Source organism: Notamacropus eugenii, chromosome 4, assembly GCF_028372415.1.
Source record: "Notamacropus eugenii isolate mMacEug1 chromosome 4, mMacEug1.pri_v2, whole genome shotgun sequence".
In the NCBI taxonomy this organism is placed as follows: Eukaryota; Metazoa; Chordata; class Mammalia; order Diprotodontia; family Macropodidae; genus Notamacropus; species Notamacropus eugenii.
Window position 1 is genome coordinate 467,388,731 of NC_092875.1, and position 144,179 is coordinate 467,532,909.

Here is a 144,179-nt window from a genome sequence, read left to right on the forward strand (position 1 = left end):
CTGCTTTCCAATTTATCTCCAAATCTCTCAGCTGGTCCCCCAATTTACCTAATCAGGAAATCAAGCCAAAAGAATTAATGAAACATCTACCATTTGCCAGGACTGTCCTAGGAATATGAAGACAAAAATAAACCCATCCCTGTCCCCTGTAGGAGCTTACATTCTATAAGGGGCAACAGTTTGTATGAACACATACAAATAAAGCTAGTACATAACACATGTATACATATATGTGAGTGTGCGTACATACATACACATGCACACACACAAAAATATTTGGAACAACTCAGGGCATCAGGAAAGGTCTCATGTAAAAAGTGGCATTTGAACTGATTTTTGAAGGAAATTAAGAATTTTAGGACTCAGAAATGAGGAAGGGACACATTCCAGGCATGGAGAACAGCCTATCAAAGTCATGGAGATGGGAAATATAGTGTTATGTATGAAGAATGGAACGAAGACTGATTCGTCTGGACTGAAAAGTGTGTCAAAGGATCAGTCAGTCAACTAAATAGTTATTAAGCATCTCTTATGTGCCAGGAAGAAAATAAAATAAAACTGGAAAATCAGAGCCAGGTTGTGAAGACTTTTAAATGCAGAGGATTTTGTATAGTATCCTGGATGTCATAGGAGGCCATCAGAGTTAACGAAACAAAGGAATGACATGACTCTCCCTGTGCCTTAGGAAGATCACTAAGCATAATGTAGGCCCTGGACAACAATCCTCTATTTTTTTTTCCTCTTGATGACTTTTTTTTAATATCTGGGTGGACATCCAGCATCCCTTATTCTTTAAACCAGTTCCCATCTCCATCCCTATGCCTTTTTAATTGATCAACCAAGTTCTAGACTTATGGTCCTGCCACTTACAACCCTGTACTTTAGATTCCATCGCTGCTGGTCAAGCTGGAAGTCTGCAGCCCATGCTCTGCTTTGAAGGGACCCTGTTCACTGTTCAAAGTGTTGCATGTGGGGACCAGGCTTCTGTATTTCTAAAGTGAATAGTCTGGTAGATGTCCTGCAGAATCTTCTCTCTACTGCTGACTAAAACTCAATAATTTATAGTACTACAACAGTTATCCCACCTGTCTGTCCCTTCCCTCCCTCCTCCAATATCAATAACCATAGTCTGTGCTAGCAATTTTCTCTGTTCCTCCAAGTATTCCCAGGTGGAAACCCCCTTCAGGCCAGAGGCTACTGAACTTAGGTAAAGCTACCACCACCCTTTGCTTACTCTATGATGCTTGACAGGAAACTGCCTCATCCAATAGCTCTTGCTTTTGGGGCCTCAGGAGGATAGAGCTGGAAAGCTTAGCACGTAAGGAAAGTGTTTATTGCTTAGCTCTGTTCCCCAGTGTGTGATGGGAATGGACCCTGAACAAAGACTAATCTGCCCAAAGATTTTTTCACAGTCATTACGTGAGTTACATTTTAATTGGGTAAAGTACAAAACGTAAGCAATTGATTGACTTGAGCCTGGCTAATTATTATTACCATAAACATCGTTATTCGTCCTTGCCTACTAGAACACCCCTGGCCTTCATCGTTTGTTCGGATGAAACAGGGCTTCCTTTTTTGCTTCCTGGAATTCAAGCTCCCCCATTCCCTACTCTTTTTCTCCAGCTTTCCAGGCCTTGAGAACCAGGTGGATCTATTTACTATTTATGTTGAGCCCAGGATCCTCTCTTTCTCATTTACTACTGGCTACTAATTCCCCCAGCCACCCCTCTTCCACCAGCTGTCATCCGAAGGTCAGCAGCTCTGTTCACTCAGATGTTAAAGTGGTCCCGGACACCCTTCCTATAATATCAAATCAAGCTTACAATCTATTCTAGTTATGAACATTTGGAAGCTTCCTTTAAAGCTACCTGGCTAATTCTAGATCGAAATCAAAAAACTTTAGAGGCCCTGAGAAGCGGTTTCAGGGAACAGAGCCTTAACAAACCTTTATTCACTTACTAATCATTTCTGCCCAAGGTCATTGATGTATTACGGATAGGATACTGGTAGGAATTGGTACAGGAGATCGAATTGGAGATATAAGAACTGATTTCAGAGGCATTGGGAGCTCCAAAGTAGAGAAACTCTGTGTAAATGAAAGTCAGCACTTTCTCTGTAATTCATAGTCTTAGAGAGGTGCCTAGAATACCAAAGGTTAAGTGACTTACCCAAGGTCATATTACCAGTGTGTGTCAGAGGCAAGACTTAAATCCAGGTCACCCTGACTTTGAGGCCAACTATTCACTATACCATGCCAATGCTAATACATTACCAGAATAGATTCCCTTATGTGTTTTGTTTCCTGTCTAAGTAGGCAGAGCTTTATTTGAAAAAAGGGAAAGGAATTTGCAAAGTATAGGTCAATGAACTTGATTTCAATTCCTGGTGAAATTCTAGAACGTATTATTAAAGAGATGCTTCATGAATATCTAGAAAAAGGAAGTGGCAATTAAAAAGAGTTAGCATGGCTTCATCAAGAACCAGTTATGCCTGACTAACCTCATTTTCTTTTTTTGAGAGAGTTACCAGACTGGAAGATCAGGGGAATGCCCTGGTCATAGTTTACCTTACTTTTTGTGAAGCATTTGACAAAACCTCTCATGCTATCCTTATGGACAAGACAGATAAATGTTGGTAGATGGTCATTTAGAACTGCTTTAATGACCCAAAGACCATTCACTAATGATTTGATGTAAAGATGGAGGGAAGTATCTTTTGGAGTACCTCAGGGATCTTTGTTTGGCCCTATTTTAACCATTTTATCGACAACTTGGATAAAAGTGTATAAAGGATGTTTATCAGATTTGAAAAGGAAGAAGAGTTCAGAGAGAGAGCTAATGTACCAAATGATGGCATTAGGATCCAACAAGATCTCAATATACTGGTCAAGGGTGGGGAACCTGTGGCCTCGAGGCCATGTGTGGCCTTCTAGGTCCACAACTGCAGTCTTGGACTGAATTTAAGTTTTTATTCAAAGGGCTGCACTTGAGGGCCTAGAAGGTCACATTGACCTCAAGGACACAGTTTTCCCACGCCTGCTTTAGACTGTTATGTCAAATCTAATCAGGTCCAATTCAATAAGGATGATTATAAGGTCTTTAAAAATCAGCTTCACAAATGCAGGATGGTAGAGGCGTGACCAGATAGCAATTTATCTGGAAAAAAGATCTGGGAGTGTTAGTAGACTGCAAAGTCATTATAAGTCAACTGTATAATATGATGACCAAAAGACCTACCATAATCTTAGGTTGAATGAAGACAGGCATGTCTTGCAGGAATAAGGAAGTGATCATCTACTTAGCTCTGCCCTATTTAAACTACATCTGGATTATGGTGTTCAGGTCTGGAGGGTCACACCTTAGGAATCATGCTGACATACTAAGGAGTATCCATGGGAAGTCAAATGATGATGATGAAGACGAAAAGAGCGTGCCACATGACTACGAGATGAAAATGTCTAACTTGGAAAAAAGAATTCAAGTCAAGTCAGCAAATATTTATTGTGTCTAGTTTTGCCAGATAGTCTTCTAATTCTGGGGATTTTTTAAAAAGAGCAAAAAAAGGGGTACATAACAACTCTGTGTCATGTGAAAGGAGGATGTTGTGGTCCCATTGGGCTGTGAACCCCTTGAGGGAGGGGAATGTTTTTACCATTCTTTGCATGCCCAGCACTTAGCACACTGACCAACACATAGTAAGCACTTAATGAATACCTGTTGACTTTACATGATCCCAGAAAGCAGAACTGGGAACATGGGAGAAAAGCTTCAAAGGTCCAGATTTTGGCTTGATATAAGGCAAAAACAATTGGAGCTATCCAGAACCATCCGTAGGCAATAGCTTCCCTATCAGTGAAACTCTGGACTGAATAATCACTTTCTCATTATACTGTAAGGGATGGGGAAGGGAGTGGTTCTTGTTTTAGAAAGACTTTGAGAGACTAAATCATTTTGATGATTAAAAATACACAAAGTAAAAATAAAGGATATATGAGGGGGAAAGCACTATCTCCATCCAGAAAAATAACTGATTGATGTATTATAGAATAATTATATATCATAAATATGAGTATATGTATATATGTTTATATGTGTGTACATACACATACATACATACCTATATGTACATATATAGTTATGTGGTTGTATATGCATGCACGCATGTGTGAATATACTTAATATGTCTAATGCTAGTTATCTCTAGAGTGGAGGGGGCAGAAGAAAAACAAGAAAAGAAATTTACATGATAACTTTATTATATATTTAAAGGGAATAGTACACTACACATAATAGATTCGCAGTTTCATATGCAATCATCTTTTTTATTATATTATGGAAATGCTTGTTTTGTTCCATAAATTAAAAATAAGATAAATTTTTAAAAAGATATGGCTGCTCTAATCCCCCTTCCAACTCTAAGATTCCATGATTCTCCCAAACTTTTTGGTCATTTTTTCTTGGTGTATTTGTGCCCTGGGCTCAAGCTGCCTCTGTTATCCTTCACACACAAGAAAGTGGATATGGGTTTGGTATTCTCAGCTCAGCTAAAACTGACCCTTTCAGGATGCTGTTCTGCAAAGCAGCCTATCCCGGATTACACAAGTACCAGTGGTCCAAGGGAGGACAGAAGGAAAAGATCTGAGAAAGACTTTTATATCTTTCTCAAAAACACACAGAGCAGAAACTGTTAGAAGATTAGAATGGGCAGATTCCACCAAGGACAGGGTAGAAGGAAAGAAATTTGTAGAACAAAATGTCTCCAACGCTCTCTCCTTCCAGTTCCTCTATATAAATCAAGATTTTTATGGCATTAATCTTTGCTTTAAAAGTAACTGATGTTTTGACCCCTGAAAGACTTCTCTCCATCTTCAAAAACTCATCTGTGCCAAGTAATGGTTCATAAAGAGCAACCAGAAGAGCAGGAAATAGCCAAGACTTCGTAATGGAGAAGTACATTAGGGACATTGTAAGTAACGCGGTCACTTGGGTGTGGTGGATTGTAAGAGGGAGGTAGGAGGGGGTGATGGCATAGGAGAAGATGGCAGCCCAACCTGGAATGGAGAAGCAGAAATGTGTCCAAGAAGTGGTTCCAGAGTATGAACAGAGATGAAATGAAGAGTGAGAAGTTATGGAGCTTGGAAAGAAAGAATAACTGAGAAACCAATGGGAAAGGAAGAAGATTAGAGAATGAGAGACACAGAGACACAGACACAGGAAGAAAAAGAGGGACACCGAATCAGAGACAGAAAAATGAGAGAGAAAAAGAGACAGAGATGAACAGAAACAGACAGAAAAAGATAGAGAGACGGAGAACATGGTTGTTAGGAACACAAGGACAACAAGGGGAGTACAAGAGGACAGGCTATGGGCCAAAAGGGTGCTTTTGGTAACTAGAAAGGAGATGGGCGCATGGTGGTGGGGAAGCAAAACACAAAAAAGAAGCAAAAAGTCTCCTTGCTAATAAATGAAATATTTTGAGTTCCAAAAGTTGTATATAGGTTGATTGTATGGAAGTCCGAATGCATTTTCTTACAGAAATGTAATAAAGTGAATAAACTGTGACAAATGGGAGCTGGGTTCCCTGTCTGGTGTACAAAAGCCTATTGAACTCATCCTGGATGTCTGCTATGTAATGGCTGAAAAGCTCTTTTGTGGGTTGACCTAGGAACCAAAGCACTATTAACAACTTAGCTTCTATGCTAAGAACTATGTTCCAAGGTCCAACTTGGAAAACCAGAAAGACATTGCCACCATCGCCACTAACAACCCCTAAACACATTGTCATGGTGGGAGGACGATGTCTTTTACCCTCAAGGACAATAATGATAATCCTTACCAAGGTGCAGGCTGGCTTGTCATTTACATGGGGCATTCATAAATAGAGGGTGATTTAAAGAGTGGCTATAGAAGACTGCTAAAATCTAAAAAGGAAAATGTAAATGGGTAAGAGACAGTGAGAAAGACATGACAGACATATAAGACAGACAAGACAGATATACATATTTGGACCTATAAATGCATACATACAAATGTATCTAAATGTATACATATATGTATATAAATGTATATATACATATATGTGTATAAATATATACACGTATGTATATAAAACTGAAACAAAGAAAAAGTAAAGTGGTGTTGATTCTAGAACCACAGCTGGAAGGCATCTTAGAGGGCAGCTAGGTGGCACCATGAATTGAGCACCCAGACTGAACTCAGGAAGATTGATGTTCCTGAATTCAAATCACTTGCTAGCTGTGTGATCCTGGGCAAGCACCAGTCCAAAAGCAGCATGTTATAAAAGAGGAAACTGAGAACCACAGAGGTACCGCACTTTGCCCAAGGTCCCACAGTTAATAGGTACAGAGAGGAGATTCAAATCCAGATCCTCTCACTCCAAGTCCAGAGCTCTTTGTGCCATGTTTGTCTCCATGAATAGTAGACTCTCAAAACTGTAGACTCAAGAAATAAAGGAAATGTGTGCCAGGGAACAAAGTTGACATTCTGGCTTAAAAGATACAGGTCTGAGAAATCTACATGTGCCAGGCTTGCAGGAGGGACAATTGTTTAAGCTGAGTTGATTTGTGGGATGTCAGTCATAATTCAATTGGTCCAAAACCATCAAGTGTGTCCTTTTCTCTTGGAATCAAAAATCCCTTACTCTATAAGTTTGAGAATCTCCAAGAAGTTTGATGCAAATGATGTCATTTCACCCAAACTTCACAGGTTTCCCACTCTTTGCCACCCACCCACGTGCCAATGACTGTGGGATTGTGTCTCCTGGCCAACTTCCTACAGATCCCTTACATCTTAGCACATGGAAAGCAGGAAGCTGCTTGTACAAAACACCCGAGGAGGCAATTGGCAACATTACAAAGCTTCGTGAACTTCTTAAAGCCAACAAGACAGAACAGAATAGGCTAGAGGGTACAGCCAAAAACCTGTTATTTCTTCACCTCTTCTAGAATCCCAGAATAAAAAGTCAATCAAAGAAGCTAAATTATACAAGCAAGAGGGGAGGAAGAGTTATGTCAGTGGAACTCTTGTCTCTACGCTGGATTGTCATGCAGTTTCTTTCCAAAAAGACACCAGAAGGTCAAGCAAGGTAGTTGACAGACTATAGGGCTGTATAGGTCTGTAAGTTCCCTGTGTTTTGCACATGATGAATGCATCTGCCTTGACCAGGTAGTTCAGTGTAGCAGAAGAGAACAGGACTTGAGAGTTGAGAGACATGGGGCAGAATTCCAGCTGTGGTGGATGATCTCGGGAGGTCACTCAATCTCTCCAGTCTTCACTTTATTCATCTATAAAATGAGAATACTGCTTGCACTCTGCACTCACAGGGTTATTGTGAAGACCAAAAGATACAATGCAATTTAGTAGGTAAAGCACTTTGTAAACCTTCAAGTGAAAGTTAAACTTTTGTTATCGTGACAGGGGTGGTCAGTGGAACCCGGGATTGGTGGAACTGATAATAGGTGAGACTTCAAGGCCCTGGTTCTTTCACTTTTCCATTTCCATTTAGGAGCACAGGGCAGTGAGTAGTGATTCCTAGAAACTAATGTTTCTAGACTGGGTGCTTACCTCATGGACCAATAGTGCCTGAGTTAGGGATTTGAACTTCAACAAAAAAACAAAAAAAAATCAGGAGTTCCCCGGGTCACCTTTAGCATTAGATAGGATTGTCTTGAAGTTCCTAACAAAGCATAAATGTTAGGTGGTGGTGGTTGATAGAGGCAGCTAGGTGTTGCAGTGGATAGAACACTGGGCCTGAAGTCAGGAAATTCTGAGTTCAAATCCCACCTCAGACAGTTACTAACCATGTGACCGCACGCAAGTCACTTAAATTTTGTCTGCCTCAGTTTCTGTAGCTGTAAAATAGTAATAATAGAATCTACCTCCAAGGTTGTTCTGAAGGTCAAATTAGATTACATAGCATTTGCAAGAGGCTTAGCACAATGCCTGGCACCTAGTAAGGGCTTGGTAAATATTTGTCTACTTTCTTCTTTCCTAATAGTTGCTATGGCCTGAAAAAACAATCCTTTTTCTTCTGACCACATTTATCCTCTATAGAAAATTGCGTGGTTATTCATACATCTCCAGTCATCTCTCTATTAACCACACTTGGAGCATGCATTCTTTGGGAGCTGTCAGCTTCAAATTTTTAATGCCAGGTCAACCTTCCCCTACTGACTTCTTTGCCATCCTATAGTGCCTTCTCTAAGAATGCAAGTTATATTTTATATCACAATTAATATTACATCTAATATCAATTCAGGCACAAAAGAAATATTTATTGTTTTGAAAAAAATGTTTTAAAGTATTCATTATGATGCCAAATAGAAATGCTCTTGGATTCACTGGTGTTTGGGAATACCTATGATTCTACTCCCTTCCATGAAAGCAAATAATGAAGAGTTGACCGTATTCCACCATCAGCGTTCTTGCTAAATGAAGTTCATGACATTATTACAATCAAGCCTATCCTGATTCCAGGAAAATGTTAGAGCTCAAGGGATCTTAAGTACCCTTTACTCCAGTTCCTCAATTTTACAGGGGAGAGAACTGAGATTGAGAGGAGCTCAATGACTTTCCCAAGGTCATATGGCTAGTCAAGGGGCCTCAGTCAGGATGAAAACCCCCATCTCCCCACTCAGACTCTTTCCATTATATATTGCTGTCTCTCAAGATGGAGAAAGACAATAGAATTAGGAGACCTTGCTAATTTCATGTTCCCACCTACCTTTCCCCTTTCCAGTGGGGGAGACCTTCTACACTCACTGCCTGGGGACATTAGGAGAATGCTATTCAGGTATCTCTTCAAGACACTGAACTTAATGATTACTCCCAAAATCAGGATTGATTTTGAACCCTAGATACCCACCAGAAGAGAGGAAGCAATGAATATGGAAAGCCAAAAAACCATCAAGGGAACAACTTTGGGGACTTAGCCTAGATTACACTAGAACTTTTTCTGCCAGAAAGGGTTACATGAGAAGAAACTTGATAAGTATGCTTTAAAATATATGCATGAGACAATACACACCGAGTTTGAGGAAAGTCCTAGGCTTTGTGGAGTGATTGTGGAGTGAGGACCCCTGGGGCACTTTCCTTTCCTAACAAGGTCCTGTACCAATCCAAACAGACCCCAGGGAATGCTACCTCCCCACCCTTCCATCATGTGCTAGCCAGGTCTTTGGGCCTGTGGTTGAGAACATCTGGCCCCCCTAGTATCTATTCTCTCCTTGCAACCCTGGCCACTTTTCAAGCTTTCCCCCTTACCCTTCCCAAGAAGCTGCCATCGGGATGTGATAGATGTGTTTCTGGAGATTCAGCCTGACTTGTTTGTTCACATTCTCCAGCTGTTCAGAGCCTGCAGTGTGCCCTAATGGCTGCTACATTTGATCGTTCCCTCCTCGCCCCTAAACTTCCTGGCAGAACTCTAGTGAAATGGAGAATGTGCCTGGAACCAGCAATTTCAGCAAGGTTTGGAAGGGAGATGCTTCCTACATTGTGCCATAACCTCGGGGCAAAGACAGGCAGCTAGAATAACCATTCAGTTATTTAGCCCTTTCTTTCTTTGAAAAATAAGTACTGAGGCCCAAGGAAGATCAGGTAATGGGGAAGCCAGGTTAGCAAGGTAAACAAGGTTAGCAAGCTAGCAAGTCCCCCTCGCACATGCCCCCAGGCTCTCCTCTTGGCATTCTTGCAGTCTGTCATATACAATTCTCCATATCTCCCATCTCCGTGCCTATGTTTTGGCCATGCCTCATGGCTGAAGTGAGCTTCCTCCTCACCTCCATCTCTTAGACTCTCTAGTTTCCTTCAAGATTCAGCTAAAGAGACACCTTCTACCTGAGGCCTTCCCTGATCCCCTTCCTCAAGCTGACATACTCTTAATAATAATAACAATAACTTGTAGATGTTCTGCATATACCTAGATGCATACATATTCCTATTATTGATACAATGTAGTTTCCTTAAGGATAAGGACTATTGAGCTTTTGTCCTTGTGCCCCTACAGCCTGGCATACAATAGGTGATCAATAAGTGCTTGCTGATTGATTGATTGATTGATTGGGGGCAGGTTAGTAGGGTGCCTTAATATGCGAAGAATAGAGAACAATACATTACTCTGCTCATTCCTGGCCAATAGAACATTTGTTCTTCTTCAGGTATACATAGAACACATTCATTTCATGTTGTTGTTGAATTGTGTCCAACTCTATGTGACCCCATAGACTTTGTCCGTGGAGCTTTCTTGACAAAGATATTGGAGTGGTTTGCCATTTCCTTCTCCAGCTCATTTTACAGATGAGGAAACGGAGGCAAACTGGGTGAAGTAACTTGCCCAGTTGTACTGTATCTTATATGTGCCTATTTATTTAAATGTTGGCTCTTTCATTGAAGTGTAAGCTCCTTGAGGACCAGGGCTATTTTTATCTTTTCTCTTTGCCTCATCATTGCCTAGTATGGTACCGTTTGCCACGAAGTTATCAAGCATTTGACAAACTTTTGTTCACTGACTGACTTCCCCATTTCTATTGAGGGCACCATATCCTTTCTTTCACTCTTCAACTTTTGAGTCATCCTTGACTCCTCCTTCTCCTAAAATCCCTCTTCCCATATCCAGCTAGTTGTGAAGTCTCATTGATGCTGCCTTTGCAACATCTCATATCTTTCCCCATCTCCCCATGTGAGCAACCACTATCATAGTTCAGATGCCTCTCCCTAGCACTATTGAAATATCTTCCTAGTTGAGATCATTGCAGTCCCTCCCCCAAGGAATCCTACAAAAATAATCTTCCTAAGGTAAAGATTTCATGTATCACATTATTCCCTTGCTGAGAAACCTTTGGTAATTCCCTATTCCCTTGAGGACAAAATACAAGCTCTTCAGCCTGTCCTTTAAGATGCTCCCCAATCATTTATTCTATCTGTCCAGCTGTCTTCATATTTTCCCTTTCTGCTCTATTCACACCTATGTGCTGTTTCCCAGTCTTGTCATGTTATCTTCCATGAATATGTATGTGCACAAGCCTGGAATGAGCTTGCTCCTCGGCTCCATATGACTCTATTCTCTGTTGAGACTTGTTTCTGGGGTCACCTCTTCCAGGAAGCCTCCTCTATTCTTCTGACTTGTTAGCACACTTGTTCCCTCTTCATATTCCCTTGTTTTTCCTTTTCTTGTGCACATGTTGGTTCTCCCCAGGAGGCCAGCTCTCAGAAGACTGTTGGTTTGAATCACTACCTAGCATAGTGTATTCATGAGAGATGCTGAAGAACCAGTGAATTTAGCCCTTTTGACTTTAAGTTCTTTAATCTCTCTTAATTTTTGATTTCCCCATCTATAAAATAGAGAATAATAATGCTGGTACTTCCAACCTCACACCTCACAGGATTGTTATGAATTTCAAATGAGATTATGTATGTGTGTGCGTGTATAGATCTATATACACACATGGATTTGCATCATGTACATGTAAATACATGTGTGTCTATACACTTATATGTGTATGTACATATATGTGTATGTACATGCATGTGTTTATATTATGAAGGGCAGAGTATTGGACACTTACTAGCTATGTGATCCTGGGCAAGTCACTTAACTTCTCTACACCTCAGTTTCCTCATCTGTAAAATGGGGATAATAATAGCAACTTACCTTACAGGGTTGTTGTGAACATTAAGTAAGATAACATTTATGAAGCATTTTGCAAACCTTAGGACACCATAAAAATGTTAGCTGTAATCATGTCACATATATATAATTTATAGAGAGATCATATATATAATTAATCATGTGTACATAGTGTGTAAAGCACCATGCAAACCATAAAGTAATCTGATCATGAATGATTACTACCCACTCCTCTTCTCCTAGCATCCATGCTGCTTGTTGCTGTCCTGCAGTTGTCAACAGAAAGATCAAATTCTTCATTCAAGTTGAACTGAATACAGTTTCTGAGATTTAATATCAATCCAGAATCTAATCAAGCTTTCTGGGCCACTGTTCCTAATTAGATGTGGAAATTAGAACCAAGCCTGGAGTCAAAGGGTTAGGGGGCAAGCCCAAACTCCAGTTCACACTAGCATTGAGATGGTGGGCTAGTCACCTCTGCAAATGGGAATAAGGATGCTAACATAACTTATCTGCCTCCCAACAAAGAGAAGACTGGGTGTGGGAAGGGAGTGGGAAGAATTTCTTCTGGTTGCTGCCTTTGCTTCCAGTCTGCTGGTAGAGTGGGCTCAGCTCCATTCATGACTAGCCACACCTATGGAATTTTCCCCCAGTTACAGATATCCAGGTGCATATCAGGCTTACTTTGGCCACAAGGAAGAAAAACACTGGATTCTCCTAATTGTTGTCAATTATGGGTTGCAACTTGGTTATTAGAGAGACTCAAAGAAAATTTAGCACAGTTAATTGGAGGCCTACAAGGCATATGGCATGGGCAGTCCCAGAACCCTTCTGTAAGGGCAGGTTTCCTACCTAGATGATTGCTGCTCAGGCATCTCAATGCTTCCAAACACAGTAGGAATGCAATTCCCCAAATCCTTTTCTAGTCAAAGACTTCATAAAGCCAGAGAGTCTTTGTTTTCATGCCTCCTGCTTCTGGTTGACTCTTGTCATCTTGACAGAACATCCAAGCTAACAGTGGTGTGGTGTGGATCACATTCTCTATTTTCTATATTCCACATGTATGAAATTGAGGGCCTTGTAGAATATACTGGTCAACAGGCAACCTCTGCCCTATTTATCCTGCATGGTTGAGTTGTTTTTCAAATTAGTAATGATCCAAGGATCACTGGTTTCCAAAGACCTGAAAGGAGATTAAAAGCCTCAAGTTCAGCCTGATAAAAAGGGGAAAGGAGAGATGAAAAGTGAGGCTAACACAGGCATTTAATAAATGCTTATGGAATTGATCCATAGAGGTCAGATAGCTCTGGATGGCAAAGTTGAGGCTTCTCAAAAGGCACCTCTCTGCGTGTACATACACATACCAACAGCAAAACGACTGTTTTTATCTCCTCCATCAGCCTTCTATAGGCATCATTAGGTTAAGGCATCATGGATCATAGGCTCTCAGATCTAGAGCCAGAAGACACCTCAAGAACCATCCAGGTGAACCACCTTATTTTACTGATGAGTAGTCTGAGCTCTGTAGAGGGGAAGTGACTTACCCTGGGACACAGAGGTAACAAGTCTCAAGTCAGGTTTTGAACCCAGCACTTCCAATTCCAGAGTCAAAGCTCTTTCCACTGAGCCATATAGAATCATGTTCCCATAAAGGCCCTGTTCCGATACACTGTAGGATAGTGGATCTGTGATCTTATAGTACTAGTTGTGTTCCTTGAGAAACTGAGTGGCGAGGGTCCTGCCTCCAAGCAGTTTACACTCAAATTGAGCAGCTAGAACTCTATGAAACAACCGAAGAATAGCCCAAGACTACATACCGTCACAGCGACAGGTCCAAATAACCAAGCACATGAGAATCTGTGTCTGCCATCATTTGGTTCAGATGGTAAGATGATGCTACAGGAGCACCAAAAAGGGAGAAATCACCTCAAGGGTCTTCGTAGAAGAGCAAATGTGACAACAGTCCTGAAAAATGCTGCTGATGTTGGGCAAAAGGCCACCGTACAGGCTGGCCATAGAGCCTGAAGCACACACAACTAAAGCTGAAAGCCACCCACTGAATTCTCCTACCTGATCAACACATTTCCTAATGAGTCACCATTCAACAAAGAAATGAAAAAACAAAACAAAACTTAGAAGTCTACTATATCCTTTGATCAATTTGCAAATTATCCACCAGATAGCATACAGAAAGCACCCACCCAAGAGCCAAACTAGACATCTAGAAAGCACTGGCAGGACTTACTTTGTGTGTAACCATGGGGACAAGGGCACCATGCTAAGCATTTAACATACTAAACTGTTTTCTCCTTTGATCCTTACAACATGGGGAGGTAGGTATTATAATTACTATTAAGATAAGATAAGAAAATCATGGAGACAGTGGTTAAGTGACTTACCCAGGGATGCATAGCTAACAAATATCTTAATCTAAAAATTGAACTCAGTGCCTATCTGCTATGCCACCTATCTGCCATGGTCAGAAGATATGGATTCTAGTTCTACTAGACTATAAATTAGATGACGACAGGGACCATATATCAAATGCAAACTGTGTGTCTCCCCCCAGGACCTACTACAGTATTTGTTGAACTAAGTTCTGCCCCAGACTACCCAAGTAACCCTAGATAAATCATTTCCTCTCTCTGGGACTCAGTTTCCTTCTCTTAAGATGAGGTGAACTCTAATGTCTCTTCTAGCTCCAAGTTCTATGATGGCATCATGTGACATGTGACTTGTGGTGTATGTGAAGAGCTCCATGGCTATAATATGATTGAGAACGTTCTCCCTCATCATCTCCCAGTACTGACTTCCCTGGCTTCCTTCAATTTCCAGCTACAATTCTGCCTTCTACAAGATGCCTTTCCGGATTCCCCTTTATTGCTAATGTCTTCCCTCTCTTGATTATCTCTAGTTTTCCTTGTGTGTATCTTGTATGCATTTAGTTATTTGCATGTAAATGATAAACTTCTTGAGAGTAGGGACTGGGTCTTTTGGGTTTTGGTTTTGTGGTGAAGTGCCTTTCTTTGTATCCCTGGCACTTATCATAGTGTTCTGCATTGGGTAGACACTTAAAAAACACTTACTAACTTGACTTGAAAACTTCGAGTAGTGAGGAGCTCACGTATATATCATTCCACTTTTGGAAATCTCTGGTGGTTAGGCAGCTAAGTAGCATCACAGTGTATAGAGTGCCTGAGCTAGAGTCAGGAAGACTCGTCTGCATGAGTTCAAATCTGAGCCAGACACCTACTAGTCTTGTGACTTTGGGCAAGTCATTTAACCCTGTTTGCCTCAATTTCTTCATCTGTAAAATGAACTAGATAAGGAAGTGGCAAACCACTCTAGTACCTTTGCCAAGAAAATCCCAAATGGGGTCACAAAGAGTCAGATGTGACTATAAATTAATGAACAATCATGAAATGGTTAGGCAGTTATCCCTTACATTTGACTCTCTAATTTCCACCCATTCCTCCCAAATATATCCTCTGGATTCAAGCAGAGCAAGTCCGATCCCTCTTCCAAAAGATAACAATACTCAAAGAAAGCAGTTGTATACTCCTAACTCTTCTCTCTATGTTAAATATTCCTAGTTCCTTCAATTCATTCTTAGGTCCCCAAACACAAATCAAAGAGCTGCCACACTTTTTCTGGGTATACCAAATGAGAAAAATCATTCAGTCATACTTCAGTCTTTTCAGGCTTCAGGGCATATACCCTGAAGGTAATAGCACCTTCATAAAAGACTAGAAAAGATTGCAAGCATTGTCCAGGGCTGCTGCCTCCTGCTCCGAAGCAATTGTTTGTGTACATTTTTAAGATTCTCATCAAGCCAAATTAAAGACAGGTTCTTAGCATAAACCAAGACCAAATTAAATCTTCACATGCTTATAGAGGAAAAGCAGGAATCCTTACTAAGATTTCCAGTCTGAGAAAATAGCTTTATTTGATTTGTCTTCTAAACAATGCTTATTACCCTGAAAAGAACCCACCAATTAGCCTTCAAAACAAGTATAATTATCACTGGAAAACTCAGGTAATCCAGATGGAAAGTACTACTCTCTGTGTACACCTTTTCACCCCTACTCCCACTGGAAAAGGAAATGGATGAGTAGATATCATGACTAGCAAGACAGGAGACCCTTAGAAACACCCCTGACTCTCAGCAACAACTTCCCAAACTCCCTTTTGAGATTGGCCAGTAGAGTAGGAGGTCCAAAAGTGAAACACATTTTAAAGAGACAGAGCACTATGTACTGGTGACTTATCTTTCTTTTGCCCATTCCCAAGACCTACAATTGGGTAGTAAAAACTAGATTATGAATATCTATGCCTCAGTAGTCCCCCAAAATATCTATTCACTTGTGGTGGCAATGAACTGGAAACTAAGGGCGTGCCCATCAATAAAGGAATGACTGAACAAGTTATGATATAGGAATGTAATGGAAAAGTATTGTGCTGTAAAAAAAGTGATAATTTCAAGGAAACCTGGGAAGGCATATATGGCCTGAGGTAGAGTGAAGTGAATACAACCAAGGGAATAAATTTAATCAATAATATCAACAATTTTGAAAAACGTAAGAAGTCTAAGCAATATGATGATCAATCACGATTCTAGAAAACTGATGAGGGAGAATCCTACCGACATCCTGCCAAAGACATTAAGACACATTCTTGAACATGGCCAACAATGGAATGTGCTTTGCTTGACTGTTTATGTGCTACAAAGTTTCACCTTTCTTCTTTTTTTCCCCAAGTGGTAAAGGAAGTGAGAGGGAAAGAAATGTTTGGCAATTAAAAAAATGTTTAAATATGAAAAGCAAAATTTTCTTAAAATGCATGTGATGATAGTATATGGATAGCACATGTTTGCAGATACCAAGTAGAGAGGAGAAGGATAAGTTACACAGGACTTTTTTTAAAGGAAATATGTGCTGCGCACCTGCAAGGCCCACGGTCTCCAAGGTCTGTTTCTGTTGGTGCAGCTCATGGTAGGTCCCGATCACTCAGACTTTGGCTTCAGACATTTTTTTTTCTAGATGATGTCTCAGTCTCTAAAATCCATCTTTAGGAGCGGAAATTGTGTCACATAACCCTGTCCTGCATTGGGCTATGGAAATCTGAGACTCACTTATATCATTTTTCAAGAGACTAAAAAAAGAAAACGGTCTATACAGAAAAGCTTTGTAAATGGAAAATGTTGCATATAGAGAGTTAGCAGAAAGCCAGGACATTTCAAACAAGAAAGCAGAAGGAGTAGGAACTGTCTAAGTGATTTTTTTACTTCATTTTGCCAAATCCAAAATGACTGCAACTATAAACAGAACTCCTTTTCCAATTTTCTGATAATATATGGTTTTTTTTAATTAGACTGGGTACAGTTCGGTAGGATACCTTTGTAACAGTTTATTCCTCAGAATGACCAGACACAGCAGAGTGTACAAGCCAAGAAATCTTAGCTTTAGAAGGGGCAGGGTTTGACTTCATGATTTCTAAAGACCTTTCTAGCTCTAAATCCAATAAGTGACCAGTCAACAAGTATTTGCTGAGCACTACTATGTTCCAGGTACTGTTGTGTGTCAGGAAGTCTTAGGTATAGAAACACTACAATGAGAAAGACCCTACCCTCAAGGGGCTTATACTTTGCTGGCAAGATACAACATGATGAATGATAAGTCAATGTAAGATATATCCAAAATGAATTAAAAGTGATGGTGTAGGAGTAACAGCTACTAAGGCTTGAAAGTCCTCCATTTCACTGAATATTCATTTTTCCTCTGAAGAATTATATTCAGTTTTGCTGGATAGGTGGTTCTTGGTTGTAATCCTAGCTCCTCTTCCCTCTCTAGAATTCCATATTCATGTTATCCTGACTGTGGCTCTATGATCTTTGATTTGTTTCTTTCTGGCTACTTTCAATATTTTCTCCTTGACCTAGAATAGGGGTGGGGAACCTGTGACCTCAAGGCCACATGTGGTCTTCTAGGTCTTTGGGTGGGATCTTTTGACTGAGTCCAAGTTTTACAGAAAAAATCCTTTATTAAGGGGATTTGTTCTGTGAATTTGGTCTGTACTCTGGAATTAAGCTATAATATTCCTGGGAGCTTTCATTTTGGAATTTATCTCAGGAGGCAACTGGTGGTTTCTTTGTATTTCTATTTTGCCCTCTGATTCTAGGATGTCAGGGCAGCTTTCTTTGATAATTTCTTGAAAATGATGTCTAGGCTCTTTTTTTATTATGACCTTCATAACTGAAACACTTCTTAAATTATATCTCTTTGATCTATTTTCCAGGTCAGTTGTTTTATGAATGATATATTTCACATTTTTCTTCTATTTTTTCATTTTTTTTTAAATTTTGTTTCATTGTTTCTTGATGTCTCATAGAGTCATTAGCTTCTACTTTTCCAATTCTACTTTTTTAAGGAATGATTTTCTTCAGTTTGCTTTTATGCCTCCTTTTCTACTTGGCCAGTACTACTTTTTAACCAGTTCTTTTCTTCAGTGAATTTTTGTACATTTTGGTCAATTTGGCCAATTCTGCTCTTTAAGGAGTTCTTCTCTTCAATGGATTTTTGTGCTTCTTTTACTATTTTCCTTATTCCGGTTTTTGAGGTGCTATTTTCTTCAGTATTTTTTGTGATTGCTTTACCAACTATTGAATTTTTTCATGATTTTCTGGCATCATTCACATTCATTTTCTCAATTTTTCCTCCACCTCTCTTATTTGAGTTTTAATATCCTTTTTGATTTCTTACATGAATTTTTTTTGGCCTGAGACAAATTTGGAATTTTCTTTGAGGCTTTGCATGCAGCTGTTTTGACTTTGTCTCCTTCTCCTTCAGAATTTGTGTATTGATCTTTCCTGTCACCATAGTAACTTTCAGCTTCTTTCTTTGTTTGCTCATTTTCTCAGCCTGTTTCTTGACCATTAACTTTAAAGTTGGACTGTATTCCTGGTGTGGAATGGGCATTATCCCAAGCTTCATATTTTTTGTTCTGCTGTTTTCAGAGCTGGTTCTAAGGGTCTATAAGTTTTCAGTCATTCCAAGGTGGTATGATCTAAGGAGAGGTGTGGTCACTGCTCTCCTGGCCTATGTTCTGGTCTGTAAGAGACCAAAAGGATTCTTTTTTGCCCTGAACTGTGACCAGGGTCCCTGCTTTTATTAGTGCTCTACCTTGCCCCAGGACTGTGACTCAGAGACAATGCAACAGAGTCCTGTGCCCAGAGCCAACAAAAGGGTCCCTTTTGACTCTTCTCCTTCTGACATTTGTCTGACCTTCTGACCATTTGTGGACTAAGAGCTCTGGAAGCCACCACTGTCTATTCAGTTGCCCCTAAGACCAGCTACTGGCTTGCCCAGTCCAGTCTGTGCTGGGTTGCACTCTGTTCTCACTCTATTGAGACAGTGTTTCTTGCCAATCTTTTAAGTTGTCTTGGGTTTCATTCTGAGGCATTATTTTAAAGATGTTTGAAGGGGAATTTGGAGGAGCTCAGGAAAAGTCCCTGCATTTACTCCACCATTTTGGCTCCACCTTTACCTACTAGTGAGTTAGGGAATCAGGAAAGGTTTCTTGAAGAAGCTAGCATTTAAGTTGATCCTATCAGTGTAAATATAAATTATTTGCATTGATAAAAATCACCTAGGCAGCCTAGATAGAACAGTGGCTTAGAAATTGGGAAGACCTGGGTTCCAATTCTACCTAAATACTATCTGTGTGAGTTTAGGCAAGTCACTTAATTTCCTGGGATTTATCTGCTAAGCCATAGATTGGCTGAGCATTGAGTTGGTGGGGAAGGTTGTCAAACCTAGAGTTCCCCAGGCTGAAGAAAAATCACACATTTTTCTAGCAAAGAAAAGTTTTGTGTTTACATAAACTATCAATAAAAAGAATAGCCTGAGTCAAGGCTCTTCGTGGAAAAAGCCCCAGCTTGGGAGGCAGAAGTCCTGATTTCAAATCCTGCCTCTGGCATTTACGTTGACGTGACGTTACATGACGCTGAGTCATTTAAACACCCTCAGGACTCACTTTCTCCCTCTGTAAAATGAGAGGACTAGAGAAGATGATTTCTAGGATCCCCTGTGGATACAGATCTAAATTCCTTCTGAAGATACAGATTAAACTCATTTGCTATATGTATTTATTAAGTACCTACTTTGTGTCAGTCGCCTTGCTGGTGCTAGGGCTAGCAAGACAGAAGGGAGACAGATATCCTACTGGGGAGAAACAAAGAAATAGCTAACAAATATAAAATATTTATAAAATAAATTCAGTTGGGTGGGGGGAAGAAAGCACCGATAATTTGGAGAATAAGGGAACGTCTTTAAAGTTAATGATACCAAGAATCAGAGATGAGAGGGAGAACATTAGTCATGGGAGACAGTGTGTGCAAAGACATGGAGGCAGAAGACAGCACATGGTTGTGGATGGAGACCTTCAAGCACAACCTCTGGGGTTGGAATTTTGAGTGTGAGAGAGAGGGATTGAGACCGTTCTAGAAACAAAGGTCAGAATTTATACAAGGATTTAAAAGGAAACAACTTTGAAGGGTGTAAGAACTCTGATCAACGTAAGGACCAGTCATGATTCCAAAGGACACGGGGTGCTAGATTTTACCCATCTCCTGATACAGAGGTGAATTCAAGGTGCAGATTGAGACCAATATATGGCTGAACAGAGCCAACATGGGGGTTTGTTTTGCTTGAATATATTTTAGTTTGTCATAAAGGGTTTGTTTCTCCCACTGAAGGATAAGCAATATGGAGAGGGTACTAAGGAAAGAAAGAAACAAAGGAAGGAAGGAAGGAAAGGAAGGAAGGGAGGGAGGGAGGAAGGAAGGGAGGGAGGGAGGAAGGAAGGGAGGGAGGAAGGAAGGAAGGGAGGAAGGGAGGAAGGGAAGAAGGGAGGGAGGGAGGGAGGGAGGAAGGAAGGAAGGAAGGAAAGAAGGGAGGGAGGGAGGAAGGAAGGGAGGGAGAGAAATAAAGAAGAGAAAGGAGAAGGAAAGAAACAAAGATGGAAGAAGTGAAGGAAGGAAATAATAATTAAAGCATTGAAAAAATGCACAAAAGAAATCAGAAGGCCAGTAAATATCACAAGCAGAATAGCTTTGAAGGTTGTACATTGACTTTATTCTATATTTATACCGATTGCAAATTGTATTTAAGAGATTCAGTTTTACGTACAGTTCTTTTTCCTGTGCTGTTATGCTTGTACTTTACTTGTACTCGAGCTTGAAGCCACATGTGGAAATGCTCATTTTAATTAGTGCTAGGTTCAGAATAAAAATAAATAAATTTATTTCTCTTAAAGGGGAGAGAGAGAGAGAGAGAGAGAGAGAGAGAGAGAGAGAGAGAGAGAGAGAGAGAGAGAGAGCGCAGGGGAAAGAGGAAGAGGAGGTTGGATCAGCTTGTAAAGGACTTTACATTTCAACTAGAGAAGACAACATTTCATGCTAGGGGCTGTAGCTCCCATTGAAGTTTCCTGAGCAAAGTCAAGATGAAATCTCCATTTCCCCACAGCAAGAGGCAGCCTTACCTCTTGAGCTTCCCCTATTTGCCAACCTGCTCGTTCCACCCCCGTGCATCAGAGCAGGCTAGGATATAACCTCTCACACAAAACAGCAAGTTGCTGCAATTTGTCAGTACAGTATTTACACAGCCTTGTAACTTCCTTGACTTTCTGCATTTCTATCCTCCCTCACTTTTCCCATCAGGCCCTTTGAAATCAGACCAGGAGCCAGCTACAGCTCAGGATCACCTTGCCCTATGGGGTACTTTACCCAAATCTTTCATCTTCAAGTTTCCAAGGACTCCTACGCATATATTGATAAAATGAGCTGCTACCTCAGGTCAAGGAGCTCAGCAGTAAATTACTCTGTAGCTGGAAATGTTTCAGTTGCACTTAGAATTCTAGGATGATTGAGCAAGGATGTGAAATATAGACTTACGCTAAGAACCGTAGGACATGTCCTGCACCTCACCAGAACTGTGAAGAGATACTCAAGGGGATGAGGAAGTAGGCAGGGACAGGGATAGGCCAGTGACCTGATATCTCTGAAGTTCTCTGAATCTAGACTGGAAAATGGCAGGTGAGCATCAGAGGGAAAAGATGAGGCGACAAAACCAGGAGCTAAGTGTATGGGGCTTAGTAAGGTTCGTTAATTCCTGTAACACTAAAATTACCTGGGGGATCAGCGTTGCTACGACACCCCTAATAGATGCTCTTTTCTACGTAGGGAAGCGGTTAGGTGGGAGGCAACTGGTACAAGTAAAGGAATGCTAGCTCTGGAGTGAGAGGGTCTGGGTTCAAATTCCACTTCTGATTCTTCCTGTGTGACCTTGAGCAGGTCACAACTCCTATGGACCTGAATTTCCTGATCCACAAAATAAGGGAGTTGGAACATATAGCCTCTGAAATTCCTTCAAGGGGAAAAATGAAAAGATATTCCCAGGATCACCCAGCTAGTGTGTGCAGGATGAATGCACAAAGCTACCTTTCTTGTCTCATTATCAGCACAGAGAAGTGGTTCTTCAGGGGGTCCTAGAATGTACATCTAACAAGACCAACAAACCCTTGTGCTAGCTCTTGAATAGTTCAATAACATAAATTCATTTCAACACGTGAATCAGGGGAAAATATGTGTATATATAATGGGATGATTTTTTTCTTCTTGCTTTCATTTTATCATTTAAAATTTTTTTAAGTCACAAGGATTTTTAAATTAAGTTGTTGCTTACATTAATTCCCACCCTTATTGAGCAAATTTTGAAATAAAAATAATCCCTTAATGCATATCTACCTAGACCAGTAAAATAAATTCAGCAGGACAAATTCTAAGTCATGTCTTACAAGTACTAAAATCTATCTTTTTTTACTGCAAAAGAGAAAAAAACCTTTAACTAAGAGCTAGGAATGGGATACATATCCTAGTTCTGACCCAAAGCTGATTGGCTTTAGAGCCTTGGGCCCATGGCTTTAAACTTTCTGAGCATTAGTTTTCTCATGGATGAGATGTCTGAGCTGGACTAGAATAGGGGTGGGGAACCTGCAGCCCCAAGGCCACCTGTGGTCCGCTAAGTCTTCAAGTGTGTGACCCTTTGACTGAATCCCAATATCACAGAACAAATCCCCTCATAAAACAATTTGTTCTACAAACTTGGATTCAGTCAAAAGGCTGTACCCAAGGACCTAGAAGGCCACATGTGACCTCGAGTGGGCAGATTACCCACCGTTGGACCAGAGGATATCCTGACTGAATATTCCAATGAGATGTGGGAAGGGCTCAATGGATACGGAATAAGGTATAAGTGTATGGGGGGGGGGGGGGTTGTGAGATGTGTATAAAATATAGGTAACTCCAGGTCTGATAATTTGACTGGTATAGGGAACTCCCTTTACCAACACAGGTTGGCACATGCTCTGCAATTTATAGTCTTAGAGAGTTGTCTAGAGGATTAAGAGGTGAAGGGACTTGCCCAGGGTCACTCAGCTCATATATATCAGAGGTGGAACCTAAGCCAGGTCTTCTTGAATTTGTAGCCAGCTTTCTCTCTACTGCCTCTACATGATAATGTAAGGTATAGTATAAGTGTATGGGGGTAGCTAGGTGGTACAGTGGATAGAACACCAGCCCTAGAGTCAGGAGGATCTGAGTTCAAATGTGGCCTCAGAGTCTTGACACTTGTTAGCTATGTGACACTGGGCAAGTGTCTGATTGCCTCACCAAAAGAACAGTGTGTGTGTGTGTGTGTGTGTGTGTGTGTGTGTGTGTGTGTGTGTGTGTGTGTGAGAGAGAGAGAGAGAGAGAGAGAGAGAGAGAGAAAGAGAAAGACAGACAGACAGAGAGAAAGAAAGAGAGGCCCAAACAGGGTGGCATGAAAGATTTAAGCAGGGCAGGATCACTTTTAGCTGAAGGCTTAGGGAATATTCCATGGAGAGGTGACCTCAAAGGAATAGGAGAAAGTCAATATATTATAGACTGCTGGGCACAGTAGGAGAGGCTCTGACTTGAGTAAGAAGAGCTGGTTCAGATCCTGCCTCTGACACGTACTACAGGCCACTCTTTTGGCCTCAGTTTCCACATGACTAAAATGAAAGGGTTGGATTAGCAACTGGCTCCTTCCAGCTCTGAATATATGTAGGATGCTAACAATAGGAGATTAGAGAGAGACCACTTCCACCATGAAGGTATAATACATGTAAATTCAGAAAAACTGCAGAGACAATGAAAGAAGGGTGACGATTAGCCCAGTTTAGATGGAAAGCCATTGTGTTGTTCGGCCATTTCATTCTTGTCCAACTCTGTGCCTACTTAGGGCTTTTTTGGCAAAGATATTGGAGTAGTTGGATATTTCCTTCTCCAGCTCATTTTACAGCTGAGGAAACTGAGGCAAACAGGGTTAATTAACTCAGGTCACACAGTTAGTAAGCATCTGAGGCTGGATTTGAACTCAGAAAGATTTGAATCTTCCTGCGTCCAGGCTCGGCATCTACTGTGCCACAAGAAAAGGAATAACATGTATAATGATAAAAAGGTAGATTGGAGATAGATTATAGAGGGCTTTAATTGTTAGACAAAGAAATTTGAATTTTATTGGTAAGCAGTCAGAAATCACTGAAGGATTTTGAACTAGGGATTTTGAGCAAGATCCAGATTATAAAGATTATAATTAGCGAATTATATTGAGTGAATAGAGTGAAGAAAAAATTATAAAGTGAAAGATGAATTGAAGAGAAGAGAGATCCAAAGCAAAGACTACTAGTTAAGAGACTACTATAATAGTTCCGGTTATAGGTACTGAGTGCTTGAAGCAGAGGGCATAGAAAGGAGCCAGCACATTGAGGAGACAAGTGATGAGATGGGGTGGGGAGGGGAGAAAGAGGGAAGAGTTAAACAATGAATAATAAAGCCAACAAACCTTTGTTAAGCATCTACTATGTGTCAGGCGTTGGTAGATGACTACAAGACTTGCCAAAAGTGTGATGTCATCAACAGAAGGAAAGTTAAGAAGGACAAATTTGGGGACACATGGGACTGAGCAAAAAAAAAAATGGGGCACAGAATGTAACAAAGAAACAGGATTTAAATTTACAACTCTTGGGCATCTAATTTGGACTAATGGGGGGGCACAGACCAGGGTGGTAGAAGGTGGGCAGGCATAGATAGGCTCCATATTGGTGTGTGGGTGAGATCTCAGATCCACTGGAGTTATTGGAGCTATGGAAAGAAACAAATGTATGGCAGGAGGGGTAAGAAGAAGAGGAGGAGAAATTACTTGCATACCACTACTCCTGGGAATAAATAGCTAGCCACCATTACCAAGGAAGATACCAGTTGCTCAGTGAGGGCACCAAGGGACTAATGCCTGGGGTTGCAGATTTGAATACTCTCTGTTGCTCTTTCCTCTGACCCAATTTTTCTCCATTTGTGAAAATAAAAGAACATAACAGCATTAACTTACCTTAGAGGATGGCGGTGAGGAATGAGTAATAAAATTGATTGCAAAACTCTTTGCACCTATAAAGTGCTTGATAATAAACACTAATGCTTTAATCCCACATTGCTTGCTTCTCAGGCTTGAAGATTAAGGAAAAGTTGAACGGGAGAAATAAGAGGAGCAGACCTTGTATCCTGTCATTTTCTAGTTTAAAAAAAAAACAACAAGCCTGAAATACCAAGACGACCATTTAAAAATTGTTCCTTATGTAACAGGAGCCTGTGAACTGCACCAGGATTTAATTGAAGGAAAAGTAACTGTAGGGGAATTGCTTGGAGAACTGCCAGAAGGGTTTTAACAGCTGGAAGTTGAAAAGTGATTAATTTTGACAGCAATAAAAGCCTCATGTTCATACATAATTACACTTAGATTTGTGAGCTGCTGGAATTTTTTTCCCTATGTACTATTAACCTTTTGCTTTCCAAAGAGGAATTCAGATGCTTTTAATGAAGACAATTGTACAATTAAATAAATATTTGTTCCCAATGGCTCTGACTCATCCCAATAAAAAGAAGAACAAGGAGAAAATGGAGGGGAGGGGAGTTGGGGGAGTGTGGGTGCCAATACTGTACTTGGAATTCATTATGCACAGCTTAATGGAGATAAATCAAATTCTCTTCTCCTTAGAGAGAATTGGGAAAGCAAGGGAAGACTCAGAGACAGGGAGAACATTTAGCACCACTCAGAAGAAAGACCGATATATTGGAGCTTTGAAGTTACTTTTATAATCAGAGTTCACTGACACAGGAAATAGAGTCAAATAATATAAATGGCATTTTTTAATCAAGTTATAGTCACTAATCCTAGGAGAGTTAAGAAAATGAGGAAATGTTTTCAAAAGCGTTTTCCTAACAGTAGCCCCGTTAGGGAGGCATTGAAAGTTTCATTATCCCCATTTTACAGATGAAGGACTTAAGTCTCAGAGCCTTCTGAAGCTAGGTAAGCATCTAAGGTAGGGTTTAAACTCAGATATCCTAGCCTCAAGGTCAACAACTCAAGCATATACATGCTGCTGCCTTCCAAAAGATCTGGGTTCTGATACTAGCCAGTGGTCCCACCTTGACTTAGTCATTTAGCTTCTCTGTGCCTCAGTTTGCTCATTTGTAAAATGAGAGGCTAGAGGATTTCTGAGGTCCCTTTTAGCTGTCTGAGTCTATGCCTAAGATTATGCCTGCTTTCTTGGTTCCAGTTCGTTGCATCTCTAATTGACAAAGTTTTACTAGATTTAACTTCTTGCCTGACTCATCAGGTCATGGAGTTCTGTTACCAAGGAAGAGGATACCAGGGCGGGTTTGATCCAGAAGGGCTGTATCTTTCTTTAGTCATCCTAAAGGTAGAGAGGAATGGAATGAATCCAATCAAGTTTTTAGCCTTAAGAATTTTTTTTTAACTACTGATAAAATTACAAAGTTGAATCACATGGTTAAAATGATTTAACGTCCTAGAGCTAGGGTTCCAAAGCAGGTGCAGGGACTCAATAAACACTTGCTGATTCCTCAGATGGACAACGTAGAGTGGAATAGAGAGTCCAGAAGAGTTGGTTTGTGGATGAAATACTCTCCCTAGAAAGGTGGGGGATTACAGGTGCAGAATATGGGATACACTGTCAAACAATCACTTTTCAAACCAGTTTCATTCATATTTTTCTTTGTTTTGAGAGAGTTGTTGGGGGAAAATATTATATTAGGAAAGGACTATGATGTAAAAATATCACCAGTATAAATATACATTTTTTTTAAAAAGAGACAATTTGTAAATTCCTCCATTTGCTTAACCACAATGGAATTTGATCCTGTTTCCAGTAAGTCAGGAGGAAGGTAGCCAGAAAGAAGGTGTATGTGTGTGTGTGTATATTAAACATATATATATAAGATATAGGCACCTAGGTGGCACAGTGGATAGAGCACTGGTCTTAGGATCAGGAATTCATTTCCATGCATTCAAGTCTTGCTTCAGATAATTACCAGCTGTGTGTGACCCTGGGCAAGTCACCTAACCCTGTTTGCCTCACTTTCCTCACCGGTAAAATGAGCTGGAGAAGGAAATGCAAACCACTCTAGTGTCTTTGCCAAGAAAGTCCCAAAAAGAGTCACAGTCAAACATGACTGAACAACACAATATCATATATAACATATGTATTTAACTACTTATTAATCACTCCCATTGCCCTTTAAGTACATCAACAGAATTAGAACTCAACACAATGACTACTTTGGTATCGATTGCAGTGATTCCCAGTGATAAGATCAGTCCAAGGACACTTCATCTGCAAACCCCAATTAAAAGGGTCCTTAATGCATTATTTTTCCTAAGTCACCAAATCTTCCCAACAGAATTAATAAAGGAGGGACTTTGATTTACAAGGATCTACTATTATAAAGGCTGAACTTCCCATGCTCCCCCAAGCAATGGGACAATAAAAGTCTACCCAGCAAACTCCTAATATTATATTCCCAAGTTCCAGCTCTTCCACTGTCTCCTGGAGCACCTAGCAGACTGCCTCCTGGGCACTGAATCAGGACTGAGCAAATTCTGGCTGATCATAGGATGGACTGAATACTGCAGAAGAATTCTGTTAGATTGATGGGTCTTATTTTTGTTGGCTTGGTCATTGGAAAGAAAGGAACAACATTTTTTTCCCCCAAAGGATGTAAACAGATTGAGCCAAGAAGCAAATACAAAGGATTGAGGCAGTTAGTCAAAAGACTAACAAAAGATCTGAAGCCAGCAGACCTGAATGCCAAAGGTTCTAGGTGGTGCAGTGGGTATGCTGCCAGAAGTAGAATCTGTCTTTTTTACTTACTAGCTGTTACAAGGGTGACAATCACTTGACCTCAGTCTCATTTTCCTCATCTGTGAAATGCAGATGATAATAGGACCTACCTCACAGTGTTATTGTAAGGAAAATGAGACATCAAATGTGAAGCACTTTGCAAATCTGAACATACGACATAAATGCCAGCTATCAATGATTGTGACTATTATTCCAGATCCATTACTTACAAGCAAGTCATTCAATTTCCCCAGCCTTTAGTTCCTTTATCTTTAAAATTAAGGGAGGGGGTCACGATAACCTTTGTGTAGGGAAATGTTCACTTTTGTTGATAACTGTCAAGTTCATCAGTTTAAAAAATTATTCTAAAAATAAAATAAGGAGAGGGATTAAACAAGCCTATCTTTTGGGTCATTTCCAGGTCTTGGCCCTAACATTCTAAAATGAGATATCAGGAGAAAAGAACTAGTTACCCAAAGAAAGAGAGACCTGATGGGATTTGTGGGTTTGTTGAGTGGAAAGGGTTTCTGTACCACTAAAACAAAGAAGCTTGTGACACGTGGAACTATTCTCTTCTCTTTTGTGTTAGTGAGTGGGAAATCATAAATATTTTTCCAAGACCACAGCAGACACTGACAGTTTTGTAACATTTGGCCCCAACAAACATAAGGTAAACTCTGAGAATGGTTCAAGTCCTTTCACCAAATCATTTTATGTCATAATGATAATACTGGCCTGATACAAAAAATAGGGACTCTCTCCACAAGGTGAGCCAAGCACAAGATTCCAGGCCTGGAAAATTTGAAACCTGTGATATTAGATAGAGGCGAATATGGGGCACAATACAGAGAGGGCTAGAATTAGAGTCAGGAAGGGCTGAAGGCACATTCTGGCTCTTATTAGCTTATTACTTATTAGCAATTACTAGCTCCTCATTAGCTTTAGGATACTGGACAAGTCTCTTAATCTCTCAGCTTCAGTTTCCTCATTGGTCAAATAAGACCAAAAAAAAGTAGCACTTATCTTATGGGGATGTGTAAACAAGACAATACTTTAGGGTTAAAACAGAATGTTGAAATTGGGGCAGCTGGGTGGAGCAGTGGATAGAGCACCAGTTCAGGAGGACCTGAGTTCAAATCTCACCTCAGACACTTGACACTCACTAACTGTGTGACCTTGGGCAAGTCACTTAACTCCAATTGCCTCATCCCAGGTCATCTCCAGTCATCCTGATGAATCCATCCTCCAGTCATCCAGTCATGCTCACTGGATTCCAATGGCTCTGGAGAAGTCAGGCTGGTGACCTGCACAGCCCTCCCTCACTCAAAACAAAGTCAAGTGTAAGTCATGTCATTATTTCCCTAGCAGCAGGGTCTTCTTCGTCAATGAAGGATGAACACACACAGAATGTTGAAATTAGAAATTATCTAATATTATTCAATATAAGGAAGGTCAGATAGCTTCCTGAAGATCTTGGGTAATGCTGATTTTTAAGAACTATAAAATAACAACAATAACTATTTCTATGAAATATCCCTGGAATTGGCTAGTGGTGATATGTATGAACCATTATTAATCATTTGTTGAAAATAGATGGTTTTTTTGGTTTGTTTCTTAATATAGACCCAAAGGCAGGGGAGATCTAGTCAAGAAAAAGGCTTATTTGTTGTCTTTTTTGTATCTTCCCTTGGTTATCTACTCATGTACTGAATTATATAAAGCCTTGGATTTATTTCTTCTGAGTTACCTTGTTTGAAAACTTTATGGAAAGATCATATAACTCATTATGCTTCCACCAAAGTCCCTTATATGTGGAAACATGCTAATTTTTCCATTGACCCACAGCACCAAGAAGTCATTCATTCACTCATTCATTAGAGTATTGATTATAAATCTGAGATGTGTCAATGACCCTTCTCCACCCTCATCTCCGCCACTCAGATCTTTCATTAATATGGATGAGTGGAGAGTTTTCTTTCACTTAAAGACTTCCTGGGAGAACACATAGAGTCTACAGGCCATTTAAAGGTGATCAGTGAGAAGGGCTTACCCTTATAATTCATCCAATGGTCCAATGATGTTAATAGTTTTCCTTTTACATTCAACCTAGCCTTTCTCCAGAAGTTTGAGATAAGTCTCTCACTCCATTCATTATAGTGGATTCACAGAATCTCATAGTTGTAAGGGATGTCAGAGGCCATCAAGGTCTGATTGTCATTGTCCGGTCTTTGTTATTGAAGGGAAATCCATTGTGCTATATAATTGTAATGGAATTCTATTGTGCTATAAGAACTGAGAAACAGGATGATTTCAGAAAAACCTGGGAAGACTTAACATGAACTGATGCAAAGTGAAGGGAGCAGAAGCAAGAGAACACTGTACACAGTCACAGCAACTTTCAGCAATGCAGCGATCCAAAACAGTTCCAAAGGATTCTTGGTGAAAAATGCCGTCCCCTCCAGAGAAAGAACTGATGGGGTCTGAACGCAGACTGAAGGATCCTGTTTCTCACATTCCTCATTTTTTTCATGGGTTTTTGACTTCTTGTTGTCGTCGTTGTTTTTTTGATCTGTGTATTCTTTCATCAGATGACTAGCATGGAAATATATTTCGCATGACTGCACATGTATCACCTGTATCAAAGTGCTTACAGTCTGGAGGAAAGGGAAGAAAATTTGGAACTCAAAATTTTAAAAACAAATGTTAAAAATTATTTTTATATGTAATTGGGAAAAAATAAAATATTATTTTAAAATGAAAGACAGCTCACTACCTCCTGAGGCATCCCATTTCACTTTTAGATGAGAAGGAATTTTTTCATCCTACAATGAACCCAGCTTTGGTTTTCTGCAACATTGACCCACTCTTACCAATTCTGTCTTCTTGAAACAATCAGAACAAATCTAATCCTTCTGCTTTGACTGCCTTTTGAACACTTAACGAGAGCACTCATGTTCCCCCTAAATCTTCTTTTATCCAGGCTAAAAAAACCTCAGTTCCTTCAGCCAAACACCATGTCCTTTTCTATGGCCCCACGCACCGTCCTTGTAGATTTCTGAACCTCTCTGTGGTCACCGCTCCTCTTTGTACTGTTTTCCTCATTAGAATGCAAGCTCATTAGGGTCTTTGCTTTTTTTATTTGCATCTTTAATATTTGGAATATAATTTTAAAATGAATTTAAAAATTTCTTTAAATAATTTTAAATTTTTTTTCGTTTATTCATTCATTCATCCATATGGTCTAGCATCCCTGGTTCTGGAATTACATAAATTAAGTACAATATTAAGAGCTAATCACTCCCCACAAATCCCTTCTTCTTTAGCTCATATTGTCCCCACCAAGAGTTGCCTCTGGGAAATAATGAAATATAGCATGAATGCTGAGGTCTTCATGGTTGAGCTCAAAACGTACCTCGTTCACATATAAACATTCAAGCTAACAATGCATATATTAGGAACAAGAAAATTTTAATCTTGATCCCCAGATAATTTAGAAAACACATAAAGACCTCCCAGTAGCCCATAAGCAATATAATGCTCCATCACCTCCAGTGAGTATCAGTTTTTGTCAAGGTCCTACAGGCCTCTTGACTCATAGCCACACACTGAGCTTTGGACTTCCCTCAGAGGGAAAATGAACTGGGGTCACCAGTTAGTCAATCCAGCAACATTCCAGCAAGTTGCACTTTCATCCCAGGAACCCATATGGGTATCTAATCTTTTGGCCTATATTGAAGATTTGGACTTCCAAAAATGCAACATTCTTGGGCTCCTAGAGAGGCAACCTTCTTCCCATTAGGCTTATGCTTCCTGAATAACTCACCATAATAGTGTAAAACAAAATCTAGGCTTTTGTTCCCCTGCAGGGACACATGATTCGGATGACCCTGCTTCTCCTTCAGATTTGAGGGCCAGAGGTACATGGTCCTCTCTATCTCTATATTAGTTCATGCTTCCTAGGAACTTCCCTATTCTTTCTAGAAATTTACTTTCTAAGACAGTGCAACACAGGAACGTAGGAACTTCCAGCACTTCCAAAAAGCACAAACTCCTAGTTTGTCAGGAATTTTTTGGATCCTGAATCTGTCATTCAGAGTGTTAGCTCTCCCTCCCAACTTTGTGTTATCTGAAAAACGGAGAAGTGAGCCGTCTGGACTTTGATCCCAATCGTCAATAAGAACACACAGGCCATTTGGCACAGGGCAAAGGATAGATGCCTTGGGGATTTACTGGGTCAGGGGCTCTTCATCTCTTTTGTGTCATGGACCCCTTTAGCAATTTGATGATTATAGGCCCTTCTTAGCATCATGTTTTTAAATGCATAAAATATATAAGACTACAAGGGAAGCCAATTGTGTTAAAATATAGCCACCAAAAGTTTAAAAAATTACAAAAACGAATTCAGGGACCCCTTGAAATCTATCCTTGGATCCCTTGTAATCTCATGGATCCCAGGTTATATGTCTGCATTAGATATCTCTCCAAGGGGACATCATACTATTAATAACTACTCTTTAGATGTGAACATCTCACCAGTTCCGTACATGACCATATGATCATCCACCTTACATTTCATCCAAAAGAATAACATGAGAGACTTTATTAAATAATTTGCTAAAAGTATTTGGGCAAATAGGTGGTGCAGTGGATTGGCCTGGAGTCAGAAAGACCTAAGCTCAATCCTACCTCAGACACTTTCTAGTTGTGTAACTTTGGACAAGTCACTCAACCTCTGTCTGGTCAGTTTTCACCGCTGTAAAATAGAGATAACATGAGATATTTGTAAGCTCTTAGCAAAGGGCTGGCACATTGTAGGGTCTTAATAGATGCTTGTTTCCTTCCTAAAAGTGAAGTAAAATATTTTATAACTCCATTGACCTGCCAGTCTAGTAACCCAGTCAAAAAAGGAAATGACGGTCGTCTAACACAAACTCTTCTTGAAGTCACCGTGTCTCTTTGTCATTAATTACTCTTTAATTTTTTTAATTCAGAAAACATTTACGCTTCTCCACTCCTATAGTATGTCTCTTGGTTTTTGTTGGATTTTTTAGAGTTCCCGATCATGACAGTAACTTGGAATGAGTTCATCGGGACCTAATGCCCTGAACATAGCAAAGCAGTTAGGTGCTTACTTACTCTTACTTATGCTGTGTTTCAACTTCTCATTGGCCATTTTTATCATGTCTTATTCAACCAAAGATTATTCTCCTTGTCAGAGAAAAGAAAAGCAAGGTAAAAGTTAAATAATTCTGTCTTGTTTTCATTATCTCCATCTGTCCCATTCATCCTTATCTCCTTTTACTTTTCTCTTTCCTGAAACATAGCTAAAAATATTCATAGGTTATCCAGCAGTCATTCAATAAGCATTTATTAATTGCTTACTATGTTCTGGGTACTGTGCTAAGCACTGAGGATACAAAGAAAGGCCAAAGATAGTCCCTACCCTCAAGGAGGCCTCAGTCTAATGGGGGAAGACAACATGCATGTAACTATTTATGAACAAGACATACACAGGTTACATTGGAGATAGCTTTAGAGCAAAGTCACTAGCATTAAGAGACATTGAAAAAGATGTCTGGCAAAAGGTGGGATTTTAACTGAGGATTAAAGGAAGCCAGGGAAGTCAGGACATGGAGATGCATGCCCCAATGCCATCATTGGGATTTGGCACAGAGGTGCATCCAATTGAGGAGCAACCTGTCTTCTTCTGTGACTTCTGAAGTTTCTCATGCCCATTGACCAACTTAGTATTGCAGACTCCCACCCTTCTCTAGATACTCCAATTTCTTAATCTATAGTTCACAGAACTAGATTAATACTTTTTATGTGGTCTGAAACAGCATAAAATACAATGGAATTACTAATCTCCTTTGGGCTGGAAATTATAAATTAGGGAAGCCTAAGATGGTGTTAGCCTGTCTAGCAATCTCTCCATGCTATTGCCTTCTATCAAGCCTGTGTTCAAAGAAAATTCCCAGGTCTTTTTCATGCAAACCACCCTCAAGTCACATCTTTCTCCATCCAACTAAAGATAAGGGATTGAGATCAAAGTCTGACCAAGGCTCAAGCTATGGTTGATGCTTCTCCAGTAACAAAGTCACCAAGGGTAAAAAGCAACTTTCTTCCTGAACAAATGGAGAAGGACATCCCATGACACCAGGAAAAAATCTGTCTCTGAATGTCTTATTTATCTTTAGGCCCCTGGAGGACCTTCTTAGACCATCCCTTCAACCTCCCCATCCCTCAATGCTGCTATAACTTTCTTGATGTCATCCTTTCACAGATCTTTCTTATCTATTCAGCCAGGACTTCCTAGTCCTTATCCAAACAGGAAAGCTTCAATAAAGGATAAATGTGCCTTAGAAGAGGAAATCTGGAAGTTACAGATAACTGTGGACAGAGCTAGTGAATACTGGAGAAGGAAATAAAAGTTTGTGGAGAGATAAAATGTATTTGAGGTAAGAAGGAATTTTTTTAGAATTGTGTCTGCAAAGACATGTGTGTAACAATTATTTTTTTAATTTGAGTCAATTCTAAAAAAAAAATACACGGAACAGGAAGAAGAGTCACAATGACATCATATAAAGGGAGACGCATGGGTTTGCTATGCTTATCTGGGAGCTGTCTTTAAATTAAGAGGCTTTGGGGGAAATCTGGGAGGATAAAGAGAAGTTGAACCAAAATCCTTTAAGAAACAGAAAATGAGGCTTTTAGAAAGGAAAGTTAAAGTTATTAGGCAGTTTTTAATCTGAAGAGAAAGCTATGGTTGAACTTTTTTGGACTGGATCTAAAATTTCATGCATGTAGGGAGCTTCCAACACAGAGATGTTCTCTCTAAAGGTCTATTCTCCACCTTGGAGATCTAGAGAGTCACCTGGGGATTTAAGAAATAAGACAGCTTGGCCAGGATCCTTCAGTCCTGGAGTATGAGAAGTAGAGCATAAACTCAGTGATCATGACTGGAAGGCCAAGTCTCTATCTATCTATCCTACTACAGTGTCTCTTACCTTGCTTACAGTTGGTTTATAATAAATGGGGGGAGGGGTATTGGATTGGCTATATTCCAGTTCTTTAAATCAATTATACAGATGCCTGTCTCCCTCTCTTACCACTGAAGGTTATTCTAAAGTTGACTCAGCCTCTGCTGGTGTAAGTAAGCTCATTCCACTGCATGCATGAGCTTCTAGCCCAGGAATATCCATTCCTGGGTTTCTGCTGTAACTGACTGGTCATTGTGCAGTTGAGCTCCAAGAAACCCTACCGCTAGAATGGTGTAATGGAGAATATGGCAAAGAGGTATTGCCATTGCTACTGAGCATATTTCCATATCACAGAACCTCTATTAAATCTGGCATTTCTTACCCTGGCTATTCAAAAGTGTCAGAGCTGAAGGGAAACACTCTCATTACTTAGTCTAGCCAGACCGCAAACGCACTGGCTGGAAAGAGAGGCAACCTAATTCTCTTTAGTTCCAAATAGCTAGAAAGAGTCAAAGCCAATTGGAACAATGGGACTTTTCAATGACCACCTGTAATTCTAGTCATTGACATCATCCTCGTAATAGCTAGAATCTATATAGTACCTTAAAGTTTGCAAAGTGACTTACGTATGTTATCTGTAAATGCTATTATTAATCCCATTTTACAGATGAGGAAACTGGGACTGAAAGAGAGCAAGTAAATTGTCCAGAGTCTCACCACCACTAAATGTTCTGAGGCCGAACTTGAACTCAGGTTTCCTCACATTCCTATGCGTCCTAAACCATGGGATGGACAGAGGAACCTAGAATGGGTTCTACAGTTGCCAAGACAAAGGGAAGTCTAGTATTTGTTCCCCCAGAAAAGGTGTATTCAGTGGCATCTGGGTCACAAAACACAAATTTTTGACCAAACTACAATGGAAGGAGCCCTCAATTAGGAGATGGAGGACCTAAGTTTTGATCCATATCTGTTATTTACTATCTATGTGACTTTATATGTATAACTTCACAATAATAGCTAACATTTATATAGTGTGTACTATATGCCAGGCACTGTGCTAAGTACCTTCCAATTATCATTTCATTTGACCCTCACAACAACCCTGGGAGGGAGGTGCTGTTATTATCCCCATTTTATAGATGAGGAAACTGAGGTAAACAGAGTTAAGTGATTTGCCCAGAGTCACCCAGCTACTAAGTGTCTGGGGCCACATTTGAACTCAGGTTTTCCTGGTTCCAGGTCTGATACTCTAATTCCTATGCTCTAGTAGGTTCTCTAATCTCTCTGGGCTTCAGTTTCCTCACATGTAAAAGGTGGTTAATAGGCTAACCTTTATATTCCTTTTCACCTCTATGGCAATGATCCTATGATTTCTTTACCTTTATTAATTTTTTTTAAAAAAGATCTCTAATATATCTATATATAATATATCTCTAATAATAAAGGAGATCTCCTCCTTTCTGGGGTCAAAGCATTTTACCTGAGGACACACTTAACCAGATCCCTACATACTTGTCCCTTACAATAGGAACACTTTGAACTAATATATAGTGTAGTAGAAAGAGGGCTTAATTTAGAGTTAGAGGGCATAGGTTCAAATCCTGCCTGTCACCCATTACCTGTGTGACCTTGGGCAAGTCATTTAACCTCCATGGGCTTCAGTTTCCTTATCTGTAAAAATGAAACAGTTAGGCTAGGTCAGTTCTAAGGTCCTTTCAAATTCTAAGACAATGACGAAGAAGAAGAGGAAAAAGAAGAAGAAGAAGAAGAAGAAGAAGAAGAAAAAGATGATGATGATGATGATGATGATGATGATGATGATGATGATGATGATGATGATGATGAAGGAGGAGGAGGAGGAGGAAAAGGAGAAGAAAGAGAACAGTAGCCAGCCTATGAGAATATAGTAGGATCTGTTTCTCCTTTCTGCAATCCTATTACATCAGATTTTCAGAAGTATCAGTGTTTATGGGTAGAATTTACATTATATTTGACTAGTTCATCAGGCAGGAAACAGGGAATAGATAGCGTTGGTTAGTGTGGACAGGCTTGTTCCAGAAAAAAGAACAAATGTAGCTCTAGTAATTTCCTTAAGCTTGCATGTGTGAGGAAAGTAGCTGAATTCAAATTTAAGTCTACAATAACTGTATTATCCCTCTCTAGATTTTTTTCCCTGTGATGTGAGATTCTGTGGTTTTGCTTATTTAGGTGGACTCGTTACCTAATAGAGGTCATAACTAATGTATCCCATAGCACTCTGAGTATACAACACTCTAAATGATAAGGCCTAAGAATCACAGAATCCTGGGATCTCAACATCAGAAGGCCATGAATTCTGTCACAAGTCTCTCTCCTATGGCAGACCCACATATCTAATTATCTTTTTTAAACAGACATTTGAGATTTCTAGGTCACATGACTAACAAGATAGTGGGCTAAACATTCTCCCTGATTCTTATGACATATCAAATCATTCCAAAATAGGAATTATGTGCAAATGACAAAGCAGTTTAATCTGCTTCCATGGTCTAACTGTGTGTTATCCAATTCAAACAAAAACGGGGTCTACTGAACATAATAAGGATCTATGTGGCCTTCAGACTGACTTTTTGTTATTGTTTAGTCACTTTTCAGTCATGGCCAACTTTTCATGATCCCTTTATGGTTTTCTTAACAAAGATACTGAAGTGGTTTGCCTTTTCCTTCTCCAGCTCATTTTACAGATGAGAAATATGAGGTAAGAAGGTTTAAGTGACTTGACCAGAGCCACATAGCTAGGAAGTATCTGAAGCTGTATTTGAACTCAGGTCTTCCTGCCTCCAGGCCTAGCACTCTATCCACTGTACCACCTAGCTGCCCTATCATATTGACTTAGAAAACCACATATTCACATTACCTATGTTGTATTGTATTTTACTTATTTTGTTAGATTACATTTTAATCTGAATCTGGCTGCATTCAGAATGTTATGGGCTGCGTGTTTGAGGCCACTGATTTTAGACATCAAGAACCTTAACAAGGTCAGAATTCAATGAAATAAAAGCAGAGCTCAGGATTCAGTACTGTGCTCATCCCCCACTCCCCCCCCCCCCCAACAATGCTCCAGTAGCTGGGTTTCAGATGCCAATCCATCAGCTTATAACAGAACTCAACTTTACTCCCTTCCCTCCTCCCATGGAAAACCGAAAGACAGGTCTTTTCCTGGATAGGACAGCAACATGACAGCACTCTGTGCCATAAGAAACCTCACCCAGAGAACTGAAAAACAGAGGAAACTGAGGCAGGATATATGTGCTAGAAAGAACTCAGAATGCAGCTGGGAAATAGGAGGAGGTTGAGGCAGCTTCGAGGTCAAACTCCCAAGGAAATCACCATCAAAGGGGAAAGAGTCAGAAAATGAGTAATAGAGATATATAAGGGAGAAAATACTGAAATTACCAAAAATATCAAAAAGATACAAATGCAATTAAAGACCTTAAGTCTGAGCAAACAAGAAAAAGAAATATTGCCTCCAGATCAGCTGAAAGAATCAAAATCTATTAATAAATATTGCAAATCAAAGGAAAATGAATTAACACCTCAGAAGACCCTATGAATTCCTAAGAGAGTGAAACTTCAATAGGACGTTCCCAAGTGGTTTAAACAAGAAATAAGAATTATGAGGTTGAATTTATGGTCCATGCAGCAGAAATAATTGGCCAAATGGAAAAACTTGAATCCTCAGTGGCAAATCTCACTCAAGAAATAGAAAAGAAGATAACTGATTTAGAATGAGAATATATAGAAGTGAGACCGTCTGGAGGGAGAGAAGCAAAAAGCAACATGTTGAAAAAAAAACACAATCTGCATTCCAGTCAAGCATATTGATCTTATATTTTCTCCATCCTCAAGAATTCTTACTTGGTCTTTCTATCTCTGCTAATTATCATCCTTTATCTCTTCCCTTTTGTGGCTAAACTCTTTGCAAAGGATGTCTAGATACAATCACTTCCTTTCTTCTCACTCTTTTCCTGACTCTTTGAGATCTGGGTTCTGACATCATCATTCATCAGAAGCTGTTTTCTCCAAAGTTACCAATAATCTCTTAATTGTAAAATTTAATACTTTTTTTCTCAGTCCCTTTCCTTCTTGATCTCTCCATAGCCTGCAACCCTGTTAATCATCCTATTTCCTTTGAAACTCTATTTTCTCTAGGTATGCTTACTTGTCTAACCATCCCTCTACTTCCTTTACTTTATCATCATCCAAGTCATATTTATTAACTGTAGAGCTCCCTCAAAGCTCTGTCCCAGGTCCTACTCTTTTCTCCTTCTAAACTATTTTACTTGCTGATCAGAAGTTGTTAAATGAAAAATGAGAATTCCACGGGGTTTACCACCAGGACAGTTCATCCGTCTCTAAGAAGTAAGCATTTAATTCCATCAAAAGTAAAGTGTAAGTGAAGTTTAGAGAGACACAGAATTCTTGGCTCAATAAGAAAACTGATGAAATTAGGTTTTTACACTCATAGTAACAATTCAATGTGCTTTCATGATGCCTTGAAGACTATTTATGGGTCAAAGATTGATCCATCTTTTGGTACGTTGGTACATCTCAACTACTCAGTGCTGATAGAGCCACATTGATTAAAGACAAGGACATGATTCTGGAGAGATGGGCTGAACATTTCCATAGTGTTCTCAACCCACTGTCATCAATTTATGCTGAAGCCAATGACCATTTATCCCACATTAAAGTCAATCCCTTCCTGGCAGAGTTTCCATCTGAAGAAGAAGTTTTGAATACCATTAGGCTCCTTTCATATAGCAAAGTGCCTGGTGCTGATTCTAGTCCAACAGAAATTTATAAGTCAGGGAATCCACTGCTCTTATAAAAGTTACCTAAAATCTTCCAGGCTGTATGGCAAGAGGAGTTATGCCCCAGGAGTTCAAAGTTGCCTCCATTTTCTACCTCTATAAAGGAAAAACAAATAGGTTATCCTGTGACAATCAAAGGGGCTAGAGGGTGTCTCTGTCTTAGTCATTGATGGTAAAATTCTTGCCAGAGTCCTCCTTAATAGGCTGATCCTTCATCTGGAAGATGATCATCTATCTAATAGCCAGAGTGGCTTCAGAAATGGTCAAGGAATAGTCAATGTGGCATTTGTTACCCAACAGCTCCAGGAAAAATGCCAGGAGCAGACCAGAGGTCTGTACACAACTTTTGTCAATCTGACTAAGGCCTTTGATACTGTAAGTCATGAGGGCTTATGGAAGATCACGGAAAAATTTGGGTGCCCAGTGAAGCTCATCAGTATTGTATGCCAGTTTCATGATAGTATGCTTGCCCAGGTTCTAGACAATCGAAAATGCTCTTGCACTTTCCCAGTCACCAATGGAGAGAATCAGGGCTGTGAGCTTGCTCCCAGGCTTTTCAGCATAAGGTTTTTAGCATTACCAGACACTTTCAACAAGGATGAAAACGGCACCAGGGTCAGCTACAGTACTGAGTTAATTACTTAATTTGAAAAGGCTGCAAGCCAAGACTAAAGTAGAGGGAAAATTTGTGGGACTTTTTGTTTGCAGATGATGGTGCACGCAATGCAACCTTTGAGGTTGAAATGCAGCAGAGTATGGATTGATACTCTGCCACTTGTGCAAATTTTGCCCTGACAATTAACGTAAGATTTTCCACAAGCCAGCACTGCATCTTCCATACATGGAACCATCGGTTATAGCAAATGAAGAAATTTTTAATTCTGTAGATAAGTTCACTTACTTTGGCAGTATATTTTCCAGGGATGTACACACAGATGATGAAGCTGACACACATATTGCCAGTACTAGCTCAGTGTTTGGAAGGCGCTAAAGAAAAGTGTGGGAGAGAAGTATCATGCTACCAAACTAAAGATCTATAGAGCCATTGTGCTAATCTCATTGCTATATGCCTGTGAAACCTGGACAGTCTAGCCATGCCAGGAAACTGAATCACTTCCATTTGAATTGTCTTAGGAAGATTTTGAAGATCACTTGGTAAAAAGAGGGACTGACCATTGAGATACTCTCTTATACAAAACTGTCAAGCATTCAAATTCTATTGCAGAGAGTGGAACTATTGTTCAAATGCCAAATATATGTTTGCCTAAAACACTTTTTTGTGAAGAACCCACATAAGGCAGGAGCTCATATGCAGGTCAAAAAAAGTGATATGAGATCTCTCTGAAGAACTTTGGAATTGATTGTGAGACATGGGAGACACTGATATGGGACTGACCAGCATGGTATGTCCACATCAAAGGAGGTACTGTGTCCCATGAGCAAAGCAAAACTGCAAACCCATGCAAGCATGCTGTCATGAAACATATACAATACAGATGAACTTCACTGGCCACTCAGATTTTGCCATGATCTTCCATGAGACCTCATGACTGACAGTATCCAAGGCCTTGGTCAGATTGACAAAAGTTGTGTCCAGTCGTCCAAAAGAAACATGAGATGTACAAATTTAGAGACATCTCCACTTCAAATGTTCATGTGGACCATTGTGCCCAACCTGTGGTAGAGCCTTCAGAGCTCATATTGGTTTGATGAACCACAGTCAGATACACTGTACCTTGACCTTAACATAGTGATGTCATCTGGGGACTCTTCAAGATCAAAGGACAGCACAAAAGACAGAAGAAGAAAAAAACACTCAAAGAAAATGAAGAAGAAAGGTTTCTTGAGTGAAGTGAGTATTTGGATCAGATAAGAACGAGCAAGATTTCCACAAGAAAAAATGGCCAGGGGGTAGAAGGAGGCAAAGAAAGGATTCCAAGCAGAGGGACCAGTAGAAACAAATGCCTGGAAGTAGGAAATATCGGACACATTTAGGGAGCAGCAAGTAGTCCAGCTTGATTATAATAGAAAATAAGAATGTTGGGCTTGGGAGGACAGGCTTGAAAAAGTACTGTGACCTCACCACTATTCACTGTAATATGACTCCCACCTTATGTTATTTCTCAAATCTTCACCCCTGCTATCAACCCCCTTCATTACAAAGCAAGAAAGAGAATTTGCATAAAACCTATTTCGATAAAAATTGAAAGGAGAAATAATGCAGCCTACTTTCCAGAGTGGGCTGGTAATGCCCTGACTGCCTTTTTATAGTGAACTCCCTGCCAGAATTATAAATCTTGGAAAATGAAACTACCTTTAAATGGGGCATATCTGGAAATCACAACTCAGCAAAGTATGGCTTTTTCTTGACATTCCCACATGACTACTAACATTATGTAATTTTAGAGCCTATTCTAACTGTACATTGCACTGGGTCTGTTAGTCTGGGATGAAATGTGATTTGAGACTGCAGTTCCCTGTTAAAAAGATTGTGACAGTTGGGTACAGTACTGATCTCAAAGAGACTATTTGAGCCAAATGTGACCTGGTATATCTGAAATCAAACACCCAGCTCCTATTTACTGAGGTATGGTAGATTTGGAGGAGGAGGAGGAGGAGGAGGATGAAGAGGAAGGGAAGGAGGAGGGGGAGGAGAAAGAGGAGAAGGAGAAGAAGAGGAAGGAGATGGAGAAGAAGAAGAGGAGATAAATTAGAAGGAGGAGGAGGAGGAGGAGGAGGAGAAGAAGAAGAAGAAGAAGAAGAAGAAGAAGAAGAAGAAGAAGAAGAAGAAGAAAGGAAGAAGAGGGAAAGGAGATGAGGAAGAGAGGGAAGAGGAAGTGCCATGAGAAACCAAATGACAAATGCTTATTCATTTTTATTTAGTTAGGATGGTTGGTCAAGTAAAGAGATAGATTGGTTAAACAGTACCAACCCTCTTTCTGATCTAGACTGAAGAACCATGAAGAGAAACTGGCCTGGAATTTCTGTACACTGGCAAGAAAAACCCTTGACAGCTGGAAAATAAGTTGAGAGTGGCAGAAATGGGCTAGAGTTCAGCACCACATCACTACTGCTGGACATAAGGGAAACTGAAGCCAGAACCTGCCATTGAATATTTGTGTTCAACTCTCCCTCAACTATCAATAGAGAGTAGTAGGCAAATGACCTAAGGGCTGGATTGATTCTGGGAGCTGGGGCTGAATAGCAAAGAGTATAAAATGTCCTGCCAACAGCAGAACTTTACAACACTGCATTCCTTAGACAGTGATTTGTATTCCTTTCCTTGTCAGATTGGGAAGAGGTGGTATTGTGCACAGAATGCCAAGACCAAAGGGTTAGAATTGGTCTTTCAACTGGTGAGTCAGGGAAACATTGACTGAGAGCAGAGGACTATGCACAGAAATATCAATTTATCTCATGTCTTCCACTTATACAAAGAGTAACCTATTCATTGGTCCTGTCCTGTGTCTTAGGGAAGTGATCTGAGTCTATCAGAGAGTCACAGATTCATAGACTGTTAGAGCTAGGAGGGACTCCCAGAGTTAGGGGTGGGGGAAGCAAGAGGAGGGAGGACAGAAATATTCAAGTTCATGTCAGATGAGTATCAGCTGAAGGAATTGGCTGTTTACCCTCAAAAAGAAAAAGAAATAAAAAAGATATGTCCTGAAAAGGACCTACTCTCTTTATGTGTTTAAAAAATAGTCATGTGAAGGAAAGATTAGACTCATTCTACTTGACTCCAGAGGGCAGAACAAGAAGGGGTTACAAGGGTTACAAAAATAAACAAATTTAGGAATAAAATCCCTGACAATGGGAGCTAACTAAAAGTGGAATCATCAACACTTTAAAATTCACAAAATACATTACAAAAATTATGTGATTATTTCCCCCCTCACAATAACCCTCGTAGGTGGGTGCTATTACTATCCCATTTTACAGTTGTCAGGCAGAGGTTAACTGACTTGCCTAGGATTCCAAAGGTAGCAAGTGTCTCGAAGAGGATTTGAACTCAGATCTTCCAGACTCTTAAGTCTGGGGCTCTATCCTTTGCACCACCTAGTTACCTCTCAGTTCTTCCTACCAGCTGATAATTCTAACAAAGGCTGAGTACTCATTTATTGGAGATTATAGATTAGATCCTTGTTTAGGTATGAGTTAAACTAGATGACCATTGAAACCTTTTCCATCTCTGAGAGTCTGTGATCTTTTTTTAGTCAAAAAATGTTTAACCATTTATTGATCTCCTATTATATTCTTACTATGTCCTCTGGGGACACAAAGATAAGAGCAAAGCAACTCCTGACCTCAAAGGGCTCACTTTCAATTTAGGAAAACAGCATGTACATACATAGATAGATTCAAAATAGATACAAGATGATTTTTTTTTGAAGGAAAGGACGCTTAGGAACTGTGGAAATCAGGAAGAGTGTCCCACAAAGAGAGTGTTAAACTAAATCTTAAAACAGATGAAGGATTCTAAGAGGTAGAGATGAGGAGGCTTTCCCGGCAAGAGTGCTAGCCAGTATAAAGATGGAAAGATACCTTGCGTATAAGCATAGTAGGAAAGCCCATTGGCCTATATCAGAGAGTTCATAAAGGGGAGTCATGTGTAATAAGGAGGGAAAGGTAGGTTGGGAGCAGATTTTGGAGGACTTAAGTAGCAACATAAAAGGAGTTTATTTAATTTTAGAAGCAGTAGGGAGCTCCTGGAGTTTATGGTTACTATAATGGGTTACTATGTATACTATATATTGTTACTATACTATAATCTCCGAAAATATATTGTTACTGTAATTACTGTGATTGGCAAACGATCTTAGAAAGGACGTCATTTCATAGCCATGTTTAGTTCATTTAGAACTAATCCTGCCTTGGATTGATTCTTCCATGAACCCTCCCTAGCCAGACAATCCTCATAGAAATGCTCCATGAAAGAAAGCTCCACTTTGGTGCTTCATGAAGGGACAAAGGTAACCCTGGGGTCCTGAAAGCTATGCCTCAGAGCTCAAGCTCTGATCCGTCCTATCCAGCTAGACAGACTCCAAGTACAGGCGCAGTGTGGGCTGTCTGTCTGCTGTCCAAGGGCCAGCCTACAGGGGGATTGTGGCACGTTGGCCGTATGCTCTTCACTCACCACTAGGCATTAAGAGCAAAAGGAGGAGAGGTTCAATGCCAGAAGGCTGCCTACCAGGTGCTGAAATACTTGGGCCACCAAAAGTCTTCAAACTATCCACTAAAGGAAGGAAGGGTTATGATCGGGGCTCCCATAATGATGAACTCAAGGATCTTTTAAAGTGCTGAGACAGAGTAGAGACTTTTGTTTCAGCGTTAAGATAACATTTCTAGTATGTGATGTATCCTCAGCATAATTGCAAAATATATTCACATTTATAATTAATATGTTATTGTTTGGGCTTAGGGAAGGTATCCAGCTTGGAACACTGGACCACCCAGATGGAAGTATTTATGTATAAAGGCTAAATTACAGTGCAATGACCTGGGAAAGTCATATTTTGCAGTACCTCATACAGGAGAAAATGAGAAAGCAAAGTTTTATTTTAAGAAGCAAAACTGAGGCCAACCTGGTTTTGTTAAATATCGATTGCCTTATTGGAAATTTCTTTGGAAATCTTAGTCCCTGTGAGACATATTGCTTGGTAAGAGACTACTGCTCCATTCTAGGTAGTTTTCCTTTTTCATTTAAATAAATTTATTTATTTACTGTACATCTATTTATAATTTGATCACTCACTGTTCCTCTAGTTGAACAATAAACATGAATAAATGGATAGAATCGCCATCATAAATATTCATAATCTAGCGAAACAAATTCACACATTGGCCAGGCCCCGAAATGTATAAATCTCTCTGTGTTTTAAATTCATCACCTCCCTGACAGACAGTGAGTTACATGTGCCATCTGCAGTCCTCTGAACTCCTCTAGCCCCTTGCCCTGTTATAGGAGATTGCTACTGAGGAAATAAAAGAGAGGAATTTTCACTGGGCCTACCAGTTTCCAAGCTATACAGTGACTTTGTGTTAATTACCTCAAGCCCCAGAACAGAACAAGGCCTCCTCAGTGAGATACAGGGTCACACTAGAGGAATGGGCTGAAAATCATGCCCAGGGCAACCCAAACGGATGAAGGATGCTTAGAGTCCAGATTACAACATTCAATTGAATGGCAGCCCATTAAACTAATCCATCAGCACTCATATTTGGTACAGACACTGCAAATATCTGGTACAGACACTGTAAGGGACCCAGACTTGAACAGGATGAAGACAGAGGGCATAATTGCATATAAGAAATTGCTTAATGGTTTCAATGCTTCCAAACTGCTCCCTGGTATAAAAAAAATCCATCTTTTTCCGCAGATATTTTACCACTGATGCTGTATCTCTACAAATTAGAAAAGCGTAATATAATCAAAATTGTGGGAGGTCCAAAGGGCAATGGGGAGACATTAAGAGGCCATAAGTAGAACGAAACATATTGGCAACAATGCAGTGGAAGTGGCATCAGAGGCACAATCCTAAAAATATATGAACTGGAAAAGGGGTAGGAAGATGAGCTAATGAGAGTAAGAAGTTTATGCTGGATGCACTGGGACATGCTGAATGTCTGAACACCTCAACCACATCAGATTGGTCTTCTACAAGGTCTTATGGAATCACAAAAGGATGAAAGAATGTGAACGATTGTACTCTGTACATTGAAAGGAGTGTCTCTGTCCTGAGATCACCAACCACTGGCATGTTGAAATATATCATTATAAGATCTATATCCTTCAGACATTGTTGAGTAAGAACTAAATTCCTGTGCTCTTCTCTACTCTTTGGATTCAACTCAGGACACATGAGTAAAGCCGCCACTACCAGGGTGTTCCAGAATCTTTTGTCAGCCGGTGGAGGTTTTGGGTGATAAAATGTCAACACTGCTGCTCAGGAGATTTCAGAGGCTTCACCCTAAAATGACATCTTGGCTCCTTAGGACAGCATGAAAACTTTACCATAAGGGACCAAGACATCTTACGTGTAGTCATCGCAGGACACAACAGAGGCATTATTCATATTATGGTGGTTTCACAAACCCTCCGGATGTCTTGACAATAAGTTACAGATGTTTAATTCCAAATTAAGAAGCTAAATATAGTGTGGACTTGACAAGTGGCAATTTTCTGTGATTTGAGGAAAATATTTGGTAGCTCAACTCCCCACTGGAAATAGCTGGCAAGAATTCTTCTTCCTAATCGGTGTCTCTGCCAATGTTTCTGAAGATAGTTCACCGTCAGAGAGCAAGAGCTGCTTAAACAGACTTGGTCAACAGTTATGAATCTATCTTGTTATCTTGACGGGTTCACATGGATATACTTGGTGCCTAGCAGGCTGTTGGTAAAGTAAGGGATGATTTTCACCTTAGAGGTTAATTTTTTTGGAACTGTTTCCCGTATTTGATTTTGCTTCCTTGACTCATATTCCTTTGTTTTTAATGGAAGCTTTATCAATTTTTACATGGCATGCTATTTCACCTCCTTATATTATCATCTTTATTCTGTTTGCAATAAGATATCACTCTGAGATTGGCAAAGTTCCTGACTACAATGATTCTTTGTTCTAGAAATATGCATGAATAGGACATTATTAAAATAGAGAAGGAAGTGTACTTCATTCCATTCATTATTTACTTAGTGGATATTGCCATGGTACCAGCAGCCTGTACAAAAGATACACAAAGTGAAGCAATAATACATTGTACTTCGATCTTGCCTCTAATGTGGGGCCCTTAAAGTGCTCCCCAAACACTGACTCATGAATGAGAGCACTACAGGAGGTGGGGAGCAAATGTATCACTTAAGTTATGGTCATGTCAGGCAATGAGTGTGTTTTTTTTATGTGGCCACTTTTGTTGTTCAGTCATTTCAGTGGTTTCTGACTCTTCGTGACCCCATTTGGGGTTTTCTTGTCAAAGATACTGGAATGGTTTGCCATTTCATTTTACAGATGAGGAAAGTGAGACAAACAGGGTTAAGTGATTTGCCCAGGGTCACACAGCTAGTAAGCGTCTGAGGCCAGATTTGAACTCAGGAAGATGAATCTTCCTAACTCCAAGGCCAGCACTCTATCCATTGTACCTCCCAGCTGCCCAGTAGCCACTTTAGGGTGATTCAGAGATATGAAAGATAAAGTCCCTGTACCCAAGGAGCTTATAACCTACTTACAGAGCCTGAAAACATATCCAAAAAGACTTGAGAAGATTTACCAAAGTAATTGGTGAGGGAAGAGCTCCTGAGGGTCAGAGGCAGCAGGGATAAACCACACTGCAGGCAGTGAAGATCATGTCCAGTTAGAAATAAGACAATAAAATGATCTGGGATAGAGAGGCAGCAGGCCTACTTCAGCATCACAGCTGCTTAAATTTCATACACTACTTCTCTCTGGCCAAATCAATATCCAGCCAATGAAAGATACAGTAAATATATATAGTAAATACAGTAAAACTTCTAAGAATCTACCCTGCTCCTGACCCACACCTTCCTCAAAGAGGAGCTATGGGCCTGGAACACGGCTTATAAGGGTATTTTTTCTCCCATATGTTGTTTAGTTCAACGAACTGGGTTTTTTCCTTTCATGTTTTTATTCTTTTTTATAAAAGATGGCTCTCTGGGATAGAAAAGGGAAAGAAACACATTCAGGAAGTTAGGTAACATAAAAACAAAGGATATCAATCCAAGTTTGTTTAAAAAAAACTGTGCAGAATATGCCCTATGCATCCAATAAGTATTGGGTTCTCAAGTCTAGAACTTGGGGGATCTCCCCCACCCACAGTAGCCTGGAGATTCCCTGTCTGTTTCTATATGTGCACTGTGTGTATTCCTAGCCGTTTTGGCCAGTTGATGTGAGCCATGGCAGAGCCAGGTCCTCTGTCTGGGTGGAGGACTTCAGTTGGTGGTGTGTCCCCAGGAAGCAAGGAAAGCAGGAAGCACTCTCGTCAGCTGAGTAGATCACTGGGCAGAATACTGTGCTATAAAGTTGGCTGCAGACTCAGCTGAGGTGACTCACCTGTCTGCTCTGGTCCCTCTGGGACTCAGGCTATGTGTGTGCTGTGGAGAATCCATCCGAGGGAAGTGAGGAAGCTTTTTTGCAGTTATGGTGACACACAAGCAAGTAAAGCTTCATACTTGGTACCTCCTGTGGGCCTAAGTTCCAAGAAGTAGGAAAAAAATGACCAGATGTGTATGGGGCTATTCAGGAAGGTCTGTAAGCAATATTTTAGAGGAGAAAAGAGATTCAGAATAGTGAAAAGTAGGGAAAAGGGGAAAAGGAAATCAGTGTATTCCAATTTCATAGAATATAACCTATGGACACAGGACTCCGTATTCTGAGTCACTCAAGAAGTCAGCAGTAAACAATTATTAAGTGCTTACTATACACCACATGCTCTGTTATATGGGGGGGAGGGAGAGAAAAGGATAACAAAGAAAGGTAAAAAGATAGATTCTGCTCTTAAGGAGCATACATTCTGACAGAAGATACAGCATGTCAGTTCAAGAAATAAACTGAGTGGATGGTGACCAAGGACATGTTCAATAATGGATGCTAGTTCCAAAGGCAGCACGGTGGCACAGTGGATAGAGCACTGGACCTAGAGTCAGGAAGACCTGAATTTAAATCCAGCCTCAGACATTTACTATCTGGGTGACCCTGGGTAAGTCACTTAACCCTATTTGCCTCGGTTTCCTCCTCTGTAAAATGAGCTGGAAAAGAAAATGGCAAAGTCCAAATTGGGTCACAAAGAGTCAGACACAATTGAAACAACACAAAAACTTCCTGACTCCAGGCCTGGCACTCTATCCATGTGCCACTTGAGTGCTCTCTGAACAAATTAATAGTGTAAAAATATTGAGGTGAGAAGGAGGAGAGGGGGTGGTGATAGCATCTTAAGCCATATAGCCTTATGAGAGAAAAAGTATGGATGTAAAGTCAGAGGATGTGGTTTTGAATCCCACATTTTCCATTTATAATCTGGGTGGCCTTGGATAAGAAATGTACCTTATCTGGACATCAGATTCCTCATCTGTTCAATGAACGGGTTATACTAAAAGGCCTCTAAGCTCCCTTCCAGCTCTGAATCAATTATTCTATGAATCAATTGTGTTCAACCACATCCATTATAATGCAATTATATAAAATAATGAAACATCCATTATTATGCAATTAATGTGCTATTCTTGTTTAATCATTTCAGTCTTGTCTGATTCTTTGTGACCCCATTTGGGGTTTTCTTCCTGGAGATACTAGAGAAGTTTGTCATTTCCTTCTCCAGATCATTTTACAGATGAGGAAACTGTGGCAAACAAGGCTAAATGACTTGCCCAGGGTCACAGAGCTAATAAGTGTCTGAGGCAAGATTTGAACTCAGGACCATGAGTCTTCCTCCTGGCTGCAGGCTCCACACTCTATCCACTGTGCCACTCAGCTGTCCCAAATAATGTGCTAATTACAAATGCATCCTATATATTTAAGACAGAGATCATGGCTTATTCTTTTCCTGTATCACCCATATTTGTTGATTGATAGATTAAAAGAACAGGTTCTCCTAGCCCTCTATTGGCAACCCTTTAGACCCATTTTTCTGAGTAACTGGATGGATTTGAAAGTAATGGAACCATCTTCTGAAGAGGACATTGGTACAATCAATGCTGCTCAGAGGAGGCTGTCAGAACAGCAGAGGGGTTTCATCACAGGTGAAAATTTCTTGAAGGAACAAGAAATTGTTCGCCAGGAGGTCAGCAGCCTTAGGCGGTACATGAGACTTATCCACCACTATCTGAAGGATTGTCAAGAGGAGGAAGGATTGGACTAATTCAGCTCAGCCCCAGAGGGCAGAACCAGGAGCAATGAGAAGTTAAATACAGCTAGCTGTAAGAAAAACCATTTTAACAATTTGTTGTTCTTCAGTCATGACTGACTCTTTGTGACCCCATGAACTTGTCCATGAGGTTTTCTTAGCAAAGTTATCAAACTAATTGGCCATTTCCTTCTCCAATGAGTTCTCATTTTACAAATAAGGAACTGAGGCAAATAGGGGTTAAATGACTTGCCTAGGGTCACGCAGTTAGCCTGAGGTCTGATTTGAACTCAGATATTCCCAACTCCAGGACCAGCATTCTATCCATTGCACCACACAGCTGCCTCTCTCTAACAATTAGGATGAAGCAAAAGTAAAATCGATTTCCTCTGGGGACAATGAGTTTCCCCTGCACTGGACATTTTCAAGCAAAAGCTACCTGAACACTCATTGGTGTGTAATAGGAGAGATTCTTGTCACAGTACGGGCTGGACTAGAAGAGGGGTCACTTCTAACTGACAGTCTGTGGTTCAACGAGACATTTCTTTGAACAATTGTCTATCATTTAGAAATGTTCCAAATCCAAAGAGTTCTCTCTACTATTTAGTACAAATCAATGAAGTATTGCTGTTTGTTTTCACATGCATCACACTGAGGTGGTTAGGTGGGGCAGTGGATTGGGCATTTGACATTAGGGAAGTGATGCCATTGCCTGCAAGTAAACTGGGTTTAAGTGCTGGAGGGTTGTGCAGCCACCAGCGTCACTTTCACCTCTGGAGCCAGCACAGATCAGGACGACTGGAATGGCCCAGGGTGCAGTGGGGGCTTTGGCCTTTCCAAGTTAAGGTCTTTTACAAGTCTCAGTTTGACTGAGGCAGCACCCACTCAGTGATTAAGGCTTAATAAAATGAGGCAAAGAATGGACTCTTTTAAAATATATACATACGTATGTGTATATACGTGTGTAGATATATTACACATATATACCTATAGATATAATAATACATATGTACATACACACATATGCATACATCTGGGAGGGAATTTCTGCCAGGGTTTCTGGTGAAAACAGAAACAATTGTTATTGATTTTAATTCTGAGTCAATCAGGGTCCAAAAGGTGACCAAGCTGGGGCTGGTCTGGGACCAGAGTGATTTGGGATTAAGGTTGGTTTTTAGAGAAATAAAAATGAAAACAAGAAAAAAAAGTTTCAGAGATTAAAATTTGCATTTCCTTTGAGCAGAACACTTGCAGGTAGTGGTGTGATACCCTATGTGGAGAAAAAAGAAAGAAAGAAAGAAGAAAGAAAGAAAGAAAGAAAGAAAGAAAGAAAGAAAGAAAGGAAGGAAGGAAGGAAGGAAGGAAGGAAGGAAGGAAGGAAGGAAGGAAGGAAGGAAGGAAGGAAGGAAGGAAGGAAGGAAGGAAGGAAGGAAGGAAGGAAGGAAGGAAGGAAGGAAGGAGGGAAATACTGATTTCATATGCATCACACTGAGGAAGTTTGGTTGGTTAGTGGATGGAGTGTTGAGCTTAGAGTCAGGAAGACCTGAGTGCAAATTCTGGCTGAATGACCCAGCAAGTCAACTGAATATTGTAGCTTCATTTTCCTCTTCTATAAAAATAAGGATAAAAACAATACCCACCTCATAAGTTGTTGTGAGAATCAAATTGAGATAACATTTGCAAAGTGTTCTGCAAGCTTTAAAAAGCTATCTAATGCTGGCTATTATCATTATCACAGTACTGTCCAAAACGATTCTGTAGGAGAGGGACATAAAACCCGGTAAAGGTAACGTTTTGTTGGAGCCAGGCCCAGAGCCCTAACATAAGATGGCCTTAAAGCAGTGCCCTGCTAGGCTAACAAAGTCTTCCTCCCATAATCCACCTCTCCTCAGCAGCATTAAGAAGCCCAAAGGAGATGGTCATCTTCCATCATTAACCTGCCAATAAAATTCAAAGGAACTGGATCCAACCCACAGCTAGCAAAATCACACACAGTTGCACCAGCATTTGGCAAAGTTCTCGATAATGATGCAGAAATTCCTCTCTCTCAAATCCTATCTATTATAAAAGGGTGACTTTCATTCCCTTTACCACAAAAACCACTTCCATCAATTCCTGTACGTGACATAAATCCTCATTCTCTTTTGTTGAGTTTATACGTATTTTGAACTAAGCTCTGACTGTGGAATTGTTTGCCAACGTTTATAGAGTTGTCTGTGCCAGCTTATCCTCTAGTCTGTTTTTGTGGTTACTGATCATAAGGTCACATAGGACTGAGAGTTAGAAATGACCTTTGAGGTCATTTAACACAATCACCTCATTTGGTCTGTAGAGGAAAAGTGACTTGCCCAAGGTCACAGAGAAATTTCAGTCATTTTAGTCACGTCCAAGTCTCTGTGGCCCCGTGAGGTTTTCTTGGCAAAGAGTGGTCTGCCATTTTCTTTTCCAGCTCATTTTACAGATGAGGAAACTGAGGCAGACAGGGTTAAGTGATTTTCCCAAGGTTACAAAACTAATATTTGATTTGAAATGCAGGTCATCCAGACTCTACGCCTAGTGCTTTATCCGCTGTGCCACCTAGCTGCCCCTAAGCTACCTCTCATTCCCCCAGACAATTCTCTAAGACAGAGGGTCTGAAGGTGGGGTCTAAAACTTGTCTTGTAAATATTTTGATCATTCAATTTCAAAATAATTAGTTTCTATTGTAATTCTATGTATTTTATTTTATGCATTTAAAGCATTATTCTTAAAAGAGGCCACATGGCCAAAGGGACAGACATAAAAGAAAGGGAAGACACCTAGTACTAAGACTACATATAAGTTGAGGAATAAATGCTCAGCAGCATTGATGGAGGGTGTTTCCTTACTGGGAGTTCCTCTTCCCTGAACCAATGAAATCATATGTCTGAAATGTATATATGAACACACACACACATATATATATACAATTAGCCCCATACTTCTTATCAGCTTTAACTTCTCATAGAAGTTTTCGACCAGAAAAATCACATCATCCATATGAAACGGTAAAGGGTCTTATACATCTCCATTTTAAAATAATGATGTACTATTATTGTTACTACTAAAGCTCTGACATCTTTTTTTTAAGTTAACTAGACTACAAGGCCCTGGATTCAGTCCTAAAATTGACTACATAGGCTCATTTCTGCTCCTTTCTTGGGGACAGATGGGACTCCTCTCTCTGTCTCACAAAGACCCTCCCTCAGTTCCAAGAAGAGCAGTTGAGAGAGTGGCTAGATCACCACCAATCCATCCCTACATGCCTTCTTCATGATGAGGTAGCAGGGCACCTTTTCTTCGAATGGCAGTGTACCATTCTTCTCCTGGTTCACAAGGGGTCATTCCAGCACCCTTAGACAGATTTGTAGTGGATATACGAATGCACACTGTGAACAACAAGGGGACAATAGAGACTGATTCCTATGCTTTCCACAGTGCTCAGAATATTCCAACCAGGCACAAGAATATCACAAATTGCTTCCTGATCATAACAAAGACAACTTCCCAGAAAATCTTACAATCTGTACTAAACACTTCAGAAACTCTGTTCTCTTGATAACGACCTCCAAGTTTGCTGGCCAAAAAGGTGGAGGGTGGAGTGTGTGGAGCTAGAGGAGAGTGACATGTTGAAATAATAAAAACAGGAGCATCCTAGAACACCTGGTTGTTGCAATTTTATGGTGGAACATGCCAGGTTCTTTTGTTTGGTTTGGTTTTCTTCAGGGATGTCAGTAAACAAGTTTCTCCATTTATAAACTGTGGTGTGTGTGACCTCAAAGATCCTTTCCAGTCCTGAAATTCCTCGATTCTTGGATTCTAAATAGGAATGTTGCTCCCATTTTAAAGACCTTGGCTGCTTCACCTTTTGTTGGAGCCATGTATTCTGATGCATGCCCTGGACCTTTTTCCTTGAAACACTATCATATGGAACATAGAGGGCATCTGTATTTTTACTGGCAACCATAGAGACAGCCCCATCCAGCTCCTCCTTTTTAATATGCTGCCCTTAATAAGTCCAAAAGCAGTTCACTTTTGAGAAGGGCAATCCAACCATTTTGCAAATTAAAGCCTAAGGATAGTATTCCAATAAAGTGTTTCCATAAGATAGATTGAAGATCTCATTAAGGCAGCGGTTAACTTCTCTTAGGAAGAACAACCAGAAGACAGTTGTTGGGAGCTCAGATAATTTTGTCACTGTCCATCTACTGTGGATTTCTTTAGTAACCTGAGGGATCAGATTATATCCTTATTATGAACTACTTAGAAACATCTTTGGGGAATGATGGGAAAGTAATTTGAAGAATTTTGAGTCTGGTAATGAGCTTTCTTTGAAGCTTGGTGGGGGTGTGTGGGGAACAGAGCTGTAAATAATTACTGGTTGTCTCCAAGGATTCAGAATGTTGATGAAGCTCCTCTGTTTTAATAATTAAAGATGGCAGCCTCAAAGGGAGACAGAGAGACATTGTCAGTAACCCCTTATCACTTGAAAATGCTGGCGACTTGAACTACTACTGCTAACTGATATCCCTATGCTTACTTCTGGTGCTCTCTTCTTTCTTTTTTTTCTCCTCCTCCTCCTCTTTCTTCCTTTTTTTGTCTTGGTCTCTCTCTGTCTCTGTCTCTGTCTGTCTGTCTGTCTGTCTCTCTTTTTCTCTCCCTCTGTCTCTGTCTCTCTCTCCCCCCCCCTCTCTATCTCTCTCTTTTTCTCTGTCTCTGTCTCTCTCTCCTTCCTCCCTTAAACACTGAGGAGCAGAAGGAAGTGGGAGGAGAGTCCTGATCACAAAATGGAAGAGGAAATCCTCCACTTGTATCTTGACTTGCATGTAGCCTCATCCCCCTGTCACTGGAAGCCAGTCAGTCACCTTAGAATCTCTTAGCCTTAGGATCTCTTCTGAAATAATGAGAGTAATGATGCTTGCCTTTCTCCCAGGGGTACTTGGGAAATTATATTTGCCAAGCTCTTTGAAGATTAAAGCATAGCATCTGGGCTAAGTATTATTGCCCCATCCAAAGGAAACATCTTCCTCAGAGAAAGGCAAAACTCCAGACATGGCTCACACTGCAATGCCTAGCCTCTGTCAGATCTGACATTGAGAAATACACTCCAGTTAATAATAAGCAGCCTGAAATATTCTCCCAGGATCTTCTACCAAGCGATAGCAAAATCCATTTTCAGTGTTGTACACTTGGCCTGGGTACCAATTTTAAAAGCCCCTTAGTAAAGTTCTTTGGGTTGGGGGAATTCTAATGAAAACTGAAGTGGAATGTATTCATTTTTTCATGCCAAGTACCAGAATAGCATTTTGGTCCACGGACATTTTATAGTGAAATTCCTACAAAAAGGCAGTGGACTGTCATGAAGACAGGGCATAATCTGGAGCCAATGGAGACCTGGCTCTGACACTATGTGATAAGAGACAAATCACTGAATATCTCTTACTCAGTTTCCACTTGTGTAAAATGATGGATCAAACCTTTTGTGCTATCTACTTTATAGTGTTCTTGTGAGTACAGTCTCCTTTTTTGGAGGTAGGGTATGATTTGAATCTGTAATTGTATAGGTTAGGAGAATTCCAAGTGCAGAAGGTCATCCAAAAGACTTCTAGTTAAAAGAGTGGAATTAAAGGTCAAAGAGGAACCCAATTTTCCAATGTATATGTACACATATACAAAAATTATCTTTAAAAGTCATCAGATTGAAAAATAATCGAGAAATTAAAAAAAAAATTAACAAGATCTTCCATTCAACCCAGAATGGAACAAAAAGATTAACAAAAGCAATGAGTATTGGAAGAGGTGCCCTACCAAGAAAGCCAGCATGAGCTCAGGTAAATAGACTGGAAGCCCTTGAGACCAGGAAGGGTCTGGGTGAAAACAGAAGCGTGTAGCAGTGCCCTGATGAGGGAGCTGCAGTAGGGGATGGAAGTTCTCAGCAGTCCCCTGAACAATCCGGTCACTGGAGATACTGAAGCTTGCCTGCACTCTTAGTGCGGACACATCAGGGAAAGTCAAAGCCAGTGACAAGAGACCAGGACAAAGATGGGGGTATCCGTCCCATTTAAGGATCTGAGAGCATGCAGAGCCTGGATCCTGCCCAAAAGCCCAAGTCAAGAGATGAGTTTGGAAACATAAGTAAACAAGAAGTTGAGCACCAGGAAGAAATGTTATGGTGTCAGGAAATGCCCAAGAGTCTGCCAAGAGAAGAGGGTAAGTCCACAGCAAGCATAAGCAGAGCCTGAGAAGGGAAAATAATGACTTGACAACAAGAATATTAAAGAAATATAGCAAGAGATTTTTTAAATGGAATTATAAGTGAAACAGAGCCCTGGAGGACAATCAATTACATAGAACAGGAGATGAAAAACCTTATTCAAGTAAAAGACACCCTGAAAATTAGAATACGACAAACAGAACTAAATAGCTCCATGAGACAGCAAGAAATATCACAATAAAAGCAAGAGTGAAAAAAGAGAAGAAAATGCTAGGTCACTACTATTAAAAAAAAGCAACTGATCTATAAAACAAGTGAAGAAGAGATAATGTGAAAACAAGTACTTACTGAAAACGTGACTAAAAGAGTTTTGATGCTGTATGTCAAAACTTCATAGATTAAGACTTCTAAGATTTACTACAACCAGAAGGCAAAGCGAAAATAGAATCTACCCTTCACACTAATGAAAAAAAATTCCAAAATGAAAACTCCTAGGAATGTCATGGCCCAAATCTAAAATTTCCAGGTCAAATAAAAAATAATATAAAGAAAGAATTCAAATAACAAGAAACTATGGTCAGGTTTACACAAGATTTGGCAGCAACTACTATAAGTGAGAGAAAATCTGTGAATCTAATATTCTAAAAAATAAATAAATAAAAGACAAAAACTTATGGACAAGAATAAGATTTACTCTGCAAGACTGAGAATAATCCTATTATCAATTTGTAATGGAAGAGAAGATTTTCAAACATTCTTGATGAAAAGACCTGACCTGTAGAAACTTGGAATTGTAAGAGGAAAGAAAAAGGGAAGAGAAAAAGAAATATATTGAGGAATAAATGAGAAAGAAAGGGTAGAACTTACTATATTAATGGTTAGGATATATGAGAAGAACATTATGCAGACTTTGAGAAAAGGGTAGAGGGATCAAGCATCACACAAACCTCAGTCTCATCTTAAATGACACAGAGGGTTGAATGGCACACATACATACACACATACACACACTCATACTCAAAAAGAATTTGGTGTACTAATACATTTAATTCAACAGAGAAGCAGGCAAGGAAAGGGGAGAGTGATTTAAGAGGAAGGATGTAACAATAAGGGAATAGTCACAATTCGTCTTCACCACCACAACCCTCACAACAGCCCCTTCAGTTCTGCAGGAGGAGGAGAGAGAGAAGTTAAAAGTAAAAAATGGAAAAGTAAGAATCAATTGGTAAGATCTGGATGAGAGGAAGAGAGATGGGACAATGGAGTGGAAGATCATTTCAATTACAGGTCACTAGTGTTAATCACATTGATTTTTTTCTTTATTCTTTTTAAAAAGGGGTATGTAGATGTGAGTTTGTGTGTGTGTGTTTCTGAATATGTTGTGTATCCGTGCTTAATTGCAGTTTTCTTGAAGGAGAGGGGAGGAAGGGGGGAGAAAAAAACAAAGTAAAAAGTGTACAGCCAATAACAAAAGAAAACTTACAAGGAAGCAAAGAAAAGGTGGACAGCTCTGAAAACAATGTGTAGTATTTATTATATAGGCTTTCTTGAAATGGAAACGTATTGCTGTATATTTTGAATCTTCTCATGTTCTGCTGTGCACATGGAAATGTTTTTTCTTATTTTGTAACATGTTTCTTTTTTCTTTTCTTATTGTGCATTTAAATTTTAGTATTTAAGTTTGAAATAAATTAATTTTAAAAAATAAAAGGGGGTGTTAGAAGTGAAGAGAGGGAAAAATGTGAGAGGATATGACAGAGAGAAATATATAACAATCAAAACTTTGAATTTGAATGGGATGAACTAATTCATAATTTTTTAAAAAATAACTTAAGAGTAGATTAGAAAGCAGAATCCAACATGTTATTTACATATATATACTTACATATAAATATATAAGTACATATATATTTATACATACTATTTATATTACCATTTATTTATAATTTGTAATACTATTTTATTACTATTTATATTAATATACATATATATTTACACATACTATTTCCTAGGGTCAGGAAGACCTGAGTTCAAATCTGGTCTCAGATACTTACTTGTTTGTGACCCTGACAAGTCACTTAACTTCTGTTAACTTCAGTTGCCATATCTATAAAATGGGAATAATAATAGCACCCACCTTCAAGAATTTTGTGAGGATCAAATGAAAAAATAGTTGTGAAGGGCTTAGTACAGTGCCCGACACATAGTGTTATATAAATGTTAGTTATTATTAGCTATTACTGTTACAAGAAACATACTTGAAACATAGTGATTCATATAAAGTTAAAATGAGGGACTGGAACAGAATTTATTATGGTTCAGGTAAACTAAAAAATGCAAGAGTTGCCATCAGTTTCTCAGGCTGAACTTCAAATATGATAGCTCTCTGGGAATTTCTGAATGGAAACTGAAAGAAATATGCATATTTTCAAAAGTGCACAGCACTTTACAAGTAATGACTATGTGCCAGGGTACTACAAAAAAAAAACCCCACTAAGGCTACTGACAGTAACGTCCAAAACAAAAGAATGTAAATGATGCCATAAGCATTTGATAAAAATGCACACAAGAGATCAAAAGTTGGTTCAGAGAGCAACACACACAAGAAAATTTTGAAACTAGTATACCAAATTTTTTTTTAAAGAACTTGCTGTATGTAATGAGATTCATGTGTCATTCTCTTCTTTGTATATTCAATTATTCATGATTGTGTTTGTCAAGTTCAAAATAATGCATAGTTATATTTTTTAATATACTCATACAACAGATTAACAACTGCTTTGGAATTTATACCCTTAGAGACTTGCTTGGGCAATGAAAATGACTGTCTAAGAAAGAATACTGTTTTGTGCGCTGTGCTCAGAGCCACAAAGCTAGTATGTGTTAGAGGCAGAATTTGAACCAAACTCCTCCTGACTTTATGACTAACCCTCTATACACGACTGCCTCCTTGCAAATGTAGCTGTTATAACCATGCCTGACAACAGGAGCAAAGCACACAGTCATAAGGAGCCCCAGGAAGTCAGAATATCTACTAATCTTTACTGTTCCACAGCCCTCCCTTAAGACAAGAAACTCCATGGCACCTAAGTGACAGAAAGTCAAAATCAACCGTAGGTGTTTGTCAGTTAGCACCATAAACTTGCCACCTTCCACTACAAAGAAGAATACTAAACTTTGGAGGGGACTGGAGACAAGAGAATAAGATGAGGGAGTCAATAAACTTGGCTGCACACTCCCTCTGAAATGAAGCCAGTGCTGGCCCTCAGAGCTTTCTTCTTGTTAAGCTGGTCTTAACTGGTCTTCCATCTTGGACATAAAGTCCTTCTTCACTCCAAGAAACAATGTTTTTTCATTCTATCTGAGACCAGACGCCTTCATGCCCTCATCTGACCTTCAGCTGCCTACAGTGGTCTTAATATATGTTACAATATTTCCGTCTCTTTGTCTGCAACTGCTGCCTGTTGTGAATAGGCTGTCTCAGGCTGTCTAGTAAGCAGGAAGCAGATGGAAAATGAGAGCAGTTCAGGAGCTCTGGGGGCACTGAGCAGTGCTGCGGATAGGACTAGGACGAGAGGGCCAGGAAATAAACAAACAGGAACGCAAGAGTGCTTCCCTCTTTTCCAGCATCTTTTGTCTGGTAGAAAGAAGTCTTGCATGGATAGAAGCAAATAAATCTCTTTAAAATTGTTCTTCTCCTTGAGGAATCTTGTTTAGGGTGGGGCTGCTTGTTTTTTCTTTAAAGCAATATTTTCTCTAGAGCTGCATGCCAAGAAAATTTTATAATGGTATAAGCACTTAGTAGGCTACAAACATTCATTTGCTGTTTGTCTTTCCTATCTAAGAGAACCAGTGACATCACAGGGTGGACCATTGACATCATGGGGAGGCCCAATGACATCACAGGGTCTTGACTGCCTGTGGATTGGATTTAGGTGAGGCAAAGCTGCACAAAGTCATCAGCTTCACTCTCTCTTCCAAAATTATGAAAGTCCAGTGATAAGACAAAAGTTGGGTCCACTGGCAATGGCCAGAGTTGCAACGGATCAACTTGACTTCTTCCATATTTGACCATGTTCTAAGCACTCCATAGCTCCCACTTCAACTGTTCTCCTGGCCATTGAAATAAATTGTTCTCATCTGCCCCTTCCACTGGGGAGGTCTTCACATGCTTGGGGCAGACATCCTCTAATTCACCAACACTTTGAGGCCGGTCACTTACCATAATGTGCTGAGATGGTTTTATCAGAGTGTGGCCACTGCTTATACTACAGCTTCTTTGAGCCACAGCTGAGAGTTGGGTGAAGGTAAACACCAAAGATGAATGAGCAGCCCTCGCATAAGAGGTGCTCATCCTTAACCACTCCATACACTGTGTGATTCATTTAGTGACCACGTTACTGCAGTGCTCCAATGGACATGCTGATCACATTAATGCCAATATCCCAAGCAGTATAGAGTCCAGCCTAGTTACTCTACCCAGAATCCTCTGAGATTCTTGCTATAGCAGTTAGGTGGGGAAATGTAGACCATGGACCAATCCTTTCACATTTGATGTGCTCTACCATACATACCTACATGTACATATAAACATACGTGTCAAAGGGATAGGCCACGAAACTCCCAGAACCGGATTAAAATGTAATTAGAAAATGTTAAAAATAAATAAATGCAGCATGAATGATGTTAATTTGTGATCTTCTAAGTTAATCTGCACCCTAGAGAGATCTGTTTCTATTTGAGTTTGATACCACTGCATATACATATACAAATGCATATAAATATGTGTTGTTTATGTAAAATGCATGTGAACATATACATATGTATACTTCTTTTTTAACTCATGTCTGTGATTTCATTGGTATGTGGAGCTCCCAGTGAAGAAACCCTATCATTGAAGGTTTCCACCTTATTTACAACTTGTAATCTTAGCAAGTGACCTAGAGCATCTGGAGGTCAAGTGATCTACCCAGAGTCACAAAGCCAGTCTATGTAAGAGATGGGAGGGGGACCCTTCTCTTCAAGGCCAGCTTTCTATCTAAAACTCAACACTACTGCATATATATATATACGTATGTTAAGTGTGTGCACATATACAGTGTTTGTATGTATGTTTCTATATATCTAAAGCCAAAGATCACCACTTGAAAAACCTGCACAATATATAACGTGCTTAGATTTTGTATGTTTGTACATTATCTTTATATATACCTAAATAGATGTATGTGTATACATTATTTATAAATATAATACATGTGAATATAATGGTTAAATCTCTGACTTTTGAAAATATCTTGATTGCTTGCTTGTTAATATAATAAAAACAGGCTCAGCCAGCCTTTAGCAAAAGTACGAAGGCCGTGGAAAGTGACTTTTCAGCCCCTGCCCATGACCTTCCTCCTAAGCTTCACAAATCTAGTGTTCTCTTCCCACACCCCAACCCAAACCAACAAATTCTGTACTCAGAAAAGGACATGAGATCTGTCCCCTGTACCTTAATGTAGAGTTAAGGAGTTCTGTCTCCCAGGACCGTGTCCATTAGAGCCTTACCTCCAAAAAGGACAGATGCTGCCCCTGGTTGAAGTAATTTTGAACATCCAAGTGGCTATGGGAAGGAAGGAAGGAGTACGGGAGAGAAAGGAATCAGTCTTGAGACTGTACAGTCACATTATGAAGAAAGCTGTCTTCTCTTTCAGATCAACTCAAATTTAGGTGACAGTATTATAAAAATAATCCCTCACTACTTCCAGGAGCTGTAATATGTCCTTGGTGCTGGTGGTCCCTTCACTGTCAATCAACAAACATTAAGTGCTTACAGAGTGCCGGATCCTATGCTGAACACTGAAGGTAAAAATAAAAAGTAAGCAATTCCTGGCATCAAGGTGCTTTCCTTCCAATATGTGAGACAACATATACATCATAGATAGATACACACGACAAAGCATTACCTGTGCGGTGACTTAACCCAAATCTCTCTCTCTCTCTCTCTCTCTCTCTCTCTCTCTCTCTCTCTCTCTCTCTCTCTCTCTCTTCTCTCTCTCTCCTTTTTTGTCTGTTTCTGTCCTCTGTCTCTTTCACTCTGTCTTTCTCTCTCTGTCTCTGTTTCTCTGTCTCTGATTCTCTGTCTAGGCTTCAATGTCTCTCCCTTTCTCATCTCTGCCTCCCTCTTACATCCCTTATATGCTTCAAGGACTGGCCTCACAAGACTAGGCTGTTCCTGCTACAAGATGCATACAGACTGGATACAAGGTAATCCTAGAAGGCAAGGCATTAGCTTCTAAGAGAACTAGGAAAGGCAGAGAGGGTGGTGTTTGAGCTGAGGATTGAAGGTGGTCAAGGATTCTGAGAGGTCAAAATGAGAAGGAAGAGCATTCCAGGCACAGGGGGATAGTCTGTACAAAGGCAAAAGACAGGCAAAGGGAGGCTGGGCCTAAAAAATGCTATATAACTTAATGGCTCCAAAATTCATCACTCTGTGACTAACCTGACAAAGAGTTGCCCCCAAATTAGCGAGGCTGGTTGTCAAACAAAAGACCCAGACATAGCTCGTCATGGGCCCAGAGTGGAGGGCTGGCCTCACTGTAGCAGTGTAATGGCCTGAGAAACAGCCTGTTTGTAACAGTGTGTTGCTGCAAGTCTTCCCGTCCAGTGCTTGTTTGGATTGGAAAACCCTGGGAGGCAGGTCATGTCATCATGACTGTTTTTATTTTTACAGATAAGGAAACTGAGGTTCAGGGAGTCTAAATGTTTTAAGCAAAGTCACACAACTAAGTAATGATTGCCAGGAGCTAAGCCTAGGTCCACCCTTCTTTCTCCAGTTCTAGGGTTCTACTGTGCCATTCAGCTGTAAATTCTTTATGTGTTTGTATTTCTTATGTGATATAAGCTTGCCTACCATGGAGGAAGTCTCCTTCTTGCCTGACTTTTTCATTCTGAGAAAAAGAAAGGGGAAAGAGGCTGGAGAGGCTATAAGGGTGATAATGACCTGAGCTTAGAAATAAATCCAGAACTACAGGTCTGATCTCACGACTGCCTTCCAGGGAGAGGAGAAAAAGGGCACTTAGGCAAGTCAAATCATGCCATTGTGGTCAAAAGGCTAGGGGAAAGTGACAATACTTAACTGTTTCCAAAAGGTGTCCTGTAAATTACCTATACTGAATTTTGAAAATATTAACAGCCTAATTATTTTGTGTTAGAAGTTAGGAAATAAGCATCTGTTAAGAATCTACTAGGACAGCATAGTGACACAGTGGATAAAGCACTGAGTTTGGAGACAGGAAGACCTGAATTCAAATCCAGCCTCAGACATTTACCAGCTGTGTGACCCTGGGTAAGTCACTTAACCCTGTTTGCCTCAGTTTCCTCATCTGTAGGGAAGGAAATGGCAAACCACTTTAGAATCTTTGCCAAGAAAATCTCAAATGGGGTCACCAAGAATTGGGCATGATTGAAATGACTAACAGCAGTACTATGTGCTACGAACTTTACAAAGATTATTTCCTTTGAATCCTCACGACAACCCTAGGAAATAGGAGCTATTATTATCTCCATTTTACAGATGAGGAAACTGAGGCAGACAGAAGTTAAGTGACCTATCCAGGGTCACCCAGACGGCGAGTGTCTGATGCAGGATTTGAACTCAGGTCTTCTTGACTCAGACCCAGTGCTCTATCTATCCACTGCAGCATCCATTGCCTGTTATTGGGGAAGTAGCTGCTACTGAGTGTCTATGTCTTCATATTCAGTCCATTACCTTGTTTGTTTTAGGCACATGCATCTTTTTTTTTTATATATATTCCTTTACCTTCACGAGGCTTTTCACACAATAGCTGTGTTTGCACTGTTGAGGTTCTCAGGTTCTCTAGTAGATCTCAGTGCCAGGTAATCTGTTTGAAGTCTGAGACTTGGCTGTTAATCCCTAGGGTACAATACACAACTGAGTTTTAACACACATTTTAACCTTTGTTTTAGTCTTAAGTGACTCACGGTGAAAAGGACTGGACAGAAAGACACAGGTTGAGGGGCAGGTGGGAAATAGGAACTGGCCTGATCTAACCATTTCAGTCTTGGGGTAATTCAGCAGACCTAAGTGCTTCATTTAAAAGTGCATCATTCAAAGTGCATCATTTAAAAACACATGCCCTTTCCTTCCTTTGGTTTTCAGCTTTCTAAATGTTATTTGGACAAAGTAAAAATAAAAGAGCTTTGCAGAAAATCTCAGCCCTGGAAATCTCTGGCATCCTGGATTTGTTCAATGGAGCTGCTTTTTTGCTGGACCCAAACAAAGGTTTCATTACTCTTGGGCTGTACAGTATATTGGATCAGAGATAAACACAGTTAGAAGGGATGCCAAAGGTCATCTAGTTCTCTAATTTTACACAGGAAGAAACTGAGACCCATAGATGGTAGAAGACTTGGTCATATTTACGTAACACTTTGGGATTTGCAAAGTGATTTGTGTTTGCCATATCATTTGGAGCTCACAGCTGTGAGAGAAAGGTGCTATTATTAGCTCATTTTATAGATGGGGAAATTCAGTCTCAGAGAGGTTCAGTGTTTTGTCCAAAGTTCCATAGCTAGCAACTGAAGCAGGATCTGAACTCAGGTCTTCATGACCGTAAGTCAAGCTCTCAGTCCACTATGCAACCCAGTTGCCTTAGGTCTTGCCCAGGGGTCATATAGGTAATAGGTAAAAGCCTAGGATTTGAACCCAAGGCATCTGACCCCAGATCCAGTGTTCTTTCCACAGCTACCTCTAAAGTTTAGAGTACTGATGTTGATAGCATCCATTTCCATGGTGCTTTGGGGTTTCTGAAGCATTTTATAAGCGTTACCTCATCTGGTTGTGTAATAAATAGAGCAGACTCGGATTCATATCCTGCCTCAGACACATACAACTATGTGACCCCGTACAAGTCACATCAACTGCCTCAGTTTCCCCATCTGTAAAATGGAGATAATACTAGTACCTACCTCATAAAATCATTGTGAAGATCAACTGAAATAAAGTACCTTGCAAATCTGAGTATTCCCTCTCTCCATATATACAAAAATATGTGAGGTATTATTAATAATTATTCATCCAAACAACCACCAGATGAAGGGAATAATATAGGCATAATTATCCCCATTTTACAGGTGAGGTAACTGAGGCTGAAAGGAATTAAGTGCTTTGCCACTGGCCATAGAGCTCCTTCACTTCCGAGGCAGGATTCAAACGTAGGTTTTCCCTATGACAAGAACAATATTCTTTCCACTTTCCACTGTGCTACCTGAGAATGTGAGGGGCCAGGCTCCATTCTTCGTCCTCAGTTCCTCCTTGAGTCATTATGGGTCCCTGGCCAGCTGCTTTAGCTGCCTTCTCTCTCCCTCATACATTTTGCTTTCTGCCTTCCTCATTCCCTTCCCCCCCCCCCCCCCCACCACACACACACATACAACTAGGATAATAACAACTTATTTCTTCTCTACCTCACAAGGAAGTTGTAAAGATTAGTCAGAACTTTGAGCTGCTCAGATGAAAGGACTCATATAAATACCAGGCATTATTGTAAGAAGTCGGTGTGAATTGACAGAAATGTGCTGCTTAAGCAATTCCTACCTGGCAGCAGCTCTAAAATAGGTGTGACCTTGCTCTACAGTGCAAAAGGGGGAAGGAGAAAGAGAGGAGTTGGAGCATTAGCCATGGGAGCATAAAACTTGGGTATGTGCAGCTTCGGCAAGTTATATGACCCCTTTCCAGTTAATCTTGTTCCTCTGTAAGATGGGATAATGCCACATGCCCCTTGCCTATCTCTTGGGGATAGGAGATGGCAACATGCCATCACCCCCTCACAAGGTCATGACCACACTGAGCTGTCTGGGCCCGTACCCCTTAGGAGGATACCTGTCACCTAAATGGACACTCCCTTATCCTCTTTCCCATTGCTTTTCCTCTTCTGTGCTCCCTAAGTGATTCTGGAGAAATGTTTCCACAATATTTTTGTATACGGTCTTTATTCTCCACATAAGCCAGAGAAAATGTAAAATGAGATAGACCCCTGCCATGTTAGACAGAGCTGACTTGTTCAGAGCTCCTATTGCATAATGATTTAGAAATACAGTTGTGTGGTGACTGTGGTTATGTGTGAGATTCTAAGAAGCAGAGGGGAAAGAGGGAAATGGGGAGAGAGCAGAGAAGGAAAAGAGAGAGAGGAAAGCGGAAGGGGAGAGGGGAAAGGGGAAAGAAAGGGGAGAAGAGAAGGAGAAAAGAGTAGAGGAGAGGGGGGACAGCCTGTGAAAGGAACAGAGATGGGAGACAAAAGTCACATGTGAGGAAGAACAAGGAAGACACTTTGACCTTTAGAAAGTGAAGGGGAGGAATATATAATAAGGTTAGAAAAGTTGACTTGAGGCAGGTTGAGAATAGCTTTCAATGCCAAGCAGACAAATTTGTATTTAATCCTAGAGGTAACAAGAATTCACTAGAGTTTCTTGAATAGTGACATGACATTGTCTAACTTTCTCTTTAGAAGTTCTCTTTGGAAGTTGTGTGAAGACTGAAAGGGAGAGAGAACTGAGGCAAAGAGACTAACTAGGAAGCTAGTGCAAGTTGGCCTAGAGGGGATGGAGGCTTGAACAAAAGTGGTGGTCATGTGAGTAGATGGATGGGGGCTGAGACAAAAGATGTCATGGAGTTAGAAATCAAAAGATGTAAAAACTGATTGGATATTTGTAAACCTGGGTGACTTGCATGATGGTGGTACCCTCAAAAGAAAACTTCAAAGAGGGGTAGATTTAGAGGAAATGCTGGTGAGTTCTGTTTTGAACATGTTGAGTTTGAGATGACTGGAGGATATTCAGTTCGAAATACCAAAAGGTAATTGGTGATGAAGGACTGGAGCTAAGGAGAGATCAGTGTAGAATTTTTAGATTTGGGCAATAGACATGATATTTAAACTCATATGGGAGCTGATGAAGATGATGATGATGATGGTAGCAGTGGTGGTGATGATGATGATATGTGTATGTGTGTGTGCCTGAGAGAGAGAGAGAAAGAGAGAGAGAGAGAGAGAGAGAGAGAGAGGAGAGAGAGAGAGAGAGAGAGAGAGAGAGAGTCAGAATAGAAGAATTCAACTCAAGCTGATATGTATTGTTAAGCACTTCCTGGGCACTGGGAATGCAAAGAAACAAAATAACGCTATCCCTGCCCTCAAGGGGCTTCCACTTTATTGGGAATTGTGGAATTAACATGTATATAGAAAAGTAGAAATTTTTTTTTAAATAGTGAGGGAAGAGAATATTAACAAGGAAGGAGATCAGAAAAAGATCTCACATAAGAGGACATGCTGTCTGAACTGAATCTTGAAGGGAGTTAAAGATTGCAAAGGGGAAAGTGAGAAGGGAGAGTATTCCAGGAGTGGGAGACAATCTTTACAAAGATGCCAAAGCAGTTGATGGAATGTTCTGAACTGAGAACTGTAAGGAGGCCAGTTTGAACAGATCATAGAGGGAATAAAAAGATTGTTAAGGATTGAAATGCCAGAAGAATTTGTGTTGGATAAAGGCAGAGCCAATGAGGCTTGCCCAGAAAGAGAGTGGCATCACGAGATCTGCCCTTTCAGGAATGTCAGCAGTTGTAACAAGGTTGGATTGGTACATGAAGGGGCTGGAGATAAGGAGATCAATCAGGGGACTACTGTAACAGTCATGGTGAGAATCTAAGTTTTTGAATTCTGAGAAGATTTTTGAGGGTCCCTTGGACAACAAGGAGAATGAATAAGTCAATACTTAAAGAAATTAATTTAGACTATTCACTGGAAGGTCAAATACTGAAGCTGAAACTTAAATACTTTGGCCACTTAATGAGAAGACAGGACTCATTGGAAAAGACCTTGGTGTTGGGAAAGATTGAAGGCAAAAGAAGGAGGAGAAAGCAGAGGATGAGATGGATAGGTAATGTCATGGAAGCAACAAACATGAGCTTGGACAGACTTCAGGAGACAGAGGAGGATAGAAGGGCCTGGTATACTATGGTCCATGGGGTCAGAAAGAGTCAGACATGACTGAACAGCAATATAGTGAGAGGTGATAAGGATGTGGATGAAAGTGGTGGTCATGTGAATGGAGAGACTAGGTGGTCTCTAAGATCCATGGGAACTCTGAAACCAAATACAGGAGAAGTCATCAATATGTGTTTTCATGTGTATAAATTTTTTTAGAAAGAGTAGGTGACTTCAGGATGGAAAGAAAACTGTGCTACTTGCGACCTACTTTTTTTTCCAGTTCGTTTATTTAGTATATTACTGAGCCATGGAAAACATTAGCATGATTGGCAATGGCTTCATGAATAAAGTCTAATTTGCAAAAGAAAATAGCCAACAAATGAATGGAAAGTGCACAGAGCCCTGCTGCGGATTCCAAGAGTTGTGGAAAGACTACTTCCCTGGTCCCTCATCTCCTGCAGTACCTTGCAAAATACAACTATATTACCTGCCAGCTTGTGGTCCACTGGGATTTCCAAGGTCTTTTCTCTCATGTGTACTTAAGAGTTTTTCCCACCTTGAAGCTGTAGGATTGGGTCGTTTTGTTCCCTTAGTGACCATATTTTTAGAAATGATTCATGGGCTTTCAGTATGAACCATAAAAACCTATTGGCTGCTGCTTGTGGGAAAAGCATATCCTCTCCAAAGAACTGAAAATTTAATTTTTTTTTTTCTTTTTAACTACAGCTCATCCTGGGCTCTTAAAGTAACTAGGCTACTGAGTTTTTGCTGGCTTGTATAATTACAAAGAATTTTAGAAACTGTCAGCCTGAAAAAATTTTCCCTAGGCCTTCATCTCAATAATTACATGACTACACATGTCTCAGGAAAGAGAACGAGGAAGACAAAACGCTGTAGGGAATGTTTTTCATTTCGTTCCAAATCCTTGCTTGTCAATGGCCTCATTTTCTTTCAGGGCTGAAGGCTACGTAGCCAGTATACATGATGGTCAGCACTCTCTAAAATATCTCACTGGCTAGTAGTTCTGCTTGATTAGTTCATTCCCAGTACAATGCTACCTTTCTTTTAGGTGACAGAGTGGGTAGGGTGCCAGGCCTGGAGTCAGGAAACCCCAAGTTCAAATCTGGCCTCAGACACTTACTAGTTGGGGGGCCTTGGACAAGCCGCTCAGTCTCTGTCTGGCTCAGTTTCCTCAACTGTAAAATGATGATAATAATAGCCCCTATCTCCCAGGGTTGTTGTGAGGATCAAATGAGATAATCTTTGTAAAATGCTTAGCCTAGGGCCTGGCACATAGTAAGTGCTATATAAATGTTAACTATTATAATTAGTTTTACTTCTTTTTTACTATAAAATTCACTCTTTTTTACTATAATTACTTTTACTCTTCAGTGGACTGAGGATTTCTTCAATATGGGTCCTTGCCTTATTGGGACCCATGGCAACCATCCCATACCTCGTCATCTTGTGTTCACATTGGACTATAGATAATGAGAGCATAGATTTAGAGCTGTGTGGGTCCTTAGAAATCAAGTCTTAACTTTTTATTTTACAGATAAGGAAACTGAGGCACATTGCCATTAAGTGACCGACCCAGGGCAATACAACTTGTAAGTATATGAGGCAGGCTCTGAACCTAGGTGTTCCTAACTCTCAGTTTGGAGTTCTATCCAGTACTTGTGCTGTCTCCTCCACTAAAGATCCTTTGAACGTGTTGGAGGCTTTCCTGGGTCATTTTACGTTCCCTGGATACTGCTGAAACAGTCAGTCTGTTCAGCTAGCTTCTCTTGTTCTCACTAAATGACTGAACCACCTCCTTTTCTGATATGCATTTCCTGAATGACATCCCTTAAGCCATTTTTGTCTTTTAAAAAGAGTTTTATTGTGGACAACATTCCTACTAAACACAAACATTTCAAAGTTCAAAGGGGAAAAAGTGGATTAAATTAGAAATGGTGCTGTTTGTTTTCTTTTTCCAATAGATAAATGGTCAAAGGGTATGAACAGGCAATTTACAAAAGAAAGCATCCATGCAATCCACAACTGTATGAAAAATATGTTCCAAATCATTAATACTTAGAGGAACTCAAATTAAAACAGTTTTGAGGTTCTATCTCATACCCATGATTGGCCAACGTTAATAAAAAGGAAGATGACCAATGACTGAGGGGTTGTACGAAAATGGGTTTGCTGTGCATTGTTGGTGGAATTGTGAATTATCTAACTATTTTGGAAAGCAGTTTGGAACTATGCCCCTAGAGCTACCGAACTAGGCATACCCTTTGATTCAGCTATACCACTTATAGGTCTATATCCCCCTCCTCCCAAAAAAAAGAAAGAGGAAAAAAAACTAGATGGACAAAAATATTCATAGCAGCTCTTTTTGTGGTAGCTAAAAATTGTGAACCAAGGAGGTAAACTCCTTTTGGGGAATGACTAAGTCAGCTATGGCCTATGAACCTAATGTAACATTATTGTACCATAAGAAATTGTGAAATGAACAATTTCAGAGGAAATTGGGAAGAGCTCTGTGAACTGATTCAGAGCAAAAAGTGAGCAGAAGTGGTAGATCATCCCATATAGCAATGACAACATTATGGAGGAAATACCTTGATAACAACGATAAACCATGAATCAGAAGGCGATGAACTCAAAAAGAGAAAACATTCTTGTGCATGGCCAATGTGGGAATTCGTTTTGCCAGGCTATACATGTACTCATCAAGGTTGATGGGGAATGTTAATAGGAGGGAAAGATTAATAAAAGAAAAAAACAGATAAGTAATTTTTCTAAATTATGAATGGCCATGTTTTCATTAACTTTGCACCAAAAACTGCACAAAAAAACAAAAAAATTATGACTATGGTTGTTTTGACAAGCTATAAATATCTCTGTATAATACTTTCATTTTCTGTTTAATATCAGTTTGTATATAAATAAAATTGTGATAAGTTCTAAAAGACTGTATATTAAACAGAATGATATAATAAAAAACTTCTGTGAGTATGACCCTTTCTGAACTTTTTTTCTTTATTTTTGGTTTTTAAATGTTTTATTAACATTTTCTAACATTTTCATTAGTGTGACATATAGTTTCACATCTCCTTGAAAACATCTGAATTACCAAGAGTGTGAGACTATATTGAATGACTACACTTTAAAATTGTTGCTTTCTATTTTATCTTCCACTCCCTTCCCCCATTCAGTTGTGTGTCCATGTCATTTCAAAGGTTACAAATTGTGGGAATGCATGACAGATTTGACCGGCTTTATGTTTGGCTCAAACCAACCTTTTTTTCACCTCTTTTCTAAGGAGCCCATTGTGCCAATGCAGTAGGGCATCATGGTTAAAACATGGACTTTAGAATGCAAGAACCTAAATTCAAATCCTGTTCTACTATGTATGGGGTTGGGGGGGGGGGGGGGGCTGTTACTATAAGTTGCTCTGGGCCTCAGTGTCCTTTTACACACACACACACACACACATATACACATATGTATATATGGATGCATATATGTATTTTTTTACAAAGCAAGGGAGGTAATGACACGAAATGATTACTAAGCTGCTTACTAGCTCTAAATTCTATGATCATTTAAATATTTTTAAATGAACTCATTTTTTTCCTTTGAAATATACTTTGGCTCATGCCATTCCTTGAGGATACTCAAGAATCCATAGAAATTCAACCTCTTCCCAAATTCTAGGGAACTATTGGACATTTATCCAGCTTGCTAATTACCTCTTCCTAAAGGTTCTACAATCAGAAGGATCCGCTGAACATACTGAGGTGCCGAGCTTCCTTGGGTCATTTATAGCATCACACCACACTCTGCTGTCTCCTCCTTGCCCCTCACCTCCATCAGTCTCTGACTTCAGCCCTCTCACAGGAGAGGCCAAGGAAGAGAAGATCCCTGGTGGCAGTGGCTATCTAAACCTCGCTGCTCCTTCCCCAAAATATCTACCTTCTAAAAGAATCCACTCCCAGGTACACTTCAAGCAGAGTCAAGGTGACCTGACATTCATCTCAGGATTTCCTGAGGTAGGATTTTGAATCAGAAGATCCAGGCTCAAATCCTACCTCCCACTTCCCCACATCCTTCCTCTGCAAACCATTTCACTTCCAGTTTTCTAATCTATAAAATGAGAAGGAAGCTGAAGTAAAGATGTCCTAGTTACCATTACTGTTCAATAGTGTGCTAGAAGTTACAGCTGTAGCAATAACAGAAGGAAAAGAAATGGAAGGAATGAACACAAGCAAAGAAGAAATAAAAGTACCGTTTTTCATAGATATGATGCTGTACCCAGAGATCCCTAGAAAGTCAGCAACATCAACCACCAAACTGAACTGAAACAATTAACAACTTCAGCAAAACTGCAGAATATAAAATAAAGCCACGTGAATCATCGGCATTTCTGTATATTACCAATAAAATCCAGTAGGAAGAAATAGAAAGAGAAACACCATTTAAAATAACCACCGTATAAAATACTCAAAGTGATTACATGATTTAGACATAAAGGATGACTTAAGAAAATGAGTGGACCAGGGAAAAATTGTGTCATAGCTATAATAAGGGAAGAGTTCATGACCAGGCAAGAAATACAGAGGTTCACAGGAGGCAAAATGGATAATTGTTGGGAAAACTGGAAAGTAGTATGGTAAAAATTGGGCATAGACCAATATCTTATACCACTGGCAAAGAAATGGTCAAAAGGGATATATGACCTAGAGATAGAGAGAAATTATGAGAAAATTTGAAGAACATGGAACATATTACTTATCAGACTTATGGAGAGGTGAACAATTTATGAATAAATGAAAGATATAGAGCAAAGTGAGGTGTAAAATGGATAATTTTGATTAGATTAAATTTTAAAGTTTTGTACAAATGTAACAAATGTAGGTAAGATCAAAAGAAAAACAAAAAATTGGGGGGATCAGGGATTTTATAGACAGTTTCTCTTATCTCAAATGTATAAAGAAATGTGTAAAATCTATAAGAATACAAGTCATTCTCCAATTGATAAATCATCAAAGGATATGAACAGGCAGAATTCCAATGAAGAAATCAAAACAATTTATAGTCATGTTAAAAAAATACTCTAAATCATTATTTATTACAGAAATGCAAATTAAAACAACCTTGAGATATCATTTTACACTTATCAGATTGGCTAAAATGATTAAAGGTGAAAGATAATGTTGGAGGAGATGTGGAAAAAATGGGACAATAATTCACCGTGGGAACTGTGAACTGATACAACCATTTTTGTGAGCAATCTGGAATTATGCCCAAAGAGTTATTGAAGTACCTATGCCCTTTGACCCAGCAATACCACTACTAGGTTTATTTCCAAAGATGATTAGGGAAAAAGGAAAAGAACCTCTATGTTTAAAATTTTTTATAGCATCTCTGTGGTAGCAAAAAAATAGAAATTGTGAGGATGCCTATCAACTGAGGAATGGCTGAACAAGTTGGGGCATATGATTGTGATGGAACATTACTGTGTAATAAAAAATGATGAGTTTGCTAATTTTACAAAAACATAGAGAGAAACAATGAAGTGAAATGAGTAGAATCAAGAGAATGGTGTATGTAGTAACAATAATACTGTTTTAAGAACAACTTTGAGTGACTAAGTCATTTTGAATATTATAAACACCCAAACTCATTATAAAGGATATATGAAAGAAGGCACTAACCACATGCAGAGAAAGAATGAATAAATAGAAGTATGCTTAGAATGATTTTATGTGTGTGTATTTTATATATATGTATATATACATATACATTTGTGTGCTTGTGTGTCTGTCTATCTGTCTGTCTATGGCAGCCTTCTCCAAGGCAGGGGAGGGGAAAAAAGAAAAAAAATTGTATGACAATTTTATTATATATTTAAAAGGAATAACAAATTGTACATAATAGATTTGCAGTTTCATGTGCAATCATCTTTTTTATTATATTATGTTATGGAAATACTTGTTTCATTCCATAAGTTAAAATTAAAGTAAATAAAACTAAAAAATTGTTTACATAAAATTAAAGAATTTTGTACCAACAAAATCAATGCAACTAAAATTAGAAGAAAATCAGGAAACCAGGAGGAAATTCTTTGTAGGGAGTTTCTCTGATAAATGATTTATTTATAAAATATTTAGGGAACTGAATCAAATTTATAAGAATAAGCATCATTTCCCAATTGGTAAATGGTCAAAAGTTATAAATAAGCAGTTTTCAGAGGAAGAAATTCAAACTATCCATAGTCATATAAAATGCTCTAAAAATCATTATTGATTAGAGAAACATGAAATAAACCACCCTGAGGTACCACCTCACAGCCATCAGATTGAGTAGGATGGCAGAAAAGGAAAATGATAAATGCTGAAGGGGATTTGGGGAAACGGAAACACTAACGCCCTGTTGGTAGAGCTATGAACCAGTATAGCCATTCTAGAGAACAATTTGGTACTATGCCCAAAAAATGCTATTAAACTGCCCTTTGACTCAGCAATACTATTATCAGAACTTTATCCTAAGATGATCAAAAAAAAAGAGAGACAGTCTCTATATGTACGATAATATTTATAACAATTCTTTTTGTATTGGCAAAGAATTGGAAACTAAGGGAATGCCCATCAGTTGGTGAATGTCTAAACAAGTTATGGTCTATAATTATGATGGAATGCTATTGTGCTATAGGAAATGATGAAAGGGACAGTTTCAGAAAAATCTGAGAAGACCTATTTTAACTGGTGCAAAGTTAAGTGAAAAGAACCAGGAGAGAAATCTACATAGTAAGAGCAATATGATAAAGATAATCAACTTTGAAAGACTTAGTGACTCTAATCAGCATGTGATCATCACAATTCCAAAGGGCTCATGATGACAAGAGCACTGGTGGACTCAGAGTATGGGAAGAGAGGGGGAGGTCTATATTTTTCCCTTTCTTTTTCTTAACATGGTTAATCTGGAAATTTGTCTTGTATGGCTGTGCAAATTTGTAATCAGTTTTGTTTTTCTTTCCTTCTCATTGGGTGGGTTAGGGAGAGGAGGCAGAATAGAGATTGGAATTGAAAAAAAGATTTTAAAGTTCTCTTTTTGTAAAAAAACAAAATTTTAACTTTTTTTTTAATGAGAAGGCAAGAAAAGTATAAAATCAACCCTTAAAGTTCTGAATGATTAAGCAAAAACTCAGACTCTCAATGCTTATCAAAGAGGTATCTGTTGAGAATCAGGATTCTGCCATAGGGGAGGGACAAAGGCCAGTATGGTAAAAAAAAAAAAAAAAAAGAGTCAACGTTCTTTCTCCTGTATTATGCTGAAGACTAAGGAAAATTGGATACAAAATAATCCATCCATTTCAGTCCAGAATGTAGGTACAAGGGACTCCAGAAAGTCTTCGTCAAAAGCCAGAGAGAAGAAATAAGGAAAATATAAGGATATAGGAAGATGCCCTTCCATTGGTAAGGAAGGTGGTTAGTCTTACAGTAGTAGAAGCTGAACAAATGTGTATTTGGCACCCAAGAGAAAAGGATCTTGCTTCTCCAAAGGCAGAAAGAAGAACCAAAAGGCAGTACCTTGATCTGTGATTGATGCACAGAAGTAGGGTGAGCTCACCCTGAATATCACTAACTGTAAGGGTGAGGTACTAGTTGGAAGTAAAAAACAGCAGCAGTTAGATGGGAATTTGTTTTTCAGCAGAGCAAAATGAGCCATATTTGAGCTATGTCTCAGCAACTCCTTTGGGCCAAAAAAGTCTTATTAAAATTTAAATCTCTTTAGGAACAGAGGTGTTGAAGAGTGGCAGTGGAGTGGCAATGGAGTGCAGTGGCAAGCGCACTGAACTGTGTTCCTTCTCATTACAGTCAGGTTTAGCTACACATTTAGACCAAGTGTATGCAATGGACTACAATGGACCAGGTGGAAGAAAGAGACTTCATTTTAGAAGAAGATGGAGGAGAATGGGAGACACAATTAGGTAAGAAGATTGCCTACTTTTTACCCTCGGATGGTGGCAATGAAGGGTGAATGAACCATATATCTACAGCATTGGGAGCTGTCTACCTTTTCATAATAGTCCAGATGATAAATCTCTTATTTGATATGTCTAGACTTTATTTGTAAAGAGATTACCATTTTCATTAACAGTTCCTATTTCACCCTTACTCCTGGTGACAAAAAAAAAGTTATTATCTGCTTCTAAATGGAATGCAAAGAGAAGCCACCTGTAAAATTGATTTTCTTTTTCTACCTGAAAGCAACTTTGAGTGGTGTGAATTGTAGTGCACAAAAAAAATGAATGTATTGAGTAAACTTTGTACAAATTTAAGATATTCACCTCTATGACTTTTAGGTCTTCCAGTGAAGTTTTCCTATCACGAGTCACTCTGGCTCACCATGTGTTCATTTTCTAATTTCACAAGCTCTTCTTTCTTATGGTAGAAAGCGATGAATCACCTGAAATAGATTTGACATTTCAAGACCTTTTAAGTCTGTTCACTGGTCAGTTTCTCTCTGAAGATTAGGCAACTAGGGAGCTCGGTGGAGAGAGTGCTGGTTCTGGCTTCAAACTGAGTTCAAATCCAACCTCAGATACTACCTGAGTGAATGTAGGCAAATTATTTTACCCTTGTTTGCTTCAGTTTCCTTATCTGTAAAATGGGGGCAACAATAGTTCCTATCTTCCAGGGTTGTTGTGAGGATCAAAGGAGTCAATAATTGTAAAGTGCTTAGCACAGGGTTTGATACAGAAGTACTATATAAATGTTAGATGTTATTATTTTAATCATAAAGTTTTGAACATCTCAACATACTTTCCAAGACATAGAAATCTATCAGCCAAAAGTAATTTGAAGAAAACTAGGTCACATTGCAGAACAATTTTCTTTCCATTCTATTTGATTTATCTATCTTTTTTAATCTGTTCCCATAAAAATATACATACATTGAAATTTGCATTCCAGCATTAAGCTCTCCTATTTTATTCATAGACATATAGTATTTTAGAGCCAAAGGAAACTTTAGATTTCATGTAATATAAGCCATTCACTTTGCAGATAAGGAAATTGAGATCCAGATTGGTTAACTGGCTTAGGAAATGTCACCTACCTAGAACTCACACCTGGTTCTGACTCTTAGCTCAGTGTTCTTACCATAGTGCCTCATGGACTCTCCTCAATAACTCTGCTTCTCAAGAAAGCCTAATTTTAATAAGAATGTTATGGCCCAAAGTCTAGCGTTCAAAGACCCTTCCCCTTGCTATACAACCTCAGACCAAAGTTGGCATTTGGTAGCTTACTTCAGGTGCCTATTGACGGGCTGTTTTATTCTGTTAAGTATAAACAAGTTTCAACAAGAAGGAAGTGAATAATTAATCAATATTCCTTGGCTGGAGTTCAAAGCTGTCATTCTTGGGACTTGATATCTGGGGAGGAAATGGATACAATGGAAAGGAGATGGTACTTCATTGACAAGCAGAGCGACAGATGCAGGAGCAGTGGTGTCAAAGAGAGTTGGTTGCGTATCTGATGGGAGTGTTGATGAATGTCAGCTAAGAGCATGATGGAACAGTGTACATTTAATATATGCTGCCTAACAAGCAACAATGGGTAGTAACAGCCTAGTTTTATGACCAAAGGGAGACATATTGAAGTTAATATTTAAGAGTATCCTCCCCCCCAAAAAATAGCTAAAGAGACCCAGAATCCTGCAAAGCTGTCATTTGCATCCTAAAGAGTAAATAGAATGGGAGGCAAGCTCACTGCCCCACCTAGGCCAAATCTGTTTACACCTATTAATAGCTGGTTCTTGGGGACATCACACTGTCTGCCTTGCCAGTCTCTGAAAATGAGGTTTGTTGCAACACGCTATTGTTAGCTTGGGTTGATTTTGGCTTTTTTGTTGTTTTTTTTTTAAGCATCTCCTTTGGGTTGCCAAGTGAGTACTCACCGGTCAAGTCCAAACATGCATGTATATGTAACCCTTATATTTTTAGTCTGCTGCTAAATACTACCTGCTGCTTCTATATGAAGGTTGGATGACATCAACTGCCCTCCTGTCACCTCTGTCCCAGATGGTTTGAATTCTCACAAGGGCGGACTCACCCTACATCCTTATCATCCTTACTCATGCAGCAACAATTCAACAAACATTTATTAAGAGAAACTTTAAAAGATTTTTACCACCTCCTTTAGATGTTTTATGGTCTTGCCTGAGCAAAATAGGTGTTGAAGTGACAGGGGGTAAACATACCTCAAGAGATTTATAGCCGTCAGCTTCTGGTAAAGGAAATGTGCTGCTGTAGCCTATGGAGTGTATGGCTGAAACAGACAACTGTCTTCCTCATGTAAATGCCCTGGAAGGTTCTCTTCTCCCAAGTGTAAGTAGGAACATTGGAAATTAAGAAAGGATTTAGTTTACAAAATCTTTCATTTCCAGCTTGGTAGCTCAAAAGCGATTACTATCCTGTGCCTTTGATGTTTATTCAAACTCTACTTGCACATTTCAGAATGATTTTCTGGTTATTGGTTTACCTCTCCATAGGAGCTTATATGCACATAAACCACCAGTGCCTGTCATATCTCACACACACACACACACACACACACACACACACACACACTGTCTCTCTGTCTCTTTCTCCTCTCCATAAAACAGGCAATTAATCATTTTCTCCACCAAGACCAGATTTTATAGTCGGAAGCCAATTGTCAGCATACTTGTTCCTAAATAAACAGACACACATACTAGCTAATAGATTATTTCACATGGAGAGGGCATCCTGGGAAGAGAACCTGCATCTCCTGCTTTCCCAGACAGGTGTTCTGCCCATTAAAATAAAGATCAGTTCCTTTGGCTCAGACCTCTTGGGCAAAGTGCCCAAAATTGCCTACGATTTCTAATATAACTGGTACTTAGATAGTTCTGCAAACCGAGAGCCTCATTTATACAATGTAACTTAAGAATACGTTCCGGAAGAGCTGTCTCTAGCTTCTGTCTCTTTCAATGACTTTCACTTTTAAAAAACGGCAGCAGGACGGTATTTCCTGGCTTGAGGTTTCCTGACCATCATCTTCAGTAGTTCCTCAGACTGTTCTTGCGAAAATGGCACTCCCAATTTTGCTGTTGAAGAAAATGAAACCCATGGAGGTTAAGTGACTGTGATCTATAATGGAAAAGAAAATCAGACAGACCAAGAGTTAGATCTGAGACTCATCATCTCCTTTCCCTCTTTCTCCCTCTTCTGTGCTGGGCTTTCTATTAAAAGGCATTTATGCCATGCAGTTATCACCCTTCAGAATACAAAATCTCATTATTCTTCAAACTTTATTATTGAGGTTGAATGGAATTGGGCCCTCCATTCTCTCAATGAATGATGGGGAAACAATGCCAACTTCTCACATTAGATTTCCCTTATCTATGAGGAACCACATGGTACAGTGGACCAGTCTTGGATTCAGGAAGTTCTGGGTTCAAGTCCTCCTTCTGACATCCACTAGGTTTGTAACCAGGGGAAGGTCACAACCTCTCCATGCCTCAGCAACTGTCTGAGACTATAATTTGCCAATGATTGGCACTCCATCAGTAAAAGGAGCTGCCACACAGATGAATCCCCAGGCCTGGGCCAAAAACGAAAGATAAAGATAGGGAGAGGATAAAAGGGGAGGAGGCATTGTCATCTGCAGCTCATGAAATAGATGGGAAAAGCTGAACTGCAACGAACTGTCAGCCCTGGGTGATGAGTTAGTTAGTTTTGCTGAACTGCTTATTTTTCAGTCTTTGTTACAAAAAGTGATTCTCAGAGAGAGGATGGGAGAAGGGAGATATTTAGAAATGAAGATGCGATAAAAACAAAAGACATGAATAAAAATTTTTTCTTAATAAACCCACCTGTGGAGAGATGACATACTTAGCTTATGTTTGCAGGAGGAGGAATCGTTACTGCTGCTGCCATTTGCTAGCATAATTTAAGGTAAAGGTGTCAAGTGAACCTGCAATAAAGAAAACAGAGAAACCAAACTCCTTCCCCTTCATTCTATCTTTGTCATGTAGATTGAAAAAGGCCTGTGTCCTGGAAGAGGAAACTTAGACCAAGGTGCACCAGCTACTGGGGATCTTGCCATCAGAGGAGCACAAAATCTTTACAATGAGGCATCCAATCCCCAATCACATCCTTTAGCCCCTAAGGTTTCATGGCTCTCCTGTGGTGCCAGTGAAGCAAACTCCATTGTCATCCTCCAGTCATTCCACCTGCTTTCAAAGGCTCTGCTCCAATTGTTCTCAAACTTGCAGCACTACCACCAAAGGAAAGAGAGAGAGAAAGACCAAGGATTAGGCTCCTGCTGGCTGGGCTGCTCTGCTGCTGGGCACCTTAAGGAAGCATAAACAACTTCACTTCCTTCTGTAATTGGAGGAAAGCCCTCCCTGCTGGGGAGATGGTCCTATTCCATACCCTGGCTCTTCCACAGGGTCAGATTTTTGGAACAATAAACAACTGTCTGAACTGCATGGGAAACTATCTCTTGCTGGCATTTGGAGCACACCCTCCTACAAAGCCAGACATGCACAAAAGTTCAGCATTTCACCGCAGGAAGTGAGACTAGTGACTGTAGGCATCATTAATCATGTTGAAGAGATTATCTTTGAAAAAATGCTGTGGATATATCTTTGGTGAAGTCACATCCAATCAAAACAAGCAATTCTTTAAAAATGTTTTTTAAAAGCCCTCTTTCTCCTGATCTATTGGAAAGTCCCACTTACTCTTTGCCCTAGCAAGAGCTGTCAAGAGAAAGATGTCTTCTAAGTAGCTAGAAGCAAAATAAGGAACCAGTTTCCTCATTAACTAAAGGTCAGGAAAATACTTTGAGACTGTGAGTTATCAGACAAAGTACTTTACAAAGGGATTAAGATGATGGATCACAACTTCCCTTCTCCCTACCTGCCCAGATCTATAGAAGAGTTAAAAAAAAAAATAATTTGGGCTTTTGTTACTTTCTGATGAAAAGAAAACAACCACCTTCATTTTCACTTTGGAAAACCCAAGAAACTGTCTTCTGCCATCCCTTTTTGCTTCATTGTTCTGCCAGAAGAAGAATGTGGACAATTACTCCCTAACCAAATGGAGTCCATACATGAGATAATGAGACAGGAGGAAGCCTTGACCCCCTGGGCAGGACCAGATGGTTCTTTCTTGTACAGAGCACAGTTCAGCTATTACTTCTTCTAATCCTACCTTTATAGTGGCAAGTCTTCTCTGGACAAGTCGTTCAAAAGCTGAGACATTAAACCAATACTTGTGAAAATGAAACCTTAACTTCATCCTTAAATATGGGTCTGGCCCAGTGATTTCCTAGATGTCAGGTGATTTAGTGTTCTAGAGCAAGGGCTCTTCACCTATTCTGTGACCTGGCCTTCTTTGGCGTGAAACCTAACAGTCGTTTCTCAGAGCAATAGAATTAAATAGGCGTACTAAAGAAACCAATTGCATTGAAATACAGTTATTGAAGTATTAAAAAAAAAAAAAAAGGTAAAGGACTTCAATAGTCCTAGAATGTTGCTTGTAAATACCGGTGGTGTTTAACTCAAATAGAAAGGAGTTGGGAGGAGATGAGAGAAGGCACTCATCCACACATAAGGAACCCTACAGGCCACTTATTGACTTAGTTTTACAATGTAATATTCTCTATTTTTTGTTGTATTTTATTTATTAAATATTTGTTAATTACATTTTAATCTCTTTCGGGCTATGCTGTGGGGTCACAGAGGGGAAAGGTGGGGAAGGGGTAAGATGCCATGCTTTTTTGGACACCTCTGGTCTAGAACACTAAGAGGTTAAGTTACTATGGGGGGGGGGGGTGTTAAATAACTTGCCCAGGATCACATAGGTAGTAAGTGCCTATCCACTGTGCCACCTAGCTGCACCCCCTCCTTTTTTCCCATCCTCTTATGAAAAGAAAAATTCCCCTTGGGAATTACTGAAATAAAACATTTACACCATTTCTTAGAGTCTGAGCTTTCTCAATCCAAGGACATGTACACACATTGGGAGTCCTAAAATACTCTCTTCTTTGAAGCTCAGTCAGGAAATAACTATGAGATGTAAAAAGAAATTATCCTGGAATTCTTTCTCTCTTTAGATGGAAGACTGTCATCATCCCAAGTGAACATGATTTGGAGGGGCTAGGTGACATAGTGAACAGAGCACTGGGCCTGGAGTCAGGAAGATCTGGGTTCAGATTTGACCTCCAACACATACTAACCATGTGACACTAGTCAAGTCATTTGACTTCTGCTTGCCTCAGTGTCCTCATCTATAAAATATGTATAATCATATCCCCTACCTCCCAAGGCTATTGGAAAATCAAACAAAACAATAACTGTAAAGCGCAGTGCTTGACACATAGAGTTATATAAATGTTAGCTGTTTTTATCACCGTTATTTGCATTGCTTAGATTTTTTTCCACCCAAAGCCCAATATCTATTTTGAGTACCAAACTATGCAAACTGACCATCTGCAGATGGTCTCCCAGATAATTGCCAATCTTCTATTTTATCTCGTACTGGGCATCATTTGATATTGTTCCATGATTCTCAACCTATGACATGGATAGGAGACGACGGATGTCACAAGATAAGCTTTTGTCACATGGAACAATGTAGGAGTTTACTGAAAATGCTACACGGTTTCTCAAGCGCCACCCAGCCTGGCCTCTTCTTCCTTTTTGTTTGAAGGTCCAACTCTTTATCTAGCTGTGCTACCTTTTGAAAATCCATGTACGGACCGGACCAACAACTCAATCTTCTGTCCCTCCATTTGAGTGCCACCACCTAGCAACATGGGTTTTTCAATCTATTTTTTTCAAATGCAATAATGTATGTAAAACTCTTTGCAAACCTTAAAGCACTATATTAAATGAGTTATTATTATTACCTCTTATTTTGTTTTCAGTGGAGGAGGTTAAAACGCTCTCTTGGACTAGGTGACCTCTAAGGTGCATCTTGCTCAGTAATCTATGATCTTTTAAATGGTTATGGCTTTGGAGAATATGGAGAGTACAAGATAGCTTCCCAGACATGGGGTAATCAGGATGGGATTCAGAAATAAAAGCATTTGGAAAAATTTGCCATCCATGAGGAAGGTTTCTGTTTCAACTCAACCCACATCATTCTTTGGGACTCTTCTGTTGTCTCTCAGCCTTCACAGCTGCAGACTTTTTTCCAGTAATACATGTCCTCGATAAAAACCTTTTATCATATTTAGGATTAATACCTCAGGCAACTTTGAATTTCTGTTTGATGCTTTGCTGGAGTCCAACCAGTTATCTCCACACTTGTATCTTGTATTATTTTAACATGTGCTTGGTGGGCACCATTTTTGAGGAAAGCAGCATTTTGTCCAGCCAGCTTAAATGCTTACTAAAAAACAATAACAACAAATAGAATTCAGTAGCATCTTCTACTCACTTCACTTTGCAGCTACAGGGACTGTAAAGATGTCACATCTTGGAGAAAATCCTTCATCAAAGCCTTCCTGTTTCACGCCAATAGAACACCCCAATCCCAGAAATCAAAATTGGTGGTGACTCAAAGAGCGATGGAAAGACGCACAGTGGATCCAAGTAAGCAACATACAGCATAGGACCAACAGTAATTTATATTCTGGAAGTGACAAAAAAGGGTTGTCAAAAGGACAGGCTTTTTTTTGTTTTTTAGAGGATCTTATGGTAGCAAAGCACCAGAAACAAAGTATATGTCTGCCAATTGGGAAATGGCTAAATAAATTATGGTACAAAGAAGGATACAATTAAATACTGAGTTGTAAGAAATGGCAAATAGGAAGCATAGGAAGATTTCACGATCTGATGTAAAGTGAAGTAAGCAGAGTCAAGAAAATCTAGATGACCATAGACAATGAAATAGAACAACCACAAAACAATGGAGAGTACATGCTACAAAGTTACTATGATTATGTAAATGTGGCAGCTGGGTGGTTCAGTGGAAAGAGTGCACAGGAAGACTCGTCTTCCTTAGTTCCAATCTGGCCTCAGACACTTCCTAGCTGTGTGACTGTGGGCAAGTCCCTTCACCCTGTTTGCCTCAGTTCATCTGTTAAAAAGAAAAAGAAAAAGAGCTGGAGAAGGAAAAGGCAAATCACTCCAATATCTTTGCCAAGAAAACCCCAAAGTGAGGTCATGAAGAATCAGACATGACTGCAAACGACAGAATACCAGCCACAACAACCAAGGAGTCGTAGCAGCAAAGAAGAGAAATGAGAAGATTCCTCCAAATCCACTCTTTGTGGGGGTGGGGCAGATGATCCATAGGGGTGGTAGAGTGAACATATTTCCAGACTTTTTCAATGTATTAATCAACTTTGCTGATCTTTTTAAAAATTCTCCTTTTTATTTACAAATATTATTTGTTATATGATTTGAATCTCCAGGGGTAAGAAATACTGGGAGGAATTCTGATGATATTAAAAAAACTAATAAAATTTTTTTCCAAAAAAAAAAGAAACGATAAATTTGTGTGACTGGAAAAAGAGGTGTAAGGAGAGTGAGACACAATAGATAAAAGATAGTCCTGGAGACATTAAACGCACCATAAGAAGGTCTCAGGACTACTGAGTGGTTATTCTGTAGAGAATTCAAGGAAGAACTCTTCACATGAGAATGCTACAGGGCAGGAAGTAGCAGAGAAGTTGAGATTGGCACTGAGATGCTGTTAAGTATAATCATAGATTCAGTGCGGGAAAGGGACCTTCCTTCAAGTCCAAGATTTCATTTTACATTTGAGCAAACTAAGGGCCAGAGATATTAAGTGACTTGCTCCAAATCACACAGGAAATAATTGCCAGAGGTAAGATGTGAAACTAGGGCCTCTCACTCCAAATCCAAGGCACTTTCCACTAGACCACGTCTCCTTCTTTAAAGCACTGCTCTAATTCAAGCTTTATTTCTACGGACCAAGATCTGATCTTCCGTGTGGGAAGCCATTACCATGTAACTTGAGCCTTGACAGTAATATTCTCTATCCAAGTCAATTTTTAGTCCCAAGTTTAATAGTTTATTTGTACTTCCCCAACTCATAGGATTATTATCAACTCTGTTTCTCTTTATCCTATGGAAACTTGGTTTGGGGAACCAGCAGACTTTGTGTTATGGTATATTCACCCTTCAACTAATCCCCATGCAGAAAACAGACTTTCTTTCCACTTCCTGCCCTTGTTCCCAGTCCACCAATGACACTTCTTTTTTTTATATTTCTCTTTCATAGAATAATTCGTTTCATGGCAGACAGGTAAAAACATTTTCTATTCTTACCTCCAGTTTTTAGAATTCCAAGGTTCCATCAAGGGTCAAATCTGTGTCCCTCCCCCCCAAAAAAAATTTATATTTCTTTTGAATCACTTTCATAGATACCCATATATGTATATATTATCTACCCTTGCTAGATTAAAAGTTCCTTAAGAGGACATAACAGGCATGTAACAAATGTTTTTTTCATTTATTGATTGATTTTCACTAATTGGGAGTCAAGGAAACTGGGTTCAAATCCCAGGTGTTCTATTTCCTAAAAAGAAGTATACTACAGATAAATTCACTTATATTTCCAAGACTCTGATTCCTCTTCTGTAAGATAACAGGGTTGGACTAGATTTCGTTGAGTTCTAGAGCCTACATTCCTGTGAAACATACAAACAAAAAAAAAGACAGCATGAACATTGGCAACTCACTTAAAATGTGCCATTGCTCTGAGTTGGTAAGGAGATTTGACAACCCCTATCAAAACAAATGGAGGACACTGTGCCATGTAAACCTTGTACTGCTCACTATTTTGAAGTCTGAGAGGTTGGAGAACGATGACTTCTGTCCCTCCAGGGAAAAGGATTTTGTCAATGCAAGAGTGCTACATACATTACATTTTCTTTATGTCAAACTCTTTGTAAGCTTCATTGTTAAAAACAGGTCTTTGTAATTAATCATTGGATTAGAGTTGAAGGGAATGTAGAAGCTCACATCCGCCCCTCAAATTTTATAAATGAGATCCTCTGAGGTTAAGTGACCCAAAATCACATGGCTAGTAAGAGGTTCAGGCAGGATTCTAACTCAAGTCTTCCCAACTCTAACACTATCCACTATACCACACTGCCATCATCACCATCGTCATTGTGTTTGTCATCTCTGTCGTTGTTATAGCTCTATTGGGAGAATAATAATAATAAATCACATTCCCTCACACTGTACGACCTGCTCACCAGTTCAGTGAGGTACACGTGCAGATATTCATTCTCCACATTTCACAGATGAGGGAGCCAAGCTCAGAGCAGTGAAGAGCCAGGAAAATGAACACAGTAAGATGGCTAGTGAAGGTATCACAGCCAGAAGTGACACATGAAGGCTGGCTTCATCACAAGTATTCCACCGCTTGGTGCTTTGGGATCTCATAAGAACAATTCGTGCAAGTTATATCGTGTAGATAACAAGCTTCATGTTTTAAATCTAAACCACGTTTCATCAAATAACATCTTTTCCATGTATATGCCCTGTGTTTTCAATTTGATCACCAAAAGTTCATGAGGATAAAAGCAAAAAAAACAGCAAAGGGAAGGGAGGTAGCATTTATTAAGCACCTACTACATTCCAGGCATTTTACTAATGGTATCTTTGACTCTGACAACAACCCTAGGAGGTAAGTCCTATAATTATTCCCTTTCTACAGTGAGGAAACTGAGGCAAATGGCGGTTTAGTGACTTGCCTAGGGTCACATAGTTAGGAAATAGCTGGAGTCATAATTTCTTGATTTCAGGTTGAGCACTTTATTTTATTCACTGTGTCACCTAGCTGCAAAGTATTGTGGATGATTTCTAACTTGTGATGGTTGCATTTACCCATTTTACGAATAGCCCTTTGTTCTTTCATAAAACGTCTTAATTTCACCACAGTTCTATAAAATATGTTTAACTTCTACTGTCATATTTCCCCTTTATTTCTTCTAGTGAACATAGGGAAAACATAGGAAAAAAGATGACCAAGTATTTTCCATCTTCCTCTGAGCTACCTTTACATCTTTATCTTGCACTATATCCCCTCGTATATCCTAAACTACAACCAAAATGGACTACTCACTATTACTTATGTTACTTGACTTCCACTCAAGCCCAGGACAGATTTGCATGATGCTCTATACAGTTATCCCTTCCACACTGAGACTTTCTCCATCATGGTTTCCATATATCATGGGTTGGCTTAAAAAATTAAATGGGAATTTTTAGGGGAGTTTTGGAGAAGCCAGAGATGACACACGAAGGCCAGTAGATGGCACAGGACCTATGACCAAACACTTAACCTAAATTTTACAACAGTTACACACCCCATAAAAGAAAAAGAAAAATACAGATTTTGCTTTGGTACAAACGAGGGCCAAAGAGTTTTAAAAGATTTTCCAGATCATGGGGGCATCTCACCTCTAACCCCCCATGATGTAAAAAGGATAACAATATTTGGAGGAAAAGTTAACTCTTGATTGACTAAGAGAATATTAAGCACAAGGGTGCAGACCTGCCATAAGGGATTTATTCAATAGACTCCAAGCACTTAAGAGAGACACATGGAGAAACAACCTCCTAAAACCCAGTGCAGAGAGACAGGGACTTGAAAAGGCAGGTTGCAGCCTTCTAAGCCACAGACATGCATGGGAGCCAGCTTCATCATTTTTCTGACCTTTAGCTTCTACAGTTCTAGAGACTGTAGAAAAAAGACCTCTGCCATGTGAGATTTTTCTTGTTTTCTTCTAATTTGAGCTGAGACTTTTATCTCACTCCTCACTGAAGAGCTCATTTACTCTTGTACCCATTGCCAGATTCGAATCTGTAGAACTTTATCCAATACCTATTTGCTATTTTACTTGGAAAAATTAGGGTGCTCAAGGTTGCTATTTGTGACTATTTGCAATGATGGTCTTTTGTGTAACTAGCATTTGGTAGAAAGTGGGCTAAGCTGATGAGTGTAATCTAAGAGCTTCCCTCTGTCTTAAGAGAGATCAGGAAAACGGCTTTCCTTCTCAACCTGGACTCATTTCCCCTCTATATTTGTCCCTATCTTCCCTATAAATAAATCTCACCATATGTTTTCTAGATTGTAAGCACCTTAAAAGCAGTGTTTTGTGTCTTATTTGGATCCCCTGTAATGCCCAGCCCAGCCCTTCCAAATAGTAGGTACTTAGCAAATGCTTCTTGAATGCTGAATATTGAAAAACTATTTGAGAAAAAAAATGAGATAACTCAAAAGACCAGAAGGAATCATAGACAAGCAGGATAGGCTTAAAAGTTACACATGGAATTTATGATATGCCTAAAAGAAAAGCAAGTTCTTTAAAATAGAGATTCACAGTTTCACATATAATCCTCTCCTTCTGTTCCACAACATAAATGGAAATGTTCCTTTATTTGATGTTTGCTAAGTTCAGAATTTTTTTAAATGAAATTTTGAAACTTTTTTAAGAAACAAAGGCTATTTTACAAGCTGTTGCCATCACCTGCTACTCACAATGAAAGGAATTATAGAATGACAGAGTGAAAAAGGAAAATTAGAGCTTCTCTAGTCCAGAGGTTCTTCCTTTTATTTTGTGTATCCTGTATCACTTTGGCAGTGTGCGATTCCCCCACACTGCCAAAGTGATACAGGATACACAAAATAAAAAAAAAATTGTTAAGGAAACCAATTGTAAATGAAAACCATTATCAAAATATATATATTTTTAAAAGCGCAAGGTCATGGTCCCCTAGTTAAGAACGCCTGCACAAATCCAAACCACTTCTGGAAAAAATAAAGGACCAAGGAGAGAAATGTAGGAAGGTGCAGACATAGCACCCCAATCCAGGTATCATGTCTCCAGACTCAGGCCTCTTTGCACACCTGCATCATGCTACATTCCCTCCCCTTGTTCCCACTGAAGGCTTTCCTTTCATTCACTCTTTTCTCTGATCAACATTTTGATAACATTTCTCTCTAGACAGTTCTTCCCCTTCTGCTGTCCTGTAGACACTGCTGTCAGTTCACCCTGACCTGGACCCTACTGCAGAGTTTGTTTTTCAGGGTAATGTATTTATCCCAGCCCTGTGAATGATTGCTATGGCCCACCATATGTTTTCTCCACTTGGGTCACCTTGCCATCTGGACTGTAGAAGCTTATGCCCTGGGGATGACATACACATAAACCAATTTACATTAAGACACAGACTGGAGACATGAGACACACAGTCTAAGTTGGACCATACGGTGGAGTGCAGCTGATAATGCTCCAGAGCTCTGATTTATTTAGGCCCCAGGACTTTGAGGCTTCCTTGTCTTCAGAGAAAGAGGCCAAGTTCATCGTGTAGGTTGTGTGACCAATTCAGCTGGTGCTTTACAGCACAATGCCTTCTCCTAATCTAAGGGCCCAGGCTCCAATGGGAGTGTATCCAGCTCTTCAGTCCAACCTGTGCATTTCTGTTCTGAGATTCGGGTGCCAGGGCATCATCTATATTTGTCAGCTTTTGCCTCAAAGGGCTCTTGAAATGCCTCTGAATTTATTTTTGCTGTTGAAATTACTCTTTCCACTACTACAAAGCATTAATAAAGTTGCCTAGCAACCATTTTTCAGTGCCTGCCTTCTCAAAAGCACCATCAAAGATGGGCCTATGGACCCAAATAACCTACTTTCTAGCTATTTTACAAGGCAAGAACTCAGTACCCAGGGGGCTTTTGGAGTGTTAGATTTGGGGTTATGAAAAACAAATCAGTTAATATTTTCAGTAATCTCAATCAATCCTGGTGCCTCACACTGAGTGACATAAAGTGTTTTTTTTGTAGGTCTATGAGGCAGGGGGAAGAGACTTTCCCATCAGCAATTCTCCTTTCACTAAAAGCTTGTTCTTCCCCCTGGCCCCCAGTCAGCTGCTAAGTGAAAACTGGGAGGCATATCCTGAAGAAAGCTAGCATTCCTTCCTCATCCCCTGATTTTTCTTTTCGTGGATAACTCAGTCGTCATGGTTCCACAATTTACTTAGCAGCCCTCTGCTACACAATCAGACCCTAGTCATTAGACAAATGTTTTATACTGTTTTTAAATCTATCAGCACAATTTTTATAAGCCCACAAAGTTTATAGGAGTCCTTAACAGATATACTCAAGTCATAATAATGATGCACCTGTTCATAGGTGGTATCAACAAGGATATGTCCCATGATGACAGGCCACTAGGCCATTTCCAGGAGGGAGAAACCAAATGTCCCTTGAGCATCAGCATACAGAAGAAATATAGTACCAGTTTGTTGGGTTATTTTTTTAAGTGCCCTGAGCCTGATTTTTTCAAGTCTTAGGCCTTTGGAAGGCCTAAGGAAGCAAGGGTAGCTTGCATGATCCCATACCCTTGCACCTTCATGACCCCGTGTCATCATTAATCATCCTGTCTCATGCATCTTTAATCACCAACTCTCTACTACCTTCTTCCCCTTGACCCTACAAGTATACTGAAGTTTCCCTCATCTGAAAAATCAAGTAGCATTTGAAGCTGCTACCTTCCCCAAACCATTGCGCCTTCTATCTAACCCCTTTGTGTCGTCAAATAACTCCCCCCACCCCCAAAAAGCAACGTGCACAGGACGCTTCCACTTCCTTCCATCACTCACTGTCCAGCTCTGCATGTGGCTGATCGCCACCACTTTTTTAAAACTTCAAGGTCACTGATGACCATCCTGTCCCCAATCCTAGTTTTCAGTCTTCATCTTATTTTAACTCTCTCCTGGCAGCATTTCATAGTTTTGACTAGCTTCCCCTTCCAGGTATTTTCTCTTTCTTTGGGTGTGATTGAATAAACTTGTGTGAGGGGTCTACTCTGTAGCTTGCGGGCCTGTGTAGCAGGCACTTTGCTCCTCTCCTGGAATACTTAAATTTTACTGGGTGGAGGAAGGAGGAGGAATTAGCAAGGATGATACATGTAGTCAAGTAAGTATGATATTAGGTAATTTGAGGAAGGAAAAAACAACATCTGGGTCCAATGACCAGATATTCCTCGGGATGACTAGAAATGACCCAGGATGCACTGGGAGACCTTGGGTCCTTTAGACCAAGGTCTTTGCAGGTACTCACTTTGGGTGAGGCAACACCCATTCATTGCATAAGCCTGTTTAAGATGTAGCCAGGGCAAGACCTCTTTAATGAGGTCAGGAAAAAGAAAGACATCAGGCTGGGAGGGAAACAGCAACAGTTACTATTGATAATCACTCTAAAGCTAGCGGGGTCCAGGAGCCTTTGTCAGGGGCCCATTGGAGTCCCAATTTCAGAGTGTAGTAGGTTTAAGGTTTTAAGAGAGGACAGGGGAGAGGACAGGAGAAGGAATGGAAGGAAAGAGAAGGGAAGGGAAGGGAAGGGAAGGGAAGGGAAGGGAAGGGAAGGGAAGGGAAGGGAAGGGAAGGGAAGGGAAGGGAAGGGAAGGGAAGGGTGGGCCTAAAGAATGACATTCTAAAAGGCACAATTAAAAGAGTATAGTCTAAGAGGAGAGCTTGTGTATCCTATAAGAATAACAATATTAATAAAAATACTTTTACATGATACCTTAAGATTTGCAAACCCTTCACTTACATTATTTTATTTGATCTTCACAATAGTCCTGTGAGATGGGTGATATTATCCCCATTTTACAAATGAGGAAACTGAGACTAAAAAACCTTAAGTGACTTGCCCAGAATCACACAACAAGTCCAAGGAAGGATTCAAAATGAAGTCTTCCTGATTTCAAGTCCAGATTTCTCTACGCTTTGCTACCTAGACAGAACATCAGACTAAGCTGTACTTAGAGGTGCAGTTTAACTGGAATATACTTGTGCAGGATGTGATGGGGAGTAACATGAAATAAGGCAAAAAAGACAAGTGTGAGCTGAATTGTACTGGCATGTTCAGCTCAATGTTGTTGTTTTTCACTGAGTAGAGCTAATTATGCTTATCATCAACAAGCTAGAAAGATAAAGAGGAAGATAGATATAAATATAAAGAAGGGAAGAATGAAGGTAGAGGTGAAGGACATGATCAATGGAGCAAGCTTGCATGACTTTGCACTATTACCATTCCCATTCTACCTCCATCACTTCCTGTCCTTCACAATTTCTTTTCCTTCCACTCCATAAAGGACACTGTCCCCAAGGTGCTATCCTTACGACTCTTTTCTCTTTATTCTCTGTGTGTGTCTCTCTCTCCCTCTCTCTCCCCCTCCTTCTCCCTCTCCCTCTCTCTCCCTTTCTCTCCCTCTCTCCCCCTTTCTCTCTCCCTCTCTCTCCCTCTCTCTCCCTCTCTCTTCCTCTCTCTGTCTCTCTCTCCCTTTCTCTCTCCCTTTCTCTCTCCCTCTCTCTCCCTCTCTCTGTCTCTCTTTCCCTCTCTCTTTCCCCCTCCCCTCTCTCTCTCCCCCTCCTTCTCTCTCTCTCTCTCTTTCTCTCTCTCCCTCTCTCTCCCTTTCTCTCTCCCTTTCTCTCTCCCTTTCTCTCCCTCTCTCCCCCTTTCTCTCTCCCTCTCTCTCCCTCTCTCTCCCTCTCTCTTCCTCTCTCTGTCTCTCTCTCCCTTTCTCTCTCCCTTTCTCTCTCCCTCTCTCTCCCTCTCTCTGTCTCTCTTTCCCTCTCTCTTTCCCCCTCCCCTCTCTCTCTCCCCCTCCTTCTCTCTCTCTCTCTCTTTCTCTCTCTCCCTCTCTCTCCCTTTCTCTCTCTCCCTCTCTCTCCCTTTCTCTCTCCCTCTCTCTCCCTCTCTCTCCCTTTCTCTCTCCCTTTCTCTCCCTCTCTCCCTCTCTCTCCCTTTCTCTCTCCCTCTCTCTCCCTCTCTCTCCCTCTCTCTTCCTCTCTCTGTCTCTCTCTCCCTTTCTCTCTCCCTTTCTCTCTCCCTTTCTCTCTCCCTCTCTCTGTCTCTCTTTCCCTCTCTCTTTCCCCCTCCTTCTCTCTCTCCCCCTCCTTCTCTCTCTCCCACCCTCTATCTCTCTCTTCCTCTCTCTGTCTCTCTCTCCCTCTCTCTCTCTCCCTCTCTCTGTCTCTCTCTCCCTCTCTCTTTCCTCCTCCTCCTCCTCCTCCTCCTCCTTCTTCTTCTTCTTCTTCTTCTTCTTCTTCTTCTTCTTCTTCTTCTTCTTCTTCTTCTCTCTCTCTCTCTCTCTCTCTCTCTCTCTCTCTCTCTCTCTCTCTCTCTCTCTCATATCACCAATTCTCCTAGATTGTATGATCATTTCTAAATGGCCTTCTAATTACTGTCAGTGTTCAACAGTCAGACACAAGCATGCCTGAGACAACAAGGAAGAGTTCAGAAAGATTCAACTTACCACTTACTTTGTGACACAGATTTGCTACCACTGAACCTTCTGTTTTTTCCTGTGTCCAAGACCCTGGGTTGTGTGCAAAATATTCTTACACACAGAATTTCCCTAATGACAAATACTACATGGGGGATATGGAGACGTAGGAAAAACCACTCAGAAATCCCAGCGCTTTATCACAGAGATCACTTCCTTTCCTTCTTTCCAAGAAAATCAGTTCTATAAGATAGAGAACAAATAGGTAGATAAATTATAGATAATTAGGTGATGATAGATGAATAGATAGATAGATAAGAGCTAGGTGAAAGATTTCTGTTGTTCATTTGTTCAGTCATGTCTGCCTCTTTGTGACCCCATAAACCACAGCACATCAGACCCCTCTATCTTCCATTATCTCTTCAAGTCCAAGTTCACGTTCATTGTTTCCACGATACTATTAATACATCTCATCCTCCACTGTCCCTTTTTCTCCTTCAATCTTTCCCAACATCAGGATCTTTTCCAATGGGTTCCATTTTCTCATTATGTGGCCAAATTATTTAAGCTTCAGCTTCAATATAGAAAAATCTGAATTAATTTCTTTAAGTATTGACTGATTTGATCTCCTTGCTATCCCATGGATTCTCAGAAGTCTTCTCTAGCACCACAATTAGATAGATAGATGGATGGATGGATAGATAGATAGATAGATCGATAGATAGATAGATAGATAGATAGATAGATAGATAGATAGATAGATAAGCAGGCAGGCAGGCAGGCAGGCAGACAGACAGACAGAGATAGATAGATAGATAGATAGATAGATAGATAGATAGATAGATAGATAGATAGGCAGGCAGACAGACAGACAGACAGAGATAGATAGATAGATAGATAGATAGATAGATAGATAGATAGATAGACAGATAGATAGGTAGGTAGGTAGAGATGATAGATGAGAAATGATAGCTGGGTAGGTAGGTAGATGATAGGTAAATGGATGGATAGATGGAGCATTTATTAAGGACTTACTATGATCTAAGAATTGTATTAAGTGCTGAAAATATATATAAAAGCAAATAAGATAGTCCCTCCCCTTATGGAGTGTATATTTTAACTAGAGAATACAACACATAAAGGAGAGTTGAGGGAGGGGAGGAGACTGGTGAGAAGATGGTAGAACACGTCCTGGTGACCTGGTTCCTGGAAGGCTCCCTTATATGGAGGATTGGATTCCTAATTTTTGGTGGGTAGAGATGATCAGAGAGTGAGGCCATGACGAGGAGATTACAGGAATTATAAAAACAACCTCACTTTGTAAACACTAGCCCCAAGATTCTGGCTTCCCTGCTTTTAGCTGCTCTACAGACAATCTCTGAATAGACGAGGGACTGCTGCAGTCTTTAGGGCTGCTGCTTGAAGCTCCCAACTCCTCTCTGATGATAGTAATCACTTCCTAATGCCCCACTGAGATCAGGCACCTAATGTGTGTAGGAGGCAGCACTTGAATGAGGCTTGAAGACACTGAGAGATTCTAAAAAGCCTAGGGGAAAAGGGAGTCCATTGTTAGAACTGGTTATAGCCTGTGCAAAGGCACAGATAAAATGGTAGTCATAGTGAGGAGAGTGCGTAGGCCAATTTGACTGGAACAGAGAATGTCAGGGAAATATAAGCTAAGCCTAGAAAGGAAGGCTAAAATCAGAGTCTGACAGTCTTTAAATGCCTAATAGAGTTGCCTGTGTTTTTAAATTATATTTTATTTTTTAATCAGAAAAAAATCTGTCTTCTCACCCTTTCCTCCAACCCGTCCCCTATTAATAACTTAGGAAAAACAAAACCCTCATTCTAAACATGTATAGTCAAGCAAAACAAGATAAGATAAACTGAATAGATGATAGCCCTAAATAATTCTGAGAAAAAGGGAATTCTATTGGCCATAATCAGCCAGATGATGATGGTGATGGTGATGATGAGGATGGTGATGATGTCATGAGGATGGTGATGATGTCACATTCTGCCTTCACCTCTCTATCAGGAGGTAGGTAGCATTTTCTGGATCTATTTAGAGGAGTTTGAGGGCAGGGAGAGGTCCTCACCACACTACTTCCTGCTGCTCTGCCATCTTGGTGTTTGTATTTTAGACTAGACACAGTGAGAACGCCAGTGGAGTCTCTTGAGCTGGAGGGCACCAGGACTGTTCTTTAGGAATATCAATTGCATACGTTTAGCTCTTATACTTTCTTCCAATTCTATGGCTTTCTATCCCTGACTCAAAGCTAAATTTAGAAGTCTTGCCTACTGGGAGTTTGTCTTCAGCCCTGTAAACATGATCTCTCATACTGTCTTCCACGCAGTGAGGGGGAATTGTTTGACCCTTTTGACTTGAGGTTTTCTCTGTTATGGTGGAGACTTGGGAAGGGTTGTAGACTCATCCCTGCAAGCCCACTTTAGAGTTATAATCAAGGCAGAGACTATGAGAGCTGAACTATCAAAGACTGAACATTCTCACCATTTAGGCTGCCAGTCACTCCCAGATGGACCTAAGTGACTCCCTACTTCCTGTGCCAGCAAGATGGTTTCCTGAGACACTAATCTTCTCTGCTGTTCAATCTAATATGGTATTCCTATGTAATAATACAATCCATCACATTACCAACTATGACCAATACAATTCCTTTTTTCCCAGAACTAATTAGGGCTATCATCTATCCAGTTTACCTTAGAACCATCAGAACCCAAGAACCTGAAAGGCCAAATGTGGCCTCTAAGCCTCAGGTTCCCCACCCCTGAATGCCAGCAAAATTGACAAGGATCACCTGGTTCCTGATTCTCTGAAAGCAGCAGGTCTCATGGTCCAAAGAGCCTGGAATTATTCCAAGTTCCAGAAGATAGGTAGGGGAGCACATAGAGTAGAGTGAAAGTGGTTCATATGCAGAGAGGGCTTTAAAGATGACAAAATGTTTTCTTCCAACAACTTTTATAAGCTTCTTCAGGACAGGGATTATGTCATTTGTCATCTTTGCATTTTCAGCACCTAAAATACTGCCTTGTTCATTGTAATAACTTAATAAATGTTTGCAGTGGTTGAAGGAATTGAAGGAATGGCCTGTGCAAAGGGAAAAATATGCCCAAATAATGAAACACCTGGAAAGAGCACAAGATAACACCACAAAGCAAGGTTCTTCGTTGGAGATCCACTCTTTTGTCTGAGCTATTTCTACAGCTGTATTTCAATATATTTAGTTTTCTTTTGGATCCTATGCACTTTATTATGTGCACTTAGAAGTCTCATTCTAAGAAGGGGTTCACCATAGACATCACCAGGCTGCCTAAGAAGCACATTACACAAAAAAAGTTAAAGAAACTCTGCATTAGAGGAAGAAAATAAGTAGGTTAGGACAACCTATTCTCATGAAAGGGAATATATTCAAAAGGTTTTATTTTATTCTCTCTCAAAAAGAAAAAAGTCTGCTACAAAGCCATTTTCCCTATCCATTCCCTTTCATGCTTCCCCTGAAATGTACTTTCTTTGGCTAGACATGGAGATGGCCTTTTGGGGATGGATCGAGATAGCATCCCAACTGCGGCTTTGCCGTCCTATTGGGGGATGATGTTAACTCACAATAAAGCACATTGGGCCCGATTTCTCTGAGGAACAGTGTAGTTGTGCTAAATTTGGGTGGGAAATCATTTCATGGGTTCAGTCTAATAAATCATTTTAGAGTTAACATGGATGAAGATAGAACTTTGGAGTTTATTTCTTATGTCTTTTGTAGATGAGACAGAAGGGTATTTTTAGCAGATGGAGCCCTGAGGTATGGCAGAGGAAAGGATGGGTCAGGACTGAATGTGGTTCCCTTCTCTATGTCACTCAGTATAGCCCTAGTGGAATAAAATTAATTTGCGTTAGAGACCTATGTTTCACAATATGCAGAATTTTGATTGTTTCTCGTATTCTATACTTTATCAGGGTAACTTTTTCTTGAAGAAACCACTGTCATTTGGCATGATGGTTTTTGAAAGCCATATCAGAGAGAGTGGACATTCAGCAACCTGGCTGAAAAGGCCATCGGTCAAGTTACATCTCAGCCTCTCCCTGAATGAATACAGAAAAGCTAAATAAATGAATTAGCCAAATTCATACCAATGCAAGTGCTGTGCTGGTATTAGAAGACAGTTCAACAGGTTCTTTAGGGGCTTCTGGAAAATCTTTTTTCCCTGTTGCTCTTTAATACACTGTTCAGGAGCCAGATGAAGGGATCCCTCATTGGTTCAGTTTCCTTCCCCCTAAAAACTTCCTTCTCTCAGGGGTGGGGAACCTGCAGCCTCGAGGCCATGCGTCACCCTCTAGGTCCTCAAATACAGAACAAATCACCTTAGTGAAAGGATTCATTTGTAAAACTTGGACTCAGTCAAAAGGCCACAGGTGGCCTCGAGGCTGCAGGTTCCCCACCCCTGCCTTAGATTCAGTCCTTAAATTAACCTACACTCATATTGTTACCAAAAATAAAACTACTTGTTTAGATTAGAAAGCAAAATTTCGGACTACCAAAAGTGCTACAGATACAAGCTACATAACAATTGCCTTCCCAAGGTCAAAGTAGTCTTCCTCTGAGTCTGACTCTACATTCAGATGACTTGGCTGCTGAGAATCCAGGGTTCACCAGTTGAGGTACTATCTGAAAGCAACTCTTAATTTGGGGAAAATGGATGAGGTGAGCTCATCACCCCCACAAACACTGTTGTCTTCATAATCTAGAAGCCAACGTTATTCTCCTTATAACACTGCCCCTTTGAGAAAATAAGGATGTCCTCTGGGAGTTTAGAAGATGAGCTTCACCTAGTACATAAGCCAAGCATCATCAGATGCGAAGAAATGTCCTCGTACTGAATGAGTAGAACTACATCAGTGCTCCACATCCAATCGTGATCAGAAAGAAGGAGAATCCTCAAAGCCTCCACAATTTCAAAGACTTCCAAATGCACCACATCAATTTTCTTTCCCCCTTTGCCCTCCTCTTCTCCCTGTTTTCTTCCCAATGTTCACTGAGAAAACTCCTGCCATTCACCTACACACACTTTCCTCCAGAGACCAGCAATTGTTTTGAAGATTAATTTAGGCTTTAAAGACAGCTAGGTGGCTCAGCTGGCCTGGCATTAGGAAGCCCTGAGTTCCAATCCAGCTTCAGACACTTAGTAGCTCCGGAACCTTGACAAGTCATTTAACCTCTATTTCTTCAACTGTAAAATGGGGATGATAATGACATCTATCTCATATGATTATTATGAGGATCAAATGAGATATGTGTGTGTACACACATTTACATATGTATGCACATATATGTATTGTGTACATATATGTTACTTATACATATATTCTATATGTACATGTTATATACACACATATATTCTACACACACATAATGTAAAGCATTTAGCACAGCACCTAGTACACAGAAAGCATTTAATAAGTGCTTTTCCAGCCTCCCCTTACAACAGAATTAATGCATTTCCACATGGAGGGATCTGAACTCTTCACACAACTCCTGACCAGCACATCTGGAATCTTAAGCAGCTGTGGAATGACCTGGACTTCAAATTCCGGCTCTGACACTGCATTGGACTCTGGAGATCCCAGAGTTGAGAAGCAAACAGCTGGGCAGAGAAGTTGATGGGGATATGCAGCTGCCCACAGCTGCTGAATTATTCAGGCAGGGTAAGAATGCTTCTTTGACACTGGTGACCACATATTGGGGCATGGTAGGAAACTGACCCCTGGGTGTTTCTGACAGAGTAGCAATCTGCCTTTCTCAAAAAGAAAGATTCATTCTGTGAAACTACTACTTAGTGAGAGAAGAGCATTGACTGGTGTCAAAGGTGGAGAATAATGTCAGTCAGTCAATAAACGTTTTAAGTGCGTTCTAAATGCTAGGAACCGAGCTCAAGTTCCCGGCACAAAAAAAGAGGCAAAAGTGACTCCCTACCCTCAAGGAGCTCATGACCTAAAATGTGCCAAGAGAGTAAACGAGAGAGACAGAGAGACAGAGAGACAGAGAGAGACAGAGACAGAGAGAGAGAGAGAGACAGAGACAGAGACAGAGACAGAGACAGAGAGACAGAGAGAGAGGCAGAGAGAGACAGAGAGAGCGAGAGACAGAGACAGAGAGACAGAGAGAGAGGCAGAGAGAGAGACAGAGAGAGAGAGGAAAAAGATAAAAGAGGATTGAATCAGTAGAAATGAATAAAAGTCTATTCATGCGGGGACTATGGATATAGGAAGAGTGAGCAGAGTCCTAGATGAAAACCCTGGTAGCTAGCTATCCAGAAATCCTAAAATAGGGAGCTTGAATTCTGAGTCACGAGAGTATGAACGGTGGGTGCTAAGGAGAGGCATAGGTCTGTGTGTCCCCCCCATGCTTCTGACTCTGAGGCGGTGTGAGGCTCTGAGTCCCCATCCCTTCTACATGGTGATATCTTTCTGTATTCAGGGAACAAGGATGAAAGAGCCCTCCCAGGTGTTCCATGCTTGAATGACTCAGTTGTGAACCTTTATAGCACTCAGGGGCGAGCACATGCAGATGGGAAGCTAGGAAAGTGGCTAAGAGAGATACAAGCATGAATCAGTACATACATCAGTACCGTGTGTAACTTTGACCTTGACTTATCTCACTAAGCTTCAGTTTTGTTTCTGCTGTGCTTCAGTCACGTCTGACTCTTCATGACCCCAGCTGGGGTCTTCTTGGATGGAGTGGTTTGCCACTTCCTTCTCCAGCCCATTTTACAGATGAGCAAACTGAGGCAAACAGGGTGAAGTGACTTGCCCAGGGTCATGCAGCTAGTAAGTGTCTGAGATTGGATAGGAACTCAGGTCTTCCTGACTCCAGACCCGGTACTCTATCCACTGTTCCCCCTAACTGCCCTAACCTTCAATTTTCTCACCTGTAAAATGGGGTTAATAAGACACATCCTGCCTAACTCATAGAAAGTATTGTGAGGAAAAATACTTCATAAAAGACAATGCAAATATGAGCTATGATTTCAATTACCATTATGCTAACAGTGGACACTGGATAATACTGTACTGTGATAACTTCATAAAAACTGCAGGAAGTTGAGGGCTTGAACAGCCGGGAGATTTGCTTCTCTCTTTCAGAAGTTAGCCGCTATCCCAGGACATACTTGGCAGAGCCAAAAACAACTTTGTCTGATTATTCCCACCATGAGGAAGAGTGCTTTCTAGCAATACTGGGTTCTTCCCACGATTCCTAGGTTACGGTGTCGATGTGACTTTAACACCTCAGGTGCCAAGTGGAAAGCTGACTTGACGGTTCCCCTCCCAGAAACAAGAATACTCCCCTCCTGATCAAGGGCATTTCCTTCATGCCATGGGAAGGCCTTCTCCCATCATCTGGGCTCCCCAAAGGCTTTCTGTTCCGGGGCCTCATGGAATATTTTACACGTTCATTGCTACCAATCCCCAGTCTTTAGCAATTTCCAAGTTTCCCACGGATGGATGGGTCATCCAGCTGTTACTAAACCCTTTCGAACAGAGGAGTATGTGATAAGAAGGGGAGACAAGGAAATCTTGGTCTAATTCTCCAGCAGCCAAAGCCATTTAGAGCCCATCAGGCAAGCCCCTTTACAATGTGGGCAGTGTTAAAAAAAAAATTAAAGGTACATGCTCCAGCATTTGGGGATAAGGGAAAAAAAGGCTTGTATTAAATGTCAGCTGTGCCTTTTATTTACCTAACATTGAGATGAAAAGCTGTTCTATGGCTAACTAGATAGAACCTCATTCAGGCTCCCTAATCCAGCTCAGGAATCATTTAAATGAACTGATGATCAGATACTTCTCAAATGAAAGTAATTTCTTTAATTTGTAGAGAATCTGAGAGTTGATCTCACCAGATGAATGAAAAGTCAAGCTCACTTAAATACCCAGGAGAATCTATTGGTTACAATGGCTGCACAATTTTAGAATGGAAAGGGTGCTGGACTTGGAATCAGAAGTACTGGGTTCAAATCCTACTTAGGGACTTATTAGCTGTCTGAGTGATCAGACAAGTCACTTAGTCTTTCTGTGACAGTATTTTTGTTGTTTGGTTATTTCAATCACATCCAACTCCTCATAACCTCATTTGGGGTTTTCTTGGCAAAGATGCTGGAGTGGTTTTTCATTTCTCCTTCTCCAGTTCATTTTACATATTGGAAAACTGAGGCAAACAAGGTGAAGTGATTTGCCCAGGACCACACAGCTGATAAGTGTCTGAGGTTGGACTTGAATTCAGAAGATGAGTCTTCCTGTCTAGGTCTGATACTCTATCGAATGCACCATCTAGCTGCCTCATTCCTCATTTGTAAAGTGAAGGTGCTGAACTCAATGGCCTCTAACGTCTCCTGCAACTCTAGACCTATGGTCCTACTACCCCAGCAGTGTGAACTTCTTAGGGATTAAGGCAAAGAAAAGTCACCTGAGAAAATCTCCCTGTCCTCTAGGGATGCCTTAGATGCCAGTGAAACACAGAAGCAGGACTTCCAAAGCACTGGTGGGTTTCCTAGACCCCTGAAGCCCTTGGGGTCTTTATCAGCTATGCAGTGAGGGGTAGGGAGTGGGAGGACATGCCCTGAGATTTTGGGAGTGTAGGAAACTCATGATGTATAAACTCTCCTCCACAGAGGCAAATGAGCAATTTGCTGAGAGTTTCCCAAGACACGCAGAGATATTTAAGTAACCTACCCATTAAACTGGCCAATAGACTATCATTAAGACTGAACCATTGAATAAAACACACATATGAATGACTTGGGAAGACAAAGACTACTTCTGTATTACACAGGAATTCAATTTTTTTCAGGGGAATTTCATGTAATTTAAATGAGCAGGGCTCATCCAAATTAGTCTCTAGAAATAATTTTGTCTTCTAAAATCAACCTTAAATGTCTATGTACACATACACAGACACAGAGAAGGTTTACACTGGATTATACTTCGCCATCCCAACATCAGACATCAGGCTTCGAAACCACAAACCAACAGAGCCGCTTACTCATAGTATCTCATGTGAGTTTCACAATAACCCATTCAGTTAAGCAGTTATTATTCCCATTTTACAGATGAGGAAATGGGCTCAGAGAGGTTGTTTTTCAATTTCCCATAATTACCTAGTAAATGGTAGAAATAGAACTCAGGGCAGCTAGGTGGCACAGTGAATAGAAAGCCAGGTCTGGAGTCAGGAGGACCTGAGTTCAAATGTGACCTCAAACACTCACTAGCTGTGTGACCCTAGGCAAATCACTTAACCCTGCTTACTTCAGTTTCCTCATCTGTAAAATGAGCTGGAGAAGGAAATGGAAAACCACTCCAGCATCTTTGCCAAGGAAATATCCCAAATGGGGTCACAAAGAGTCGATACAACAAGAGAACTCAAAGCTGAGTATTGCGATTCCTAATCCAGTGCTTTCTCCACAGTCACGGAATTTTTCAACTGGATGGAATCTTCGAAATCATCAACAAGCCATGTTAAGTACGTGGTTAACTCAGCATTTTACAGATGATGTTAAATGTTTTTCCCAAGATCATATAGTTGGCATCTTATACAAAAAAACCTTTCCTGAGCCCCCTCAGTTCTAGTGCTTCCCCCGGTTGATTATTTCCAATTTGTCCTGTTCATAGTTATTTCATATTATCTCCCCTAGTAGATGGTGAGCTCTTTGAGGACAGGGATTGTCTTTTATCTTTCTTTGTATTCTCACTGCTTAGCTAAGTCACTGGCCCATAATAGGGATCCAACAAGCGCTAGAGTATTTATTACCCAGGGGGCTGGTTAAAAACGTTCAGCAATTAATCAAAAAACATTTATTAAACACTGTGTGCCAGGAACTATTGAAATTTGAAAGGAAAGCACTGAATAAACGCTAAGTAAACATCCTGATTCATTTATCTCTGCGTATTGGCATAGCTAGGTAGAGTAGTAGAGAAAGTACCAGGCCTAGAGTCTGAAGACCTGCATTCAAATCCAGTCTCAGACACTTACTAGCTGTTTGACTCTGGGCACCTGTTTGCCTCAGTTTCCTGATCTGTAAAATGAGCTGAAGAAGGAAACAGGAAACCACTCTAGTGTCTTTGCCAAGAAAGTCCCTAAATGGGGTCACAAAGAGTCAGACATAGCTGAATAACATGAAAGCTATAGTGAAATGTGATGGATTTGAAATCAGGAGACCTGGGTTCAGATCTTACTTCTGCCATTCAGTAACTGTGAGGCTTCTTTAGGCCTCAGTTTCCTCATCTTTAAAATAAAGGAATTGGATTAAACGATCTCCAAAGCTCCTTTCATCTCTCAGTTCTAGACTCCTGGGCTTCAGCTCTGACTTCTCTGCCTTGAAAAATACAAATCCTCACAGAGTGTGTATCGTGGCATTTGTCCGCTGGCACAGGGCTCTGACGGTGGTGTTTGAGCTGGAACAGAAAATAAAAACAACAAGATGTTTTGGCTTCTTTAGCTAGAAAGAAGTGGGGTTATTGTTGATACAGGCAAATTCAAACCAAAAACAGAGCTTAATGGAGGCCAGAGTATACAGTCAACAGCAGTGGAGGGCCAGCCACCTGCCAGGCTCCCCACCAGCTGGTGCGCACAGAACTTGCTTCTGGCTGCTCTAACCTGTTGGTTGGTGACCAAGACAGAGCAAAGATTTAACTCAAAATTTTTCTGGGTCAAAATTATTGAGAACAAATGAAAGCTTTAACTAGCACGGCACCATAGAAGCCATCGGTCAGTTAATCAACATTGACTGGACTCAGCGGGAAAACACAGACAAAAATGAAACTGCTGCCCTTAAGGATCTTACTAGCAAATGACACATGCATAGCAATAGGCATGATGAGCTCTAAAATATCCTTTAGAAAGCTGGTCTGTCCCCTTTTGTTACTTAGTCTTGATTCCGCTTTCAAAATACTTCATTTCCCACCACCATACCTTTGCACCAGCTGTCCCTAATGCTTAAAATCCACTTCCTCCTTACCCCTCCCTTCATAAATTACCTCTCTTCCTTGAAGACACAGTCTAGGCACCATCTTCTCCAGCATGCCTTTCATGATCCCTCCTAAACTGCCTTGTATTTAATGACTTTGGGGGAGATGCATGTGAGTCTGTCAGTGTGCATATATGTATGTGTATATGTGTATACATGTAATTTATATGTGTATATATACATTTTTATCAACTTTATGCTGTGTATATTTTTATATGTACTTGTTTCCCTCATTACAAGGTAAGCTCATCACAAGTAGGTATCGTTGCATTCTTGACTTTTGTAACCCTTGTCCCTGAGCCCATCCATATGAGACACCCTACCATATAAAGCTAAAGATAAAGGCTCCACCCTCCATTCTTGGTTCATCTCCACCAATAAGGAGAGAGTCCCATACTGACGGATTTGGGGACAGGGGTTACACTTATGTCCCCCAAGCCTAGCTCAGAGTCTGGCACTTAGTAGGTACTTAATAAATACTTGTTGATTGATCGATTGATCCAGTTCACACAGCCTGTATGAATTTGAACAAGTCACTTTAACCTGGGCCTCAGTTCCCTCATATGTAAAATGGTGGGGTTGGACCAGACGACCTATAAGGTCCCTTTCCACTCTTAATCCATAATCCTATGAGTGGACAAATACCAAGTGGAGATAAGAAGCCCCTGGCTTTCTGGGTGATTCCACAACTTTTCCTTGACAACAAGTAAGATGTTTCCTATGCAGAAGGAATACACATTGCCTTTCTTCTATTAATTGGCTTTAGTGCTGCATCAAATTACACTCAAACGATTATTTCAGGACAGCATGTCAAGATCACTGGACACACGGACTGTAAATACATTGTTTCTGGCCAAAGGATGAAGGAAACTGAAGTCACCACAGGAAACTGAAGTCATTCAAAAAACCTCCCTTGAAAATGATCCTTGTGACATCCTCAAGTCCTGTTGTAAGGCAGAAGTGGAAAGAGAGACTTGTGACTTCATCATTTGGGGGGGAAGAGGACTCTCAGGATGGAATTTCCCTCCACCATATAAGTTAGCCACTCCTCTTTAATTTAGAATTATGGGGATGGGAGCACTGAAGTTTAATCAGTAAACAGATTGATAAACAGTCAGGCACTGTGCTAAGCACCAGAGATACAAAAAGAGGCAAAAGACAGTCCCTGCCCTCAGGGATCTTACAATTTAATGAGGGAGACAACATGCAAGCAAAGATATACAAAGCCAGTTATATGTAAGATAAATAAGAAAAAATCATAGAGGGAAGGCAAAGAAATTAAGAAAAATTAGGGAAACAGTCAGAGAGAATGCCCAGACCCAAGAGACGAAGTGTCTTGTTCTTCTCACAGCCTGGAGACCAGTGTCACTGGATCAAAGAGGACACGTCTGTGAATAGGGTCTAAGAAAACTGGAAAGATAGAGAGTTTTGAATACCAAACAGAGAATTTTGTATTTGCTTCTGAGGGCAATAGGGAACCACTGGAGTTTGGTTTGGTTTGGTTTGTTTTTTTGAGTAGGGAGATGATGTGGTTGGACCTTCCCTTTAGAAAAATAAAGGTTCTCTCCACATACATCATCAGAAAAGGGTAGTGGTGGTTAGGTTGGAAAGTGACTAGAAGACCCTTCATCATATCCTGAATTCACACTCCAGGAAATCAAGCATGCTTTCCAGCTGTTCACCTCAGGATAATACATAATCACCTCAGTATCTCCCAGCATGGAATCACCAACTACCATAACTCATTTCTCCTTTTCTCTGGTTACAATTCTGGTCCTTCTGCCTCTCTCTCACTTTTATCTTATTCAGCCTTCCTACCATGGCCAAAGTAATCCATCACATACATAGATCTGGTCATGCCATTTTCCTATTCAGAAGCCTTTTAGTGGCTCCCCATTCCCTACTAAGTCAAGTTCAAACTCCTTTAATATTATTTTAAGTCCCTGTAATCTGATGCAGAGTTCCCCATCTTTTTAGCCTTATCTAATATCCCATCTCCCTCACACCCTCCCTTCACACCATCCTCTAACCAAACTGAATTAAGTTTTGCAATTTTTGAGGACCAGATGAAGATGATAAATGAATGTCTGAACTAAAAGAGAAGTCACACAAAGGCCAATGGGAATTTGGATGGAGATCTCCAGTGGAGTACCCCAGGGAACTATTCTTGATCTTGCACTTTCTAACGTTTTTGTCAGTGACTTTCATAAAGACAGTGGACACTGACGGTTTATCCGTTGAATTTTCAGATGCTACGAAGCTAAAAGGGATAACCAATACGTTGGATAATCCAGTCAAGATCCAAAAACATCTCAGAAGGTATGAATGATGGAATGGATATAATAAGATGCAATTTCATAGGAATAAATGTAAAATTAGTTGAAGATAAATCAACAGTTATTAAGCACTTGTCGTGTGTTTAGGCACTAGGGATTCAAAAACAAAAGCAGAAACAGTTTCTTCTTCAGGGAAGATAGCTTATTCATATGTAGGTATAGGACCCTCTTGCAGAAGACAAAACTTGTCGTTATTGCTGCATGTGTTTCACTAGTAAATCATGGATAGAAATCTTACTAGAAACATCCTCAGACTCCTACCCCTCATTGGACACATGCAGGTAGAGATCACAGGGAATCCAGCAGCAACAGCCTTCAGAAGTTCAACTTGCCCTCCTTATTCCAGCTGCTTAACAACAAAGGATGGCCAACAGGCACACAACATATAAGCAAAATACTGTTCTATGTAAATATAGTTGCCAAATGAGAACAATGTAAAGTCTGCCATTTGGGGTTAAAGAATCAACATCACAAGTATAGCATAGGTTGGATGTTTGAGTCAAAATAAAAAAAGGCAAATGCAATTCTGGACTTCACCAAATCTTAGCTTCCAGAACTGAGGGTGGGACAGTCCCCTCTGTTCTAACCTTGTCAAGAGTTTGAGTCCTGTCTCAGACACTTGTGTGCTTGTGGTTCAGTCACAGAATTTGGGGATTTACGTTGAGAAAGGAACTTAGAAGTCATCAAGTCTAAACCTCTCATTAAACAGAGGAGAAAATGAAGCCCACTCACATAATCAATCATTCAATAAGCATTTATTAAGCTCATCTTATATAACAACCACTGAGGATATAAACACAGAATTAAAGGAATCCATCTGGATGAGCCCCAATTCTCTGATTCGAAAATCTAGTCCTCTTTCTGTTGTACCTTGTTGCCTCTGAGTTTGTTTCCTTATCTGTTGTTTTTAGTCATTTTTCAATCATGTCCAACTCTTTGTGATCCTATTTGGGGTTTTCTTGGCAAAGATACTGGAGCAGTTTACCGTTTCCTTCTCCAACCCATTTTACAGATAAGGAAATTGAGGCAAACAGAGTAAAGTGACTTGCCCAGGGTCACACATCCAGGAAATGTCTAAGTCCACATTTGAACTCAGGAAGATGAGTCTTCCTGATTCTAGACTCAGCCCCTTATCTACTGTGCTACCCCTTATCTGTATTAATGCTTAGAAGTAAAGCTTGTGTTATCTAGGTCACAAACTGGCTATGAAGCAAACGTTACTGCTTTCCCCCTTCTCAAATATTCTTCCATGTTTCTGTGGCTCTTTTCATTCCCTACCCTGCATCATAGTTATCTGTGTTCATATTTGTAAAAGTCCATCTTGTAGAAAGTAAATCTAAAAGCAGAGAAAGTCAATTTTTCTGAGGTCAGGTACTTTTTTTATCTCTGATTCCCAGAGCTTAGAAAAATGCCTGGTATAGAATAGATGTTTAATAAATATTTAATTGAGTAGAAATAAATTGTAAACCTTAAACTGCTTTATAAATGTGTTGTTATTATAAATCATAGCACCTTTCATTCTCAACTTCTATTTTCTCATCCTTAAAATTGAAATAATAATGCTTGCAATACCTCTCTCACTGGATGTTGTAAAGATCAAGTCATACATAAGACATCTGGAACACTATACAATGATAAAGTGCTGCCTAAATGCAGAGTAGTTTCACCGCTTATCATTCTCATTATCTGTGGTAACACTGGCTTTTCAAATGTCTATTTTTGTATTCCCCTTTCTTAAGATGGAAAGCATCCATTTCTCACAGAAAGAAAGGAACATTTTAAAATTGGCTCCTTTTAACCTATTAATTAACCAAATCAAGATGTACAGATAACAGATTTAAAGACTGGAGTCTGAAATTAAATACTTGGCACTAAACTTTGCTGAACTATTAAACCACAATTTATAGGTTTAATAAAACATAGACATCAAAAGCCAAGTCTGAAACTGAATTTGGGTACGAGGAAGTAAGAATATGTGTATACATGCAGTTTTTGAAACTGACCCCCATAGGGGGTAAAAAACAAAAAACAAACTGAATTCCATGTTTAAATGAGCCCTCAAACTTACACACATTTGTGTTAAATACACCATCACATGAAATCTTCTTTGAGCTGGGTTTGCTTGAGCTGATCAAACAAAATTGCTGATATGCTCTCATTTTGGTGAAGCATCAAGACACAGATGGCAGAAGAAATTGGAACTGTCAGAAAATATGAGCCTTCCTCTAGGCTGTGACATTATCTGCTGATGCTCCCCTTTGAGCTGCTCCCTACAACGTGCTATGCCTGGGAATAGCTGACCTTTTCTGGGAAAAACACAAAACCATGGCAAGCTTTGCAGATGGGACAGGAATTCAGGAGGCATTTACAGCTATGGGAAATGCAGGGCTGGAGATAAGCAAGACAGTTTTATAAAACTTGTCTTTTCTAATCAACAGTAATGATGAAAAATGTCTCTACCCCCTGACATCAATTTCACCTTTATCCATCTATTTCATAATTCATGGATGGGTCTTGTAAGGTAAACAACTTCGTAAGTTATCACTAGGTGTCTTAAATACTGTATTTTTAAATGCATGCACACCATTTTCCCTGCTGTGGAACATCGTTCATTTAGATGTAATGCGTACCTGATGAACCATCTTAGAGAACAAAATACCATCTTGTCGAGGTCAAAGATACGTAGTTTATAATGATGTCTGAGACTGAAGACCTCTATTATTATAGTATTTTGGGGATACTCTCATAATTGATATGATTGGAAGATGATGGAAAAATATAGAGATAATATTTCACATTTATAGTGCTTCACTCTTACAAATTACTATATTCTACAGACAAGGAAGAAAGTGTTTCATATCCAAGGTCTATTCACTCATTTAATAAGAACTTTCTGGATACTTTCCAAAAAACCAATCTGATATTCATTCCATGTAATTTTCCTAAATATTTTAAAAGGAGGTCTTCTTCCCCAACATGACCTCAAAGCTAACTTAGGCGTGGATGGCATGGTGCCCAGCGTCCCTGGGCCATTTGCTCACCATGGTCTAAGGAATATTACGGTTATCAATAGGAATAGATTACTCAGGGTTTTATAGAGCATGAAAGACCCAGTAACAGCCCTTTGACCAATGAGCAGATGAGAAACTTTGGGGAAATGTCATTCCCTGTCTGATGTCTGTAGAATATAGATGACTAGCAGCAATCTAGGCACTGTGCTTAGGAGCCATAATTGGGACTGGAAAATTTTCACCAAGGTCCTGGCATCTGGAATCAAGACCCAGAGAAACAGACTTAATATTTTCTGAAAGGACATGTGCTTTCTCAAGGATCCATTTGGGATTTTGACCAAAACCCTGCCTCAACGTCAACTGTAATTATGGAAAAAAGAACTTACTTTGCCACGTTAGAACCATCCAACACATCATGGGTTTTGAGCTGGATTGTCATCCTGACCATCCTAAGGTTCAAATTGCTTTTCTTGAGGAAAACTAGCGCTGTGTCTTCCCAACATAAAGGCTTAGAGATCATGTCCAAGGACTGCTTGGGACATCTAATCGCACTTACAATGCAGCTTTGGGATGAATGAAGTGTAAATGAGTAGGAGATGTACCTATTCAATTTCTGCTCTGATCCATACACATGGGTTTAATATTAATAATTAAGGGGTAAAATTCTGGAAAAACACACATAGGATTTAGCCAAACCCAAAATGTTTGAAAAATATCTCAAGACTTTCTATAGCCCTCTAGCACCAATTGAATTTACCCATTCCTGGTTGCAAGAAACTTGGGAATTGTAACTAATGCCATTTTAATATGTCCTCCAGCAGATCTGTGAGAGTTCTTACCCACCAACAAGCATAGTAGGCATTCTTTTTTGGTGCCATAAATAAAATTCCATATGGCTCCACATGCCTCCCATTCTGCTGTGGCATGGATGGTAGAAGACAATATTACTGTCTTTTGTGTATATGTGAATACGTGTGTGTGTGTGTGTGTGTGCGTGTCCAACTACATTTCAAGCTCAAGCTGAGGTCTTACTGTTGTCTCCTTGACTCGTATTTTCTTTTTCTTCTTGAAGCAAACATAGCTGACCGAAACCCTACTCCTTCTCTGGGATGCCCTGACATGATTGCCATTTTTATCACCTCTAACATAAGATGTCAGCTCCTTAGCCTCGTTTTTAAAGCTCTTCCACTTACCTTTCCAGTCATATTTCATATTATTTCCCTTTACATATTCTTCATTCCAGTCTAGTTAGCCTCCCAAACTCAACATTCTATCTCTAGAATCCATAACCTTTCCCAGGCTATCCCCCATATCTGGAATGTCCTATCTCCTTACTCCACCTCACAGATTTCCAAGGACAGCTCAGGGGACATCGCTTCTACATGAAGCCTTTCATGATCCCCCACCCTCAGCCACAGTTGTTAATGCACTCTCCGCCTCAAAATGACTTTGGATTATTTTATATGTGCATTGTTCTTATTAATCTTTGTGTGTGTGTATATATATATTATATTGTGTATAAATATAATATATAATATATATGTATATATTATGTATACATTTACACACACACACGTGTGTGTGTGTATACATATATATATGAATGTATATAAAATATCTCCTTTAAAATGGGAGCTACCTGAGGACAGAGACTTTTTCATTTTTGTTTTTATATCTCTAGGACCCAACACAGTGTCTTGCATGTACTAAAAGCTTAATAAGGATTTATTTAATTAAATGAGCATTCAAGATGTGAAAAGTAAAGAATGAATACATCCCTGATCAGCAAAGCGTAAAGACAGATAGGACAGAGTAGTAGCTAGAATTTATATAGGGCTCTATTCAAAACACTTTACAAATATTATCTTATTTTATCCTGACAACACTCTTGGGAGTAAATACTATTATTATCCCATTTTACAAATGAAGAAACTGTGGCAAATAGCAGTTAAGTTACTTGTCTAAGGTCATAAAGCTAGTAAGTGTTTGGAGCAAGATTCAAAAGCAGGTCTTCCTGACTCAGTCCTGCACTCTAGTTCTGGACCATCTATCTGGTACCTTGGACATAAGTATTCTTTGAAAGATAGGATACAGTTAAAAACAGTTGACATTTTATAGAGGATTTTGAGATTTGCAAGTTTTGAGGTCTGCAAGGTACTTCCCATGTGTTGTCTCATTTGACTTCTTGTTATCCCTTCATTTTACAGATGAGGATACTGAGAGATTGAACAAGTTGCCCTGGGTCACACAAATAGAAAGTCTTGAGCCCCAGCTCAAGATCCTCCCAATGCTAAGCCCCTTGCTATAACCACTGAGCCACATTTCTACCTCAGTTATAACCCTCATCCCTATATCCCCTGCCACACCTGTTTATAACATGGTGGAACCAATCTGGAATTTTTCAGGCCAAGATGTCCTCTTTCTAAGCCCAGCACCAGATAAAGTCACTGCTGAATACATACTCCAAGGGTGCAAACTAGCCAGCTCAAAACAAGAAGGCAAGACCAGCTATCCAGGCCCTCTCCATCAGTGATGTCAATTACTCTGCCCATAAAGGAAAAGCTAAGTAAGCTTTACTCCATGACTGTTATTTCTATTGCCATTTTAGGCCATTCCATGTGAATAATTAAAGGTAACATTAACAGTGACAAAGATCACTAATAAATTAAACAGATTCTGTTATCAAAAGTGGGGTGAGATGGGGTCTGAGACTAGAGCAGAACAGTGGAGGTGAGAAGAAAAAACATGGGTGGTCCATTGAGAGCTTGGGTGTTTCCACCCACATCAGGATTGCATTGAGTAAGAAATGCAAAATCAATCTTACCAACATATGATGGTCTAGCCATGGCACTCCTGTGTTCAAGAAGCTTTGACAGCTCCCCATTGCATTTACAAGCCTTCATGACCTTCTTGATTTGTCTCTGACCCACCTTTCCAGGCTAGTTACATATGACTCACCTTTACACACTCTAAGTAGTAGCTAACTAGCCAACTTGCTGTTGTCTTTACAGAACATCGCACCTATATACTCTTGCACAGGCTGCAATGATCTTCACTCCTTGGACACCTGGCTCCCTCCTTTAAAGGCTCTGCTCAGGGTCCATGTTCTATAAAGAAGACCTTCCCTGATTCCTCCCCTTGTTACTGGCCCCCCGTTCCTTTTTAATTGTTTTGTATTCCTTTATCTGACTACATATTGTTTTCCACCAGTAGAATACATACTTCCTAGGGACAGGGACCACCTTGTTTTTGTTTATCCTTGGTGAATAATAGACTCATACTAAATGTTTGTTGATAGAAAGAGTGATGGTGCATGGATAGACCAAGAATGCAATTAGGTCTTTACTTGATTTCTGAGTTTGTGTGTATGTCTGTGTGTGAGTATGCTCTGTTGGTGCCCCAACCTTTGTTTGAGGGAAAGTTTTTGTAAAAGTTATCCCCGCAGCCTGGAATGCACTTCCTCCTTATTTCTGTCTTTCAGATCTCTTGGTTCCTTCAAGGCTCACCTGTAGTACCAACGGCCTCATGCAGCTTCCTTTGGTTCCTGGCCAATTCCCATCACACCAGCCTACACACCAATATGTTAGAGCTCTCTCCTCCAGATATTCCTAGAGTAATTTATCTATAGCTCTCCTTGTTTCCTCTCCTGTATTATACTTAGCCTCATAAATGCCACCTCCCTCTGGTAGGATTTAAGCTTCTTGAAGATTGGTAATGTTTTATTTTTATCTTTTTTCCTCTAGCACTTTGGGTAGTGCCTTACACATAGTAGGCACACAATAGATGTGTGCACAACTGAATTGAAGGTAACCAGAAGAATGAGTAACATGTGTGTTACTTTTTGGAGTAGTTCCTGTGCCTGTGTTTGAGCAGACACAGTTTGTGTTGTTTTGGAGATGGGTTTTTTGGTTGTTCTTTTTTTTGGAGTCCAGTCACACCTAATGGTAAGGAATGGGTTATGATTATTTTATGTCTTCAAGTTCAGGAAAAAATGAGACTTGGAGCTCCATTTCCTCATCTGAAAAAGGGAGGTAATAATACTTGGGGTCCTAGCTCTAGAGCTGGAAGGGATCATCTGGTCCAACCTTCTCATTTTACTGGCTAGAAACCTGAGGCCAGGAGGGATTAAGTGATTTTTCCAAGGTCACACAGGTAGTCCATAGCAGAGCTGGGATTTGAATCTAGATTCTCTCATTCCAAATCCAGTGCTCCAATATATCGCATTCTGTATAACTCATCAGGCTGATGTGAGGAAGGTGTTTTGTAAACCTGACACAGTGCTCTAGAAATGTGGTGGTAGTAGTAGTAGTAGTAGTAGTAGTAATAGGAACCATGTGAGATAGCTTCTGCTGCTAGAGCTGATATGATAGTTTCCATCATAGATTTTCCTAAATTTTCATACATCTCACCATCCTCTCTGAACAGCCAACCTACTGTCAAGTCTCCTAGGATGTTTTCAACAATGTGTGCTGACTTGATTAAATCACCACTACTTTTATAACAGAAACTTGAGAGGGTAGAAGGAAATAATTGAAGAAATGAAGTACTGGTTTATATTCTTTTCCATAATTAAAAATAAATATACCGGTCTCCCAGTTTTAACCTTTGTGCACAAAGCAACTTGAAACTCAGCTATTATACTTTGAGGTACATGATTTTTATAATATGACATTGTTACATTAAAGATGAGTATTTTCATTTTAAATGACTATCATGCTTCCCTCAGGAAATGAGTTTAATTCAACTCAATGAACATATTTAAGAATGGTTACCAAAGTAAAAATGGAAACCAGCCTCAAGCAGTGTAGAGTTTAATAGGGGAGATAAAACACAAATAAAAATAATCTAAAGTATAACACCTGCATTGGAAAGATACAAAACACTCTGAGAATTCAGAAGGGGGAAAGATCATTTCTAACCAGGAGGAGACTAAAGAGTTTGGGTTTTATAGGTAGACAATGGGAAAGATTGAAGATTTAGGACCAGGACAATAACATAATAAGAACTGGGGATTTAGGAAGATTAATCTGGCAGCAGTGGGCAGATGATGATAACCCAATCAGCCTTACTTATCATCTATGCTGAAGAAATGTGTGCTGAATATTGGATAATCCAGGCTAGACCCAGGCCAAGTGGACTGGGTAGATTTAAGATACAATAGATCAAGGCTAATTGATGGAATAAAATCCTCAAGGAGACTAGAAGGAACCAGATTGAGAACACAAGTATAAGGATTAGACATGGAAAGGAGGAAAGACAGTTACTCCTGTGAGAAAAAAAGAGGAACAAAGGATGTGCAAGGACACAGAGAATTTTTGAAGTGGAAAAGGAGACAAGTTAAAGGAATTCCTTCCTGTTGGAGAGACCACATCTAAATAAAATGGGGGATCATATCATCTCCTGAGATAGAAGGGACAAGGGAAACATTGAAAACTTGAACAGAATGTGTAAGGCTTGGAATGGTAGCTGTGGGAAAAATTGTAGGGAGTCAAGTAAGGATAAATTAAAGGTTTGCTAACCAGGGCTGAGAGCTCAGTTAAGGTTAGAGGTCATAAATTTGATTTAGAACCAATTAATAGAGCTACACAGATATATTCCTTAAACTATGCTTGCCAAGCGGAGGACAAAAGTAGATAAATGATATAGTGGGAATTATCCAGAAGTGGAGATTGGAGAGATAGTTTCAGTAGTGGCTCAAGGAAGCAAAGTGCAGAGTGCTGAAGAAAGTAGGCTCAACTCTAAGTGAAGAGGCAAATGAAACCACAATGCCTGGTCCAACAGAAGAAAAGGAACAAGCTGCCTGCAAATTAATGAGTTGACTCCCTAGAGACTCCCAAACAACATTTGAGGACTTTTCTTTGAGGTTCAGACTACTATATCATCTATGTGGGGGATTTCTAATATAGAAAGTCATTCCACCAGTGCTGATTGGCCCTTCTCTACTACATTCAGTCTTAAATATTTGCCTGGGGAGACTGAGAAATGAACTAATTTGCCTCCGGTCTCATAGATGGGATATGGGTCAAGGTCAGGACTTGAACTCAAGTGTTCTAGGCTCAAAATCCAACTCTCTATGAACTACATGATGACCTTGACAAGTTGGAAAAATGAAGAAGGAGAAAAAGAAGATGGAGGAGGAGGAAGATAAAGAAAGAAAAGGAAGGAAGGAAGGAGGAAACGAGGAAAGAGAGAGAGAAAGGAAGGAAGGAAGGAAGGAAGGAAGGAAGGAAGGAAGGAAGGAAGGAAGGAAGGAAGGAAGGAAGGAAGGAAGGAAGGAAAGGAGGAAGGAAGAAAGGAAGGAAGAAAGAAAGAAAGAAAGAAAGAAAGAAAGAAAGAAAGAAAGAAAGAAAGAAAGAAAGAAAGAAAGAAAGAAAGAAAGAGAAAGAAAGAAAGAAAGAAGGAAGGAAGGGAGGGAGGAAGGAAGGAAGAAAGAAAGAAAGAAAAAGAAAGAAAGAAAGAGAGAGAGAGAGAGAGAAAGAAAGAAGAAAGAAGGAAGGAAGGAAGGAAGGAAGGAAGGAAGGAAGGAAGGAAGGAAGGAAGAAAGAAAGAAAGAAAGAAAGAAAGAAAGAAAGAAAGAAAGAAAGAAAGAAAGAAAGAAAGAAAGAAAGAAAGAAAGAAAGAAAGAAAGAAAGAAAGAAAGATTTAGGAAAAGCTGTGCAGATATCAGATGAGGAGTGACTAGCTAGGCAAGATTCAGAAAGGAGTCTTTGCATCACAATTGACAAGTTGAATATAAATTGATATCAGATCTGGAGGACCTTAAAAAATCTAGCTCATCCTTCAGTCCTATTCACAACTTAAATTAGGTATTAGTCAATATTTATAGAAATTATTATAGATCAATTGCTAGATATATTATTCTATATTTCAAAGGTCAGGTTTACCAAAATTATCTTCTAAAAGTACAGATTTTACTGCCACTCCCTTACTGAAAAATCAAAATTTTAAAAAATCAAAATGTTGTCTCCAAGATAGATTATAGACTCCTCAGTTAGGCTTTAAGAAAGTCCTTTACCATCTGATTCCAGCTTCCCTTTCCAGACTTACCTCATATCACTCTGTTCCTTTCCTGCGCTATAATTCCCAGCCATATTGTTCTCTGGCTGTTATCCTAATTTGGCATTCTTTCTCCCACCTATGTGACTTTCCACAGGTTGTGCTCCATGCCTGGAATATCCCCCTTCCAGTCTTTAACTTCCTTCCAAGGTGCCACTTTCTACCCGAGTCTTTCCTGATTCCTTTACTATTATTAGCGCTGTACCCTCTTTGTATTATCTTGTATCACTTTTTGGTTGGCGTGGATCTTTTCTCCCTCCCAGGAAAGGACTGTAAACTCCTTGAGACCAAGAACTGGGTTGTTGACTTTTTGCTTTTGTTTCTTTCATTTTGTCTTTGTGTTATCAAAAGCTAAAACAATACTTAGTCCTTACTAAGTGAGACTGCATAAATGTTGGACCGAATTGAATAGAATTGAATTGAACAACAGCTATTTCCAAAAGCATAAAATTTAAGAGATAGAGTAATCTTTTTTTACCTTTTGATTAAAAAAAAAAAGGAGGGAGAAGGAAAGACCATGTGGTTCTATGGGACATTAATTCCTAATCTCAAGTCAAGGAACTGTTAAGAGGGGAAAAAAATGACTATCGTCAAGGAAGTCAAGTGAAACAAAAATAAATCCTGCCTAATTCATAGTATTGGCCTAGAGTCCACTCTAAAACTCAAGTTTAACCTGAGACTTGGAAAATGTCAGCTTTTAGAAAAGAAAGAACTCAGATTATCTGATGGAGCTTTCTTCAAAGGTTGTACAGGATGCATTGGCTTTGTTTGCCATGAACTCTATGGAATCTATATGTGCAATTACATGTGTCCAGCCAGTCTTGACTGGTGTGAATAATGAATCCCCAGAAGCAGTCTCTTTATTCAAGTTCACACTGCATATTTCCATTGAGCTGGAACCAATTACCATATTTTACATAATTATAATTTCAAATAATATAAAACCAAATACATGCAACCATTTCAGGGGGCTCATTATTTACATTAATCAGGACCTAGATTGTGTTCTAATCTCCCTACTGTCCCATAGTCTTGGCATAAATGAATGAATGAATCAATGAAAAAGCATTTTTAAGTTCATACTACATATCAAGTACTGTGACAAGTGTTGGGGATAAAAACATGAAAGCAAAGACAGATGTTGCTCAAAGACCTTGCTTACTTATTTTTTTTAACTCAATTAACATTTTGGTGATTTGACATTCGTTTCTGGTAATAGGAAGCTGAAAGGAGTTACTGAAGTGATAACCCATCACCTAAGAAATAATTTTTTTAAATATTCCCAGTCTCAAAATAGTTGCTCTTCTGCCTCTTGAAATATAGAGCAGTTCTGTCAAACTCAGACAGAAACAGGGATCGCTAAACTGTACATAAGGATCCCTACATACTGACTTAGAAAAGCACATATTAACATTATCTATGTTCTATTGAGCAGCCAGGTGGTATGATGGATAGAACTCTGAGCCTAGAATCAGGAAGACCTGAGTTCAAAGCCAGCCTCAGACACTTACACCCTGAGCAAGTCACTTAGCCCAGTTTATCTGTTTCCTCATCTGTAAAATGAGATAGAGAAAGAAATGGCAAACCACTCCAGTATCTTTGCCAAGAAAATCCCAAATGGGATCCCAAAGAATTGGGCACACAACTTAACAATAATAATAACTGTTCTATTGTATTTTTATTCACTTTGTCAAATACTTCTCAATTTTTTGTGAGACAATTGGGGTTAAGTTGCTTACCCAGGGTCACATAGATAATGTGTCAAGTATCTGAGGCCAGAATTTGAACTCAGGTCCTCCTGACTCTTCCTGCTCTATCCACTGCACCACCTAGCTGTCCTTCCCAATTATATTTTAATTTGGCTACAGAGCATTCTGTAGTGTTGTGGGTAGCATGGAGTTTTGAAACTTCTGCTCATCTTGCTCCTTGATTTTAGCCCAAAAAGGTTGTCCAAGGTCATACGAATGAGAGAGTAGATTTAAACCTGGGTCTTCTGACTCCGACTTTTCTTGCCTTCTCTGCTATATGTCCTATTGACTCACAAACTACTGTAACTGGGTAACCATTAAATAGGAAAACAGTAGTAAATAACCCAGTTCTCCTCTCCTGTGTCTATAAAGTACATGGTCCATGAAGCCAGAAAGAGTTGCCCCTGGCTTTCTGCAGTCTCCATGTGAAACTGAAAACTGTTAGACAGTGGGTTGACAATTGGATGGTTGAGAATAGCTGTCAATCTTATAATCAGAACAGCCTAGAGTATAAGAATTAGGGCAATGTCCCTGTGCCCTACGCCAAGGAAGAACCTATATTAGTGGATGGTGACCCAAGGAGACAAAATATGAAAGGGAATTTAGCACCAACTGGCACTAAAAATAGACACATAGCAAAAAGGTGCAAACAAAGTAGATGCCCAGAAACTGGGAAACGACTCAACAGGTTGTGGTATATGTATGCAACAGGACATTATTGTGTCTTTTTTGGTTTGTTTTGTTCAGTCATTTCAGTTGTGTCCAACTCTTTGTGACCCCATTTGAGGTTTTCTTGGCAAAGGCACTGGAGTGGTTTGTCGTTTCTTTCTCCAGCTTATTTGATAGATGAGGAAACTGAAGCAAACAGGGTAAAGTGACTTGCCCAGGATCACACAGCTAGGAGTATCTGAGGCCAGATTTGAATTCAGGAAAATGAGCCTTCCTGACTTCACGCCCAGTGCTCTATCCACTGCCCCACCTAGCTCCCCTCTCATGCCATAAGTTATAACAAATATGAAGAATATAACAAAGGCAGAACCAAATAAAGAGGGACCAAGAGAACAGCATACACAGTGACCACAATAACGCAGATGGAAACAACACTAAAAGGCAGCTGGCCCCCGGTTAATTGCATTGACCAATCCTACTTCCAAAAGACTTACAATGAAACACACCACTTTCCTCTCAGTAGAGAGGTGGAGACCTCCAGCTGCCAAATGTGGCAGGATGTCCTTTAAGGCTCAGTTACATGTGGGCTGGGTTTGTTTTTACTGTTTTTCTTTATTACATGGAAGGCTGAGGTGGGCAGAAGGGACTGGTATGGTACATTTCAGGTATTAAATGAAGGGTATAAAAATGAAGGGTATTAATAAAACTTTTCTAAAACGGACATATCCATGCATTTATATAATAATCCATTAACTGAGGAAAGGGGATTGGAATATACCTTGCTCCCCATTGCCACTTCTAGGTTGTCTCTCTACCTCCTCCTTTGAGGTCCTTACAATCCACATCTCCAACCCAGTCAAAATCCTGGTGGCTGTTGTCAACAAACGTCCAAGACACTTTTATTCAATACCTGGCTCACAATCTCTCTCTCTCTCTCTCTCTCTCTCTCTCTCTCTCTCTCTCTCTCTCTCTCTCTCTCTCTCTCTCTCCCTCTCTCTCTCCCTCTGTCTTCTCTTTCTGTCTCTATCTCTGTATGTGTGTGTGTCTCTCTCTGTCTCTCTCTTTCTCCTCCCCAAGTCCTGCCCTCATACTAGGGAAGTTAATATACGTATTGACACTCCCTCAAACCACTCAGCTCCCCAACCACTTCCCATGACCAACTCCACCCCAGTTAAGCCATACACAAAGATGATCTTACCCTTGGGCTTGCCAACACCCAAGAATGCGCCACCATCATGTCCTCTGAAATCTCCTCATCTGACTTATAATCTTCTGATTTTTCATCTCTCCCTCTGTCTTCCCTTTCCAAATCCTACTCTATATCTGTACTATGACTTCCAATCTCTCAGCTTCTCAGTTCTTCACATCTACACTAGTCATTTTCTCTTCTTTTTCCCATCTTGTCACCTTGATGAATTAGTTCAATTCTACTCTGTCCTCTTGGGTCCCTGGTTCCTATTTCATATTGCCAATTGTACCCTAGCACCCCTCAGACTTGGATCACTCCTACCACCCACTGCCCATGCCCCTACGCATTAAAGGAAAGTAGAAAAAGAATCGCACAACCCTTCTGAGTGAGTACACAAAAAAACTGATGTTATACAACAGCATTGCTCATTGCAGCTAGGCAATCCTTCTATGTCTCTCTTATCGACTTACTATCCCACATTCCACCGTGGCTCTTCTAGATTTTTTCATATCTCCTCAAACTTCCCATTGCTCTCCTTTTCCTCATCCTCTCAGATAAAAATCTTCATATTTTATAGAAAAAAATGAGGCCATTCACCATGACCTCCCACTTTCATCTGCCACTATCCACTCCTTCACCTCTGTGTCACACAAAGAGTTTGTCTTACTCCTTACCAAGGCAAATCCTACACAAGCAACCCCACTGCATCCCATCTTTCCCAACAGATTACCCTCTGTCATCTCCATCTTCTTATTAATCTCTCCCTGCATAATGGCTTCTTTCCTACTGTCTATAAACATGTCCATGCTTCTCCCATCCTCAAAAAGCCCTCATTTGGTCTTAACATCCTAGCTATAATCTTAAATCTCTTCTGCCCTTTGTGGCCAAACTCCTTGAAAAGGGCATCTATGATAGATGCCTCCACTTCCTCTGTTCTTACTTTTTTTTAACCCCCTACAATTCTACTTCTGACCTCATCATTTCACCAAAAGTGCTCTCTCTAAAATTGCCAATTATCTCTTAATTGCCAAATCTAATGTCTTTTTCTCAATAATTCTCATTCTTCTTGATCTCTGGGAAGCTTTTGACATGGTTGATCTGCTTCTTCTCTTTGATTCTTTTCTTTGTTGTGTTCGTCCTTCGTTTCCAAAGAAGACCATGACATCAGAGAAATAATGACATGACTTGCACTTGACTTTGTTTTGAGTGAGGGAGGGCTGTGCAGGTCACCAGCCTCACTTTCTCCTCCTGAGCCATCTGGGTTCAGTAACCAGATTTTCATCAGGATGACTGGAGATGACTCAGGATGCCATGGGAGACTTTGGCCTTTTATATTACAGTTTTGGTTGGTAATGCACATTTAGTGAATAGGCCTCTTTAAAAGTACTCAGGGGGATGGTCCCTTTAATGGAAAAGGAAAAAATAAGCAGATAAATCACACTGGGAGGGGCAGGAGCCTCAGGGTTGTTGTTTGACTTTCACTCTAAACCAAACTAGCAACTGCTAGAACGCTGTCAATATAAAAAAAGGCACTACCATCTAACTTCACAGATTTAATCTGTAAATGGTCAACCGTCAAAGGACTTTTTATACAACTAAATATACTGATTTGGAGGAACAAAAGTTCAGGAATCTCAAGGCAAATTATGAGGGGAAAGTAGGCCAGAAGTGGGACCAGTGGTACTGGATTTCAAATGATAATACAAAGGAGTAATCATGAACATTATCTTGTTCTGTCTGAAAGAAAATAAGACAGTACTCCCATTCACTATAGGACCTGAAAGAAAGGCACAAGGTGGACTAGATATATGGCTTTAGAGTTTCCTTAAAACTGGAATTTCTATGATTCTATAACAAGATTCTGGCACTTCCCTTACCATTTCACTCATTTTTACATGTCTCCTGACCTTTGATATTTTATGATATAAAATTATACATGGATATCAAAGCATATAGGTTTTCAGTTTAGCCATTTTCTCATGCTTCTCCTCCCTTTCTGATAGCTTCTCCCTAGTCTTCTTTGCTGAATACTCATCCAGTTCATGCCCATTCACCACATATGTCCCTCTGTACTATGACACTTGGTGATCTTGTTAGCTCCCACAGAGTAAATAGCCATCTCTATGCAGATGATTCTCATCTACCTATCCTACCCTAACCTCTCTGCTGACCTTCAGTCTTGCATCTCCAATTGCATTTCAAACATCCCAAGTTGACCAACAGATATATTAAAATCAACATGTCCAAAACAGAGCTCATTATGTTGTGGTCTAGGGGTGTTGGGAACCCGAAAATTCAAGGGCAAAAGGCACAGGTCTGCCTCAAAAGAATTCAACTCAAGCCTTCTTTCAGTCAGAGACAGTTTATTAAAACACTGATTGGTATAGGTGAGATTTTAAGAATTTGTGCATTTGTGATACTTGTATTGACAAGTGGGCCAGATTTTAAGACTCTGAGTAATTTAATGGGGAGGGGAGGGGGGAGGGGCAAGGTGGACCTTTTATACAGAAAAGCTATAGGAAGATCTGGACGTGATCTAGGGGTGGCCAACAGCCTGGGGTGGCTCAGAGGCAACCAAGAAAGGGTCTAGGTGGGATTAAGGGTAGCAAATGGCCTGGGGTGGTCTGGAGGTAACAGAGAAAGAAGGTTGGGCTGGGCCAGGGGCAACAGAGAAGGAAGGGTTGGGTGTGGAGCCACAACGAAAGGGTAGTTGAAAGAATCATGGGGATGGGCAACGCCTCAGGCAATGCCAAAGATGTGGCTTCAGGGATTGGGTTGTGTAGGAAAATTTCAGGGGCTTTTAGGGGTCCAGGTCCCATCCCCATGAATTACATTTCTGTCTGAATTCTCCCCTCTTCCAAACTTCCCTATTATTTTTGGGGGCATGACCATTTTCACAGTACTCATGGCTCAAAGTCTAAGTGTCATCTTTGATTCCTCACCACTTCTCACCCCCCCAGACCCTCCCCAGCCCTGTATCTGTGCAGAGGCCTGTGTACTTCACTTTGCAATATCTCCTGAATATTCTCACCTCTGACCAGACACCACTCAGGTGCAGACCCTATCACCTCCCCCAGCACTATTACAGTAGCTTACTTGTAGGCCTTCCTACCACAAGTTTCCTGAAGCATAAATCTACCCTTGTCACCCCAAACCCCACTTGATAAACTCCAGTAGTTCCCTATCACCTCCAAGATCAAATATAAAATCCTCTATATGGTGTTAGGAGGGAGAGCAAGTAAATGTTTGTCAATTTTTAAATATTTCTTTTTATTTGCTCAAGTATAACATTTACAAATTTTTTAATAGCCAACAATAGGAAAATACATAGGAGACAAACCCAGCCAGAGGACTGAAAAAGCCCTACACTGACCGTCACTCAAGATCCAGAATGAAACAAACATTTTTGGACATGGCCAATGTGGAACTTCGTTCTGCTTGACCTTATATTTGTTACAAGGGGTTTGTTTTGCTTTTATTTCATAGTAGGGGGAGAAATAGAAGGGAGAGAAAATAAATGCATGTTAATTGAAAAAATAAATTAAAAAAAAAGTCTTCAAAGACACATATGCAAAGGTGTAACATTTACAAAAATGTTAATGGTCCCAGCAATAGGAAAATGTATAGGAAATAAAGCCGGTCAATGAGTTAACAGGGCCTGCCAGTGACCATGCCGACACAGAGACTCCAAAACCGAAAGGAGGCTGGATTTAAGCCCCCAAGTCTGCCTTTCAGTCATATTCTCCAGGCGTGTAAGCCATGGAGAAAACCATTAGACACACAGCTACCCGTGCGCCAGTGTTTTGATTACAGTGTGCAGTTGAAGGGGACCCTGCTATTGCTCATAAATTTCATGGTCCAATCTTATGAAATTGGACAAGGGTTCCAATTTTATTTCTTGGGCTACCACATAACCAGCCATTGGGACAAATGGAAGACAAGTCCAAGGGGCCCTAGCCTGAACCATATGCTACAAAATAAAGAAACTATGGACTGTTCACAGACAATCAAAACATCAGTGTGTATCAGATGGTGGTTTTAAAGAAAAGGAGAGCCTTATTCACTGCATGAGATAAGAGTTCTTTCAGTAAGTTGCTGTTGCCTTAGGGCCTGCCCCAGGGTAATAGGGAATTAAAATAATCAAAATCAATGGTAATACTATGTTCAAGAAGCAGGTCTGAAATGTAGATTAGCCCCTCGGTATCCATCTTGTTAATGACATTAGAGAATATGAGCTACAAACAGGAGAAACATAATCAAAGTCAATTACACTGATTATGCTCCTGACATCAGAAGGTGCAGCAAATGAAGCTCAATTTCCATATATTAATAATAAAGCCAGTACAGAATAGGAGACAGCCCACATAATGAAAGCCCTCTAGATTTCAATACACACTAAAAATCCCTAATCAGACCAAAACAATTTTCCAAATGATAATTAGCAATAATCATGCTCTTCATGTGTAAGGATACTTGGAATGCAAGGAAGGAAGGAAGGAAGGAAGGAAGGAAGGAAGGAAGGAAGGAAGGAAGGAAGGAAGGAAGGAAGGAAGAAAAAGATCAAGAGAGGAGAGGGAGGGAATAAAAGGAGGATGGAGAGAGGAGAGAGGGAGGAAGGAAGAAAAAGGAAGGAAGGGATAAAGAAAGACAGAAAGGAAGAGAAGAAGGAAAGAAGGAAAAAAGGAAGGAGAGGAAAGAGGAAGGAAGGGTGAGAGGGAGAGAGAGAGAGAAAAAGAGCAAGAAAGAAGTGAGGAAGAGAGGGAGGAAGGGAGACATAAAGTAAGACAGAAAGGAATAGAAGAAGGAAAGAAGAAAAGGAAGGGAAGAAAGGAAGGGAAGAAGGATGGAATGGCAAGAGAGAAAAAGGAAGAAGGTAGCTCTGTGCACTATAACAAAGGAAAACCAAAAAACAGCATACTTCAGAGAACTCTCCAGAGTGTGGAATGGGCCTCCTCTAGGAGATCCATGATTAGTCAAAAGAGATAGTCCTAAAAACAGTCCTAAACACTAGAAGAAAATGCTAAATGCACCTTCAATCAACGTAAAGACTCACACAAATGCAATTAGTCTTCATAAATAATCATAGTTCTCTAAGAGTAATCCACAAATCAGTAGCATTGTTCTGTATCAAGAAGAGGCTTATTACCAGTTGGCTTGGTGGCCTCTTCCAATGATAGCAGACTAACAGGAATTCTCCTGCTCAAAGAACAAGAGACTCCTAGACTTAGAAAAAGCCATTTAGCCTCATCTATCTTCCTTTACCTATTTGGTAAAACTACACTGCTGTCATGCCCATTTTCCCAGGACAAACAAAAATTTCTGCCAAGACAACTGACTCATTTGTGTTATTATCTGTGTCCCATCTTGGGGGTGGCAGAAATAAACCAATATATCTGAATAAAAGTAATATAGGCTTCCATCTCCCACCTCCCATCCCCCAAGAGTGGGTGGTAGATGAATTAAACCATCTATTCAAAACTATGTGAATTCCTTGAATAAAAGAGCTAAGATAGCATGATCAACCTTGATTACAGTCTCTCAGAATTCCACTTTTTATTAGCCTCGTTGCAATCTTTTATGATGGAAAGACACTAGAACTTCTAATCTGCAGACGCCATCGTTTACTAGCGTTACAGAATGGACAAGTCGCTTAACTTCGTCCTCTAAAAAAAGGGAATATGAACGCTTATTGTACCTCATAGCTCTTATCATAGTGCTTGACAAAAGAGAAAGAACTTAATAAATGTTTTTTACCTGAGCAAAGTGCCATAGCAATGTATTCAAAAGGTAATTCATACAAGCTTACAAAATGGCTATTTAGATTTGATTTGATTTGATTTAGATTTAGATTCGATTTCTATTTAGATCTGATTTTTACAATCAGAAGAGGCATAAAATAGGGAGATTTCTTCTCGTTTGAGCTGGTCACTATTGTCATGGAGAAGAAGGTCTTGGTGAGGTTCTATGGATGGTGAAGCCCTCCAGATATACTTGTTTGCCATGATCTTGTGTGGATGGTCTCAAGCCCCAGAACGTGGAATGGGCCTCCTCAAGGAGATCCATGATTAGTCAAAAGAGATAGTCCTAAAAACACATACTAGAAGAAAACTGTTAGTGGGTGGGGGGAAAAAGATGCCTACTATGCGAACTATGGTGTTCGGTTGAATGCCCAATCCATAGAAATAACCATAGTTCATATACCAAGAATTAACATTACAGATGAACAAGGAATCAGGCCTAGAGTTATATGGGGGAAAGAGTACTGAGTTCAAAATAAGAATTACTGAATTAATCAGTATTTGAAAGATAGCATGGTGTAGCAGAAAGAACATTAAACCTGGAGTCTAGTCATTGGGTGTGAAACCCTGGCAGTTTCTTCATGTGTAGATGGTCAGAGTTGTAACTAGGGCAGAGTAACTGTGGCTCTTCCCAAGGCAACAAAATTTCAGTTCTTTCAGTTGTTGTGTCTGACTCCTCATGACCCCATTTGGGGTTTTCTTGGCAAAGATACTGGAGCGGTTTGCCATTTCCTTCTCCAGCTCATTTCACAGATGAGAAAACCAAGGCAAATAGGGTTAAGTGACTTGCCCAGTATCTGAGGTCAGGTTTGAACTCTGGAAGATGACTCTTTTTGACTTCAGACCCAGCACTCTATCCACTGAGCCTCCTAGCTGCCGCCAAATTTAGAGGGTACAAAAGAAATTCTGATTTTAAAAGATTATGTAATGTAAACATTAATATTTTGACACGACTTCATACTTCTTCAGCAACAAAAACGTATACTGATCTTGGTGTCTGAAAAGCAAGAACAGTTAATGTAGGAAACTACCAGATGCCACGTTTCTTCCCTTGAGCAGGTTGTGCTTCAGATAAACCATTCCCCTACCCATTCTATCCAATTCCCGACTGTACCACAATCTTTCAGTGTCCTAGGAGTCTTTGCCTGTGAAATCTGCGTCCTATGGTCTCTCCTCATGGCAGAGAGACTTGGGGTCTCTTCCTTAATGTGGTCTTGGGTCTCAAAGGGCTCTCCTCCTCCTCCGCCTGAACTTGCTTTAATTACTTGCTTTAATAGTTTTGCATCATGAATTGCAAGTTGATTTGATGGTAATTTCCCCAGGAACTGAAATCCCTAACTACAGTTCTGAAAACAAAGAAATAATTCTTACCCATCCAGACTCAGAGATGCTGAGAGGAAAGGGTTTTGGAAACCTTTGAGGGCTTTGGAAATGAGAGACTGATATTGTTTACCTTGGTGAAAATGGTACATTCCTGCACCTGTGTAAATCAGATCTGCTAGCAGACAGTGGCAAGCAGCAGGGCAGCGCCGCGTCTCAAAGCCCTCCTCCCCATTTCACCTGTGTTTATCTTGTTGGTTTTCTCAGGGTATGTTGTCACCAGGTTGGGTTTTTTTCTCATTACCCTTCACATAGCACAACTATTTGACTCCCCGATCATAATGTTAACAGAAAGATTAAGCAAAATTCAGCGTGACTCCAAGCAATCTGATTTCCATATTAGAGGACAAGGCCAGGTAGGTCTCTAGGCCTGAGAAGTCTTTGCGATGCTTTTATCGGTTTTCAAACTTTATACAAAATGGCAGAACCAAATGCTTTAAAAGTAAGCTGAAACAAGAGTTTGAAAGTAGTCGTGAAAGCAACACCAAAATCCAAAGCATGATTAAGGGAACAATTAATATATTCCCAGCACTGCCCTGCTCACTGTGGGGGCAGCAAAAGGAGAGTCCTAGGTTTTTTCTTTCTGGGCATATGCAATGGCATTTTAGAATGTCTCCTTTTCAGGGTAAATGGGCGGGCACTTCAAACTTCACATTTTGTTTTTCAGTATCCCAGCTTTGTACAAAGGCTGAAAATGATGACCCCAACCTATGAACCCAGGGCAGCTGGGTGGCACATTGGAAAGAACCTTAGACCTGGAGTCAGGAAAAATTGAGTTCGTTGAATCCTGCCACCCACAATTTATTGACTGTGTGACCTAGACAAGTCACTTAACCTCCTCCAGCCTCATTTTCCTCATCTGTAAAAGGTGATCATAATAGCACCTTCACAAGGTTTTTTGGAAGTTCCAAAGAGTTAACATATTTAAACTGCTTTGCCAGTGAAGTAAGCAGAACCAGGATAACACAGTAATAAAAATATTGTATGATTATCGGCTGTGAATGACTTGGCTTATAAAGGATCCAAGACAATTCTGAATGACTTATGATGAAAAATGTGATCCACCTCCAGAGAAAGAACTGATGGAGCCTGAATGAAGATCAAAGCATCCTTTTTTTACTTTATTTTTCTCATTTGATTTTATTTTTGTTTTCTTTACAACACAGTTGATATGGAAATATGTTTTACGTGAATGCACACGTATAATCTACATTAAATGGCTTTCCTTCTCAAAAGGAGGAAGGGGAGGGAGGGAGAGAATTTAGAACTCAGAATTTTAAGAAATGAATGTTAAGAGTTGTTTTTACATAAATTGAAAAAAATATAAAACTCCCCCCTGCCAAAATAAATAAATGAATAAAATGCTTTGCCACCCTTTAAGCATTATATAAACACCAGCTGCCTTGAAAACCCAAAGCTAATCACAGATTAGGAAGTCTCTGGCCCCTCTCCTGAAACACAATAGACTGTACTCAAGGCCAGCATATAACTGGTTATGAACACAGAATGACTGTATCTTTTCTTATACATTAAATATACCTGTGAGAAAAGGCTTGTATTTAGAAGGCCCTTGCCCCATGGAGAATCCCCTCTCTCTATACTAATCAATGTTTCCTCTTGCCTTGGCTTGTGACTAGTATTAAAATAAAGCCTTTTACTTACTCTAACCCTAAATTGTAAGAGGTAGCCAGAAGACCCAGTGGAGAGAGCGCCAGGCCTAGAATAAGGCTCATCTTCCTGAGTTCAAATCTGACCTCAGACACTTACTAGCTATATGACCCTGGGCAAGTCAATAAACCCTGTTTGCTTCAGTTTTCTCAACTGAAGATGAGTTGGAGAAGGAAATGGCAAACCACTCTAATGTCTTTGTCAAGAAAACCCCAAATGGGGTCACACGGTGGCTTAAGCAACAAAAACCTACCTTGTAAACAGTGGGCTTCCTTTCTACAACATTATTGTGGACAAGTTTTTAAAAAGAAGCCACAAGACAAAGTTGTCGCCATCACAGAGGTAGCATCCTGGTTGGGAAAAGCAATATGGCACACACATGAAAACAAGAAACTGTAGAAATATTTATGGAAAAGATAGGAAACTATATAAAAATTTAGCACAGACATGAACCCCATAACAGTTCAGAGAAAAGAGTGGCCAGTGGGCATGACCTGTGATTTCTGGGGGGTAGCTATTGGAACATCAGGTCATTTCAGCCCCAGTGTGACAACTGGATGAATGTGTGTGTGTGTGTGTGTGTGTGTGTGTGTGTGTGTGTGTACATGTGGGGGCAGGGGACAGGAATAATTCACAGAGCCACCATCACAAAGTATGTATAGCAGCCCTACTGAGTTCTGACCCTGACAGATACCTCCATAGATATTTTCTGGTATTTTAGGAAATGTCATTCTAACTTTGGGAGGGGAAAGGAGCTCTCTATTGAGTGGTAGATACAATAGCCTAACTCCTGTCCTCATGCAAGTTATTTTTTCTTTAAAAGGTGTTGAAACCATTATGAACACTTGATTGAATCAGGGGCTCGGTCTACTGACATCACTTCCTGGTCTCCTCAGCACAAAACAGTCACAAAGAGCTGGGTGCGCTCTTGACGCTTGGCTGGCAGACCACCCTGGCCAACTGAGAGGCAAGAATTTTGCTCAGGTGAATCAATAAATTTCATAAATTCATAAATTTCCTTTCCTTCCCTCAAGTCTCCTCTCTTTTTTTAAATTTAGTTTATTTTTTAAAAAACTTTTTCCTCAAGTCTCTCTCCACTACATTCTATCTACTCAGCAGCCAAAATGATCTTTCCAATGTGCAGAATCTTACCATTTCACTTGTGCTACTCCATAAACTCCAGTGGTTCCCTATTACCTCCAGAAAAGTACAATGGAGTCACATCCTAGAGTAGCTAGAACAATTTAACTGTCTGGGGGCAGTACGTTTAGGGACATTAAATGCCTCTCTAACTTTTGAGAGCATTACTGTGCAGCAAGGTAATAATATGCTAACCTATTTATTACAAGTATGAAAAGCCTTTTTTCATAACCAGATGCAAAAAGTTTTTCTTTAAACTTTCCATCAAAATATCTTTAAAAGAATCACTTAGATAGTAATTAAAGACTAAGCTTTGGTTACATAGAGGTCTCATTCCCTAATCTTGATATGTAATATAGGCATTATTCTATCAATTCACCAGGATCAATTTATGGCCCACGACGCTCCCAAGGGCTGTCTAATCAGATTAAAATGTAATTGGGAAATATGTAACAAAAACAATAATAATACAACAGAAGATAGACAACGTTGATGTGTGGTTTTCTAAGTCAATATGGACCTACAAGGATCCTTATTATGATTTAATGACCCCTATTTCTATCTGAGTTTGACACCACCACCCTACAAAAGAATTAAAGTACAAAGTCCCGTTTTAGAGATGGAGATACTGGGCAACAAGGGAGATTTTAAGAGAGTTTGTAAAATCAAAGATATTCTTCTGGATGGGACCTTAGAGGCCATCACTTCATAGAGTAAGAAACTAAAACTCAGGTTAAGTGAGTCTGCCCTGGATCACACATAACTATTGTTAAGGGCAAGATTTTAACCCAGGCCTTCCTGATTCTTGTCCATCACAAGACGCTACCCATGGTTGTATGACCTTATCTTCTTCTAAGTTCGATAGGCACAAAGAATCTTAATCTGAACATTCTGTTTTACTATTTGTTGAACAAAAATGACAGCTCTCTTCAGTAATATCACTTCTAAGATTCTGGAGAGTCAGGAGTGACCTCAAATAGACAAGTAGAAAGGAGGAAGTTTGTGGAACGCCTCCAGTGGAACAAGTGTGCTTAGTCCTTTTCTGGAGAAGGATGGGTTTTAAGGTTGGTTTGCTCTATTTTTCTCTGGTTGTCATTGTGGCCAATTCCAGGCTAAATCAAATAAAGCTTATTTATAGCCAATGCGTGAATTACTCCATTTCCTTTTACAACCAGAGCAAAGTCTTCGGCACAAATTGTTTTATGATACCAACATGTCAAAAGTCAGACATCTCCTGTCTGTAGTAGTCTTTTAATTTTCCCAATATTTTATGCATGATATGTTATCTTGTGGGTCAACCTAAATGAGAGACAAAAGATGGAGAGACAAAAGATGGAATAACTAATTCCCTTTCTCTGTTTCTCTCTCTCAGCCACCAGACTAACTGTACGACTTTCCAGCTCTCTCCTCCAAGTGCTGATTCTTGTCGCTGACTTATGAGGCTAGAAATGCAGGTCACCTATGTGCCTACAGCAGCACCTGAGAGCAGGTGCATCAAATGTCTGCCAAGCTCTTGTTGTTCGCTCTGCCCAAACCCAACAATGCCCATCCATCCATCGCCCACAGCACTATTAAGCCCAGCTTCCTACTGAGAGCTCTCTTGACATTGCCTGACCTGCCCAGTCTACCTTTGTGGCTCCTTTCTTGACAGATGGGACTGCACTGCTGAATGTTAATGAGACATTAATTCATGGCCCAGACTCTGCCAATCATTTTGAAAGAATTCCCTTCCAGGGCCACCCAGAATGAACAACTTGATGTTTTTAAGTAATCAGCAGGTGAAATCTCCTGCCAACCTGCCAGCATTGAGGGTACCCCCTAAGTAGACACAGAGGACATGTGTTACCCAAACCAATTCTGCTCAAATGCAAATCTGTGCAGAGCCTACTTTGATGGCAGGCACCATCCCCAGCAGCCCACTGATCATTCTGTTTAAAATGAATGTTAAATAACCTTTCAAGCAGCTGATAATTTACATAAGTAGCTAAAACATTTCTCCCTTCCTTTTACAATAAACCTCATTATGGGGGGGGGAGAAGGGGGGGATATGGCCATAAAGTGGAGATAGTTAAGGCCCACAGCTCCTTCTCAGAGACACAATTTCCCTACAAATAAGACAAAGGAAGAAGGTATCCTATTTCTCCATGAGAACATGACTGATAGGGAAAAAAAATATTCCTCTACCTTTTATTTGTCACATATAACATGGCTTGGGAAAAAAAAGAAATGGGTCAACTCCCTCCTTTCTTTGAAAAGGTAGGGGACAATGGAAGCCAAATGTGGAATAGAATGTCAGACAAGGTCATTGTGTCAGCCGATGTTGTTCACGATTTTCTTTGTTACAAGGAAAAGTTTACAGGAGTGGGAACAAGGGGTTTATCCGGAAATGAATGTGATGTTAAAACAAAAAAATGAATAAAACATTTTTTTCGTAGAAATAAATGTGTTGGAGAGGTAGTACCATGTGCTAGGAAGAAATGAAGGACAAAGGAATGAAGGAAGAAAGGGAGAGAAACAGTGAGAAAGAGACAGAGATGTAACCAGACAAAGCTGAAGACTCTTCCTGTATCAGTGAAGACTTCACAGCAGATTCCCCATCAAGAGCCTCAAGGAGCACTTCTAAATAAAGAAATGTTATGCAAAAGTCAAAGGCAATGCCCAGAACACTCCACTCACATTCTATCATAGGATCTATTGACACAAAGCAGGGCGTTGGTCAATATGACTGGTCAAAGACAGAGACAGAGGTAAGATTCCAGCCATCTGGAAATCTATTATCCGCAGGGCTAATGCACAAGGCTTTCACCTCTACAGATCTGGTTTCAGCTTTCATCAGTTAAAAGGGAGTTGGGTGGTCTTGTCTTACCCACATCAAAAAGACCATTATGCAGTTTTAACTAATGAAACACCCTTGTCTACATGATAAAATCAAGAGAGCATTGGATTTTCAGTCATAGGAGCTGGGTTCTAATTCTGATTCTGTTTCTTCTAACTTCTATGACCTTGGGTAAGACAACCTTTCTGCGCTTCATTTTCCTCAAGTGCAAAAGTAGGTAGATGGAGAAGTTCTAAATCCAATTCCCCAGAGAACGTCATTTTCATTTTCTATCCACACGTGGACCCTTCCAGGCTGGATGACCATGAGCAAAGTGTCCCAAGTGTTTTCACTCACCTCCCCCTTTTCTTACCATAATCTGGGAGGCGAAGCATTTAAGTGATGGCGAAAGGGAGGCAGCAGTGATTCCTAATCACTCTCATGAAGGCAGCAACCTCTTTCCCTCTAAAACTCCCTCTTGGCTATATACATATATACATATATACATATATATGGACATTTGCACTGGTATTCCTCCAACTGGTTTTACACTGCAGCTATAAAGCTAATTGTGCTGCAAACTAGTAAAGCAAGAGAGCAGCATGAGTCTCCATCATGACATTAGTGTGAGTCGAGGGAGTCTGGTTGCTAGAGTGGCTTTCCCTGTGTCTGTGTTTGTGATCCCCCATGTCCTATATGTCTGGGAAGGTTGAAAGCGTGAGGCCAGATGGCACATTACCTGAGGCCTTGGGCAGAGAGAACATACAAGGATTCAGCTGGCTCTGCATCACATCCCCAATGACAGTGGTATCCTTCAGTCCGAATGAATTCGTTTTTCTCTGTAAGGGCTTGTTACCTGAGATTCAGCAAAGGGGTGTTTGGGATAATCCTAATACATTAAAATGGCTCAAACCTCCATCTGGCACATTCCTCAGCAGCCAATCAGTCAAGAAATATTAAGCCCTTACTATGTGCCAGGCACTGTGCTAAAAAGTGGCAGAAGATAGCCTTGCCCTCAAGGAGATCACAGTCTAATGAGGAGACAACAAACAGACAATGTGTACAGACAAGCTATATAGATAGAGGGTAAAGAGGAAATAATTAACAGAGGGAAGGCACTAGAACTAAGTGGGACTAGGAAAGGTTTTCATGCAAAAAAGGGAATAGTGGTTGGGACTTGAAGGAAGTCAGGGAAGTCAGGAGGCAGGGTTGAGAAGGGAGAGTGTTCTAGGCTTGGGGCAACCAGAGAACATGCCCAGAACCAAGAGATGGAATGTCTAGTTCATGAACAGATATAGACCAGTGTCACTGGATCAAAAAGTACATGGAAGGGAGGAGAGCGTGAGAAGACTGGAAAGGTAGGAGAGAGCTCAGTTATGAAGGGCTTTGAACACCATACAAAGGATTTTGTATTTGATCCTGGAGATAATAGGAAGCAGACAACTACAGGTGGTACAAAAGACAGAGCACCTGGCCTGAAGCCACAAAGACCCATCTTCCTGAGTTCAAATCTGGCCTCACATATTTACTAGCTGTGTAACCCTGGGTAAGTCACTTAATCTTGTTTCCCTCAGTCTCCTCATCTGTCAAATGAGCTGGGGAAGGAAATGCCAAACCACTTCAATATATTTGCCAAGAAAACCCCAAATGAGGTCATGAAGAGTCAGACGCAATTGAAAAGGCTTGATGATTGAGTAATAAGAAACCACTGGAGTTTATTGAGTAAAGGGGGTGACATGGTCAGACATGTGTCAGAAAATCACTTTGGTGACTGAATAGAGGACAAATTGATGTGGGGAGAGATTGAGGCAGGCAGACCCATCAGTATATTATTGCAACAGTCCAGACATGAGGTGATGAGGGCCTGCACTAGAGTGGTGGCAGTGTCAGAGGATAGAAAGGCGTGTATCTGAGAGATGTTGTGAAGGTGAAATCAACAGGTCTTGGCAACAGATTGACATTGGGGGAGGAAAGAAGGGGAGACATAATGAGCAACTGAGGATGATACTTGAGTTGGGAGAATGGCAGTGCTCTTGGCAGTAACAAGGAAGTTAGGGGCAGAGGAGAGTTTATCGGGTCACATGTCTTCCAGTTCAAGATGTCTGAAAGGCAGTGGGCAGTTGAGGATATGAGACTGGAGGTCAACAGAGAGGTTAGGGCAGGATAGGTAGATCTGAGAATCATCAGCATAGAGATGGTATTAAATTCATAGGAATTGATGAGATCACCAAGTAAAGTAGCATAGAGGGAGAAGAGATGATGGTGCATGCTAGAACCCCATGGGACACCCACAGTTAGAGGACATGAGCGGCATGAAGATCTAACAAAGTGCAAGGAGAACCAGGAGAGAATGGTGGTTTCAAAAACCTAGAGAAATAATATTATTGAGGAAAAGAAGGTGACTAACAGGGCCAAAGGTTGCAGAAAATTCAAGAAGAGGGAAGATAGAGAAAAGGCCATTGGATTTGGTAATTAACAGATCATCAAAAACTTTGGAGAAAATAGTTTTGGTGGAATGATAAAATCAGAAGATATATTATAAAGGAAATAAGAGTAGAGAAAGCGGATGCAACTATTATTGGCCTTTTATGATGAGTTTAGCCACAAAGAACAGAAGAGATATAGGACAGCTGTTAACAGGGATGGAATTATGAGGGTGTTTTGGACTTTTTTCAGGATGAGGGAGACAGGGGTGTGTTTGTGGGCAGGAGGAAAGGAACCAGTAGGCAGGGAGAGATTGAAAATGTGATAGAATGTGGATGAGAGAGGCAGAAATCTATTGAATGAGAAGGGATAGAATGGGATCATTTGAGCGGATAGAGGGTGGGACCTTGTTAAGGAACAAGACTATCTCATCAAGTGAGATAGGAGTGAAGGAAGAGATAGTGGCAGAAAATACTCATCACTATTGATTAGAGAAATGAAAATTAAAACAACTCAGAGGTACCACCTCACACCTGTCAGTTCAGCCAATATGACAAAAAAAAAAAAGGAAAATGATAAATGTTGAAGGGGATATGAGAAAACTGATGCATTATTGGTGGAGTTGTGAATTGATCCAACCATTCTGCAGAGCAATTTGGAACTGTGCCCAAAGGGTTATAAAATTGTCCATTCTCTTTAATCCAGCAATACCACTGCTAGGTCTATATTCCAAAGAGATTTCTAAAAGAGGCAGGGGGAGAGGAGAGAATCTATTTTTACAAAAATATAGCAGTTCCTTTTGTGGTGGCTAAGAATTGGAAACTGAGGGAATGCCCATCAATTGGCAAATAGCTGATCAAGTTGTGGCATATGATTGTAATGGAATATTATCGTGCTATAAGAAAGGACATGCAGGATGATTTCAGAAAAAAATTGGAAAGACTTATATGAACTGATACAAAGTGAAATGAGCAGAACCAGGAGAATATTGTACAAAATGACAGGAATACTGTGTGATGAACTGTGAATGACTTAGCTGTTCTGTTCAGAGCAATACAATGATCCAAGACAGTTCCAAAGGAGTCAGGATAATAATTGCAAAGCACTTAACACAGTACCTGGCACATAGTGAGACTATAAAATACTATTGTTATTATTTATTATTACCGGGAAGTGAAGTATTGACTGAACTCTTTCTTTTCCAAGAACTCCTGTAGTGCATCTCTCATCTCGTCAACCAACATATATCCCTGGGCTGGAACTGGGGATCCTCTCAAATGCTTCTTGTGACTCAGTATATCCCAACAGTCCAAGTGCTGGTAAGGGAACTGTGGGTCAGGATCTAGCTGGGGGTGCAATGGGTAGGTGTTGTTTATAGGTGTTCTAGATAATGCATTCAGATGTGATAAGTAATCATTCTGGAAACACTCCATCTTCACCAGTAGTGACAGGCAAGCTACACTATAAGTGACATTCCATTCCCAAAAAGGGGAAGATGGGTCAGATCCAGTACCCTAGGCTCTAATGGCTCCCTCTAGCATGCAACAGGATCTCTAGTCCATGGAATAGGAGATTGCTGGTGCATCTACCACAGCTTCTGCTATGACTAAAGAAATCAGAACTAATGCATCCAGACTGCTGGATAAGTGAGGTCATGATGGTAGCCACATTTGCTTAAGTATAGTCAAGCTTTTCCAAAAACTGATCCTCAAAAGCAGGAATAGTCCATGCCAAGTCTTGACTTTGGGTACAGAAGAAGTTGGTATATTTCCCTGACCCTGGTGGAACCAAAGCATCTACTAATTAGCAAGCTTAGCTCCAAAGGGGTTATAAAAATTCTTCTGGAATTTCCACATTATTTATTGGGGGGGGAGGGTGAATTCTTTTTGAGATAAGGGATGACCCAGCAGGCAGCCTTCTCTGATAGATGAAACAGCATGAAATTTACCTTGCCCTGGGTTGTGAGGGACTGAGAGGGGTAGAAGTCTACAAACAACATGAACTCACTCAAGAATTCTGGGAGGTCTTCCACCTGCCCAGTGAAAGAGTCTGGGTGGGGACAGGGTAGAGGGGAGGTTTCTTTATGTACTGACTCAGTTGTTGTTTGGGCCAGGAATTTACTTCCCACAGAATGGAAAATACATCCCTCCATGTGGCCAAGTTCTGAGGATTCTGCTCCAAGGATGGCCACAATGCCTTTATCAGGGAATGAGCCAGAACAGCTGGAGAAAATGACTCCTCTTACTGGAGAGTTTTCAGTACAGCAAAAAGTGCTGTCCCTGCTGGTTCCAAGAAGTTGTTTTAATGGGCATCGGTCAACACTGCCCTTTTGTCCAATGAGGGCTAACATATGGTAGCCACCAGGGCTGGGAAGCAGCAGAAGAAGAAGGGGGCAGATCCTCCTGGCAAAGGAAGGCTGAAGCAATATCAAGATGCATTTTAAATGAAAAGTCCAGCCAGGTGAGGAACCTAGAATCTTCCTGAACCTTAGATTTCAAGGAACTGGGATGGAGCCTCAAGCTGAAGAGTTCAAGCCAAGAATTCCATGACCAGAAAAGCCTTGCCCTGTGCCTCTGAATCAGGGCCATGCTGAGGTGGGAGTCTCCATCTCACCTTGTTAACTAGCTTCCTTTAAAGGTACAGAGATTGTGAAGTGAAGGAACAAGGGCTTATGAATGAGACTACCACATGAGGGAATGAGCCCCTGGGAGAAATGTGTGAGGCCACAGAGGGGTGTGACTTGGGATTGTCAGTTTCAATGTATGTGTTCTCATAAAATGAGGTGTTATGGTGTTTAATCACTACTGTTGGGTGGTGGTGTGCCCTATTTTGGGGTCCTTGATTGCAAAGTAATTGAAAACTGAAGGAAGAAGTTGTCTAAACAGAACATACATAAGTCATAGGTGTGAACTGTTCTGAAAACAGCTGTTTTTGGCAATATATAGTACACTTCAAAGGAAGAGATGCAGACAATCCTTCCCTTGTTGGAGAGCAGTTACTGTATGTTCCTTAAGTTATAAATATCAAATTAGATTTCATCTAGTACAGTGATATTTAGAGTTTTGTGGCTGTAGATCTGGAAGGAACCACAGAGGTCATCTAAGGCAAATCTTCCATCTTACAGGTCTAGGGAAATTAAGTGACTTACCCAAGGTCACATGTGCTGTTGTTTGTCCTTCGTTCTGGAAGAGGACCGTGACATCTGGGAGGTGATGCCATGACATACAAGTGAATTGGATTTAAGTGAGGAGGGCTGTGCAAAGTCCCCAGCCTCACTTCAGAAGTGGCAAAGCCCCGAATTTCGGTCCTGCAGCTCCAATCCTTGCATTAGGATATCACAGGCCCTTCACAAAAAGCAATCCTAAGCTTTGTTAAAATTCAACAAATGCCGTTATTCTGACAACAACCTCGACATTGTCCCTTCTATCTGACTGACCATCTCAAAGGCCGTGTTAGGATAGCATCTTCATTCCTGAGCCAGCCAGAGAGAACTAAGAGAAGATTCGACTCATCGGGAGCCAAGTAAACTTTTTAATTGACTGCTTCTGCAATCATTCCCTTCACAAAAAACCATTTCTAGGATCCCAAATCATTGCAGCTGCCATTGTAAAGTTTGATTTTTTTGTTTGCTTCTTTTGGGTTATGGGAAGTTTTTGTGATCTTCATTTGGTTCCCAAAAGCAGAAAAGATAGCGCAAGGTGACAGGCCTCGAGATCACATGTGGCCCTCTAGATCCTCAAGTACGGCCCTTTGATTGAATCCAAACGGATTTGTTCAGTGAAGTCTGGATTCAGTCAAAGGGCCACACTCGAGGACTTAGAGGGCCACATGTGGACTTGAGGCCAAAGGTTCCCTACCTCTGAGAGCAGTTGTCTGCAAAATGAACGCATTCCCAACTGAAATAAGCGATCTCCCCGAAAAGCACATCTCCCTCATTTGTTGTTCATCATACTCTGAGCTGATTTGCTGTTGTTATTTCAGGTGCTAACTTTCTGAGGCAGGTTCCTGGAGAACAGGTCCCCAGCTCTCCAGTTCCATTTGCCTTCCCCTGAGTTGCTATGGAAACAGGGACCTGTACAGTAGGACAAAGAGCAAAGGTGACAAGCTTTCCCAACGAAATGTCAACAAAGGACCCAACTGGGAGGGCCAGGAAATGTTAATTGCATCCATCAAAATGTTTTGCAGAAATATTATTAGCCAGCTGCTTCAGGCTATATTTATGGTACAATCTACAAAAACAAGCCCTAGAGAAATAGGGGCAAGTTAGCTACCTCTACTCTCTTTGGGTTTTTTCCCTCTAAAGAGGGTGGAGAAAAGGAAAAAAATCATGTCACCTATCCTGAATTCTATTTGTTTACTTAACACCACAAGCATTTTTAATGAACCTGTTTTTCATGTAACATAGAACGGATTTAAGATTTACTGTGCTACCAAAATACAACCAATAATTCTTGATTATTCTCACTCATGGAGAGGTTTCCAGGGCTCACATAATCCCAAAATTGCTTTACAGTAGATTTATACAGACGTATGTTATTATATAAAATTCTACAATGTGGTAAGAGATTGAGGAAGAGGTCCATTTCCACAGAGATAGGGTTTTATAGAAATCATGCTAATGGATCATTTTGTTGCTGTCCAGTCATGTCCAACTCTTAGTGATCCCACTGGGGTTTTCCTGGTAAAGATACTAGAGTGGCTTACCATGTCCTTCTCCAGCTCATTTCACAGATGAGGAAACTGAGGCAAATAGGGTTAAAACACATAGCTAGTAAGAGTCTGAGGCTGGATTTGAACTCATCTCTTCCTGACTCCAGATCCTGTGCTCTATCCGTTGAGTCATCTTGTTCCCCTAAAGGACCATGAGACCTTCTCATCTGACTTGTAGTTGAAATCACTCATAATGTTGTCTCCCTCATATGAGTGCCTTGAGAGCAGAGGACTGTGGTTACTTTTTCTCATATCCTCAGCTGAGGATCAATGTTTTCCATATCATTCACACTCCATGAATGGCCTGCCTTCCTTAAGTCTCTTTCCATTCCAATCCGCTCAGCTGCCAAAGTGATCTGACAAAGAAAAGGTTTGTGGTTCCCCATTACTTCCACAATCAAACAGAGAAGTCTCTACTTGGCTTTGAAAGCCCTTTACACTTTCCTCTTCCAGCTGTCTTCTCCACATTCTCCATAATCCAATGACTTTGGTCTCCTCACTATGGTTTGCACAAGTCCCTCCTCTAGCATCTGTGCCTTTTCAGTGGCTGTCCCCCCACACCTGAAATGCTCCTCCCTTCCCACTCCTCCTCACCCTTGCCTCTCAGCTTCCTTCAGGACCCAGCTCCAATCCCACCTTCTGCAGGAGACCTTTCCCTCATGCCTCCCCAGCCTCCACCACGCCGAGATGACTTCCCATTTACCACGCATATGTTTATAGGTATAGAGTTGTTTAAGTGCTTTCTCCAGCAGAAGGACAGGAGTTCCTTGAGGATGGGGACTGTGGTTTTGCCTTTCTTTGTATTCTTGGCACTTGGTACAGAGCCTGGCACATATTAGGCACCTAATAGATGCTTCTACTTCTTGTTGTAGGGTTTCACCTATTCATTTATGGTGGGTGGCCCTCCCCATTCCCAGTGAATTTATAGGTTTTGATTGTATCTTTGGAGGGAACACCCAATCAGTGAGGCAACAGATATCTTCTAGCATTTAAGTATATGATCTGTAGTTGTTCAGCCTTTGTCAGTCACGTCAGACTCTTCGTGACCTCATTTGGGGTTTTCTTGGAAAAGATACCGGAGAGGTTTGTTTGGTATTTCCTTCTCCAGCTCATTTGACATATGAGAAAACTGAGGTGAACAGGTTAAGTGACTTGCCCCAGGGTCACATAGCCAGTAAGCATCTGAAGCTAGGTTTGAACTTAGGCCTTCCTGACTTCCAGGCCCAATGCTCTATACATTGCAACACCCAGCTGTCCTTAAGTATATAATATATTCATATCAATGTACATTAATTGATGTATAAAACAGTATCTAGTCATTTTTTTACAGAAAATTCACCTATTTGCTTAAACTAATACTAAAAATGGTTTGCATTTCCCAAGCATATATTAACTGACAGTGGGAATGGAGAAACATGCTGGGTGGTAAGGGGGCTGAGGGAAGAAGGAGCCAGCCTTAGATTAAACATTTACTATGAATAATCCATAAAGTGGGTAATCAACACGCTTATAATCAAGAACTGGCCTTACATTGAAAAGAAGCCCCCTCACCCCAACCAAGAAAAAGACCCCAGTGGACATGCTAATTCCAGGTTGTGGTTGGATAGTGAGCGCTGGTTTCAACCACAGTCTCATTTCTTCAGGGTACAGAAATATCACATTAAGATATCCGCCCTGTGGCAAAGAGGGTATTTGAGAGCAGTGCAAACTCCATTTTCCCTTTCTCAACTGGAGTCCAGACACTCACTGCTTGGTGCCAGTGGTTATGATTGATTCCATTTCCAGAAATGCAATGCAGCTGGAAAGTCATTTTTCTCATGCTGGAAAAAGCCTGTATTATTCTATGTCTCTTCAGCACACACTGGAAACCATTATGTACATACAAAAACCTACTTTAATGCAAGATAAAGGAGACACATTTACACAAACAAAGGGCAAGAAATGCAAGTCCAAGTTTTTATGATAACATTGATTCGCAGGTATTTCATGGTACCCTGTTGATAAATAAATGACTGTTCTGAAAACGGTACCTTTTATGCAGTGGTAGAAAATGTATGCAAATCTTTTCAGTAAGGAAGATTTTTTTTTTACATGTAAATTTAGTATGGCACTAAGTTACTTTTTCCTTTGTTTATTTACATGAAAACAAGAGAACAGATTTGGATACACTTGAAGAGGAAAATGAGTAGAGATGCTCATATACTTTTAATTATTAAAATAACTTGAATAGGCTATGGACTACATCTTCAGTGACTTCAGTGGCCAGAGGGCAAGTGGACCTTAACAATAGGAACGAAACTGAAATAAAGAAATTTACCAGTCTTGCTGAGCCCAAGAAAGATTCTGAATAATTACATTGACATCAATTGTGAGAAAGATCTGAGTAACAAAACATAATCTTAAATATTGGTCATATGGTTGAGAAAGACAGAAAGAGAACAGACCTATATTTCTCAGGCTGTTTCTATGCTGATTCTTGGCATTAAACTGTTTATTGTGAGATGAAATGAAAGGAGTCAACAAATTTATCCAGGAAGTCACTAAATTGTTCATACCCTTTGACCTAGAGATCCCAGCAACGGGCACGTAAACCCAAGGAGGTCAAAGACAGAAGGAAAGACCTTCTATAGACCAAAATAGTCTTAGTTACACTTTTATGACAGAGAAACAAACTGGAAACAAAGTAGGGTCTGTTGATTAGAGAATGGATAAATAAATTTTTGCATTTGAGTAAAATAGAGTATCACTGAACTATAGTAGCTAACATTTGTATAATGCTTTCTACATGCCAGACCTTGTGCTAAGTCATTACCTCATTTGAAGATTTAGATGCAGTGAAATAGAAAATAAAAGTTAGGAGAACAGAATATATTATAACAAGAGTATAAATGAAAAGAACACGAAACCAAAGCTAGATGAGTAATGGTAATGACCAGTTTTGGCAGCAGAAAAGAGAAGAGGAAATATACCTCTGATCTTTCAGTGGAGACCTAATGGAGTTGCAGATTTGGGTAAATTTGCATTCAAGTTGCAGAATATTCCCTATATGGGTCAATTGGCTTTGCTTAATTTTTTCTTT

The 144,179-nt window shown here is 40.1% G+C and overlaps 2 long non-coding RNA genes across 4 annotated transcripts; one reads left to right on the top strand and one right to left on the bottom strand.

Annotated features, from left to right (window-relative positions):
- Positions 1-25,920: 25,920 nt before the first annotated feature.
- Positions 25,921-87,173, bottom strand: LOC140502051 (uncharacterized). Of its 3 annotated transcripts, XR_011966503.1 has the most exons (7): positions 84,288-87,173; positions 80,733-81,117; positions 79,076-79,945; positions 77,163-77,281; positions 64,639-64,752; positions 62,385-62,439; positions 25,921-30,569 (listed from the first exon to the last, which is right to left on the bottom strand). It is a non-coding gene; the product is annotated as an uncharacterized lncRNA (long non-coding RNA). The 3 variants fall into 3 exon arrangements; XR_011966504.1 differs by lacking the exons at positions 62,385-62,439; positions 64,639-64,752 and adding an exon at positions 33,052-33,123; XR_011966505.1 differs by lacking the exons at positions 62,385-62,439; positions 64,639-64,752.
- A 43,704-nt stretch (positions 87,174-130,877) lies between these two features.
- LOC140502052 (uncharacterized) lies at positions 130,878-133,880 on the top strand. Its single transcript, XR_011966506.1, has 3 exons — positions 130,878-130,995; positions 132,524-132,640; positions 133,587-133,880. It is a non-coding gene; the product is annotated as an uncharacterized lncRNA (long non-coding RNA).
- The last annotated feature ends 10,299 nt before the right edge of the window (positions 133,881-144,179 follow it).